General features: G+C 46.4%; 9 protein-coding genes and 7 long non-coding RNA genes across 22 annotated transcripts; 12 read left to right on the top strand and 4 right to left on the bottom strand.

The window, feature by feature from the left end:
* Positions 1 to 31,219: 31,219 nt before the first annotated feature.
* Positions 31,220 to 34,021, top strand: LOC139832387 (uncharacterized). The gene is made up of 5 exons (XM_071822134.1): positions 31,220 to 31,280; positions 32,445 to 32,520; positions 32,609 to 32,783; positions 32,867 to 33,128; positions 33,210 to 34,021. Exons 1-5 carry the CDS (start codon positions 31,220 to 31,222, stop codon positions 33,620 to 33,622), a joined length of 987 nt encoding a protein of 328 aa, XP_071678235.1. The 3' UTR covers positions 33,623 to 34,021.
* Positions 34,022 to 44,754: 10,733 nt separating this feature from the next.
* Positions 44,755 to 46,661, bottom strand: LOC127307945 (uncharacterized). Its single transcript, XM_071821681.1, has 3 exons — positions 45,513 to 46,661; positions 45,315 to 45,416; positions 44,755 to 45,105 (listed from the first exon to the last, which is right to left on the bottom strand). The coding sequence occupies exons 1-3, from the start codon at positions 46,116 to 46,118 to the stop codon at positions 44,974 to 44,976; spliced, it is 840 nt and encodes a 279-aa protein (XP_071677782.1). The 5' UTR covers positions 46,119 to 46,661; the 3' UTR covers positions 44,755 to 44,973.
* A 489-nt stretch (positions 46,662 to 47,150) lies between these two features.
* LOC139831915 (uncharacterized) lies at positions 47,151 to 48,720 on the bottom strand. Its single transcript, XR_011746313.1, has 4 exons — positions 48,313 to 48,720; positions 48,109 to 48,233; positions 47,636 to 47,893; positions 47,151 to 47,266 (listed from the first exon to the last, which is right to left on the bottom strand). It is a non-coding gene; the product is annotated as an uncharacterized lncRNA (long non-coding RNA).
* A 3,832-nt stretch (positions 48,721 to 52,552) lies between these two features.
* LOC139829813 (uncharacterized) lies at positions 52,553 to 54,464 on the top strand. The gene is made up of 2 exons (XR_007856036.2): positions 52,553 to 53,703; positions 54,130 to 54,464. It is a non-coding gene; the product is annotated as an uncharacterized lncRNA (long non-coding RNA).
* A 7,133-nt stretch (positions 54,465 to 61,597) lies between these two features.
* On the top strand, positions 61,598 to 64,153 carry LOC139830018 (uncharacterized). Its single transcript, XR_007856059.2, has 5 exons — positions 61,598 to 61,816; positions 61,927 to 62,246; positions 62,986 to 63,082; positions 63,621 to 63,654; positions 63,739 to 64,153. It is a non-coding gene; the product is annotated as an uncharacterized lncRNA (long non-coding RNA).
* Positions 64,154 to 69,420: 5,267 nt separating this feature from the next.
* Positions 69,421 to 70,265, top strand: LOC139832386 (uncharacterized). Its single transcript, XM_071822133.1, has 2 exons — positions 69,421 to 69,572; positions 69,635 to 70,265. The coding sequence occupies exons 1-2, from the start codon at positions 69,421 to 69,423 to the stop codon at positions 70,263 to 70,265; spliced, it is 783 nt and encodes a 260-aa protein (XP_071678234.1).
* Positions 70,266 to 72,077: 1,812 nt separating this feature from the next.
* LOC139832385 (uncharacterized) lies at positions 72,078 to 72,548 on the top strand. Its single transcript, XM_071822132.1, has one exon. The coding sequence runs from the start codon at positions 72,078 to 72,080 to the stop codon at positions 72,546 to 72,548; it is 471 nt and encodes a 156-aa protein (XP_071678233.1).
* Positions 72,549 to 73,454: 906 nt separating this feature from the next.
* Positions 73,455 to 77,649, bottom strand: LOC127307944 (uncharacterized). 3 transcript variants are annotated; one of them, XM_071821678.1, is made up of 7 exons: positions 77,281 to 77,649; positions 77,077 to 77,201; positions 76,604 to 76,861; positions 76,024 to 76,234; positions 74,473 to 75,864; positions 74,275 to 74,376; positions 73,455 to 74,065 (listed from the first exon to the last, which is right to left on the bottom strand). In XM_071821678.1, exons 5-7 carry the CDS (start codon positions 75,076 to 75,078, stop codon positions 73,934 to 73,936), a joined length of 840 nt encoding a protein of 279 aa, XP_071677779.1. In that variant the 5' UTR covers positions 75,079 to 75,864; positions 76,024 to 76,234; positions 76,604 to 76,861; positions 77,077 to 77,201; positions 77,281 to 77,649; the 3' UTR covers positions 73,455 to 73,933. The 3 variants fall into 3 exon arrangements, with proteins under 3 accessions (XP_071677779.1, XP_071677781.1, XP_071677780.1); XM_071821680.1 differs by having other exon boundaries at positions 76,637 to 76,861; XM_071821679.1 differs by having other exon boundaries at positions 77,082 to 77,201.
* Positions 77,650 to 81,460: 3,811 nt separating this feature from the next.
* On the top strand, positions 81,461 to 83,423 carry LOC127307941 (uncharacterized). Its single transcript, XR_007856069.2, has 2 exons — positions 81,461 to 82,662; positions 83,089 to 83,423. It is a non-coding gene; the product is annotated as an uncharacterized lncRNA (long non-coding RNA).
* Positions 83,424 to 89,288: 5,865 nt separating this feature from the next.
* LOC127307940 (uncharacterized) lies at positions 89,289 to 93,119 on the top strand. The gene is made up of 7 exons (XR_007856038.2): positions 89,289 to 90,263; positions 90,422 to 90,463; positions 90,704 to 90,780; positions 90,891 to 91,210; positions 91,952 to 92,048; positions 92,587 to 92,620; positions 92,705 to 93,119. It is a non-coding gene; the product is annotated as an uncharacterized lncRNA (long non-coding RNA).
* Positions 93,120 to 98,691: 5,572 nt separating this feature from the next.
* On the top strand, positions 98,692 to 99,234 carry LOC127310468 (uncharacterized). Its single transcript, XM_051341144.2, has one exon. The coding sequence runs from the start codon at positions 98,692 to 98,694 to the stop codon at positions 99,232 to 99,234; it is 543 nt and encodes a 180-aa protein (XP_051197104.2).
* Positions 99,235 to 101,042: 1,808 nt separating this feature from the next.
* On the top strand, positions 101,043 to 101,513 carry LOC139832384 (uncharacterized). Its single transcript, XM_071822131.1, has one exon. The coding sequence runs from the start codon at positions 101,043 to 101,045 to the stop codon at positions 101,511 to 101,513; it is 471 nt and encodes a 156-aa protein (XP_071678232.1).
* A 906-nt stretch (positions 101,514 to 102,419) lies between these two features.
* Positions 102,420 to 108,564, bottom strand: LOC127307939 (uncharacterized). The gene is made up of 4 exons (XM_071822130.1): positions 108,486 to 108,564; positions 103,438 to 103,976; positions 103,240 to 103,341; positions 102,420 to 103,030 (listed from the first exon to the last, which is right to left on the bottom strand). The coding sequence occupies exons 1-4, from the start codon at positions 108,562 to 108,564 to the stop codon at positions 102,899 to 102,901; spliced, it is 852 nt and encodes a 283-aa protein (XP_071678231.1). The 3' UTR covers positions 102,420 to 102,898.
* Positions 108,565 to 110,426: 1,862 nt separating this feature from the next.
* On the top strand, positions 110,427 to 112,391 carry LOC127307942 (uncharacterized). The gene is made up of 2 exons (XR_007856070.2): positions 110,427 to 111,630; positions 112,057 to 112,391. It is a non-coding gene; the product is annotated as an uncharacterized lncRNA (long non-coding RNA).
* Positions 112,392 to 115,369: 2,978 nt separating this feature from the next.
* Positions 115,370 to 119,529, top strand: LOC139832139 (uncharacterized). Of its 5 annotated transcripts, none has more exons than XR_011746774.1 (5): positions 115,370 to 116,674; positions 116,833 to 116,874; positions 117,115 to 117,191; positions 117,302 to 119,030; positions 119,115 to 119,529. It is a non-coding gene; the product is annotated as an uncharacterized lncRNA (long non-coding RNA). The 5 variants fall into 5 exon arrangements; XR_011746777.1 differs by having other exon boundaries at positions 115,375 to 116,674; positions 117,302 to 117,371; positions 117,522 to 119,529; XR_011746776.1 differs by having other exon boundaries at positions 115,376 to 116,674; positions 117,302 to 117,621; positions 118,007 to 119,529.
* Positions 119,530 to 128,678: 9,149 nt separating this feature from the next.
* LOC127310467 (uncharacterized) lies at positions 128,679 to 130,294 on the top strand. Its single transcript, XM_071822129.1, has 2 exons — positions 128,679 to 129,794; positions 129,904 to 130,294. Exon 1 carries the CDS (start codon positions 128,679 to 128,681, stop codon positions 129,450 to 129,452), a length of 774 nt encoding a protein of 257 aa, XP_071678230.1. The 3' UTR covers positions 129,453 to 129,794; positions 129,904 to 130,294.
* The last annotated feature ends 11,307 nt before the right edge of the window (positions 130,295 to 141,601 follow it).

The raw sequence follows: 141,601 nt of genomic DNA, 5'->3' as shown, positions 1-141,601 counted from the left end.
TAAACAATGGGATGTTGTGTGCCGCCGCTGCTTCATACAATACCTTGGCTGTTCTATTTCTTACTTTGCTAATGGATAAATGTTTGTTCTCTCTGCTCGGTGATCTGGTATAAATTGTAAAAGTCAGTTCTCTGGTACGAGGATTATAACCTGACAAGTCATGGAGCATTATAAGTATTCACCTTTAATTTCAGAACTAACAGTTGTCTTCAATCAAGCACATGGATAATGAGATGCTTTGTATCGATAGCTCTCTTATCAAAAAAAAAAAACATGCATTGAAAGAAATGTCATGGAAAAGAATTTTCCACGTACACATTGCAACGTCCTTCAATCTTTGCTTATTAAGGAAACCAATACAAGTGTTCTGCACCGGAGTTGCCATTTTTTCCATGATCAGTCAATGCTTGGATGGTCGGTAGAAGGTTTAGATTCTTTTTTCGATAAAGAGTATATATTAATACAAGAAGATATCAAATACACTCAGCCTCTGCAACAACGCAATACCTAATGCCATTACGGATGCACATATCCAAAAAAAAATTACATAAAAAGAAAAGTCCCGCTACGGTATTCCAATCCTAGACGCAACAGTACATCCACCACCAAGACAACACCTGAATTTCAGACTCTCCAAAAATGACGCCTCCAAGAAGGTAATAGTGCACAAGCACCATCGTCGCCCGATCAAATGATCTTAGATTTTCACCCTAAAAATAGTCTCCGCTCTCAAACCAATGCCTCTAACAAGGTCATTGCCAGGCACAGCCAATTAAGACCAGACCTTGGATTCTAGAATATCAAGCAAGTCCCTCAACAGCGCAAAAAACTTGAACCTCCTTTGCTAGTCCTCCACTCCGGCCTTCATGGTATTCTACGTCTCTAACTTCGACATAGAGCAAATGTTTCTATATGACAAGAAAGAACAGAGCTTTGCGGCGCTCCCTCTAGAACCAGCTGAAATAAAAGCATGGGTGCACCAAATGGTAGAAGGTTTAGATATCTGGAGTATCTCTGAATCAGTAAATTTGGTTTATGCTTGTGGCGATTTCACATTGGGCGTCAGATTCCTATTTGTTCATTGAATTTCAACCTTTTACATGAAATTTTATAATTTTAGGTTGATTAGCTTTTCTTTAGTCGTGCAAATAAATCAGGTTTTTGGTTCACCTAGCGGCCTGGCATGTCACACCATTCGAATCACATCATTTTCATTACCTATGTTCTTACTGATTGCGAGGTGATGCATATGACCAACATGGCACTGGCGAAAGAGTGTTGCACTGGTTTTAGTCAAAAGTTGTTTACGTGTCTTATAGGCTAGTCTAAGATCAAATTGTCGGAGGAGGCGTTTTGGCTCATAGGAGCAAATGCTCCCATTATACAAAATAATTAAAAAATAATTTTAAAAATGGCAAAAAATTCTGACATAATATTTTTGGTGTACATCATGACATTCTATGTTAGTGCACAAGTTTTCGTGGAGAAACAACATTTTATATGGCGTGTACAAAAAAGACAAAAAAATGCCCTGTACGTAGTCATGTTATAGCATCAAAATTTGTCTTTTTTACAGGAGCCATAATTTTTTTTAGTTTTTTTTGAAAACTTGTGTACGAACATAAAATGTGTAGATGTACATGTAAAAATTTATTTTAGAATTTTTTGACACTTCGAAATGTTGATTCACATAGTGGGAGCAAATGCTCCTATGAGCCAAAGTGAATATCCCCAAATTGTCCTGCTATATCTGTTGCATCTGATTTTTTCTCTGCTACACTATGCTAGGATAAGATACCTACTTAATGTTGAGCACACAAATAAATTTGAGACAAAAAAAAAGAGCTTAGATTTTATCGATTCAATATGTCAGCAAAGTCTATTGATCTTTCCTTAATCTTCTACCTATGTCTACATGAAGTCAACCGTACGGCTATTGCTCATGGAAAGTCGATGGGTAGAGGATATCGGTTATGTGTATAGCAACCATATATTTCTATTGTTATTTCTCAGATTTTGATTCCGATTCTTAATCATTCCAGAGATGATGGTTTGTACTCGGCTCTTGACATCTGTACAGTGATGCACTTCATACTGACATTCATAATTAGCAATAAAAATAGTTTGCGTTAATGCTAGCAAGAGTTGAATCCTCAAAAAAGAAACATTCCGATTAGAGACGAATTTCATCCCCATTAGAGACGAATTTTGTAGAAGAATACAAGTTGGTAGCCTTCGAGCTTATATTTCTTTTTAAGATGGGCGGGACCAACAACACGGACTTCATGGTCTAGTATATAGCAAAACTAGCCGCATATTTCAATCACCTCCATTTCAAGAAATAAGAGCAACTCCAATAGTATAGCCTGTTGTTGGCTATAAGCAAGATACCATGTCATCTTAGCTAATTTGTAGCCAACAATTACAATAGTTGGCTATAAAAATATACTACTTTCCAATGCATGATCCACCTTTTATTCACAAAAATTTCCTAGGAGCACATGTTAGAGATGGCTCTTGCACGAGAGCCCACTCAACTTCTCTCTCCTCCTCTCTTTTCTCCAACTAGGCAACAATATATTATTTTAATTTTTATAGCCAACTGACTAGAATTTATTGTACTTGCTCTAAGGCACACGTGTGTATTTCAAAACAAACTTTGACCATAAAAATTGAGCAACAAAATCTTGATTTTAGTATATGTAATTAGTATCGTTGGATTCGTATTTAAAATCACTTTTAATAATATTAATTTCATAGAAACAATCTTTATCTATTCGAAGTAATTATTGGTCAAACAAAAAACACGTAAAACGAGGATACTTTATTCTTTGAAACGGAGGTACTCCCTCCGACTAGTATTAGTTGCCGGTCGTGTTTTTTTTGTATAAACCCCCTCCCACTTCTCCCGACAAAGGTCTCACTCCTCTTTCTTCTCCGCCGCTTCCCGTGTGTGGCGTCGTCCGCGGCGAGCATCGCTCGCGCCGAGCCTGCGTCCTCGCTGGGCCGCTGACAAGGTATTAACTTGTCAATGCCTACGTATTGTAGACTAGGGTTTCGTTGGACGTAGAGGGCAAGTAGATCTCGAAGGTTTCAGCCGAAAAGTACTCGACGATTATGAAACTAGGGTTGTGTTGACAATAGATTCGATCCCCTCTTCGTCCCTCGACTCCCCCTTATATAGAAGGTGGAGCCGAGGGTTTCGTAATACACAAGTTACAGAGTCCGGGAGGGTTTCTAACCCGTCCCGCAAGATTACAAGTTATACTTTCTAAAACAACTCTAGCTTTCCTTACTAGCATCTTGGGCTTCCGAATCTTCTTATTCTTCGAGTCATGGGCCTTCAGTAAACCCTGGGTACCATCTTCGGCAGGCCCATTGGGAATGCCTATGTCAGTAGCCCCCGAGATTTTGCTTGAATCGAAGAATCAAGGAAAATCTTCAACTTTAATCATTCAATAACCTTGCCGAATTCATCACATATCTTTGGATATGCAATTATATATTGTACAGGGATAATGGTAGTTGGGGCTAGTTCATCTGACGGATCAGGTACTAGTTAACTGCTCTAGTGGCAATCCGCAAAAACCTACTTCAAGATCACGTCCCTGGACATGATCTCGGGATACTGGTGTAAACTTCGACAGGTGCCGCTTAAGGTCTTACCATTCTGCCGAGCCCCAGTCATATTTTATCGGGTACCTAACGCGTCCGTTAGGATTTTTCTTCGTATCTGTTGATACAGAAAAAAGTAGCAAACCGACGTCAGAGACGGCGCCACGCCGCTCAGAACGGATCTGGGGTCTTACCTTCGCAAAGTTTTGCGGCATTCAGAGATTATTCGCTACTTCGGCGCTCTGAGAATATATTGTCGAGTGCTTTTTCGGCTGTTGGAATAGCACATTTTATTGAGTCAACGGATGACTTATTTTGCCTTCCCGATGGGAGTATATGTAGAGTTATTTATATAACTCGAAATATGCTCACTTCTTCTCTTTTTTTTTAATAATTTCATCGGGCACGCGAACAGCGTTCCCGATGGGAGTAGCCCCGAGGCTACAGCCAAGGACTTGTGCTTAGTTGTAGGCTCAACACTTTAATGCCTCATGTCAATATATTTTCATTCTTTCTCGAACTTTTCATATCTATCGGGTGCGCGACCAGCGCTCCCGATGGGAGTAGCCCCCGAGGCTATGAACAAATGCTTGCGTTTGGTCATAGGCTCTCGACATTTCTATTTTGTCATATTCTAATTTTTCTTTTTTCCGAAGTAGCCCCCGAGCATTTGGGCAAAAACTTGTATTTGATCAAAGGCTCTCGCAATAATCAATAATCTTCTGCTGTCGCCATTCTTATGAAGCTTCATAGCCGAGATTTTATCTTGCTAAGGTGACATCATTACTGACGATGGCCACGATCACTGTATCGGGAAAACGCGAAACTGCTCTCTCTCTGTCTCGTGGGCCCAAATTTCTTATCAGGTTGACACGTCATGCAAGTGGGGGACACACGTCCTCCACTTTTCTTGGCGCACGCACTGTAGCGCATGTTCGTTCCCTTCGTAATGAAATTGCATTTTTACCCCTTGTCCACGTGTACACCATCTATCCCACATTTTCTCCATCCAACGGTGCGTCGATTCACCGCACCTCTATTTAAGGTCATCATCTTCCTCCTTCCGCACTTTCGCTCGCGTCGCTCCTCTGCTTTCCTCTGCCAAAATCCTCCATTGCGCCCCACCATTCTTGAGCTCAACCACGCTCGCCCTTTGCTCCTACGCCATTGCTGATGCCACCGCGCAGACTCACTAGGCACAGCACCCCTGAGTCGAAGATGGCGACCGAAGATCTGGTGAACTCTGAGTGGGAGAGATCCAAAATCTCGCCCCAAGACATCAACTTGCTGAAGAAACTCGGGATCAGCAAGAAGCAAGACGCGCTGCGCTTCCCCAGCGAAGAAAGCTATCCAACCCCTCCAATGGAGTATCGGGTCAGTTTTGTTGCCACCTCATCCGTGGCCTCTCTGCCCCCATTCACAATTTTCTTCGGGGGTTGCTTTTTGTGTGCGGATTGCAACTTCACTATCTTACTCCCAACTCCATCCTCCACATCTCGATTTTTATCACCCTTTGCGAATCCTTCCATGGAGTCCAGCCTAACTGGGCTTTATGGAAGCGCATTTTTCTTTGTCGCCGCAATGGCTCTGCCAATGTTTCCTATAACATCGGCGGCGTTGTTATTTGCGTTCGCCCTGACGTTGAGTACTTCGACGTCAAATTCCCTGACTCAGTTCAAGGGTGGCGCAAAAAATGGTTGTACATCCACGAGGAGAATCATGGCTCTGTTGAAGACAACATCCCTCCTTTTGATGGTACCAAAAAAATCGGTCGCCGTCATTCCTGGGATGCCGAGGCTACCGACGAAGAAAAGCAGCGATAGAGGCATTTATGACACGCATCCACCAGCTTCAAAATACCCGAGGACAAGAATTGTCGGGTATCCAAATCACGGCGTACTTCCTTAGGATTAGGGTGCAGCCTCTGCAAGCTCGCAAAAATCCCCTTTGGATGTATGCTGGCGATGAAGATGTGGATCGCCTGTCGACAAATTTATCGGTCAAGGACTTAGAAAAACTTGTCCGAAAGATCTCGTCACTTAGCAAGAAGGACACCGTCCCATCATCTTGCCGTGTGACGCCATATAGCGCCGGCAACGCGCTCCCGCAGGTAATATTTTTTTATCATCTTTTAATTCATGCACTCTTTTTCTCTTTCTCTTTTGGTACTATTATTTCTTCGTCTGCTGTTACTGATATGAACCGATGTCGATATTTTTTCTATCTTGTTCAGAACCATAAAACTGCGTCTCCTCTTCCTCCCCTTCCCGAAGATGGGGAAGTCGAAGAACGGGCTGTTGTCACCGATGACAACCAAGGTACTTCTCGCCTTGAGAGTGAAGTCGCGGGTTCTCGAAAATCCGCGGCATCCTCTGAAAAAGAGATTGAAACTGAGGCTACAGCATCGACACGCTCTTCTCCCCCAGCTGCTTCTCCGAAGAACAAGAGAAAAAGGGGCGAGGTTGTCGATTCCGGCACCTCCAAAGCTGGTGCTTCGCGTACCGAAGAAGTTTTTCCTGATGCTGGAAGGAAAACTTTCAACCCTTATGAAGATGCTCTTGTCAGCTCGTAAGTTCTTGCTGCTCTATATTGTTTGTTCTCGGTACTTTGTCTATATTGTTCCTTATCTTGTCGCTTTATTTGTTGTAGTGGCGACGAGGATGACAATACACCTATTGACGCGACTGCTCGAACGAGCATGTCCCGTACTTTAGTTGTCTCTGAAGCTCAACCTGATGGGGACGAAACTTCGCCTCCTCAACAAAACACAGAGCATCCAACACCAGTTGCAAGCCCCCGAGCCTCTTCGCCAAAGAGAGCTAGGGTAGAACCAGCCAAGGAACCTACCCTGTTGACTGGTAGTTCCACGACTCCTTCATTGGATGATGTAAGTTTTTCACGCTCTCTATTTTTTATGTTCCAAGCTTTTCAGTACTTTCCACTCCCCTTTGTTTCTTGCCAAACGTTTGTCGACTTTTACTTCCTATATTGACTTTTCTTTTTCCTTTGGTCCCAGCCTTTGATGAAGGAATTTATCCGTCTCGGTACCCAATTCGTCGGGTATCTGATACGTCTCCGACGTATCGATAATTTCTTATGTTCCATGCCACATTATTGATGATATCTACATGTTTTATGCATACTTTATGTCATATTTATGCATTTTCCGGCACTAACCTATTAACGAGATGCCGAAGAGCCAGTTGCTGTTTTCTGCTGTTTTTGGTTTCAGAAATCCTACAAAGGAAATATTCTTGGAATTGAACGAAATCAACGCCCAGGGTCCTATTTTGCCACGAAGCTTCCAGAAGGCCGAAGAGAAGACGAAGTGGGGCCACGGGGCGACGACACAACAGGGCGGCGCGGCCTAGGCCCTGGCCGCGCGGCCCTGGTGTGCGGGTCCCCCGTGACGCCTCTTGACCTGCCCTTCCGCCTACTTAAAGCCTCCGTCGCGAAACCCCCAGTACCGAGAGCCACGATACGGAAAATCTTACTGAGACGCCGCCGCCGCCAATCCCATCTCGGGGGATTTAGGAGATCGCCTCCGGCACCCTGCCGGAGAGGGGAATCATCTCCCGGAGGACTCTTCACTGCCATGGTCGCCTCCGGAGTGATGAGTGAGTAGTTCACCCCTGGACTATGGGTCCATAGCAGTAGCTAGATGGTCGTCTTCTCCTTATGTGCTTCATTGTTGGATCTTGTGAGCTGCCTAACATGATCAAGATCATCTATCTGTAATGCTATATGTTGTGTTTGTTAGGATCCGATGGATAGAGAATACTATGTTATGGTGATTATCAATCTATTACCTATGTGTTGTTTATGATCTTGCATGCTCTCCGTTATTAGTAGAGGCTCTGGCCAAGTTTTTGCTCTTAACTCCAAGAGTGAGTATTTATGCTCGATAGTGGGTTCATGCCTCCATTAAATCTGGGACAGTGACAGAAAGTTCTAAGGTTGTGGATGTGTTGTTGCCACTAGGGATAAAACATTGATGCTATGTCCGAGGATGTAGTTATTGATTACATTACGCACCATACTTAATGCAATTGTCTGTCGTTTACAACTTAATACTGGAAGGGGTTCGGATGATAACCTGAAGGTGGACTTTTTAGGCATAGATGCATGCTGGATAGCGGTCTATGTACTTTGTCGTAATGCCCAATTAAATTTCACTATACTTATCATATCATGTATGTGCATTGTTATGCCCTCTCTATTTGTCAATTGCCCGACTGTAATTTGTTCACCCAACATGCTATTTATCTTATGGGAGAGACACCTCTAGTGAACTGCGGACCCCGGTCCTATTCTTTACATCGAATACAATCTACTGCAATATTTATTCTTTACTATTTTCTGCAAACAATCATCATCCACACTATACATCTAATCCTTTGTTACAGCAAGCCGGTGAGATTGACAACCTCACTGTTTCGTTGGGGCAAAGTACTTTGGTTGTGTTGTGCAGGTTCCACGTTGGCGCCGGAATCCCTGGTGTTGCGCAGCACTACATCCCGCCGCCATCAACCTTCAACGTGCTTCTTGGCTCCTTCTGGTTCGATAAACCTTGGTTTCTTTCTGAGGGAAAACTTGCTACTGTACCCATCACACCTTCCTCTTGGGGTTCCCAACGGACGTGTCGATTGCACGCATCAGTATCGTGACCATGCCGCGAAGCTTGAAGGTACCCCCTTTTTTTATCTGCTTCTTCTGCTAAACATACTTCATTATTTTGTCATAACATTTTACTGTCATTGATTATGCCAGAAAATCTGGCGGAATCCAACAAACGTGCTGACGCTCTTGCTGTCAAGCTAGAGCAAAGCGAAAAGGCTCGCAAGAAAGCTGAAGCAGATGATGCCGCTGTCGAAGATCTTCGAAAAAGACTTCATGACGCGGAAACTTCTTTGAGCGAAAATATAGCTCAGCAGTCTGCTCGTGAAACAGAAATTATTGCTCGCTTGGAGTCGCAGAGTCGACGGTTTGTTAGTAAGTAATCATATCTCTTTTTTTTTTGGATCATCAAATTCTTCTTGTCTTGCTTTTCTCTGACGAGCTTTTTGTGACTTACTTAGGGAAAACGGATCAGGACTATGATCTGGAGAACCCTGAAGGTGATCGCCTTCTCGACGCTCTTTCCCTCCTTGAGATCCACGGAGATGAGGCGCAAGAAGGTCTTGCCGATGCCAGAACTGTTTTGTCACGACTGTTTCCTTACTTCTTCCCGAAGAAAGAGGAACCTATGCCTTTTACTGCTCTCGCCAAATGCTTCAAGCCTCAAGAAGATCTTGGGCTCAAACTTCGCCAAGAAGGTTTGAAGGTTGCCGTTGAAGGCACTATTGCCTTGGTCGCCGACAGCCAACAAGATGTCGAATGGACGAAAGTTGGCGACACCAAGGAGATGGAAACCAAGAGGTGGCAATCGTTGATTAAGGCTGCCAAGCCAAATTCCAAGAAAATCCTCGCCTACCTTGGATACAAGCCAACTCCCGCTCCTAGTTCATCGAAGCCGGAGGTCAAGTAGACCATCTTTGTCTTCTTTTTTTACTTATCTCTTTTGATGCTGTCGCCACAGTAGCTTTGGAGACAATTGCTTCAGTAGTTCATTAGGGACCCTTCTTTTGTAATAGCCATGTACATACTTTGAGAATCAATGGAAATCTATCTTTGCTTGATGATTGATGTCGAAACTTTTATTTCCAGTTGATTTTTGACAACTATACTGTAACTCCTCGTCCTTACGATGTTTTTCCTCCTTCGTCCTATTTGAAGAAGACACCTATTGCTGTCGAACTTACTGAAGATTCATCGAGTAAAGGTTCAGCACAAGACATGGAAGAATTTCGTCAACATCTCCAGTCTATGGAGAAACAGTCACTTATGATAATGGAGCAGTCTCAAAAGTCTTTCGAGAGGGAAAAAATTGCGCTTCAACAGGCTCAAGATGCTATAGCTGAAAAGGAAACTGCGGTTTCTGAGGCTGCTGAAGCTTCTGCACGAGAAAATTACATGCTTCAGCTGATGACTGACTCTAGCTTGGATATGACAGGTATGCTTCATTAACTTGGTCGTGCTTGATTTTTCTCCTGCTATCTTCTTTTTCCCTGCTGATTCTTTTGCTAACACAGGTTCTTTTTTGGACACTGCTGCCGAGGATGAACGTGTTGAGGCTCGATCCAATGCGCTTCTCAAACTTGCACTGGAGCATGGTTCCAATTTTTGGGGTACACCTGAACGTACCCGCCAAATCGTCAGATTTCAAGATCGCGCGAGTCAGGTCCGCGAATTTCTCGACTTCTGTACAAGGATGTTGTCTTTAGTTTACGGCACCATGTTCCCGCGCAATAAGATGCCAGAAACCCTTCCTGATTTGATGAAAAAAATTTGGGATGCACCTCGAATCCATGGTTTTGTGCGTGCCCAATTATCTGCTGGTGCCAGATTTGCTATGATGATGATACAAATTTGCTATCCAAAGTTGGACATGAGTAAAATTGTCTCCAAGTGACTGGCTAAGATGGCGAAAAGGAAGAGGAATGTTGGCAAAATTGATGATATTGTGACCCCTGTAGCAGAAGATATGATGGATGAACTTCTTCGGATGGACGCTGAGTTCTTCGTGAAGGGCAGCTATGCTGAACATAGTACTCGTACTGCAAATAATGAACGGATGACCATAGATGATATACTAGGCAGCACTTGATAATTTATTGCCCAAGAGTTGTATCTTTGTATGTTGTAAACATAGTCTATATTGTAAAGTCACGAGATTTGTTATTTTTACTTGCCAAGCCCCCGAGCATTTTGGTGGCGATTTCTTTTTACTGTAATGCGAGGTTTACCCAAGGCAGAATAAGTTATATTGAGTGTACTATATTTGCGGGTGTTAGCCCCCGAGCTTTTTTGTTGATCGCTATTTTGTATCGCCGTTTTATTTTGCGAGGTGCTTTGCACCAAGGCGAAATATTTTGCAAGTTGTATTTGTCGACATTGTATATATATACTGTATCTTCTGGGCGTAAGCCCCCGAGCGTGTCAAAGAAAAAGATGTATATCTCTACTATCTTTATTATATTGCAGCACCGCGAGTCCGCCTCATTAAAAACATTTTCCAGCCCCACTCGGTGCCCTGAAAAAGGAAAAGAGTGCGTCTGAAAACTCGCGGGCGTTTCAGTACATTGTAGTTTTACAGGGAGGATTATATTTCGACTCTAGGCGTAAAAACGCCTGAGTTGTGCCACGTTCCAAGGATTTGGCTCGGCAGCTCCTGACTTCTTGTCCTTTATCCTGTATGCTCCTCCTTCGATTACTTCTGTGACGATGTAAGGGCCAAGCCACGGCGACTCGAGTTTTTCATGACTTTTCTGATTGAGTCGTAAAACCAAATCTCGAACCTGAAAAGACCTTGGTCGCAAACGTTGACTGTGGTAATTTTTCAGATCTTGCTGGTACTTAGCGACCCACGATAACACTTCGTCTCGAGCCTCATCGAGTGCGTCGACATCGTCTTCCAATGCTTTTCTAGACGCTTCTTCGTCATATTCCGTGACTCTTGGAGAGTCATGCTCTATTTCTATCGGCAGTACTGCCTCAACTCCATGTACCAGAAAAAACGGAGTCTCCTGTGTCGCTGTATTTGGTGTTGTTCGGATACTCCATAACACACTCGGCAACTCCTCTGGCCAAGTATGTCGAGCTTTTTCCAATGGTCCTAACAAGCGCTTCTTGATACCATTGCAGATGATACCATTGGCTTTCTCGACTTGACCGTTGGTCTGCGGGTGCGCGACTGACGTGAAGTTCAATTTGATGCCCACCTCTGCACAGTATGCCTTGAATTCCTTGGATGTGAAATTACTGCCATTGTCCGTGACGATGCTATGAGGTACTCCAAACCGAAAGACAATGCTTTTCACAAACTTGATTGCCGACGCTCCATCTGGTGAATTTATCGATTTTTCTTCTATCCACTTGGTAAATTTGTCAACAGCGACGAGCATATACTCGTATCCTCCTGGCGAGGCCTTGTGTAACTTTCCTACCATATCAAGGCCCCATTGAGCAAAGGGGCAAGACAGTGGTATTGGCATCAATTCTGCTGCCAGAGAATGGGGTTTTGCGGCAAATCTCTGGCACGCGTCGCAAGTTCGTACTATTTCCTTCGCATCCTCGATTGCTGTCAGCCAATAAAATCCTGCTGTGAAAACCTTGGCCGTAATAGCTCGACTGCTTGCATGATGACCGCATATTCCTTCGTGTACGTCCTTCAGAATTATCCTTCCTTCTTTGGGTGTGACGCATCTTTGTAACACACCCGAAATACTTCGCTTGTACAACTCCCCCTTGACCACAGTGAAAGCTTTGGAACGTCTAATAACTCGCCTTGCTTCAACTGGATCGTCGGGTATTGTTTTTCTTAGGATGTATGATATGTACGCCTGTTGCGGTCAAAACCCACCGGCGAGCAGCGACGGGCAACACAGTAGAGCTGGGAACAACTTAGGGCTGCGGCTGGCCCTGGTCCCTCCGAGCGACGGCCCGCAAAGCCTCTGGTACACATGTCCGATGCTGATGCAAGGGCATGCCACCTGACCTATACCTGGTCAGGAAGGTGATGGAGATGCCTCGCTTAGTTTCCTGCATGGCATACACGTAAACATTAAATACGAGCCTCGATCGGCTCTCAGGTTATCCTGTGAATCGGCTCAAGGAGCCGATCCACCCATGATTCGCATTTATGTGCACGAATATATGGTGGTCCTGCTTGATCAAGATAAAGCTAACTCGATCTACGACGATTTAGGGTTTTCACCGCATAATCGGATCATCCTACTCACGATTGGGCCTCGCGGCCACGCACGGTGATCGTAAGCCGATCCTAGACAAGGCCTAAAAACCAACACGAGGTTGATCCCCGGAACATCCTGTCTAGGACTAGCAAACGACACCCTGCGTGCCGCTAGATCCTCCAACCCTTTGTAAGGCCTAACTATTGCAGATATTAAACTAATCCTTGAAGAACAAGGAGCAACCGTAACGGATCGGATCTACTAAATAATGATCAAGCGGGGTGCCGCCCCCACACCTAAGATAGGTGTGAGGGCGGCTAGATATGCAAGGGTTGCACTACGATAGCATATGATACGAAGAACAATGCTAACCCTAACATATCTAAGATAACTACGTTGCTCGCCATCAAAAAGGCTTCAGTACGAGCAACGCATGAACAACATAAAGCTGGTGCTGCCTAGATCGCAAGATGCGATCTAGGCAGCATGATGCTTACCGGTAGAAACCCTCGAGACGAAGGAGTTGGCGATGCGCCGAGATTGATTTGTGGTTGAACGTTGGTTGTTGTTTATTCCATAAACCCTAGATACATATTTATAGTCCAGGGGACTTTCTAATTTAGGTGTGCACCTAACCGTGCACGAGACAAACTTTAACTAAACGACACGTATCCTACTATGTTACAGATACACGGGCCAACTAGCCCAAACTTTGTATGTAAGGCCGATTCACGTAATTCTTCTATGTATATTCTTTAAATCCATCTTGATCGCGGCCCACCTCTGACTCGGTCAAATCCTGGTGATAACACATGCCCCCCTGGTTTTGATAATGATAATTTCAAAACCACTCTGTTTTTTCTACGAAGGGTCATGTCGTGGCAGAGCAGAACCGTTGCAGCATCCTTCATCATGATGCCCTGTCTTCTCAGCTTCTCTGCAAAATTCGATAGCTTTAGCATCACCTCCTCGGAAACTGCAATGGCATTAAATCTCCACCAGGCTTCTCATTATTTATCCGTGCCGATCGATTAGCCCTCTTCATCCCCTTCCTCTGTTCTAGCTATCGGCACCAAAAAACCCTCTTCCCCTGTAGCAATGTCCTCCTCTTCCTCTGTCTCCTCCGGCCTCTCCCTCCAATCCTTCTCCTCGAGCGAGCCGGAGTGGAACTCCGATCATGCGCCAGAGGGTGACCTGCCTCTGACCGATGGGGAAGAGGACCTCAAGTTCCTCATCGAAGGGGAGCTGATAAGCGAAAGTGAAGACGACCTCCATCCCTGGGTGAAACCCACCTCCCCCAACGGGAAGGGGGAAGAAGTAGAGGAAGAAGAAGAAAAAGAGGAGGGTGGCCCCTCCTCCCCCGCTAAGCTTCTGCCAGCAAAGCGATTCCGCGCTTGGGCGGACAGCGAAGACGATGATGACGAGGAGGAAGAGGAGGAGGATGAATCCTCCTCCTCCATCGGGTACCCGCCGACCAAGCGCTTCCGCTCCTGGGCGGACAGCGAGGATGATGATGATGACGAGGAAGACGAAGCTCCGGCCGAGGGCTGGGGCAGCAGCGACGAGGAACTTCCTGGGAGCAGCGCCGACGACATCGACGACGGCGACGATGAGGACAGTGACGACTAGTAGAGTAGGACTAGTAGTAGCGGTGCACTAGGCACCAGATCCCTCTTTTGAGAGCCATCGGCTCTTTCTTGTAAAGCTGCTCTTTTGAATTAATGGAAATTGTCCTTTCAATCATCTTTCAATTAATCCAATTTCAATCCTTCCGCTTGCCACATCAAGACCGATAGCAACGTATCGGATTCTTTTTCCTTTAGACGCCCATGAAGCCGGACTCAAATATCGATTGGGCCGTCAGCCAAGTACTTCTCAAATCCAGACTGCGATTTGATAGCTGGCCATAGATTTTCGCAATCCCATAGCCGATGACTATTCATCGGCTATTTTGAGAATCCAGTCTCTTTCCTTCTCTTGCAGTAGCAGGACGGTCCAAAACCTGTAAAAGCCGACGGCCTCCTTCTCCGTAGCTTTAGCAGTCTTCTTCTGCAACACCTCACTGCTTTCAGAGAAGATCACGATGCAGGGTCAACCGATGCAACTCCAGTCGGCTCCAAGACAGAGCATCTACCAAGTTAGCTGCCCCCCGAGCCTTAATCAAGGCGAGAATACCGGCGAGGATGCACAGGTTAAACAAGAAGGCTTTGACCTTAGGTAATCTGGTAATCCGAGATAGCCACCATAAAGAGTCAACCAAACTTGCCCTCATTGATCAGCTTTCTTCCACTGAACGCCGATGTTGTAGATGAAACACCAACAGCTTAACTGACGAAAAGGGTTGTCAGCCCATTCAGCCGAGGCTGCTTCTCATTGTACATTCCCTCCAAGGAAACAGAAGTTCCTGAGGCCGCACCGAAAACCATCTTGGCGAAAATGTGAGCCCTGAGCACATAGCCGGTAGGTCTTGGTCTTGTATAACTGTACTAGAGTCGATGACTGTGCATCGGCTGTATATCATGATGCTAAATTTTTTTTTTACTGGCCGATTTTTCTAATCGGCCCCCAATATTTCACTGCTTATGTGTTCATCTGCACATGTTCCTCTGATTAGGTGCCCCCCGAGCCGAAGCTGACAGGTAACTGCAGATATCGGCTCTGTAGTCTAGCCCAGGCACCGTATTCGCACGTCGGTTTTGGTAGGACTAATGTTGATTTTCCCTGGCTCATCAACCGACGTAAACCGCCGCCCAGTAGATCGACGTTGCATGTAAGCAGAACATATGGTGAAGATGATTTTGGCCGATTGCTGGAATCGGCCTCCATATTGATTGAAGCGCTCAATGAAGGTTTCGTAACGTTCCTTCGTAGATAATTTGGGCCGATCCAAAGGATCGGCCTCGCCACGTTTCTCATCGGTTTGTCCTTGCTACTCGGTCAGGCCGGTGGACAAGACCATCCCAACCTCATCCTTTGTCATGTCGATTTACTCGCTGTCGTCCACCTTGAGTGCATCGTTTAATCCTGGAGCGCTAACCTCCAAAGGAAGGATGAACACCATATTTGTGCCAGCCGATGTATCATCATCGGCTTTCCTTTGCTTGGGGCGCCACTCCATTTTCCGTGGATGACCCTCTTCATCCAGGGTTCGCTGAACTTTCGCAGCCAGATCAGGTCGCGCCTTCCTTAGCGTATGCAGGTATAACCTTTCGGCTTCCTCCAAGCCGCGCAATCGCTGAACCCTGCGCTTTTGGGAACGGCTGAGCCCGTCAGGGCACCACCTTGGCCGGTGGTACCTGTCTTCTTCTTCTTCTCCCTCGTCTTCTGAATCCTCGAGATCTTCCAAACGAGGGGACTCAGCGCGTTTGCTTTGTGTTGGGAGAGGCCCTAGACGTTTGAACACCGACACGTTTTGGCTGTCTCCTTCTTCTTCTGGTTGCATTCTGGGCAATTGCCGATTGTAGGCAATCGGCTCATTCCTGAATCCCAGCAGTGTCTGAAGAAGGGGCAGTCCCAATGCCTATCTTTGTCGCCTTGCTCCCTTGTCTTTTCCTTGGCACGGCGCTCCCACTCCTCCTCATCGCGATCATGCCGACGATGTCTTCTGGCTTCTCTAGCCAGACGATCTCTTTCATCATCATCGCTGGATCGTCGGCGTTGGTCATACTGACTCACATACTTGTTGAGGAGGTGATCAGAGAGGGGTCGCTGATATCTTATGTTCTTCACTTCTCCGTCTGTGACGTAGCGCTTGCCATCATGACGGAGCCGATCGCGTGGAGCGGCCTCCTCTGTGTCCTTGCTACGAGAGCAGCTGCCCTCGTCTCCATCCTTGCCAGAGTGGTGCCCAGGTCCTACCATGTTGATACTGAACGAGGATCCTGGCTGGCAACCTTCAGGGTAAGTGCATTCCACCAAGTTAACGGCGGGGAAGGGGTGAGTGTCGACCTTCATGGCGTACTGGTTGAAAATCAGACGTCCTTGTTCTATCGCCATTTGTATCTGCTGACGCCACACCCTGCAGTCGTTGGTGGCATGGGAGACCGAGTTATGCCATTTGCAGTATGGCTTTCCGTTCAGCTCCTGTACCGTGGGGATTTTGAGGCCTTCGGGTATCTTCAACTGCTTCTCCTTGAGTAAGAGGTCGAAGATTTGCTCAGTTTTGGTCACGTCAAAATCAAACCCCCTGGGCGGGCCTGGTGGCTTTACCCATTTGCAGGACACGGGGGTTGCCCCCCGAGTCCATTCAGCCACTGCTACCTCTTGATCTCCCGCAGAAACTTCGTCTTCATCTGCCTCGACCAGGACCACTTGGCGCTTGAATTTGTCCTGGTACAAGTCCGGGTGGCGCGTTCATATGCCGACAGTTTCTGAACCATGTGCGCCAGTGAAGGGTAGTCTGCTTGAGAGGCCATGTCCTTGATTTGTGATGCAAGGCCCACCACTGCCAACTCGACTGCTTCCTTTTCAGTCACACGAACCGAATAACATCGGTTCCTAAGATTTCTGAAGCGCTGGATGTATTCTGCCACAGTTTCTCCACGCTTCTGACGTATCTGTGCTAGATCGGCAAGGCCAGACTCGGAAGCTTCTGAGTGGTACTGCATATGGAACTGTTCTTCCAACTGCTTCCAAGTCCGGATCGAGTCTGGTGGCAACGAGGTGTACCACCCGAAAGCCGATCCCGTGAGGGACTGTGAGAAGAACCTCACGCGTAGTGGATCCGACACTGAGGCCGTTCCTAGTTGTGCCAAATATCGGCTCACATGCTCGATGGAGCTGGAACCATCTGATCCACTGAACTTGGAGAAGTCAGGGAGCCAATACTTGGGTGGTAGCGGGACCAACTCGTATTCATCGGGGTACGGCTTGGAATAGCCGATTGTCCTCCTTTTCGGCACCATGCCGAACTGGTCCCTGAGGATCGTGCTGATCTGATCCGCGGTGCTGGCTGCAGGAGTCGAACTCTGAAGATTCGCCGGGGTGGCGTACTTAGCCAGCCATGCTTGCTTTTCCAGCTCTGAGCCAACTGCAGGAGCTGTGCTCTGGAGGTTCGTCGGGGTGGCATATTTAGCTAGCCACGTCTGCTTCTCAAGATCTGTCGCTGACGCTCCTCCTATTTTCCCAGAAGTCCCTGATGTTGCGGCCTGGTTTGTGAGCGCCCAGCTACCGCAGTCTGGCACATATGTGCACATGTACCCGTGAGGGATCTCCTTAGGTGCCTCCTGCAAGAACTGGCAATCACTAGGGTCACCACCGATCTTGTAGACGACGAATGCCGGTGAGTTCGGCACTTCTGGTGCTGCCCACGCAAATGGCAGCGGTGGACGGGACTGGAGTGGCAACTCTCCTTGATGTGTCCCGAGAGCTGGTCCTGACGGCGAGTACTGATGCCTCATGATCTCCTGGATCACCCGAAGAGCGACACGCTCCAAGGTGTTCACCAGGTTCTCAGAGTGGCGGTGTAGCGAGTGAGCCACCATGTAGTTGATCTCCTGCCGCAGGGACCTGGTGCGTTCTTCCGATGGGGCGGATAGGTCTATTCCATCGAGCGCACCTTGAGGTGAGAACCCTTTCCACCTGATACCATGTGAACGGGTCCTGTGAAACGAGCCGATGAGGTCGGCTTCGAGGATCGTTCTGACCTCGTCATACTTCTTCTTGAGCTCCTCGGTCAGATCCTCGTACGTGACTGGCGTGCCGTCCGCCATCTCAGATGTAGATGGCGATGTGGTTGATGTCGAAGCTCGTCCCACCGGGCATGCCAGAATGTGTTGCGGTCAAAACCCACCGGCGAGCAGCGACGGGCAACACAGTAGAGCCGGGAACAACTTAGGGCTGCGGCTGGCCCCGGTCCCTCCGAGCGACGGCCCGCAAAGCCTCTGGTACACACGTCCGACGCTGATGCAAGGGCGTGCCACCTGACCTATACCTGGTCAGGAAGGTGATGGAGATGCCTCGCTTAGTTTCCTGCATGGCATACACGTAAACATTAAATACGAGCCTCGATCGGCTCTCAGGTTATCCTGTGAATCGGCTCAAGGAGCCGATCCACCCATGATTCGTACGAGGTGCACGAATATATGGTGGTCCTGCTTGATCAAGATAAAGCTAACTCGATCTATGACGATTTAGGGTTTTCACCGCATAATCGGATCATCCTACTCACGATTGGGCCTCGCGGCCACGCACGGTGATCGTAAGCCGATCCTAGACAAGGCCTAAAAACCAACACGAGGTTGATCCCCGGAACATCCTGTCTAGGACTAGCAAACGACACCCTGCGTGCATTGGATCCTCCAACCCTTTGTAAGGCCTAACTATTGCAGATATTAAACTAATCCTTGAAGAACAAGGAGCAACCGTAACGGATCGGATCTACTAAATAATGATCAAGCGGGGTGCCGCCCCCACACCTAAGATAGGTGTGAGGGCGGCTAGATATGCAAGGGTTGCACTACGATAGCATATGATACGAAGAACAATGCTAACCCTAACATATCTAAGATAACTACGTTGCTCGCCATCAAAAAGGCTTCAGTACGAGCAACGCATGAACAACATAAAGCTGGTGCTGCCTAGATCGCAAGATGCGATCTAGGCAGCATGATGCTTACCGGTAGAAACCCTCGAGACGAAGGAGTTGGCGATGCGCCGAGATTGATTTGTGGTTGAACGTTGGTTGTTGTTTATTCCATAAACCCTAGATACATATTTATAGTCCAGGGGACTTTCTAATTTAGGCGTGCACCTAACCGTGCACGAGACAAACTTTACCTAAACGACACGTATCCTACTATGTTACAGATACACGGGCCAACTAGCCCAAACTTTGTATGTAAGGCCGATTCACGTAATTCTTCTATGTATATTCTTTAAATCCATCTTGATCGCGGCCCACCTCTGACTCGGTCAAATCCTGGTGATAACAACGCCTGCATCCATGGGTTTTGCACCATCATTACTAGGTCATGTTCCTCTTCTTCTTCTAATGCCTCTTGCGTAGCTCCTGAGGGTTTCTCGTCCTTCTCCTTCTTCTTTGATTTCTTCGGCTTTGTAGATCTCTCTGTTATTTCCTCCCAAAACACGCCTGGTGGAATCGCGAGACACTGCGACCCGATGTTTGCAAGAATATCGGCTTCATCGTTACTCAGCCTGCTGATGTGATTTACTTTGCATCCATCAAATAGCTTTTCGAGCTCATTATACATCTCCTTGTATGCTATCATACTTTCATTGACTGCATCACATTGATTCATGACCTGCTAAGCCACCAATTGTGAGTCGCCAAAGATTTTCAGTCGGGTTGCACCACAAGCCTTCGCCATCTTCATCCCGTGTATGAGAGCTTCATATTCTGCCTCATTGTTAGACGCGTTTGGGAACGTCATCTGTAAGACATACTTTAATTTATCGCCTTCAGGTGATATTAATATCACGCCTGCTCCAGCTCCCTCTAACCTTTTGGACCCGTCGAAGTTCATAGTCCAGGTTCTCGATAAATCTGGGGGTCCCGTATTTTGTAGCTCCATCCACTCTGCGATGAAGTCTGGTAAAATCTGCGACTTGATTGCTTTTCTTTTTTCGTACGTGATGTCCCGAGGGGAGAGCTCTATTCCCCAAAGGGAGATACGACCCGTAGCTTCTGGATTGTTTAATATATTTGATAAAGGCGCCTCGTTGACCACTATTATCGGATGCGCCGAAAAATAGTGTCGCAACTTTCTTGCTGTTGTAAACACTCCATATGCCAGCTTCTAGTACTGCGGGTACCGCTGTTTTGAAGACGATAATACTTCACTGATGAAATATACTGGCCTCTGTACTCCATGGAGTTTTCCTTCTTCTTCCTTTTCGACTACGAGAGCTGTGCTGACCACCTGAGGTGTGGCCGCAATGTATAGCAGGAGGGGTTCCTTCTCCTTAGGTGCCACCAAGATTGGTGGTGTCGAGATTGTTCGCTTGAGATCCTCGAAAGCTTTGTTCGCCTCGTCGTTCCACTGAAACATCTCTCCTTGCTTGATCAAAGCGTAGAACGGCAATGCCTTCTCTCCTAGCCTGGCGACGAATCTGCTTAATGCTGCGACTCGCCCCATCAGCTGTTGTATTTCTTTCAACTTTGTCGGCTTCCTCATTGTTACGATGGCTTGGATTTTTTCTGGATTGGCTTCGATCCCTCTTGCTGATACTAGGAACCCGAGAAGTTCTCCCGCAGGAACGCCGAAGGAGCATTTTGTCGGGTTCAACTTAAGGCAGAACTTGTCAAGGTTGTCGAAAGTTTCTTTCAAATCCTCGATCAATGTTGTCCCCTTTTTTGATGTTATGACGACATCGTCAATGTACACTTGTACGTTTTTCCCAATCTGTGTTGCAAGGCACTTTTGCATCATCCGCTGATATGTTGCTCCCGCGTTTTTCAGGCCAAAAGGCATTGTTCTATAGCAGAACACGCCGTAAGGTGTTATGAACGCTGTCTTGGCTTCATCATCTTCTTTTAATCTGATCTGGTTATAACCAGAATATGCGTCCAGGAAGGAAAGACGTTCGCATCCTGCCGTGGAGTCGATGATTTGATCGATCCTTGGGAGGGGAAAGTGATCCTTTGGACAGTGTTTATTGAGACACGTAAAGGCGACACACATGCGAAGGACTTTCGTGTTTTTCTTCGGCACCATCACTGGGTTAGCTACCCAAGTGGCTTCTGTAGATATCTCTTTAATAAAACCAGCTTCTCTGAGTCAATCAATCTCTGACAGCATGGCTTTGCGGTTTGGTTCCGAAAAACACCGCAAAGGTTGTTTGATTGGTATCGCTATTGGATCCAAGTTTAGGTGGTGCTCGACAAGTTCCCTGGGTACTCCTGGCATGTCAGCTGGACACCATGCGAAGATTTTCCAGTGCTCACGGAGGAACTCGATGAGCGCGCTTTCCTATGCGAGGTCCATGTTTGTTGCAATGGAAGTCATTTTCTTTGGGTCTGTCGGGTGAATCTGCACCTCCTTGGAATCCTTAGCAGTGTTGAAGGTTGGCTCCCTAGGTGATCTTCCTGCATCTGGCAACACATCATAATCAGTTGTGAGCCTTGACGCCATATATTCTGCTTGCATCCCGAAAGTTTCTGATAGTCGATGAAAATCCTTGTCGCATTTATCGGCTAACGCGAAGCTTCCTTTGACTGTAATTGGTCCTTTAGGTCCAGGTAGCCTCCATAATAGGTACGTGTAGTGTGGTACCGCCATAAACCTGGCATATGCTGGTCGTCCCAACAAGGCGTGATATTGCGATGGGAAGTCCACAACTTCAAACTCCAGTCTTTCTATCATGTAGTTTTCTCGGGTCCCAAACTGAACGTCGAGATTAATCTTTCCCAACGGATAACTCGGCTTCTTTGGCGTGATTCTATGGAAACGTGTGTTGGTTGGTTTTAGATTTGCCAGGGATATGTTCATCTTCCTTAGTGTATCTGCATACATAAGGTTTAAGCTGCTGCCTCCATCTATGAATACTCGAGATACGTCGAATCCTGCAATCACCGCTGGCAAGATAAGTGCGGACTGTCCTGGTCGAGGAACTTGCTGTGGGTGATCCGCGATTGTGAAGCCAATGTCCTGTCCCGACCAATTTAAGTACTCAACCGTTGGTGGAGGCATCTTCTCTGCCATGAACACTTGCCGCGAGATTACTTTCTGTGCCCTATTAGATGGCCTAGCTTTCTGAATCATCGAGACCGCACCATTGGAGTTAGGATCAACATATGGAGGTGGGTGTGGTGCTGCCGCTATTCTGAGCTGGTGTCGATTTTCGTCCGTGATCGCGGGAGGAGGTGGTAGGTGAATTTCACTTCTGGGCCCCTGGGGGTTTCTATTTGCTACTTGGACATTAGCGTGTCCTGCAAATCTCAACATTGCCTGAAAATTTCGATAGTCCTTCTGCAAATGCCCTGACTGTCTTTTCCCATTGTTATCAAGATAAAAATGCATCTGGCATGGTCCATTCATCATATCCTCGGGAGACACATATGGTCTCTGGAACCTTGGTCCACTATTTTGTCTATTATTACGGGGATCACCTCTGTTGTCGCCTTGCTGCTCACTGCTTCGTTGATAATCATCTCGACTGTTTCCTCCAGTGTTTCCTTGGAACCTGGCTGATATTTGACCAGGACCGTCATAATTTGCGAACTGCCGAGAGAATCGTCGTCTATTTTGTAAATTTCGACTACGGTCCTCCTCTGGCGATCTATGTTGCTTGTTGTGTATAGCATCTTCCCCATCTGCCCACTTGTTTGCTATTTCCATTAATGCTGACACTGTCTTTGGGTTGGTTCTCCCCAAGTCCTCGACGAAATCTCCTCGTCGAATTCCTGCTACAAACGCGTCTATTGCTCTCTCGTCAGATATGTTCTCTGCCAAGTTTTTGATGATGTTCCACCTCTGTATATATTTTCTCATTGACTCATCGTGTTTTTGTCTACACGACCTCAACTCTTCGAGTGACGCTGGTTTTTTGCATGTTGATTTGAAATTCTTCACAAAAACTTCCTCGAAACTATCCCAACTGTCGATGGACCCCGAAGGTAACTTTTTTATCCATGACCGTGCTGCTCCATTCAAATGCACTTGGATGCTCTGCATGGCTGTTGCCCTGGTTCCGCCTATCAACTTTACCGTCTTGAGGTAATCAACGAGCCAATCCTCGGGATCCTGTAGGCCATCAATTTTTTTTAAATTTTCGGGTAACTTAAACCCGGACGGTACTCGATTTTTTCGGACTCATCTCGTGAAACATGGAAGTCCACACATGTCTTCCTCATCTACTTCTGGCGAACGCCGATGTTCTCTCCTGTCCTGTCGAGCTCTGTCTACCCTTCCCTGAGTCGCCGAATCTCTTACGCCACTTGCTCTCGGTGGATCCTGCACCGCTGCGGTAGGTCGTGGACTATTTTGCCTTGCAGTTCCTTCGGGAGGTGTAGCTGCAAACGCTGTTCCCATGGCTCCAACTCCTGCCATTGCCATGTTATACAACACTTCTCTCGGATCCCCAGGAGGTGGTCTGGACGCGAGGATGAAAGCTTGCGTTGCCATGTACCCAGCTTCCGGTGTTTTAGGGATAATATTTCCCCTCGTGTCGATTGACATAAAAGACATGTCGAGGTTTTGAACTAAATTCTCCCTCTCTGCTTCAGGTATATTTTGTAGCCGAGATCTTGCTCTCCTTCGAGCTTCTCTGTGACTATCTCCCGAGTTTCCTAATTGTCGACTTAGATCTGCTCTTCGCCTGCTTGACGCGGAGGCTGCCTCCTATCTTCTATTTAATGTAGCTGTCTATTTTTCTAACTCTCTGCTAACACGAGCGAGTCTATATTGATAGGCTTGCAATTCTTCTGCTGTAGTAGTTGTGGTCATTGGTTCTGTGCCATCCATGGCTCTTGCGGCTCTATCCCATGCTTCTTGCGGGAGTTGAACCCTTAGACGTGGTGTAGGCCCGACATATTTAGTGCCTAAACCTCGCCTAAGATCAGCGGGATCAACATATGGGTTTCCCACATTGTCGAAAGCCTCTGACGTCTCCGGCTCTGCTCGGTTTGTTTCTTCAATTGCGTAGATCTGATGATATTTTGAATTTTGATTTTTGTCAGGATTGGTGACACCATCATATAGATTGGTGAAGACCTTTCAAAGAGCAACAGATCTGTCGATGAAGTTGAAGCTATCGACGCTGTCTGAGTCGCTGCTTATATCAGAGTTCGCAGACGACTCGAAGGACATGTCACTGAAGATCTTGGCGAGCTTTTCGCTTGCCATGGAGCTGATGAGGCGTGGCGACGAAATCTCCTCTTCGCCTGATGAAAAATTGGAGTCGACCGCTGACAATCCCGATGAAATCGGAACTTTGAGACGATACGACCCTTCTTTCTTGACGCAGAATCGGAATTTTCCGACCGTCATCTCCATGGGCTCCTCCAGATACTCATATGCATCCAAACGGGAGGGCGGGTGAGGAATAAAATCGACTAGACCAGTTTCGATCTGTTTACCTCGATCCATTGCGTTGCTTGCTACCGACGAAGTCGACGATCTTGAACGTGCCATCGAGATCAGCTCCTTGTCACCTCTAGATCCCACAGACGGCGCCAATTGACAAGGTATTACTTGTCAATGCCTCATATTTCAATCACCTCCATTTCAAGGAATAAGAGCAACTCCAATAGTATAGCCTGTTGTTGGCTATAAGCAAGATACCATGTCATCTTAGCTAATTTGTAGCCAACAAGTACAATAGTTGGCTATAAAATATACTACTTTCCAATGCATGATCCACCTTTCATTCACAAAAATTTCCTAGGAGCACATGTTAGAGATGGCTCTTGCATGAGAGCCCACTCAACTTCTCTCTCCTACTCTCTTTCCTCCAACTAGGCAACAATATATTATTTTAATTTTTATAGCCAACTGACTAGAATTTATTGTACTTGCTCTAAGGCACACGTGTGTATTTCAAAACAAACTTTGACCATAAAAATTGAGCAACAAAATCTTGATTTTAGTATATGTAATTAGTATCGTTGGATTCGTATTGAAAATCACTTTTTAATAATATTAATTTCATAGAAACAATCTTTATCTATTCGAAGTAATTATTGGTCAAACAAAAAACACGTAAAACGAGGACACTTTATTCTTTGAAACGGAGGTACTCCCTCCGACTAGAATTAGTTGCCGGTCGTGTTTTTTTTTGTATAAACCCCCTCCCACTTCTCCCGACAAAGGTCTCACTCCTCTTTCTTCTCCGCCGCTTCCCGTGTGTGGCGTCGTCCGCGGCGAGCATCGCTCGCGCCGAGCCCGCGTCCTCGCTGGGCCGCTGACAAGGTATTAACTTGTCAATGCCTACGTATTGTAGACTAGGGTTTCGTTGGATGTAGAGGGCAAGTAGATCTCGAAGGTTTCAGCCAAAAAGTACTCGACGATTATGAAACTAGGGTTGTGTTGACAATAGATTCGATCCCCTCTTCGTCCCTCGACTCCCCCTTATATAGGAGGTGGAGCCGAGGGTTTCGTAATACACAAGTTACAGAGTCCGGGAGGGTTTCTAACCCGTCCCGCAAGATTACAAGTTATACTTCCTAAAACAACTCTAGCTTTCCTTACTAGCATCTTGGGCTTCCGAATCTTCTTATTCTTCGAGTCATGGGCCTTCAGTAAACCCTGGGTACCATCTTCGGCAGGCCCATTGGGAATGCCTATGTCAGCCGCGCCGCGCCAGCCACCGCGCCTCCTCTCCCCTGTGTAGTTCCCCTGCTCTGTTCCCCTTGCCTCCATCCACATAAATGTGGACTCTTTATCCCGCGATTCCGGCAACCCAGCGTACTCCATCGGCCCAGCAGTTGCAGATCGAGGTCCTGCAGTGGCTCCTCCAGTTTGGAGTAGTTTCGGAGGAGCGGTGCTCAATCTGGAGGCATGGGGGCAAGGGAGGCGATGAGCGCTGCTGCGGTGCGACGAGCCGCCGCTTCCCGTCCATGGCGTGTGGTGGCGCGGAAATGGATGGTGGTGAGGAGGCTCGGCGTCCTCTCTCTCCGCGTCGCCTCCTTCCTCTTGGTCTGCACCACCGCTGGCGCCAGCGACTTCGAAGTCAAAGGCCACACTTTTATGCGCCGGAGCAGCATAACCCCGACCAGCTTTAGGTAACTCATCCTACCCTGGAGATGTTAGGACATGTCGCCTTCCTCCGTACGTCCTCCCAAGTTACTCCACATTTTTATCTTGCGGAAATTGGAGCAATCAATCATTGTTCCTTGCTTCGATTGCAAAATAGGGAGGTTTATTCTCCTTTTTCTTGTAGGGGCATATACAATTGTCGGAGCTCTAATCACCAGTAGTAGGTTCTTCAGTTAGTTCTTGTCATATACATTGACATAACAAATTTTGCTTGCTTGTTGTATCAGGATGCTCCTTGTGGTTGTTTGGCTGGTGTTTCAGGAGCATGTGTCTCCACTCTGCCCCTGTGGTAAGTTTTACAGTAGCTGAGACCCGAATGCCTCTTGTTTTGAATAAGAGGTGATGCCTCTTGTTTTGAATAAGAGGTGATGCTACCAGTTGCATATGTTCTTGTCTGTGATTTTTCAGAGCATATGTTCTTTTCTGTGATTTTTTCAGAAAATATGAAAGTGATAACATAGTGGATTTCAGAAAATATTTTTCCAGAAAATATTTTTCCAGAAAATATGAAAATATGCAGCAAAGGAACATTCAAAATGTATGCCATATTGGAGTATTTATTGAGTATGTTTTTTTACTGAAATAGCACATATATACTAAATCCACCGGCTCCTCATAGATAAGGCTCCAACTGTTTTAAGCATTGCTTAGATGGGTGTTGCCTGACCATGCATCACTGAATTAATCTTAGTATAATTCAAGTGTTGCCTCACCATGTATTTTTGAAGTGTTGCCCCTTTATATGCATTGCTAGGAGTATGACTGAATTATCCAAACATGAATTGATTAGTGGCTACACATATTTCAGACATCCAGTATAATTGTATTCCTGCAATTTACTCATGTGGATCATACTCATACAGTCATTCTGGTTGATAAACATACACAGAAACAGTGTAAGACAGAACTATATCTGAAATATTACAATAGTGGGCATTTTTAAATGTCGTTACAAACTGATGTTAACCCTGGACAAACTCCTAGCTATCTGGATAAACACTGCCCCTCCAGCCATCATGCCCAACTAATAGCCAAACGATGCGTTCTGACCCAGGGAATCTAGTTCCTTCACAAAGCATTTTTTACTTGGAGTCATCATGCCCTTCATTAACCGCGATGAAATCTAATCCTGCAAAAAGCTATTCAAAGATTTAGACGTAGCTGCAGCCTTTGCTTTCTTCACCTTAGCTTCCTCTTGAATATTTGAGAACCACAGAAAGCTGCCCTGCCTAACATAGAATAGAATATATGCATCTTTTTTTTGCGAAAGAATATATGCTTCTTGTCCTAGTGCACTTGTCTCACGAATGGAATGAACCTGCAACACAAGCTGACTATTAAAAGCTGAAATATTTGTGGCATGAAAATAAAGAACAAATGACTTCTCACACTTACAAGTGAGTCATTCATCAAGTGCCAATTGGTTGGTGAAAAACGAATGGTGCAGACATAATGGCCAAAGTTAGGTAAGCCAGAATGCTCAACAAGGGCATAAAGATCATATTTTAGGTCCTGATGCATGTGAAAAATACAAGGAAAACATCAACATATGCTTAATGATAAACCTGAAAGAAGAGAAGAGCAAAAAAAACTCACCTCCTTGTCTGGATTACTATGGAATGGCTTCAAGTCAAGTTCTGATGGGTATGCCACATGTTTGTCAATCTTGTCAATGGAACCATGAAGTGTCGTGAAGTGCTTGAGATGAAATGCAACAACATCTGGTGCTTTATCAATCACAAACTGCTTGTCCTTACAAACTTCAGCATTGCAACTATCACAGGTTAGCTTATTCTCTGCATCACTTATTTGCTCCACCTTGGTAAAAGATTCCAGCGTAGCAACAAGGTTATCAACCTGATCAATCTCCAATCTGAGATCAAGGAAGGGCTCTAATATCTCCGAGCAGTGGCCACAATCACGGCATGTCAACTATACAAAGATAATTTCATTAGTTGGAACACAAGTTACAAAGAGAGGGAATTAGCAATGACAAAGTAGAGCTACCTGGCTCTTTAATCGACCTCCAAACACCTGCTTGACAATACTTTTCTCATCGAAAGTATTGTCAAGGGTACACTTATGCAAATTATCTAGCAAGTAATGAAGGAACTCATGTGCATCCTCTTGTTGTCCTTGTATAAAACCTGGATTTAATTCTGGCAAATCTTGTTAAGGAATAGACATATTTTATTTATCAATATTTTTTAGCATTTGTCATGTGCATCATGCAAAGTTAAGAGAAAACATAAACTCAACTCAAAGGATACTGCTTAAACTATCTATGAACCTTGTTGGCATTAAAACAGACCCAAGCCTTTGAATTGGCTCCTCCGTATGTTCTTTAAGGGCACAGAAAGAACAAAACCCATCTTCATCATCTATGTGGAAACAAATCATGGTAAGCAAAGTAAGAAAATGGGCTTGGGACATTTAACACAACAAAAAGCTCTCATATGACACTACACACATACATGAGCATGGAGTGGAGTGGTCGGTGCAACGAAGCTTCTAAAAAATGGGACAATGTGAGTGATGCTCTGTAGAGTTGCATTTAGAAAGCATGTGTTTCCCATATTCCGAAGACCACCTCCCTGCATAAAACGAATATTTTACTCCAACATATGACACGAGGAGTACATACCACTAAATGAGGTTCCCCGGAATGGAAGCTCCGCTTCTTATTTTCCTTTTCATTGGAGCTCCGTTGCTTTATTTTATGAATGGACTCCGGTGAGTCCTGCTTAGTGTGCACCTCAGAGGCTCTTATAAGATCTCTAGTTTTTACAAGCAAGTCTACCTTCATAGTTAGAGAGATTCCTAGACCACCTTGTGCCTCAAGGCGGTCTGTATACAAGTGGGGGATGTCGTAGCCTATCCCTCCTCCTTTGTCCATTACCTCAATCATACATGACTGGAGTGTCAAGAAGCTTCGTGAGAGTTTGTCAACCTCGTAGTTGTTATATTCTTCCTCCACACCTTCTATCAACTCTCGGATGTTGCTTGGTGCTAGTGTATCGGTGAGAGACTAAAGAGACCTAAAAAAGCATAGATCTAGAACATTCAGGTCTGGACTGTTTGGAGGTTGCTGCAACAACCTAATGTCCAAATCAGTCAGTGCTACGGCCTGTCGGAAACCCTCATCATTAGGGAGGACGTGAGGTTTCACATTGTCCTGCTGGATGTAGATTATTCTTCCTACACCCTCATCAGGCCACTTGTCCTGGATGGCAGGAACCACTAGCTAGCAGAGGTAGTCCCTCATGACCTCTCGGGTAACTTTCACAGCTTTTACCTTTAATGTCCCCTTTTCTCTGTTCTTACTCCTTTTAGCAGCTGGAGTTTCCTTTACAAATGTCCAAGTTCCGATCTTGCCATCAAACGTGACTACCCCGCCATCACCATACTGTGGCCTGGCAACCGCAGTTAAGAACATCACTTTGCCTATTTGGTTCTTGTTCTTCACTGTGCGCACATGTTTGGGTTCTCTGGGGTGTAGGTAGTACGTGTGTCGAGGGTGCTCCTCGGCAATGCCCTCCGATAGGGGCTTAGGGTTGATGGAATCCTGCAAGCTGACACGAGACATCGGTACGCAGACAAGCGGGAAGAGCGATTTACCCAGGTTCGGGGCCCTCGATGAGGTAAAACCCTTACGTCATGCCTGTCTGTTCTTTGATTATGATGAAAACAGGTTACAATGGAGTGCCGAATAGTTCGGCTGTGATCTCGTCAAGATGCTAGTTGCTAGGGTAACCTAGTTCTAAGCTTCTGCTGGCTAGTTTTTCTAAGATTGATTGTCCCTCGATAGCCCCTCTCCTGGCCTTTATATAGGTGGTCAGGTCTCGAGAGGTCTATCTGAGTACGAGTTGGTTTACAGTAGATCTATCTCTAATCTTTCCTTGTTTGGCTTCCTCCATGTCTTGTACTCCAAGTAATCTTCCGTCGCACCGTCCTAGCGGCCCATCTTGCCATCGGGTACCTTCATGGGCCTCCAGTTGGACCGTGCAGGGTAGAGCAACAGTAGTTACCCGAAGGGTAATGCCCACGTCAGTAGCCCCCGAGTGTCTAGCCGAACATAGTTCGGGTAGAGACTAGAGCTTGTCTTCCTCCGAAGTTCTTCTCCTTGATCATTCTTGCGTTTCTTCTATCTTCCATTTTCTATCGGGTGCGCGTCAGCGCTCCCGATGGGAGTAGCCCCCGAGTCTAGGTACGGATGCTTGCAATTCGTGCGTAGACTCAAGTTGTACCACTCAAACATTTACTTCTGCCGAAGCTTTTTCTGGAAAATCTTTGTAGTCCATCTGATACATTTTCTTTAAGCAAGGGATAACGAATAACGTGCCCAACTTTTGTTGGTTAACTGCCGATGGCAAAACAACGTTATCCTACACAGAATCAAGTCCCCGGGCATGATCCTGGAGTGCGAAAAAAGTTTTATCGGGTGCGCATTCAGCGCTCCCGATGGGAGTAGCCCCCCGAGTCTGGGTACGGGCGTTTACGTTCGGATGCAGACTTGAGTCAAGTTTTTCCTTCGAACCTTTATTCTATCGGGTGCGCGTCAGCGCTCCCGATGGGAGTAACCCCCGAGCCTAGGTGCGGATGCTCGCAATCCGTGCGTAGGCTTAAGTTGATCACTCGATATTTTCTTATCTCTTCGCATGCAATCATTCCTCCTGACGTCATCGATAACGTTTTTCTGTCCCCTTGATTTTTGACTGATAAGACGCGACCTGCCAGCCCTGTTTTCGAGCAATTCCTGCTCCTCTTTACACGGTTAGCGAGGCACCTCCTTGATTCCCGCAACCACTAACTAGAGAAAAGGCCCATTAACAATACAAAGCCTTCCTTAAATTCCCCAAGAGATAGAAATCCCTAGCACTCTCCTTCATTCATCCCTTCGCTGTTCTTCTTCTTCTCCTGTTCACAACCGCTCGCGCCGCCACCACTGTCTTCCGATTTCTCCCAAATCTCACAATGATGAAGAAGAAGAACCCTAGCGCCGCCGCCAGTTCCACGAGCGGCGGTGCCGCCGCCAAATCTTCCTCGATTTTTTCAAAAGAAGGCGCCCCCGACGCTCCTCCCCCAGCTCCAGCGCCGATGGCGCCACCAAGTTCAGCAGCCAGGCCTGGAGATTGGACAGCCTCTACCGTCACCAAGCGTGACGAAAAAAGATCCCGAAGCCTGGGATTGATCTCCTCCGATGAGGGGAACGTTATCTTTCCAGGTGCGATTTCTCGACCTAATCCCCCTGCCGGTTTTACCGTGATGTTCTTATCGTTCTTATATCGAGGTCTTTCGCTTCCCGTCCACGAATTCCTCCTCCATCTCTTGCGAACTTACGAAATCCAATTATGGCAACTCACTCCCAACTCAATCCTCCACGTTGTTGTGTTTATCACCCTCTGCGAAGCATATCTGGGCATTGAGCCTCATTTTGGGTTGTGGAAAAAGATCTTCTATGTGAAGAGATACAGCAGTAGTAACGGATCCTTTGTCACCGGAGGAGTGGGATTTGTAGCTCGTTCGGATGTCAATTACTTCAATTTCCCAATGAGAGAGTCCGTGCAAGGGTGGAGGTTGAAGTGGTTCTACATCAAGGATTCCTTGTCACCCGAATCTCAACTTCCCTGCTTTGTCGACGCCCTTGAAGCCAAGCCTAAGAATTCCTGGAAGAATGTTCTTTCTCCCGACGAAAAAGTAGCAGCCGACGAACTATTTGCTAGATTTCTTCGGATTAAAGAAGCTGATGGCCAAACCATGGTTGGTACTGATGTAGCAGCAGTGTTTCTGAAACGTTGAGTCCAACCAGTTATGGCTAGAATTCGTCCAATGTGGTTGTATTCGGGTCCAAAGGACGAGACCAGAGTTAATGCTGCCGAACTGTCGGAAAAAGAACTGCTTGATGAAGTCCGTCGCCTCACTTTCTTTAGCCAGGAAGACTCGATCCCATTGTTGTCTCCGTATACTCCTTTTGACGCCGATCATCCACCACCAGAGGTAATTTCCCTCCTCAAATTCTTGGTATGCTGCTATTTACTTAATCGATATGATGACTGTTATTCTCATTCGTCTTTTCTTCTACAGACCCCCATAGCTTCCGGGGACTTTCATAACTCGCCAAATAATACTTCCGAAGGAAGAGGCTCTTCAGAACCCGTTGATTCTCGTACTGTTGAGCATACAAACCCAACAATCGATCACGATGACCCGATAGATTCTGAAACTGCTTACACCAATCTCCCCCCGTCAGCCGATGACACTTGCGCCACAGAGGGATCAGTGCGTGATGATGACGCTGATCATGATGCCTTTGTTAATGCAGCTGCGGAGGAGACCAGGGCTTCTCCTATGAAGAGGTCAATCAGCGGCTTTGCCGACGAAGATGATCTCCTTGATATGTAAGTGTTTTTCTTCCTTTTACTATTTTCAGCTCCTTGGTCTTTTCGCATTTTTCTCATAACTTAGTGGATCAAATCTTTCTTGCAGTGATGATGATTTCATTGAGCCTCCGCCTAAGAGGGTCCGGTCTGATGCTGTCTCGCCAGCCGCCGCAGCTTCCGAAGCTTCGGCTCCTAAGGCGGCTCCCGCGGCGCAAGCATCAACTGCCTCTTCCCTTTCCAAAGGGAAAGATGCTCCTACTGCTACCACAGCCCCTCCTTCTGTAAGCCTTTGTAGAATTTAACAAGAATCTTTTGGAATGTATCTTTGCCTAATGATTTTTGTAAAACATTCCCTCTCTTCAAGGATCTACGGGGTGTGATATCCTCTTTAGAGGCCTTCGCCTCTCAATTCACCTCTCTGGAGGCGGACAAAATTCGGCTGCAAGAGGAGGCTAAGTCTTCCTCTTCAAAGCTGGATGGCGCCATCAAAAAGGCTGCCATAGCTCGCCAGGAGGTCGACTCCCTGAAAGAAGAGCTGAACAAGCTGAAGGAGAGGCTGAAGGAGGAGGAAACTCGGGCGGCAGAAAATGATGAACTTCTCCGTCAGTCTGCCTTGGCCCTGCTTGGTAAGTTTTTACATCTCTTGCAGATTACCACTTTCTATGGATCTGTTCCTTCGTCAACGATTTCCTTTAATCTCTTTGCAGAAGCCGCCAGTATCCCTGTTACTGCTTTGGACAAAGTTCCAAGCAACTCCCCGGCAAATGGTGTGTCAATGGTTCTCGCCACCCACCAGCTTACCCGGGAGCTGCTTGACAAGGGAAAGGGTGCTCTGGCGCGGATGCATTCAATGATATTCCCCAAGGCCAAGCAAGAGAAGAATCTGGGGCAGCTGATTGATGCCTTCGCAGTCGACACCAAGGAGGTCATCGAGGTATTCAAGCGCACCTCACGTACCTATGGTGCCCTTCTTGCCTTCCAACTTATGATGGGTTACGGCTTTAAGGCTGACATCGAAGAAATGACTAAGGAGCTGCCGAAAGAAAAAGATGGGCGACTTGTTAACTTAAGCGCCTTTACAGTATCTGCCGTACTTGTGCTCGCCAGCTCCTTGATTTAGTTTCGTCGGGAAAGGCATCGGCTGGCCCGAGCCTGTCGACTCAGACTCAGGCTCCTTGATTGTTGTAACAATTTTTTCCTTGGGCTAGTATGAAACATTATTCTGTTGCAAGAACTCAAGTTTGTAATGAACACTGTGCTGGCAATGTTGCCAACATACTTTTGTCATAATATCTTCATTTGTACTTCTCCTGATAGGAATTTCTTGTACCTCTCCCGATGGGAGTTACGTTGGATGCTTGATTTATCCATAACCATCATCCTTTTGACGCTGTTGTCTGCAGGTTTTCCCGGTGCCCTCATTTGTTGATGACTCTTCGGGCGTTCTTCCCGAAGGTGATCGGGTCCAACGAATGAAGGATCGGATCACGCAGATGGAGAAGGACCTGCGCAGCACTTACGCCTTGGCTGCAATTGTCGACAAGAAGAGCGAGATTGCAGCTGACGTAGAGCGGTATGCTCTTACTGAGCTGTCCTTTGATTGATAGAATCTTATCTGATCCTTTGCTTACTTCTGTACCAGTCATAGCTCTGAACCGCGCAGAGGAGAACAAACGGATTCACGAACGTGTGAATGCATTGACCCAGCTATCCTCATCCGAAGAAATTTTCTGGCGGGAGCACTCGAAGGCTTCGGCTGTCGCGCGATTTCAAGATCGGGTTCAGCAGGTCCATACCTTTTTTGACAAGTGCTATAAGGCTATGAGGGTGGTTTGGAAGACAATGTTCCCATTAAACGCAGTTCCTCCAACTCTCCTTGCCTTGATGTCTGAATTTGGTAACGCCAAGAAGGTCCGAGAGTTGGTACGTGCGCAAGTTTTTGCAGGGGCCAGGTTTACACTTGCCCTTGTGCTTGCCCGTTATCCTTCGGCAGGTTTGTTGTCGATTGCCAACGCTACTGGAGACTTGGAGGCGCTGTACCCGAAGGTATTGTTGCCTGCCAACATAGTTGTCGACAGACTCGAGGAAGACTCAAGGGTACCTGAAGAAAGAGGAACTCCACAAGGGTGATTTCAGGGGTTTAATGTCCGTTTTGTAAATAGAAAATTTGGCTACTTTATCCAAGTTTCTGGATTATGTAATGATGCCCTCTCATTTGGTAGATACATGCGTATGTACTTTTACCATTTTATTGCCGTTGGCAAGTTTTGAGCGAATCTTAGTTGCTTGTTTTAGATGTATGTATATTGGTTGGTTAGCAAATCATGTGAGTGATCAGCTCGTGTTGCAGGTCTTGCTAAACCTGTTGTATGCGCAACTTTGCTTTCAACCGTTTTAAATTTCGACAGGCACTCCCGAATACTTCGGGTGTAGTGATTCTGCCGATGAGCCCGTTGTTCTTTGATATTTCCATAAGTAAAATATCGAACGTGGGTTGTTGTTTACGTGTATTTCCAAACTCTTGCTATTTACGGCACTCGTAGAGGCATCTATAGCAGAGGGAAAGGTCAACGTTGTTTTAGCGCTCGTAGAGGCTTGTTGGAGCACGATCTTCTGCCTCGTACTATTTTTACATAGTGATGGGGCTTTAGAAGTTTTGTAGTTACTGCAATGCTTAGCAAAGAATCAGAGCTTAAGTTCTTATTAATAAGGTGAGCACGATGCTAGAGGGCGAAAAGGGGAAGGCCCTGTTTATAATAAAGGAAAAAGAAAATAAAAGCTAGTAAACTGCTTAGTCAAGGAAGGAGTTCTTCTCTTCTTCTGGCTTCTTCACCGCGTTAGTGATTGCTGCAGCGTTGCTGGTTTCATCAGAGGTTTGAGCGGTGGTAGCCATCGTCTTGCTTTCTCCTAAGCCTTCTGTGCCATCAACTATCGAAACCTTTGCTGCCGAGGCTTCTGCTGCCGAAGCTTCTGCTGCCGAAGCTTTAAGGGCGAGAGCAGCTGGTTTCTTCTTGGTTTCCCTGCCACCTTTTTCTTCCTTGATCTCTTGTAAAGACAGCTTGGGCGGAGGGTTGATGATTTCTCGCTGTGGCCCGAACTTTGCAGCAATCCTCTGAAAGTCGCGATCACAATTGTCCGAGCGCGAAAAACTTCCATAGACTGTGATGTTTGTCCCATTGTTCCCAGGCATTTTCAGCTTGAGGTATGCATAATGTGGCACAGCCATGAACTTGGCATACGTTGGTCTCCCGAGTATAGCGTGATACTGTGACTCCCAGTTCACCACTTCAAACTCGATTTTTTCCTTCCTGAAATTGTCGGCTCTACCGAAGATTACATTCAGGTGGACTTTGCCAAGAGAGTGGCCTGGTGCGGTTGGAAGGATCCCGTGGAAGCATGTGTCTGTTTCCTCCAGCATGCTCATGGTGATCCCCATGCTTCTGATGGTGTCGACGAATATCAGGTTTAGTCCGCTTCCGCCATCCATGAAGACTTTGCTCATCTTGAACCCGCCAATTTGTGCTTTGACTACCAAGGTGGCGTGTCCTAGTTTTGGTATGGTCATCGGGTGATCTGCTCGACTGAATGTAATGTTCTGAGAAGACCAGTCGACGTACTCAGGGATATTTGCCATGATGCTTTCTGCCAAGTTGATCTCTCGGGTGAGCTTCTTCATCTCCCTTTTCGAAACACCTGTCCTGTGGATCATGCTCATCTGCCCACGTGGTGGTGGAAACGCTTCGTTGGGTTGATGGGGTTGAGCCTACTGGACTTGATGCTGCGGTGGAGGTGGGGGTGGTGGTGGTAGTCATGGCCGGGCCTTTGGCTTGCTGGATGAGTTTGTGCATGTCAAGGAACTGCCGGCAGTCCCTGAGCAGGTGACTTGACTTCGTTTTGCCGTCCTTGGAATCGACATACGAATGTAGGTAACAGGGGGCGTTGACCTGTTCAGCATAGGGTAGTTCGGGAGTCCTCTGCTGTCGTGGTTTATAATTACCACGGTTCGCAGAGTTGTTCCTGTTGCCATCGTGCCTGTCGTCTCGATCGTCCTGTCGATCGGAATACCCTACGGCTACCAGATTGTTGTCATCGTAGTTGCGGTTTTTCCTTCTCTTGTGACGATCCCTTCGGCCACCTGAGTCGTGCTTCGGCTGGTCATCGTCTTCGTCATCACTACGCTGCCGTGGCCTTCGTACGTTATCCTCACCATCAGCCCAGCTGTTGGTGATTTCCATTAGCTTGGTTATGGTTTTTGGCTTTTTGCGCCCGAGCTCTTCTATGTAACTTTCCCGCTGAACGCCGTCGCTGAAAGCGTCGATTGCTCTGTCGACAGATACGTCTTCGGCAGTGTTCAGGAGCTTTGTGAATCTCCCGATGTATGAACGCATCGACTCCTTCTGCTTCTGCCGGCAATTCCGTAGCTCTTCGATCCCGACGGGCCTTTTGTATGTTGCTTGGAAGTTGGCAACGAAGGCGTCTACTAGGTCGTCCCATGATTTGACAGAACCTTTCGGCAGCCCTCTTAGCCAGGCCCGTGTTGAATCTTTCAAGTAAAGCTGTAAGCACTGCATTGCCGCTATCTGGTTTCCTTTGTGCAGGATCACAGTCTGCAAGTAGTCGTCTATCCAGGATCTTGGTTCTTGCTGCCCATCGTACTTGGCAGCGTTGGTAGGGGTAGGTTTAAACTTTTTGGGCGGCATTGCTTCACGGATTTTGTAACTTAGACAGTCGGCTCCCCTGAGTTCGCCGTCGTACTCCTGGTCTTCATCTGAAGAATCGCTGTCGTCGTCCTTTCTAGCGGCGCGTCATCGCCTTGCTTTGTCGATCTTGCTCTGGGTGATTTCGTCCCGAGCATCTCTCGCATGATGCTTCGACCCACTGCCTTAGAAGGTGGTCTTTTCCTTTGACGGGACCAGGTTGTTCCCCAATATTGCGAGGCTTTCCAGGGCACCTCGATGGGCTTGAGCCATGGATCCTTCGGGGCGCTGGTTGATGAGGTAAGCGGCGAGGTTGGCTGTTGCTCCTGCGACGGTTTTCGGCCGTGGCATGCCCGCGGTATCCGTAGTCATAAAGGATTTAGTCAGATTCGATGTTATCTCTCTGGCGTCATCTTCCGAAAGCCTGGACATCCTCGACCGGTGCTTGCCTGCTCCCTGAGTGTTTCGGGAGGCACTCCCTTGTGAGCCCCTTCGTCGTTCGCTGGATCGATCCGCTGCAGATAAGCGTCTCTCGAGGGAGGCTTGCTCTTTCGACAGGTGCTCCCGGTTCTTCTCTAGTATGGAGCGATAAGCATTGAGGGTTCTAACCGAAGTCCCCGCGGGGAGCGGCGTGTTGTTGAGTACTGCTGCCCTTGCTGCTGCCCACTCCTCATCCGCGATGGTGTAATCGCTGTCGCGGTTGCTAGCGCTGTCCTCAAAACTCGCCCTTCTACTGGACCGGGGGGTATGATCCTCGTCACCTCTGCGCCTTGTGTTTCCCGTGTTATTGGCGACATAAACCTGATGGTGTGCTGGTCTTCGGGTGATTCCCTGGACGGCGCTGTGGATGCTGTCCTCTCCCGATGAATACTGGGCATTGCAGATGAACGGCGTGTCGCTCGATCCCAGCCCGTGCCTGGTGTCGCAGTTCAGGCAGTAGTACGAGGTTAATTCCGAAGACGTGGGATCGTCAGACCCTACCGACATGGAGGACACCGAGCGGGGAGTCGAGGGCGCGGGTGAGCACGTCGATCCTATCAGACCAGCCGACAGGTCGAGTGACGATGGTGCGCTTGAACTCGTCGATCCGGAGGCGGGGGATTCCAGCAATCGAAGGATTCCTTCTGCGTTGACGTTGTAGTGGACGCTGCCGAAGGTCATCTCCATGTTCCCTTGTAGACCTGAAAAGTTCGAGCGGGAGGAATCGCTGTGTGGAGTAAACTCGTAGGAGCCGAATCGAATCGGGCTTCCCAGGATTGGCGACGATGGTATCGACGAAGCTGCTGATGAAGTTGCTGATGAAGTTGCCGGCGAATTTGCCGGCGAAGCTGCCGATGTCATGATCGGATCTGCCGATGTCCTGCCTTGTGCCGACAGGGTTCCCACAGACGGCGCCAATTGTTGAGGGTGCTCCTCGGCAATGCCCTCCGATAGGGGCTTAGGGTTGATGGAATCCTGCAAGCTGACACGAGACATCGGTACGCAGACAAGCGGGAAGAGCGATTTACCCAGGTTCGGGGCCCTCGATGAGGTAAAACCCTTACGTCCTGCATGTCTGTTCTTTGATTATGATGAAAACAGGTTACAATGGGGTGCCGAATAGTTCGGCTGTGATCTCGTCGATATGCTAGTTGCTAGGGTAACCTAGTTCTAAGCTTCTGCTGGCTAGTTTTTCTAAGATTGATTGTCCCTCGATAGCCCCTCTCCTGGCCTTTATATAGGTGGTCAGGTCTCGAGAGGTCTATCTGAGTACGAGTTGGTTTACAGTAGATCTATCTCTAATCTTTCCTTGTTTGGCTTCCTCCATGTCTTGTACTCCAAGTAATCTTCCGTCGCACCGTCCTAGCGGCCCATCTTGCCATCGGGTACCTTCATGGGCCTCCAGTTGGACCGTGCAGGGTAGAGCAACAGTAGTTACCCGAAGGGTAATGCCCACGTCAACGTGTTTCTCTCCCTACTGAGAATGAACCATTTCTCATCAACGTGGACCCTATCGTCCATAACCTTGAATGTTGGCTCGGGAGATAGCAAAGAATTCTCAGTGACTACATCGAGGCAGAATTGCATTCGCTGGATTTTGTTTACGTCAGTCATCGACAGCTTTAGGGGGTTAGTGTGATGTTTCAGCTCACCCCACTGAAACCCGCAGTATAAAGTTGAGCTGTTAACACCCAGGGTCTTTGCTAAGGATCGGATCGTCCTCCTCTTATTCAGTGGGATTGTTGGTACCCTCGAAAGGCCCAAATCTATTCTCTTACGGCCAACATGACCCTTCTTTTTTGTTTGACACATCAACTGGTTGCCCTTTTGCAATCTGCCCCTGGGCTAAATTCCACACCCTTTCGATTGTTCGTTTGCTTGTCTTTAGCATGTCTACAATGAGTTACTTATCTCCTGTTTGGAACCCTCTATCTCTTCTTCTTATTACTTCCAAGGCAAAATAAGCAGCAAATCTCTCATCGTCTCTAAGTTCCCTGCCTCTCTCATGCTCTAGCCTCACCTCATCAGGTAGATCTGGGACATCATCCTTTCCTCTCTCATACTCTAGCCTCACCCTATCAGGTAGATCTGGAACATCATTCTTTCCTCTCTCATGCTCTAGCCTCATCTCATCAGGTAGATCTGGGACATCATGCTTTCCTCTCTCATGCTCTAGCCTCTCCTGTTCCTGCATCTGATGTGGTGGGCTCAAATTGAGATCAATGACACCATCCAAGCATCTCTGTTGCTCATGCATCTGATGTGGTGGGATCAAATTGAGATCAATGACACCATCCAAGCATCTCTGGTGCTCATGCATCTGATGTGGTGGGCTCAAATTGAGATCAATGACACCATATTGAGCTTCATTAGTCTTATCATGTTCTCTTGTCCGAGGGAATCTCTGCCTCATCTTGATCAAAGGTTTCAAGAAGATGTCCTCCCGGCGCATTCTATTATATCTCCACGCAGCTTTTGCACTAAGGGGTACTTTCTTCCTCTTGGAAACAAGCTTATATAGTTCGCCGCCAGCAAGTTGATCCTTCACATAGCTGTGAAGAGAGAAGATTAAATTTAGTTTACATGATGAGTATAAACATCCTTCAAAAATCAGAAATACAAATTTTCAAGAGAAAATTAGATATGAATTGTAACTTACTCATTGGATAGAACTAGTGGATCATCATATTGGACTCATCTTCTTGTTTATTCTCTTTCTCTTGTTGTCCTTTAGCACTCCTCTTGTTCTCTTGTTGACTTGTGACACTCCTCTTGTTCTCTTGTCCATAGCCTACAAGAAGATGCACGCTATAAGATTTTGGTCTCGCAACTTAATAGTGTGACTACGTCGGTTGTGATTCAGTAGCACTTGCACGGCGGTTCAACCACAATAACTAATACCGCGGACAGGGTGTGAGCACATTTGAAATTTAGCAACATTAATTTGATTTTTCACGGCCAATGCCTGAAAGCAGATCATCAAAGCTGCGTGTCATTCTTTGCAGGTTGGTTTGGCTTTGAAGAAACTATTACGGGATCTGCACAACTACCTCCCGGTACTAGAGGCGTCGTCCTCAAGCCGAAGCTACGCTTTGGCTCTTCTGGGTGACTGTCTCGCCTCTAGCCTGCAGCTCTTCTTTTCCAATGGCGGCAAGATCAGCTCGTGGTCCCCCTTTTCACCATCGCTGCCAAGCAAGTTGATCATACTTGAAGAAACTAACGAGATGTGGTCTCTGCTTCATGTATTGTCGGTGAACTTTGCGGTGTTGGCAAGATTACTCTAAGCTCAACACATACGCAGTGATAAGAAGGCCACTCCGAGTTTGAAATGAAGATGTGGGTATAATTTGGTCTCTTTGAAGCTCGCCGAAGGCCCCGAGATGAACTAATTGCATGGTTGGTCCGGCGAGTGGGGCAAGGACTACTCAGAGCGCATTTAAGAGGGTCATGTCAAGATATTGCTTGCAACTACTTTGATGACCTTGTCATTTTGTCAAATTTATTCGGAGATTGCCATCTTGAGGAAAGGTACTGCAATGTTATTTTTCTGCAAGTCTCTGGACTTTTTATTAATGTCCACTGTTCAAAAACTAGGCCGATTCAACGATCACTAGGCCGATTAATCGCTACTAGGGCGTGACCGTGTCGATTACCATTAATCTCTTGTGTTAATCCTTTAGCCCGATTAATCATCCGAAAGTCCGATTACTAGGTATTTTCCCGATTAACTACCACACTTGGTCAAAAAGTTACAATATTTTCAATCCATATCGCTAATGCGACGCTACCCCTTCCTAATAAAGTAGATTTTGCGAAGCTCCCGCTTGATTGCAGCCTCCGGTAGCTTCATTTACACTGTTTCCAAATAGTTTCTTGCCGTCCTGCACTGGACCAGTTACTCGTAGTTTTCCAGACCTCAGATACAGGAGCTCGATCACCATGAGGAGCTCGTCCAGGAACTGGAGGACGCTTTCAATAGGTTAGGTGGTTGAGGTGTAAGAGGGGTCGTACCCTAGGTAGGTGGTGGGAGAATATAAACTTCAGAGGTGAGAGGAGAAGAAGTGGAAGGAAGGAACACAACTTCGGCTAGTGGATCCTTATTCGCTCCGACCTTAAAGATTAGGTCATGGAGGAGAAGCGTAAAACTTTTTCTAGGATTTTAGGCTTTAGAGAAGTAGGGAGAGACATATAGAGGCTTGTATACTATTATTTTTCTTATATAAATTGTTTTAAGTGCTAATTTGTGTAGGTTGCACCGATTAATAGCCGACCGATTAAATCGCTTAATCGTCCGAATTCCGATTAATTGCTACTCCCAAGCCGGCCGAGCGATTAACGATTACCGATTTCCTTAACATTGTTAATGTCTCATAATTATGGTACACGCCTTTGCCATGTCTCATACTCCAGTGCAGTCTACAAGATTAACTAGGGATGATTATGTTCAACTTTCTGAACATTGTTTCGTAGAACTGAGCTTTAAAATTGCCTTGAACCATCCAGTTTTACAGTATACTCATGTGCTACTCCAAATCAACATGTGATGCAGACTGGAGGACCTACCAAATCGAGACATTGCAGGGTGTTGCAGAATCCAGGATGCGCCTGGGGTGTTGCTTCATCAACTGGAACAATGGCGAGGGACGGATCCGGCAGGGGAGGCGACATCGATCGACCTTGTGTCCATGCCTTCTCGTCCCGTAAGGAGGCCGGCGGGAGAAGGCTGCAGGTGCAGGCCGCAGGGACGACTACAAGTTTGGAGGAAAAGCTTGCTCGACGGCGCCGGCCACCTTGAGATGAGCGGAGACTGCCGGCGAGAGGTGCGCGAAGACTGCTGGCGAGAGGTGATCTCGGCGGAGTGACCTTCCGGAGAAGGTTCGAGGCGTGGCCGCCAGGGAGGGAGGAGATACTGCCCCGGCGGCGCCACCCTCCTTGAGGCGGACCCATGGACGGGGGAGGCGAGCGGAGAACGGCGGTGAGACAGGAGCTCAAGGGAGGCCGCTGGCGGTTAACGAGCTCGACGGAGGATGGCGGCGAGAGGCGAGCTCGATGGAGGCCGACGAGCGCTAGGGCGAGAGGAGGCCCCGGAGCGAAGCGTGGGAGGCCGCTGTTTAAAATACGGAACCGAAGCGTGGTAGTCGGGACTATGATCGATTGGAGCGTTTGGTTCCAGTTTTAAAATACAGAGGGTTAAAATAAAAAAAAACCCTGAGAACTACGTGTCGGACACCTAATTCTAGTCGGAGGGAGTAGTTTCAATTAAAATGGTATTAAAAAAGAAGTAAAAGAACAATTCACATGTCAAAATTCAAATTCAGGAGCTATTTTTTCCAATTAAGGAAAAAGAAAAAAAGAACTCAAAGTTATCTTCATGAATCTGGTGAGGCCCAACATTTCACTGCACGCTCTCCTCAGTCCAAGCCCAGACCTAGCAAGCTCCATGGCGCCGCCGGACGAGCTCATCGAGGAGATCCTCCTCCGCCTCCCTCCCGACGAGCCGTCGTGCCTCGTCCGCGCCTCGCTCGTCTGCAAGCCCTGGCGACGCATCATCTCGCACCGCAGGTTCCGCCGCCGCCTCCACGAGCTCCACGGAGACCCCCGCACCGGGCTTCCTCCGAAACAGCCGCAAGGCCGTAAAAGACTTCGCCGCCACCACAGGCTCAGCCTTCTCCCTCGCCGTCCCAGGCGACTACCTGGCCCTCGACTACCGCCATGGCCGCGCGCTTCTCCTCGACATGGTTCCGGGTTGGGGTGAGCTCGTGCTGTGGGATCCAACCACTGGCGACCAGGAGCGCGTGCCGGTGCCAGAGGCGATGTGGGACAACACGTTCCAGGGAGACAACCCAACCGCAGCCATTGTCTGTGCGGCGGCCGAGTGCGACCACCGCGGCTGTGATGGTCTATTCTGACACCGTCGGCTACCAGAACGGCTACCAAGACGAGGAGGATCTGGAGTGGGCGTGCTCCTGGGGCGATGTGAGGTGCATCCAAGATTCGGGTGTGGACGTACTTGAGGCTCCATCCCGAGGAGACGGCAGCTGGAGTCGCACGTTCGGGAGTCGGTTCGAGTCGCTTCGCTTCTGGAGCCAGGCTGGCAGGCGAGCGCGCGCGCGTAATCAAGTCTGCAGCAGCTGTGATGGTTAGCAGGAGCAGCACATCCTCCTCTGACAGCGACGTGACTGCCAGCCTTGCTCAACATTTAATTAATTCCAAACAGCCTGGGATAGTAGTACTACTACTACTGCTGCTCGCTAGCCCACGAATCCATTCACTCACGTAAACTCTCCATTTCTTTCTTGCTCTCGCATCTATACCTGCCTGCCATTGATTTTCAGTTTCATTCATCCTACACTAGTAGCTAATTTCTCACATGACCTTTCCACATTTCCTCACTCCACTCCAATCAAACAGATTCAGGCAATCACCTTTCCTGGTTTCCTAGACTCAAATCATGTAGTAGATTCAGGACAAGAATACCCACTCATGCAACTCAACACCAAAAAAATTGCTAAAATCATTCTAAACTAACAGCTTCCTGGAGCTCTACCTCTCTTGTCCAGCAACTTGAATACAAGACACTACTAATTATTTACTCAAGCAAACCACCGTCGGTAAAACAGCAGGCAACAAAGACACAGTTGCCAACACATCCTTCAGCTAATGATTCAACTACACAGGTCAAGAAAAAATCGGCATGGACTCGTCTACATTCTCAAACATCCACATTCATAACACAACAGCAAATACAGTGATGAGCAAGTCACACAAGACCAACCCATTTGACATCCAAATATACACACAGATCAAGAAAATATGCAATAAATACAAGCTTCATTTGACAGAAACAAGTACATCCACCACTATATCCAAGAAAGCAATTCAAGCTTCACACATATTTGAGGTCCAAATACTACAAAAAGACTTAGAAATCACAAAGAGGAGCTAGAAACTTCCCCATAAAACACATGGAGTCGAAGAAGAAGAAGAAGAAGAAGAAGGGGCAACGACGGTCGTTCAGTCCTCCTCGTTATCCCTCGGACAAAAAAGAGAGCATGATCAGCAAAACAAATACAGATATTTCGCAAAGACTGTAAAATAATAAGGCGATGATATCATAAGAACAACTTGCTGTCCATGAACAGGAAGCAATGCTACAGAACATGGCAAATTCCTTTCCAACCAACCTGAACCAAGTCATGGATTTAATCTAGAACAGATTCATGCATTGATTCTAGTGTGAGCAAATGGAAGCTCCATACTGCAGTTAAAATAGAACAATCATAATCAGTATATACTAGTCAATTCTCAGCCACCTGAGTGCCTGCACGTTGCACTTGAGGATGTTGCCGATGGTGTTCGCCACCGACACCACCTCCCGGTACAGCACCTTCACACCCCACATCTCCTCTTCCAGTATGATTTGAACCTGAAGAATATGCAAGGTTCTCAGTACTGCCGTATGCATCACAAACATCAAAGCAACTTGGCACATATACTAGTGCCTATGCACACAACCATTTTTCGTTTACTCAAACATGTTGGCATCCATACACGCAAGATTCCTATACTGCCTACCAATTGAACATCAAGAAAGAATTTTCGTTTAGCAAGATTACACGGACAAGAGGGACTCACCAGCAGCAGCTTATAGGGGAGGTCGTCGTTTGCGACAGGAGCATGGAAAGGTGGCCTCTGGCAGCAGCTACGGTAGGTGGCAGCAGCACAGCCTCGTCTCAACTGTCGACACAGCAAAGAACAGGAACGGCATGAGCAGTGCAGCGATGTATCCTTCCAGCAGAGAAGCTAGTGAAGGTGATAGGAGGAGCGTCTGACCTTGGTCGTGGGGAAGCAGCAGGCAAACTTGCCGAGCTCGACGGCGTCCTCCTGGTGGCCCCCCCTTCCGCGGCTTGGCGCTGATGATGCAAGAGACGACCCGGCGGAACCGCGACAGCCGCCGTCGCCTTCGTCACCAGCTCCGATGCGCGCGAGCAGGCGGCTGATAGCAGCCGCTGTCGCCGGATCTAGAGGCCCAGCCGACGGACAGAGAAGGCCGCGGTCGCCGGGGACGAGGCGCACCTCGCTGGCACGCCTTGCAGCGATGCAGATCGGATATTCAGCAGCCGCGGCCAGCGCGGGGGAAAAGGCCCGCGCTTGGACGCGCTGGTTCTTCGCCTTCCTGTTCTGGACCTCGCCGGAGGTGCAGCGGAGCTCTGCGGCCAAGGTTTGGTGAGGGAGCAGGCGTCGCAGGGTTGGGTGAGGGAGGAGGCGGCGCAGTCTGACCACCGCGGCTGTCACGGGAGGAGGCCCTTTGGCTTGGCGATGGTCTATTCTGACACCGTCGGCTACCAGAACAGCTACCAAGACGAGGAGGATCTGGAGTGGGTCACATGGGCGTGCTCTTACTCGTCGAAGACCGGCGAGTGGGGCATCAGGCTCCATCCGGAGGAGACGGCAGCTCCAAGAGAGCACGCGCACGCGCAGGGGTCGCTTCGCTTCTGGAGCCAGGCTGGCAGGCGAGCGCGCGTAATCAAGTCTCCGTGCACGTTCCCAAGTGAGACGGGTAGAGGGAGTCACGACGGCAGAGTCGAAACCATCGTTCGGTACGTAAAACACCTTTTTAATATGACCGCTCCTGTCTCCGTACTGTACAATTAAAAAACGCCAGGTCGAAACCAAACCACATAAGCAACGCAGGCTGTGGTGGACAAGGCCGCGTCGGAAACCTACACTGCTGTACCACCAAGTCGAATAAAGAGAGGCACCCTCCTGTCATGCCAGCAGCAAACGGAATTTTCTCACACAAAAACAACTCGTCAGCAAAAAAGAATTCCAACTTTTGGCATCAACTATGCCGATTTTTATCTCGAACACATGGCTAATATCTGACAAAAAAAAAGTGCATAACAGCACAACAGCTGCGGTGTCTCAACATACAATTCAGATCAGACAAGCGCAATTCATGAAGCAAATACTACGAACGTGCACGCACAGGAAACAACTCTGATCATTCCGATTTCTCCAACACCCAACATTGCAATCTTCATTAAAGCGATAAACAGGTTACGCCGGTCGCAGCAAGACCGCCAAAGCATGACGGCACAGACGGACCAAAAAGAACCGCCGCCACAAAGGAGTACTGACACCAGCAACTTACCAAAAACCCACCGAGTCGAAGAAGAAAGACACCCTCCTCCAGTCATGCATCGGATAGCAGGCTCCTATGCATTGCAAATTGGAACAACATAAGTGGGTTCAAATCAAGAAATAATGATAGATACATGCTATTGCTCCAACTGTATCCTTGAGATGATGATATTTCTAATCAAGCTTCTAATCATAAACAAGCTAGCAGATTTCAAATGGAAGATGGTGGTAACCTGGCAGGCGAGGGCCTGGGAGTGGGGCGATGCTGTTCTTAACGGAGACCGTGTAGTCGATTCGCAGCCACCCGAGCGGCTCACCGCATGCACTGTGGATGTCTCCGATGGCGTTCGCCACAGTGCTTCCTACTTCCCGTTCCCCTTCGACACGGCCTCCTGGTACCCCTGCTTCGCGGCCTTCAGCTCCTCCTCCGATATGCTTTCAACCTTGAAAAACACGAAAGATTTCAGCATTGCCTATGCATATCAAACAAATAATCAAAACAATTGAGCACATACTAGTGCCTAGACATCTACTGCCTTTGCACACAAGTATTCAAAGAACTGAAACAAATACGTGCTCATCTATACATGCATGCTCTATCTACTGCCTTTGCACACAAGTTCTGGAGGAGGGTTTCAACTTGATAAGCAGTGCATTTAAACTGACCACAACATAAGCCTTGGTTAAAGAATACTATTAAACAAAAGGGAAATCCAGTAGCATTACACGCATAATGCACAACTATTGATGAATCTGTAATTCACTTTTTCTGGACTTGTATGCCTACTCTTAAACCTGCAAGAAAATATTACCACACATTCACACAAGACCAGCAAGACACAGACTTGACTTCATATTGATACGCTCAATCCTCCTTGTCGTGGCAGGGGTGTCAATCAGCAGCAGCTCGTTTCCGGCATCGTCGTTGCCGTTCAAGGAGAGCAACATCAGGAGCTCCGGTGGACATCACCACCGGAGGGCACCATCAACACAACTGGAACACCACCGGAGGGCACCACCAACATGGGAACACCACCCAAGGCCGGTACCCTGGCCTCACGCCCGTCAGCCTGAAATTGTGCAAGTTTTTAGCATTGTTTATGCGCATAATTAAGCAGCAATAAAATCAACCAAAATGAGCACATCAATTTCCTGTGCACTGACTACCTACGTACGTACACACTGATTTCCATCCATACATGCATTATTTATCTACTAGCTACACACTCAACATGAATGAAAAGAAACATTTTCAGCAAAAGTAACTTGGGAGGAGGAGAGGGACCTCACGGGCAGCAAGCAGCTCGTTGGGGATGTGGAGTGCAGCAGCATGTCCTAGTCGTGGACGGCAGCAGCGGGTCAGAGACGACTCGTGCAGCAGGAGGGCGGCAAAGTCTGATTCTCCTCAGGCTGCTCAAGAAAAAATCGATTTTTGAGATTGAGTTGGGAAGAAGACGAGTGGGGGATGAGGGTTGGGCATAGCTCATACCTGCATCAGCACCTGCAGTGGTCAACATCACGGCGCCGGCGACGCCGCTGGACGGCTCCACCAGTACGGCCACGGCGTCCAGAAGCGAGGACCCATTAGGTGTAGAGGGAGGAGCGGCTGGTGGGCGGGGCGAGGCCTGCCGGCGGAATGGGAAGGGGATCGAAGATTTTAGGATCGCCGTCTAGGGTTTGTAGGAGGCGGAGGGGATTGGGTGGGTGGGGGATGGCCGGGGAGCGGCGGAGGAGCTGGGTCGGCCGGCGAGGAGGCGGTGGCCGGCGCCGGGACGGAGGAAGAGGAGTCGCGCGCGAGGGGAATCGAGTGAGCCAAAGTGTGGTTGGTTGAGTTGGGTCGCGCCATTGCGATGACTTCTTTTAATTTTCGATATAATCGAGAGAGAGAGAGAGAGAGAGAGAGAGAGAGTATTATGATTGATTCGCGAGTGGATCATCTCCACCTCATCTGGTCGCTTCGTTTTCTCCTCAAATTTCGCTAGGTCCCAATGCGTTGCCTTCATTTGCTACACAAACCAACCAAGTTTGAAAAGTTAGCCCGAGTTATTACTGGTAGTAAGTACGGAAATTCAATTCGGCTCCCGGGTGCGTATGTTCCCTCTACCAAAAAAGCATATTTCGAAATGTCAAAAAATTTGGATAAATTTCTTTACATGTACATCTCCATAATGTATGTGCATTCGCCAAGTTTCACGAAAAACCAATGTTTTTTTGTGGTCTATGTAAAAAGGAGAAACTTTATCATGTGAAAAGCATTATTTTTAGCACTGAATTTTATCTTTTTTACGTACGTCACACGATAAGTTGATTTTTTATGAAACGACTTTGTGAGCGCGTAGCAAGTGAAGATGTACGTATGAATTTTTTGTTTCAATTTTTTTGAAATTTAAAATATAAGTAAGATGCATTTCAAAATATAGGGAGCATATGCACCCATAGCTTCTTTTTCTTTTCTTTCTCCAAAATGTTCTGGTACATCTATTAATCAAAGAAAAACAAATTACACCTTAAATTAAAAAAAAAGTCCCCTACAAAACATAATAGTCATAAGCAGCCCTTTCTTGGTAGCAGCTCTTCATATCACAGTACGCCCGCTGGCCACCGCCCTCTAGCACAGACCGCCAAGACGTTGATCGACATATGTAGCCTGAAAGATCGAGGGAACCTCGTCGGAGTCCATTGATACCAAGCACGACGAGATCCGATATAACATATGACAATATGAGACGTAACGGGAGGGGCATCACGCCGATCCATGGTAGCTATAGAGCACGAAAGATATACGATAACAAGATGGTAGCTGCTCATAACCTGTTGGTGCCCGTAGGATATTTTTTCGAGAATACACCCTATAAGGTGTATCAATCACATAGAAGAAGAGACCATGCAGACCATGCAAGACTGCCGGTACAACGCCCAAAGGGCACCACAATACAAACGCAACACCACATGACTAACAACACTTCCCACACAAGCTAACCGGCAAGTACACGCCTTGCACCGTCACCCGCCAAGAATGGTGAGGAGGCGATGCACAAAGCTTCTAGGCCGCGTCACAGACGAAGGATGGAACTCTAGGAGGTCGACTGCAACTCCAAGATGACCCAAGCCGCCACATATTTCCACCAGAGCCTAAGGGTCTGAGAGAGAACGGAGGGACCGAACCAGACCGGAGGTAGCGACGACCATGAAGTTCCGGTGAAGGTGTACATAGCGCCCCGGACGCCCAGCTCTAGGCTGCAACCGACAAAGACTCCATCAGGTGCACCGAGATCTCCATGAACCACCTAGACGACATATCCAAGAAGGGAGACAACACATCTGCGCCGCCACCTGTTCTGATGGCCGAAACTAGGGTTTCCCCTGGTGGTCGGGAAGGAGAAGCACAAATAGTGCCATGATGATGCCTCCAAGAAGGTGACGACGCCCTTGGGTGTCACCCTCATCAGCATCACACAAGGATTTCTCTCGGCCCTGCCATCGACCCCAAATCCGCTGGGCGCGCGCAGAAAGGAGTGCATTGTCCTTACCAACGACAAGAGGTGAGCCATGGCCATCGGCCGAGCAGGAGGGTCGCTGCCAATCGCCCAACTAACACCGAAAACGGAGCTAGGCGGTGGGGATCCTAGCCTACCGCCACTTGGCAGGCCACCAGCACCACCACGATGCCCTGCAACCGACGCTGAAGGCGCCACCACGCGTGCTCGTCATCATAGCCCAGATCTGCAAACCTGCACATGCCAAGATCGGATCCATGGCAGCGGGGGCCTCCACCGCAGTGAGGCCGCGCCACCCCTCAGCCGACGCCATGGCGCGGTCACCCTGAGCTCCGCGGCCACCGGAAACCACACCGCCGCTAGAGGAGCAACCACCACTGCCACACGAAGGAGTCAAAGGCCCCCACCGCCGTCGCTGCCTTCGCCCGGCGGGTCCACCGACGGTGGCAGAGGAGGAGGGGGCGAGGAGAGAGGGGCTCGAGCACCGGCGGCAGGGTCGCCCCCCGTGTTGCCTAGGGTGAGGCGACACATGGGTTAGGTTTTGCTTCCTGTCCGTAGGATATGGTACAGGAATCTGGGAGTGGCAATCGTGGCAACGACCATCAAGAGTATTTCAGCATGCATATTTCCACGGTTCAAATATATGCGGTGCACGGTTTCGCCGCGATGGCCACTTGCTTTTTGGAGACATCGTTTATGCTAGCCGTTTGTCCAATCCTTGTGACGGTGGCTTGTGTCCAAGCATCACAGAAAGAACAACGGGTTCAAGGGAAAGGTTATCGAGGTCATGTCAACATCATCTTTCGAGCAAGGCCATGGGCTATGGTGGAAGTCAGTCAACATGTCTTGATTGATGCTTGGTTGATTACCGTCCATGACATGATCGTCATACTCGTGCTCGTGCTATATAGCTACCATGCATATGGAGTACTTGAAAGTTGTGAAGTACTAGAGTATGTTCAACGTGTCTAGTAACAATAAAAAAATAGAATGAATCAAGAATATTTTTGTGCGTCACCCCTGAGCATGCAAGTTTAATTAAGGCAAACACTTAACTAGAGGAAGCGCATCAGTTGGAAAGGCAAGCTTAATTAACACAAAACTTTTTTGAACAAACTTAATTAAGACAATTTAATTAACGGGAGGGCACCAGCCTATGGGGCAACAAAAAGTCACGATCAATCCGCATTTCGGCCAATGAGATCCACAAAAAACCGCCTCGTGAGAATCGTCCCTAGAGAAGCCCATCCGAACCGTCGACACGAAATCCAGCGATCCGTTCGTTTCAAAAAATTTATTGGTCTTTTCTCTGATTTCCAATGAAACAAGCACATACTCCCTCGGTCCGAAAATTATATGTTGCATATAATTTTCGGCAAAAGTCAAACTTTGTTAAGTTGATTAGGTGTATAGCAAAATATATCAAATGTTTAAAACTAAATCAATGTTATATCAACTTTATAGTACCAAAGTAATGTTATTGGAATCATCATAACATATAATTTCATATCATATACATTTGACATTGTGCATCAGCTATGCCTTCGTCGATGGGATGGTGAAGACCGGGTATGCCCCCATCAGTGGTCTTGATGACACCACGAGCTACCAACAAGTCAGGTGTGATGAAGATAGACGATTGTGTGGCGGGCTATGAGTGGGCATGGTGGTGCACCACCGGCGAATGGTGGCAAAGACGAGGTATGGATGTCGTGAGCTGCATGCCGGCTAGTCCCGATGCAACAATGTCCCTGCCGCCTAGAGCGCGATGGTCTTGGCGCGCTTGTCACCATCTTGATCCAACATGGCGCAGGAGCGCACGAGCATGCGACAAACCTGACATTTTTTTATAGTCTTACTTCGAACTGGCTAGGCTTATGCAAGGATCCATAATGGTATTATATGGACGGAAGGAGTATATGTCTTGCTTCTATCTTATGATCCCAAACAAACATGAGCTTTGCTGTTCGTGAATGATCGGTGCTGAAACTTGATCAAGAAAACATTGCTACATACAAATAGGTTGTGGGGCGAGACAAATGAAATCCGATCCATCTCTAGCCCCAACGAGCCTCGGTGTCAAATTAATGTTAACTGTTGAGTTTTTTTGTATTCTCGAAAACAATTAATGTTGAGTTTATGGAGCCTGCTGTTTTTCCAAGTCCCAACGGACCTCAGTCGATTCATTTCCGGCAAATGAAATCGGATCCAGCTCGCTCCGATCTCTGTCACTCCGCTCGACCAGCCCCTATCTTCCGAAGTATCCATCTGCGGTTCCTGGCCCTTGCCGGCCACACCCAACCTCGTTCCCGCCGGCGCAGCTCCGTCTCCTCACCCTCGGGTCTCGGCTCATTTCCTTGCTACCGCTGCATCACCTGCCCTCCAATCGCAGATTTCACCTAAACCTGGCAACGGGACTGCCGACCGGCTTGGAGGACGACGGGCCCCGGTCTCGCGCGGTTCCGGTTCGCCTTCGGCTGGGCCATGCCGTCGATTTACCGGCCATGGGAACCGCTGCTCGTCCACATCATAAGGGGCCGCTGCTGGCCATCCCCGACAGGAGCCGCGTGCAAGGTCGCCGCTGCTCGCGAGCTCTGACGCGCCGCCGGCGTCTTCGCCGGGTCGCCCGATGGTATGTAGGCCCTGTATGCGGCCGTGAGCACTGCATATGAAAGCTGGGCGGGGCACATCCTCGACCCGGAGAAGCTTGCCCCAATCCCCAGCTCTGACGCCTTTGCGGAGTCTTCGCCGGCGTCTTTTCAGGGCCGTCCGAGCGGCACTTCCACGCTCCGCATCTGAAGCTGGACATCCACATCGTTCGCCCCCAAACCCCACCGCAGACGACGTTGTTCAGCACGACTTCATCGACATCAAGGCCAAAATTTGACCGCCGTTCCCCTTTGCCGGCGTCTTCACGAGGTCGCCGGAAGGCAGGAAGGCCATCGATGCGGCCGGAGAGGGGCCCAACCACAGCCGCCGTTCAGCATGGTCAAAATTTCCCCTTTGTGGAGTCTTCGCCGGTGTCTTTTCAGGGCCGTCTATTTGCTTGCTGGTGTTTGATTCTGATTATAGGATAGTAGTAGATGATAATGGAACTATTACTACATTTGACATGCTTCTTTGCCATCTGCTAATTGTAGGACTGCCTGCTGAAAGTCATCTCATATTTATTTGCTCTGCTCTAGACTATGGTGGGTAGGAGGTCTCACTGTTTTCCTTTTGGTGTTTGTATGAGGTCAAGGCCTAGGTAGCTTAGGATGGTGGTACAACCCTGAGGCGGCGATGACAGCGGGGATGGACAGCGGCGGGGATCAGAGTTCAGGAATGACTACCTCCATCCAGTCGGACGACGCCGGGGACAAGAACGGCTACTACAACCCATTGTACGGTTTCTTCTGCCGTCTTTTACTTCAAAATTTTAGTTGTTTTGGCTGCTTCTCGTGCATCGCAATTCAGCAGTTGCAGAGAAGGTTGTAGATAATTTGGACCTAACCATATCAAACTAGTTCAGCATGTGTGTACCCTCAAGGTGTTGAGCTGATTTTTATACCGATCCTCAAGATCGACCTTTCATCGTGATCTGGTTTGGTAGATATACTTATGTCCTTCTGTATTAATACTCATGAATAAATCTGCAGTACATGTTTGCTGATTAAATAAATGCATATATAGATAAACTATTCAGTACACTTAGCCAAAACTGTAATATTTGTATGCTGATTTTCTGTTTTGAAATAACCTATGCGTGATAAGACTGTATATAAGTTTTTATTTTAACTACATTCTGATTGCTTTTCTTTCCAACACAGTTCATGGCGTCGAAATGCATTTGAAGGACATGATCAGCCCACAAGTGGGGTATTGGAGGTAGAAACTTGCCAATGACCTGGTGTTGCCCTACTCACTAGGTTTCTGGAAGTACTTCTTGATTGCAAATGACATGGTTGTACTGTTTTCCGAGTGTTGGGGAGGTATTGCACGCTACTCTATGTTTTGAGAGTCACGCTTGGCAAACATGTATCACTTTTGTGGTTGTTGCTGTAGTTTGAAACTAGAGTCAACTCTGTGTGTTTCACTACTTTTTAATAAGTGTTTTCTATGGTATATTCTTGGAGATGATGCAGCTCCATAGTAGTTGGAAACATTTGTGTTGCATTGTCGTTGGTTTTATATTTTTCTGCTGATGAGCGAGGTTGGATGGTGGTTGATGCTCTAAAATTGTTATGTGATACAGAGTTGTAGGTTCATTAGTGCTATACCGGTAAGATGCACGATAGGTTTAGATTAGCTTACCTATTTCTATGATTTGACTTCAACTACAAATTATAGTTAAGGTTTAAACAACAGTGTTAACACACTATACATTGATGGCTATATGAGCATGCATATTTACTAGACCCACAGGCGTGCAGTGGTTTGTCAATTGGATCACTTTTTTTGATTCACTGGCTGCCATGTCAATTTTCTCGTGGAATGTGGATGGTATCGCTGCCTATGGCAATTGATTGGAAATCAATTTTGATTTTTTTGCTGAAAATGTCTGTGTTTGCCAGCTTGATATAGACTAATAATTTTTGGTTATATAGTGTTAACTGAAAGTTGGGTTTTCTCTATGCAAATAGCATGATAAGTTGACATATTGTTTATATTTAAATCCAGTCCGTAATGTTTATATTTAAATCCGTTCTGCAATTACCTTTTTCGGGGATTTTGCAATTGCAAGAGAATTAACATGATTTCATGGCATGTTGTATTGAACAGGGAATAAGAGTTTTCCATGGATAGTGGTTTACTAAACCTTTCATAATTTCAGTTATCTACTGAAGTATAGATTCTTAACTATTTGGTTTATATAGTGTTAACTGAAAGTTAGTCTTTGCCAATAGCACTGATAATATATTAAGGATTGGTTCTCTTTAAATTCCCTGTGCATTTCTGGCCCTTTTGTTTATATAAATGCAATGTTATTAAGTAGAATTGCAGTCCAATTCCTTGTGTAGTTGAACACTGCACAAGCATTTTCATGGCAAGCTGAACTAAACAAGGAATTGGACTTTGGCGTGCAGTGTTGTGGTGTATATGATCCTTCATAATTTCATCCATTCCTGCGTAGTTAATTTACTATGGCCATTTGGTCTTATAAGGATAATGCATATTTCCACTTGATCTTACATTATTTGGTACTACCTCCGCTCCATATTTCCACTTGATCTTGCATTGCGACAACTAATATGGAACGCAGTGAGTATCCACTAATACATTTATGTAACTATGTTTGAGGTTTGGAGCATCAAAGCTCAGAGATGTGTGACATTGTTCTTCTGTTTCCAATGAGGATGCGCGAAGAGGGGGGGGGGGGACTCGTGGTAATGTGTCTCCCGCTTCCCTCTCTGATAAGAACTAAAGGAAGGACATACTTGTGCTCTTTTACCATGAGCTGATCAATATGACCTTACTGGTCTTATTTATCTTTTGTTTTCTTTTGCTGGAATGGAGTAGTTACCTACCAATTGTGTCATTGATTATGCTTTGCTTCATGCTAAGGAAATGAACGTTTATTTAGTTGAACATGATTTACTTGTCCTCCCCATAGTGCAAATCGATCTCGGAATTTGTTCATTTCCTTGTGTGCAGGAACAACCAAAAAAAACATGTTCTTCTTTTTTGGCTTTGGTTTTTTTTATTCTGAACTAACATATGTATGCATCACTGGTTATATATGATTGGTGTGTAAATATGTATGTATTACTGGATCGAGGACATCAATTACAATATTAGGATTGCAACAACTTTGTTCAGATTTGAAGCTTAAGCTTTTTTCTCCAACGTTGGATACTACTTTGATATATACCCTGATGGTTCTTGGACGCAAGTTTGTCCCTATCGCACAACTATCTTAGTTTAATTCTCATTGTGTTGTTGAACGAGTGTCTACCCGCTTGGTCCCGTCATTTTTTTTCAACTTGACCTGCGAGGACTATTCAATTGACGTGCATATCACCCACATATTTAAGATTGGTAGCATTGTTTCTTGGTCTTGCATAATTTTCGTGTCTTGTGTGAGGGTCATGACATTGTTACCTTGCTCAATTGTATTCAAGCCAATGAAGCTTATAGGTGCACTCATATTCTAGCATTAGGAACTTGATTGTACAATCGAGGAGCTCTCTCTAATTAACTACTGATGGAAACTATAGTATTGATGGTTCTTGGATGCAAATTTGTCTCTATCGCACAACTATCCAAATTTAATTCTCATTGTTTTGTTGAAGGAGTATCTACCCGCTTGGTCCCGTCATTTTTTCGACTTGGCATGCCAGGACTACTCAGTTGACATGCATATCACCCACATATTTAAGATTGGTAGCATTGTTTCTTGGCCTTGCTTATTTTTGCGTGTCTTGTGTTAGGGTCAGGGCATTGGTTTTTTGTAAACGGAGGCAAAAGCTTTGCCTCATTCATTCATAAAGCAGAAAGGTGCCCGATTTTTAGGAGAAAATCGGGCAAAAACCAACAACAACAGTGCCAGAGCACACCCAAGACCACACACCCCGCCACAAGGGGACACCCAGCCACCCTGGCTACCCACAAAAGCTAAGAAGCTCAAGCCGGCCTATGCCAACCGAGCCTCGGAGAGGAGATGCGCAAGACAAGCGTCGAATAGGACCTTCACCGGACCACCCCTCGAAGATCATCGCACACCGCCCGAGGGTGGCTTCGACTTCACAACAAGAAGAGACCACCACGAAGACATTCGAACACGCCGGAACGGAGCCGACTAACATGACCTTGCCGCAACCAGACCTTGGTCACCACCATCGTCGTTGCCTCTCAAGTCTCCACCCGGAACACCCTCATCTCCGGTTGACCTCCTGCCAACCTAGATGCCCTGTGTGTCGAGGCCGCAGGAGGGCGCGAAGGGGATCATCAACTTCAAGACGACGCCCTCAAGAGGGGACACGACAAAGAATCGACGCCGTCGTCCGATCCCGCGGGATCTAGGCTTTCACCCGAAGATGTGAACCCAAGGCAGCGAAGGTCGTAAAGCTCCACGACCGCCCCCCCCCCCCCCCCCAAGAAGGACGGTGACATCCACAGATGCCGCGCGGTCAGGCTTTCGCCCGGAGCAAATGAGCCACCACGCCCTCATGCGGCCGGATAGCGAGACGAAGACCGAAACCGCTGCCAGCCCGCACTCCGCAGACACACCTCATGCGCGTAAGCGGCGCCACCGCCACACACAAGCCACCACCGCCACCACAACCAGACCAAGGAGCCCGGGAGCTCCGCTGCCACCACCCGCACCGCGCGGGGCTGAAGAGCCGAGCCGCACCATTGCTGCCGACCAAGCTCACCGAGAAGAGCTCTGCGGCCCCCACCAACCGCCACAGAGAGGGAGCTTCGACGGACGCCAACACAGGTGTCCAAGACCGAGGCATCGGCCGTAGCAGCGCGAGCTCCCCGGTCTAGCCACCATGCCGCCCTCGCGGCCACCGCGGCCGCCAAACCAGCCAGAGCACACACCGGGCCGCCACCTGAAATGACCATTAATTTATATTAGCAATTGCATGTTTATCTTGTCTTACACATGTATGTTTGGTAGGCGGTGTCGTTTCTGTGCTGGCCATACCTGCGATTCTCTCCCACTAGGTAATCGAGATATATATTTTATGAATTTAACGCTTTAAATTTGGCTGGCTTTATATTTATATACAACCAGAAATTTTCCTGGCTTTATATTTATATGTTTGTGTATCCTGGTAGATGTTTTCTCGCGGTGATTTTTATTCCTTGAAATCATGTATTCTTTTCTATGCTGAATAGTCAATTCATGGTAAATTGCTGCACCCTTTGTTTAACAGGTGATAGCTTATGAACCGTGGCCAGCATAAGGGGCTCGATCCGGAGGGAGGCACGAAGGATGGCCTAGTTGTCCGCCTGCCCCAGCTACTTCTGCTAGCAGTCCGGCCGGAGCTGCTGTTGGGCGACCACCCATTTGATCTTCTGGTCCTTCAAGCTACCTACTCATACCGCTGGCCACCACTCGGATTTGCTGCTGCAAGTCAGGTCTCTCTCATTCATCCATTTATTCTTGCTAAAAATTCATCTTTTTTCCTAAATGTGTATGCAGTAGATAAAAGCATTTGCATGCATTGATGTATTGATGAGAAAAACATTTGAATGTGTGTGATACTGATGCAACTCGTGCTTTCCTTTTGGTCTTGTCAAATGCTCAAACTGAGTGTGTTGTTAACTGCTCGTAGTATTTGGCATTGAGGTGTTCACTGTATCATATGATTTTCTGCGAAGAGACAAGTCAGATGTGACTTTATAATTAACAGGAAGGCGAGTGTACTTACTTACAATGGAATCTGGGAGGCAAAAACTACATGGAATATCTTAGTATGCACATTTTGGCTTGTGACAGTAATAAACCTCCTGCTTATATTCCCTAGTGTTTGACATCAGATGACATTCCTTGTGTACCTGTGGTTCTTACGGTAATTTCACTACGAATTGGTTTTCTAAGGGACCAATGAATTGTTTGTATGCCAAGTAAATATTTTTTAAGTATGAGAGCACTATATTATTTCATGGGCATTAATCATGATTTGGTATGATACACTCTGGATATGATTCTTAAATACCACCAACTTCTACAAATTCTAATTGATGTGCAAAGTGCATAATTAGTACTACCATTAGATTCACGTTTATGCAGACACAAGTATCCAGTCTAATGTACAAGTTATATTTGCAGTGGGGGTTGAGGTCAGTCAAGTGAGCTTCTAAGCGTGCACGAGTGTAGTCGCCTGGCAAGATGTTTGATTTCATCCATCTCTACAATGGGCATCGAAAGGTACCTCCTTGGGCGCGGTTGAATTCATTTCTTCATGGCTTTTTTGTCAGGTTGCCGATGGGGATCTTGCACCATATGTCTGATGAGAATTCCACAGCAGTGGTTGCGGTGCTCTGCTGATCCAGCAAACAGTCTAGCCGGGCCATCGGTCGAGCTGCTCACATACAGTTGCGCCTTCGTCTTCCACATTTTTTATTTTAATCCCTTTTTCATCTGTACAAGTAGACTGCTTTGGTGTCGCTGGGCAACCTGCCCCACGAGTGGTCTGAGTCTGTGACACCACTGGAGGCGTCCTATATATGTTTGCCCAATCGTGCGTTTTGTGCATGGTTCTATCGGCATTGGACAATACCTTCTCAGCCCTGTCTCCTTCATAATTTCTCTTTCCCGTGCCATTGTTATGGTGACTAAATTGCTTGTAATTTTACCTTCCATTCTTACTTTGTTTCTCTGTTTCTATTCGGCTGTGAACAAATTAAGACACTATTATATGATTGAGTTGTTTTAAAGCTTAATCTTCTATGTAGACAACTTTGCATAACATGTGGACATCAAACACACATATTCTTTTGTCACTACTATTGTAGATTAGATCAGCACGTGTAAAAGTATCAACAAGTATACTTATTTTACTCTGGATGGTAATGATTAGGACTTGAAACTTTGGTGTTAATTATGTGTCACTATCTTGCAATGCTTGAAATAATTTTTCTGAATTTGATGCTTCATATTTGCCCGGCTTTATATTTTTATATGGAAAAACAATACTTGGCTTTTGAACATGCTTTGTGCTTGCTGCATGTGTTGATGCTTGTCATGGCCTATTCTAGAGTATATCTTGTTTGTTGTGCCTTTGAGGTGAAAGACGCAACGATGCGAGATTGTTCAGGCCGGTGGTTTTGTAGTCGGATGCGATGCTTTAGATTGCATGTGGTGATGATCAGGTGCAAAAAGTTGCTCTACTTCACTCTCCTTTGACGAAGTGATGTTTATAATCTTATGTTATGGTTTAAAAAAAACTAGTGTTATTGTCTGGATTTGTGTTTGTTGCTATCTTATGGTTTTTTCTCTAAAGTGTGATTCGTTGGGTGCATGTCAATGATTTCTAGTTTGCCTCCCCTTCTACATTTGTTATAGTCTCGAGTATGAAATTACATCCATTGATCGACTTTGCTCATTTCGGTGTGATAACTCGGCTTGATCCATTGACTCGCTTTCAGCATTTCCAATTTTGATTGAAGATATCGGTCAAAGTACAAGCTTCTAGATATTACTCTACTCTACATTTGTGCAAAATGACAAGTCAATCAATCATGCATTTTTTCTTCAAATGCCGGAGATGTCCAAGCAGACCTTTTTTTTATGCAACGAGGCAATTGTTAGTAGTTAATTAAGCTGTGATCATTCCTTGAACATTCAGTGCCTAAGTGTTGGTTCTGATTACTTGAGAAAGTAGTCGGTAAAAAACATCGATGCCCTATCCACAGAGCCATTTCTTCTTAATTATCTATATTCGTAGTATCTGGGTTTGCCTTTTTCCATTTTGTATGAAGTATTATTGGTTCAAGAATTACACTAAGTATTTGTGTATCATTCAGCAAAATTTCACTCAAGTTATTTTGTTTTGCAATAAGAAAGCATTGCTTTTCTTTTGCTGTTACTTAGCCTGCACTCCTGGAGATTGATTATTTCTATTGTTGTTCAAGTGATTTTCCTGATTTAGAAAGTGAGAATAAAAGAAAGTGTCTTCAGTTTGGTGACGAGTTATTCTTGTTGAATCTAGAATTGCCTCTCGGGGCTCATTTGGACAATAATGATTATGGTATTTCAAGGATACTTGTAAGGATGATGGATGCTTTGAAAATAGTGGATCTAAAAAGGAGATGATTCAGATACTTCATTGAGATGTGTCTCCCCTTAGGTCCATGATGTATTTGTCCATGGCCTTCATGGTGGCCCATTCAACTCATGGTGAATAGCTGATGAAAAGTCATCAACTACCAAAGGTGGTCTGGTGGAAACCATCGACAAAGATGCTAAGTCACTTGTTGGCCAAGAGAATGGCTTGGCTTTCATCAGATTTTCCTCGAGCTCCTTTCTTGATGGTCAAATACAAGGTTTGTTCTTTCATGCTTTAGTTTTCTCTTATGTTGGGAGATTTATGTTCATAACTTTACAAGCTTAGCTTTGTCAACACTTTATGCTTCTCTTCTGATACCATCTTGCTCCGTTATAAATGTTCCAAGATCCTTACCGTTTCAAATGATTTATGCAGACAACTTTGACACAGTGTTTTGGAGCCATCTTACCCCTTTAGGTTAGTGGTCTGGACGGGTTTATGTTGTCCACATACTTCCAACTTCCTTTTCTCTGTGGTTCATACAATTTTTTCTCAGTACAAATAGATCATGCTATTACAATTTATGCTTACATCGCTCTAGGTTATAATATTATCTTATTTGAAGATATACATGGTTCTAAGATATTTTGATGTCTTTGTGTGTTGGCTTCATATTTTCTTGGTCAAATTGCATGCATTTGAGATCATTTGTTGTATAGGAGGTGAGTTATATGCTGTTGAGGAAGATGGTTGCTACTCCAATCGGTAGGCGGCATATTGTATTTGTGACTCATAGGTGAGGATGGTTGTTTGGTTTCTACTGCTGCACAAACATGGGCTGAAAAGTCTGTAATAGCTTAATGAAACAACAAGCTAACGTTTTATCCCCCATTTTTGTATTTGCAGCATCGGATGACTGGTGCATCAAGCGTAGCTGAAATATTATGAAAAGTTCCTGAACAATATAATTGGACTAGTATGGGTTATGTGCTTCGTCAAACTCCTGCATTTTGTTAGGAAATGTTCTCATAGACTTACACTGCATGCTTTCACTGCCACAACACCAAGTTATTTGTGCAAATTTGATCTATAGAAAAGTTACATGCGCTAATTGGCTTCTTAGCAGAGCGATGTCACACCAATTGTTGAAGCTTATGGTGGTTCCTCATTTCGAGTGGAGGATAGTGCCAATTGAGTCTAAATTCCCAGGATATGGGGAGCTCGTTGTAAGTATCCTATCACTTGTATAATTTCATTCAAACCATCATGTAAAGAGATGTTATACTTGCTTGTATTTTGAGGGACTTGAGTGCAACATATGGTGAGCTCTCCAATTGTGACATGAATAATGATGGAAATAGTACATATGCGTTCAAAGTCAAAGCTATTTCAAAATATCCTAGTTGCACTGCTAAATAATATGGAAAAACACAGGGTTTGGGGTTTATGTGCACTATCTGTAGTTATCCCAGTGTAACTGGAGACTTAAGAGTTCAGGGTCATATCATCATTTATAACATGTGACCCATTTGTTGTCAAGCTTAATAAAAAAATTATGCTAATTGACGCAACTTGAAATGCAATTGATCGTTAATCCTATGAAATTTTGCAGGTTCTGTAGCACGCTAACCATATAAATTTATGTAAACCGATAAAAAAGATTAATCCTTCGTATGCGGAGAGTTTGGCATTTCTGGACAAAAAACTTGAAATTGTATGAAAAAAGCTGAGTTCTAGTTTGTGTTTTCTATTGTATGTTGAGCTCCAGTACGGTACATCACTTACGTGCGAATAGTGCACAGAATTTCCTTTGTCGGTATATATGGTTCAGTTTTCTCTCAGAGATTCATGTACTTTTAGGAAATTTGGGCGGGGTAGGCACAACAATATGTTGTACATGTAACGGACAATCTGCAAATAGTGATCCTGTTTTGCTTAGCCGAAATGGTTCATCTTTGAATATAGTGTCTGATGGGTCTGAAGAAGACCTCTCAACCTCGCCGCCGCTGTCCTGCTGCCCATATGTGGATGACCAAGACTTACCGGCGAGTACGGCGTGGAGGTAATGCCACTTTTTCCAACCCTGGTGGTTTGGTATGTTTGCTGCCAATGGTGATTTTTGGAACTGATCAGGCATGCTATCTTGTTAGAGGTGAAACAATATTGACATATTAATTTTGGTGCTTAGTACCCATTTGCAACAATAGATAAATTTAACTAGATACGTACAACTAGCAGAGTAATATGGACCATATTGTTTATTGGTCTTGGCTAGAAAATTCATCTTTTACAGATTAAAATATAACTCCTATTGGAATATAGTTGAGACCTTGTGTAGATAGCATGCACTAGTGCTGAAGATGCACAACTTGATATTGTTCTAGTTAATTGACGGCATCGACGAAACGTCACTAGGCGTAATGCTGGGATCAAATTCTGAATGCAGAAACTTTAGGTGTGTAATTCACAAAACTGTTGTCGCCTTACACAACCAAAGAAAAATCAAAATGTGCTTAATATGTGTCAATTGGCATGTCAACTAGATTTTGTGTTATCTTGTATAGCAACATTTACATTTTTTTTGCATTGATCTCTTGCAGATATGACATATACAACGACAAATAAGTTTTGGAGGTATGGCATTTGGAGACTGAAAAATCTGAAATCATCAGTGTGTGGATGCAAGTAGTTGATAAAATTTACAATGACTTATGTCAGGTTTGCCCTGAACACCTGAGAAGCAGTGAAGAGGCTGCATGTTGATGGTTGTGTGATCTAGTCGTGCAAGGACTTATGTTGAACCTGGTTGGTTGTGCAACATGTGCTTGTGTTGACGTATGTAGTGACTAGTGAGCATTCAGCTACAATACTTTGAGCTGAGGCTTGTTTTCTTATGTTTTAAATGGTAACTAGTGAGTTGAAAGAGATATGTAATATTAGCGTCGTGACAGTTGGCTTGTGAATATTCTTGTGGCGCTTGAAATTTGAGACTGATTTTTTTAAGCTGGTTATCTTGTTTCAACCAGTTAGTTGAGAATTTGAGACTCAAATCTTGTTCCAGTTTTAGTCATGTATCTATGTTGTGAACTAAATGATCTGGGGCAAATAATAATATTCGAAACCTTTTGCTACATGTATTATGCTCCTTTGCTCCATTCATGTCCACATACATAGATTATTTGTTTTTTGCACTTTCGACCTGTATGTTATGACAAATCGTCTGAGAATTTGAGAATTTGCTGCATCATAAATTTCTCCACCTATTCATATTCAAGTTGAGCATGCTGCTCGATAAAATTCCACTACTCCCCTCCGTACCGGTTTAAAGGGCAATTACGAATTTCAAGAAAAAAGTTTGACTACAAATTTAGTCAAAAAACTACAAGATATATGTTAGACAAATTATACCACTGGATTTATATTCAAAAAAAGTTTCCAATAGTATAATTTTTGTGATATCTTATATTTTGTTGACCAAATTAATAGTTAAACTTTTTTCTTAAATTGTGTAATTGCCCTGTAGCCCAATAGAGTAGATCTCAGAGCAATAATGTGCCCATGTCGCGGCTGTACCAGATGCACCTAATTGCTCACAAAACCAAGGGTCCCTTTGGGCCAAAGAAAAGTCCATACTAATCCAAGGAAATTGTGCAGCCTGCAATTATAAGTACAACTCCTCGTTTACAGAGACAACAACTCCGTTCTGGAAAGTTGAAAAGGGCGCACCCCATTAATTATTGAGCACTGCTAACTAGGCTAACCCGCAATTGTCTAGCTGACCGAAAATCTGGTTCCCGCCCTACTTTCTTCCCTATTCTCCCTAGAAATTCAAACCATCCCAAAAGCTCTGAACCTTCCTTTATAAATACAAGATTATTGTCACACACCGCGTGCGGGTTGCGCGTGTGACTTAGACTTTGACTTTTACTTGTCGAGGAGAGGAGAGGGCACTCTACTCTGTGAGATGTCAAATATACAGACTGCCGTCTCCTCGCGTCATCCATATTTCTTGCTCTTCCCATTCAAAGACGCCAGATGGTTGAATCTCTACTACTGGGTTGGTTCATCACGTGACTTGACGCAGGCATGAGGCGTGGCGTGGTGGGGTTAGTGAGAAGTTTTCAACTGGATAGGCGGCGGCGAGTTCTTTATGCCAATTGATCTAGCTGTATATCTCAGGTAATCGACCTATCTTCTCTCCATTCTCTTCCGTTCTTCACCCTTGCCTTTTTCTGCCGTTGGTAAGGAACCCTAACCTACCTAGATTGTCCTTGGAGGTATCTTCTGGTACTTTCTTTGATGCAAGCAACCTGTAATCAAAGTATTTTCTCGCTGGGATGGATGCTCCAATTCGTCCGTTCTGTTGCGATTTTCGTTTGCTGCGGGGAGTAATAGTGGCAGCTCATTTTTCCAAATGAATTTGGGGGTTCAGCTGAACTCCCATGCCCCGACGCTTAGGTCTGCCACTGCTAGTGCTGCACAGACTCGGAGTAGTACTATTTAGTGGAGAGCTAGTAGTAGATTTAAGTTCAGGAAAAGTGGTAGCAGCAGCAGATTGTGATGTGAGCAGATTGTGTTTTGGAAAAAAAGACATATTTGCAAACGTTAAATTGATCCAAGGGTTCTCGTCGGTAGGAATCGAGGAAGATAACACAATTGGTCGCACTTTGATTGCACACATTGGTTGTGTTGTCCTTGTCATCAGAAGTGTTTTCAAAATGGTGGAGAAGGAGCAGGCCTTGATTGCTTATCCAAGTTTTTGTATGAGGTCCCTGGTGCAAAATGTATGGGTCTTGTTGTATTTCAATGTTTCTTTGAGACCCTATTTGTAAAATGTATCTCCACTCCCGAATATTAATGAAGCTCTCGGTCCTTCGGGACCGTTCTAAGGAGCAGAGCCGTCACGGCCGGAGCGGGACCGGAGCACATGCTTGGATAGCTCTCTTATCAAAAAAAAAATGCATTGAAAGAAATGTCATGGAAAAGAATTTTTCAGGACGTCCTTCAATCTTTGCTTATTAAGGAAACCAATACAAGTGTTCTGCGCCGGAGTGCCATTTTTTCCATGACCAGTCAACGCTTGGATGGGTCGGTAGAAGGTTTAGATATATGGAGTATGTCCTAATCAGTAAATTTGGCTTATGCTTGTGGCGATTTCACGGTAGGATGTTAGATTCCTATTTGTTCATTGAATTTCGACCTTTTACATGAATTTTTATAATCTTAGGCTGGTTAGCTTTTCTTCAGTCGTGCAAATAAATCAGGTTTTTGGTTCACCTAGCGGCCTGGCATGTCACACCATTCGAATCACATCATTTTCATTACTATGCTTTTGCTGATTGCGAGGTAATGCATATGACCAACATGGCACTAGCATTCCAATTCTCGGCGAACCAGTTATGATAAAACTCTTAGCTGAATGGTTTGCAATAGTGTTGCACTGGTTTTAGTCAAAAGTTTCACATTAAAAGAACTTTGTTTACGTGTCTTATAGGCTAACCTAAGATCAAATTGTCCCGCTATATCTGCTGCATCTGATTTTTTCTCTGCTACACTATGCTAGGATAAGATACCTACTTAATGTTGAGCACACAGATAAATTTGAGATCAAAAAGAAAAGAGCTTAGATTTTATCGATTCGATATGTCAGCAAAGTCTATTAATCTTTCCTTAATCTTCTACCTATGTTTACATGAAGTCAACCGCACGGCTATTGCTTATGAAAAGTCGATGGGTAGAGGATATCGGTTATGTGTATAGCAACCATATATTTCTATTGTTACTTCTCAGATTTTCATTCCGATTCTTAATCATTCCAGAGATGATGGTTTGTACTCGGCTCTTGACATCTGTAGAGTGATGCACTTCATACTGACATTCATGATTAGCAATAAAAATAGTTTGCGTTAGTGCTAGCAAGAGTTGAATTCTCAAAAAGAAACATCCCGATTGGAGACGAATTTTATACGTAGAAGAATACAAGTTGGTAGCCTTGGAGCTTATATTTCTTTTTAAGATGGGTGGGAACAACAACACGTGCTTTCATGGTCTAGTATATAGCAAAACTAGCCGCCTATTTCAATCTATCAATTAAAATGGTATTAAAAAATATTTAGACTCCAACATCATTCAAATCAAGTAGAAGAACAATTCACATGTCAAAATTCAAATTCAGAGCTAGTTATTTTTTGTCGTTTATCACCACATTGTATTTACACAATGCAATCAAAACAACTGAGTAGTAATATTCTTGTGCTGGAAAAATGTGAGGATGATCGAGAATTTCGTTGATGTACAGGAGCTATTCTTTTTCCAATTCCGCCCATAAAAAAAACTAAAGAAAAGCAAACAACTCCGACCCGCACGATTGGGACCCGGCTACGGGCGAGGTCGACATCGTGGTCGTCTAGAGTGCGTAATATAGCGTCCGACCAATACATTGTTTAGTCAATTTTCACTTTGTTTGATACCAAGCCTTATACCGGACTGCAGCGTACGCAAGTGGGTGGGTACTTACTGCGAATTAAGCTCATGGTGCAGTATAGAGAGGAGCATGCTGTATCGAGGGAATTCAATGCTTTTGTCAGGTGCCCCCCTTTCTCCGGTGACCGCTCCTGGGCGCTGCCATCTCAAACATCAAAGCTCTCTGGTCACTGTAGATCTTCCCCATCAGTTTTCGAGCTAGCAGGAGAGGTGGCCATCGTCAGATCCTTTAGATGATTTGTTTCCTTCAGATGAACTCTAAAACAAATTTTCCGCTGGTTACTCCATTTGGAAGCAATTTAGATTTGTAACATTTACTTTTACCTCATAGAATATTAAAAACATCACGATGGGATGTTGAATGTCAAAATATGTCATTTTGTACTAATGGTTTTGTGTTGTAAAAAATTGAAAACATTATTTTTAAAATATGGAAAGATTCATTGGCAGTTCTCCCAATTAATCAACGATGAAAATAGTCAAAATGGACAATTTTGGAGCAGAGAGTTCTTAACATATTTTTTCTATCTATGATGCAGATAGTAAAAAATGCTAAATCATAAACAAAATACCGTTGCATTTAAAATTATTAAGTTAATAATTGAGTTCGTTTAGTTCACCAATCAGCCACAAGTTCAGGATAAATTCATGAACAATTTGCTAACATTTGTTACCGCTGAACATTTGGATCGGAAGAAAAAAAACACATTCCTTCTACCAGGTCGGAATGAGATCAGTGCAAATCTGTAGAAACTAAGCACGAGCAAGCGAAAACCAAAATGAACACGCAATACGTCCTGAGAGAGAATCAAAAGAAATCACACCAAAACATACGACTGCGGCAGCGCTCGTACCGATTAGTCAACGAGTTCTGGATATAAATTCATGAACAAAAAAAATATTTCTTCTGACCTATTTGAATCAGAAAGAAAAATAGATTAGAATGAGATCAAGAAAATCTATTTGAGAACAATGAAAGTGTGTACGAGAACAACGTTCCCAATTTCCCATTACTAGATTGAAATGAGAAGAACGAAGATTTGTACAAATCTAACACAGAATGAGATCAAGAAAAAATACAGGCTCGTCCAGATTGGATTTCTCAAATCTTGCTATTGTACGGGATTGGATTGGAGTGCATTAAACGGAATATATGAGCACAGAACCAAAAATATCCACCACAAAAGCATTCTCCAGATCTGAATCTTCATCAAATTAAAACAAAATAATCCTAGACTGAGAAAACAAATCTCAAACCTAACTTGCACAGGAACATGGTGGCAACCGCCGATGCGTCTTCCTGCAATGACTCCCGTCGAGGAGGCTGGGGCGCTGCACCGCTGGTTGGGAGGCTGGGGCACTCCCGTCGAGGACCACAGCCATGGCATGGCTGACAGCTACTCAGCCACGATGGGGGCGGCGGAGGAGCCAAATCTCGTGAGAGACCTCGTGCTCATGTGCGCCTCCCCCGTTCCGGCCGCATCCTCGCCTTCATTCCGGACGACGCCTGTCCACGCCAACTCGAACCCCCAATTCCGGCCGCTCTCTCACCATGTTGCTGCATGTTGAGCTCCGTCTCGCCGCCGCTTTTCCTCGATGGAGGTTGAGAGAGAAAGGGAGTCACGATGAGATGAGAGTCACGGGGGAGGGGGGCAGAAGATTTAATGCACGCTGCCTCTCGATGTTAATGTGGCCGGTGAATACCTTGAATACATGCTGGACACTGTCAGATACAGTGCATATATATTGTACTATACAACCACGTGGTGCAATTTGATTGGCTCAGTTTTCGACCTCGCCCGTACCCGGGTTCCGTTCAGCATTTCCGAAACAACTCGGGTTATCTTCATGAATCTGGTGAGGCCCAACATTTCACTGCACGCTCTCCTCAGTCCAAGCCCAGACCTAGCAAGCTCCATGGCGCCGCCGGCGGCGCTGCGCCTCACCGAGTCGCCGCCGGACGAGCTCATCGAGGAGATCCTCCTCCGCCTCCCTCCCGACGAGCCGTCGTGCCTCCTCCGCGCCTCGCTCGTCTGCAAGCCCTGGCGACGCATCATCTCGCACCGCAGGTTCCGCCGCCGCCTCCACGAGCTCCACGGGAGACCCCCGTACTGGGCTTCCTCCGAAACAGCCGCAAGGCCGTAAAAGACTTCGCCGCCACCACAGGCTCAGCCTTCTCCCTCGCCGTCCCAGGTGACTACCTGGCCCTCGACTACCGCCATGGCCGCGCGCTTCTCCTCGACATGGTTCCGGGTTGGGGTGAGCTCGTGCTGTGGGATCCAATCAGTGGCGACCAGGAGCGCGTGCCGGTGCCAGAGGCGATGTGGGACAACACGTTCCAGGGAGACAACCCAACCGCAGCCATTGTCTGTGCGGCGGCCGGGTGCGACCACCGCGGCTGTCACGGTAGGAGGCCATTTCACTTGGTGATGGTCTACCAGAACGGCTACCAAGACGAGGAGTATCTGGAGTGGATCACATGGGCGTGCTCCTACTCGTCGGAGACCGGCGAGTGGGGCGACGTGAGGTGGATCCAAATTTCGGCTGTGGACTTCAGACTCCACACCACCAGCGTGCTCGTAGGGGACTCTCTGCTCTACTTCCTGTCCGATCGTGGAACAATCATCGAGTACGACTTGGCCGGGGAGGATGCTACCACCATCTCACCCCCGGAGTTCGAGGGGTACGGTTCAGTGGCCCTCATTCTCACCAAGGACGGTGGATTAGGAGTTGCTGAATTTTCTCCAAACTTAATAGTGTGACTCTGTCAGTTGTGATTCAGGTAGCACTTGCACGGCGGTTCAACCACAATAACTAATACTGAGGACAGGGTGTGAGCACATTTGAAATTTAGCAACATTAATTTTATTTTTCACGGCCAATGCCTGAAAGCAGATCATCAAAGCTGCGTGTCATTCTTTGCAGGTTGGTTTGGCTTTGAAGAAACTATTACAGGATCTGCACAACTACCTCCTGGTACTAGAGGCGTCGTCCTCAAGCCGAAGCTACAGTTTGGCTCTTCCTGGGTGAATGTCTCGCCTCTAGCCTGCAGCTCTTCTTTTCCAATGGCGGCAAGATCAGCTCGTGGTTCCCCCTTTTCACCATCGCTGCCAAGCAAGTTGATCTTACTTGAAGAAACTAACAGATGTGGTCTCTGTTCTGTTGTGACTGTCGGTGAACTTTGCGGTGTTGGCAAGATTACTCTAAGCTCAACACATACGCAGTGATAAGAAGGCCAGCTCCGAGTTTGAAATGAAGATGTGGGTATAATTTGGTCTCTTTGAAGCTCGCCGAAGGCCCTGAGATGAACTAATTGCATGGTTGGTCCGGCCAGAGTGGGGCAAGGACTACTCTGTAGCAGACGAAGAGGGTCATGCTGAAGATATTGCTTGCAACTACTTTGATGACCTTGTCATTTTGTCAAATTTATTCGGAGATTGCCATCTTGAGGAAAGGTACTGCAATGTTATTTTTCTGCAAGTCTCTGGACTTTTTATTAATGTCTCATAATTATGGTACACGCCTTTGCCATGTCTCATACTCCAGCTGCAGTCTACAAGATTAACTAGGGATGATTATGTTCAACTTTCTGAACATTGTTTCAGAGAACTGCAGTTTAAAATTGCCTTGAACCATCCGGTTTACAAGATACTCATGTGCTACTCCAAATCAACATGTGATGCGGGAGGAGGACCTACCAAATCGAGACATTGCAGGGTGTTGCAGAATCCAGGATGCGCCTGGGGTGTTGCTTCATCAACTGGAACAATGGCGAGGGACGGATCCGGCAGGGGAGGCGACATCGATCGACCTTGTGTCCATGCCTTCTCGTCCAGAAGGAGGCCGGCGGGAGAAGGCTGCAGGGTGCAGGCCGCAGGGACGACTACAAGTTTGGAGGAAAAGCTTGCTCGACGGCGCCGGCCACCTTGAGATGAGCGGAGACTGCCGGCGAGAGGTGCGCGAAGACTGCTGGCGAGAGGTGATCTCGGCGGAGTGACCTTCCGGAGAAGGTTCGAGGCGTGGCCGCCAGGGAGGGAGGAGATACTGCCCCGGCGGCGCCACCCTCCTTGAGGCGGACCCATGGACGGGGGAGGCGAGCGGAGAACGGCGGTGAGACAGGAGCTCAAGGGAGGCTGTCGGCGGTTAACGAGCTCGACGGAGGATGGCGGCGAGAGGCGAGCTCGATGGAGGCCGACAGCGCTAGGGCAGGAGGAGGCCCCCGGAGCGAAGCGTGGGAGGCCGCTGGTTAAAATACGGAAGCGAAGCGTGGGAGTCGGGACGATGATCGATTGGAGCCGATGGTTCCAGGTTTAAAATACAGAGGGTTAAAATAAAAAAAAACCCTGAGAACTACGTGTCGGACACCTAATTCTAGTCGGAGGGAGTAGTTTCAATTAAAATGGTATTAAAAAAGAAGTAAAAGAACAATTCACATGTCAAAATTCAAATTCAGGAGCTATTTTTTCCAATTAAGGAAAAAGAAAAAAAGAACTCAGGTTATCTTCATGAATCTGGTGAGGCCCAACATTTCACTGCACGCTCTCCTCAGTCCAAGCCCAGACCTAGCAAGCTCCATGGCGCCGCCGGACGAGCTCATCGAGGAGATCCTCCTCCGCCTCCCTCCCGACGAGCCGTCGTGCCTCGTCCGCGCCTCGCTCGTCTGCAAGCCCTGGCGACGCATCATCTCGCACCGCAGGTTCCGCCGCCGCCTCCACGAGCTCCACGGGAGACCCCCCGTACTGGGCTTCCTCCGAAACAGCCGCAAGGCCGTAAAAGACTTCGCCGCCACCACAGGCTCAGCCTTCTCCCTCGCCGTCCCAGGCGACTACCTGGCCCTCGACTACCGCCATGGCCGCGCGCTTCTCCTCGACATGGTTCCGGGTTGGGGTGAGCTCGTGCTGTGGGATCCAACCACTGGCGACCAGGAGCGCGTGCCGGTGCCAGAGGCGATGTGGGACAACACGTTCCAGGGAGACAACCCAACCGCAGCCATTGTCTGTGCGGCGGCCGAGTGCGACCACCGCGGCTGTGATGGTCTATTCTGACACCGTCGGCTACCAGAACGGCTACCAAGACGAGGAGGATCTGGAGTGGGCGTGCTCCTGGGGCGATGTGAGGTGCATCCAAGATTCGGGTGTGGACGTACTTGAGGCTCCATCCCGAGGAGACGGCAGCTGGAGTCGCACGTTCGGGAGTCGGTTCGAGTCGCTTCGCTTCTGGAGCCAGGCTGGCAGGCGAGCGCGCGCGCGTAATCAAGTCTGCAGCAGCTGTGATGGTTAGCAGGAGCAGCACATCCTCCTCTGACAGCGACGTGACTGCCAGCCTTGCTCAACATTTAATTAATTCCAAACAGCCTGGGATAGTAGTACTACTACTACTGCTGCTCGCTAGCCCACGAATCCATTCACTCACGTAAACTCTCCATTTCTTTCTTGCTCTCGCATCTATACCTGCCTGCCATTGATTTTCAGTTTCATTCATCCTACACTAGTAGCTAATTTCTCACATGACCTTTCCACATTTCCTCACTCCACTCCAATCAAACAGATTCAGGCAATCACCTTTCCTGGTTTCCTAGACTCAAATCATGTAGTAGATTCAGGACAAGAATACCCACTCATGCAACTCAACACCAAAAAAATTGCTAAAATCATTCTAAACTAACAGCTTCCTGGAGCTCTACCTCTCTTGTCCAGCAACTTGAATACAAGACACTACTAATTATTTACTCAAGCAAACCACCGTCGGTAAAACAGCAGGCAACAAAGACACAGTTGCCAACACATCCTTCAGCTAATGATTCAACTACACAGGTCAAGAAAAAAATCGGCATGGACTCGTCTACATTCTCAAACATCCACATTCATAACACAACAGCAAATACAGTGATGAGCAAGTCACACAAGACCAACCCATTTGACATCCAAATATACACACAGATCAAGAAAATATGCAATAAATACAAGCTTCATTTGACAGAAACAAGTACATCCACCACTATATCCAAGAAAGCAATTCAAGCTTCACACATATTTGAGGTCCAAATACTACAAAAAGACTTAGAAATCACAAAGAGGAGCTAGAAACTTCCCCATAAAACACATGGAGTCGAAGAAGAAGAAGAAGAAGAAGAAGGGGCAACGACGGTCGTTCAGTCCTCCTCGTTATCCTCGGACAAAAAAGAGAGCATGATCAGCAAAACAAATACAGATATTTCGCAAAGACTGTAAAATAATAAGGCGATGATATCATAAGAACAACTTGCTGTCCATGAACAGGAAGCAATGCTACAGAACATGGCAAATTCCTTTCCAACCAACCTGAACCAAGTCATGGATTTAATCTAGAACAGATTCATGCATTGATTCTAGTGTGAGCAAATGGAAGCTCCATACTGCAGTTAAAATAGAACAATCATAATCAGTATATACTAGTCAATTCTCAGCCACCTGAGTGCCTGCACGTTGCACTTGAGGATGTTGCCGATGGTGTTCGCCACCGACACCACCTCCCGGTACAGCACCTTCACACCCCACATCTCCTCTTCCAGTATGATTTGAACCTGAAGAATATGCAAGGTTCTCAGTACTGCCGTATGCATCACAAACATCAAAGCAACTTGGCACATATACTAGTGCCTATGCACACAACCATTTTTCGTTTACTCAAACATGTTGGCATCCATACACGCAAGATTCCTATACTGCCTACCAATTGAACATCAAGAAAGAATTTTCGTTTAGCAAGATTACACGGACAAGAGGGACTCACCAGCAGCAGCTTATAGGGGAGGTCGTCGTTTGCGACAGGAGCATGGAAAGGTGGCCTCTGGCAGCAGCTACGGTAGGTGGCAGCAGCACAGCCTCGTCTCAACTGTCGACACAGCAAAGAACAGGAACGGCATGAGCAGTGCAGCGATGTATCCTTCCAGCAGAGAAGCTAGTGAAGGTGATAGGAGGAGCGTCTGACCTTGGTCGTGGGGAAGCAGCAGGCAAACTTGCCGAGCTCGACGGCGTCCTCCTGGTGGCCCCCCCTTCCGCGGCTTGGCGCTGATGATGCAAGAGACGACCCGGCGGAACCGCGACAGCCGCCGTCGCCTTCGTCACCAGCTCCGATGCGCGCGAGCAGGCGGCTGATAGCAGCCGCTGTCGCCGGATCTAGAGGCCCAGCCGACGGACAGAGAAGGCCGCGGTCGCCGGGGACGAGGCGCACCTCGCTGGCACGCCTTGCAGCGATGCAGATCGGATATTCAGCAGCCGCGGCCAGCGCGGGGGAAAAGGCCCGCGCTTGGACGCGCTGGTTCTTCGCCTTCCTGTTCTGGACCTCGCCGGAGGTGCAGCGGAGCTCTGCGGCCAAGGTTTGGTGAGGGAGCAGGCGTCGCAGGGTTGGGTGAGGGAGGAGGCGGCGCAGTCTGACCACCGCGGCTGTCACGGGAGGAGGCCCTTTGGCTTGGCGATGGTCTATTCTGACACCGTCGGCTACCAGAACAGCTACCAAGACGAGGAGGATCTGGAGTGGGTCACATGGGCGTGCTCTTACTCGTCGAAGACCGGCGAGTGGGGCATCAGGCTCCATCCGGAGGAGACGGCAGCTCCAAGAGAGCACGCGCACGCGCAGGGGTCGCTTCGCTTCTGGAGCCAGGCTGGCAGGCGAGCGCGCGTAATCAAGTCTCCGTGCACGTTCCCAAGTGAGACGGGTAGAGGGAGTCACGACGGCAGAGTCGAAACCATCGTTCGGTACGTAAAACACCTTTTTAATATGACCGCTCCTGTCTCCGTACTGTACAATTAAAAAACGCCAGGTCGAAACCAAACCACATAAGCAACGCAGGCTGTGGTGGACAAGGCCGCGTCGGAAACCTACACTGCTGTACCACCAAGTCGAATAAAGAGAGGCACCCTCCTGTCATGCCAGCAGCAAACGGAATTTTCTCACACAAAAACAACTCGTCAGCAAAAAAGAATTCCAACTTTTGGCATCAACTATGCCGATTTTTATCTCGAACACATGGCTAATATCTGACAAAAAAAAAGTGCATAACAGCACAACAGCTGCGGTGTCTCAACATACAATTCAGATCAGACAAGCGCAATTCATGAAGCAAATACTACGAACGTGCACGCACAGGAAACAACTCCTGATCATTCCGATTTCTCCAACACCCAACATTGCAATCTTCATTAAAGCAGTAATAAACAGGCCACAGCCAGTGGCCGCAGCACCGCCAAAGCATGACGGCACAGGACGGACCAAAAAAGAACCGCTGCCACAAAGGAGTACTGACACCAGAAACTTACCAAAAACCCACCGAGTCGAAGAAGAAAGACACCCTCCTCCAGTCATGCATCGGATAGCAGGCTCCTATGCATTGCAAATTGGAACAACATAAGTGGGTTCAAATCAAGAAATAATGATAGATACATGCTATTGCTCCAACTGTATCCTTGAGATGATGATATTTCTAATCAAGCTTCTAATCATAAACAAGCTAGCAGATTTCAAATGGAAGATGGTGGTAACCTGGCAGGCGAGGGCCTGGGAGTGGGGCGATGCTGTTCTTAACGGAGACCGTGTAGTCGATTCGCAGCCACCTGAGCGGCTCACCGCATGCACCTGTGGATGTCTCCGATGGCGTTCGCCACAGTGCTTCCTACTTCCCGTTCCCCTTCGACACGGCCTCCTGGTACCCCTGCTTCGCGGCCTTCAGCTCCTCCTCCGATATGCTTTCAACCTTGAAAAACACGAAAGATTTCAGCATTGCCTATGCATATCAAACAAATAATCAAAACAATTGAGCACATACTAGTGCCTAGACATCTACTGCCTTTGCACACAAGTATTCAAAGAACTGAAACAAATACGTGCTCATCTATACATGCATGCTCTATCTACTGCCTTTGCACACAAGTTCTGGAGGAGGGTTTCAACTTGATAAGCAGTGCATTTAAACTGACCACAACATAAGCCTTGGTTAAAGAATACTATTAAACAAAAGGGAAATCCAGTAGCATTACACGCATAATGCACAACTATTGATGAATCTGTAATTCACTTTTTCTGGACTTGTATGCCTACTCTTAAACCTGCAAGAAAATATTACCACACATTCACACAAGACCAGCAAGACACAGACTTGACTTCATATTGATACGCTCAATCCTCCTTGTCGTGGCAGGGGTGTCAATCAGCAGCAGCTCGTTTCCGGCATCGTCGTTGCCGTTCAAGGAGAGCAACATCAGGAGCTCCGGTGGACATCACCACCGGAGGGCACCATCAACACAACTGGAACACCACCGGAGGGCACCACCAACATGGGAACACCACCCAAGGCCGGTACCCTGGCCTCACGCCCGTCAGCCTGAAATTGTGCAAGTTTTTAGCATTGTTTATGCGCATAATTAAGCAGCAATAAAATCAACCAAAATGAGCACATCAATTTCCTGTGCACTGACTACCTACGTACGTACACACTGATTTCCATCCATACATGCATTATTTATCTACTAGCTACACACTCAACATGAATGAAAAGAAACATTTTCAGCAAAAGTAACTTGGGAGGAGGAGAGGGACCTCACGGGCAGCAAGCAGCTCGTTGGGGATGTGGAGTGCAGCAGCATGTCCTAGTCGTGGACGGCAGCAGCGGGTCAGAGACGACTCGTGCAGCAGGAGGGCGGCAAAGTCTGATTCTCCTCAGGCTGCTCAAGAAAAAATCGATTTTTGAGATTGAGTTGGGAAGAAGACGAGTGGGGGATGAGGGTTGGGCATAGCTCATACCTGCATCAGCACCTGCAGTGGTCAACATCACGGCGCCGGCGACGCCGCTGGACGGCTCCACCAGTACGGCCACGGCGTCCAGAAGCGAGGACCCATTAGGTGTAGAGGGAGGAGCGGCTGGTGGGCGGGGCGAGGCCTGCCGGCGGAATGGGAAGGGGATCGAAGATTTTAGGATCGCCGTCTAGGGTTTGTAGGAGGCGGAGGGGATTGGGTGGGTGGGGGATGGCCGGGGAGCGGCGGAGGAGCTGGGTCGGCCGGCGAGGAGGCGGTGGCCGGCGCCGGGACGGAGGAAGAGGAGTCGCGCGCGAGGGGAATCGAGTGAGCCAAAGTGTGGTTGGTTGAGTTGGGTCGCGCCATTGCGATGACTTCTTTTAATTTTCGATATAATCGAGAGAGAGAGAGAGAGAGAGAGAGAGTATTATGATTGATTCGCGAGTGGATCATCTCCACCTCATCTGGTCGCTTCGTTTTCTCCTCAAATTTCGCTAGGTCCCAATGCGTTGCCTTCATTTGCTACACAAACCAACCAAGTTTGAAAAGTTAGCCCGAGTTATTACTGGTAGTAAGTACGGAAATTCAATTCGGCTCCCGGGTGCGTATGTTCCCTCTACCAAAAAAGCATATTTCGAAATGTCAAAAAATTTGGATAAATTTCTTTACATGTACATCTCCATAATGTATGTGCATTCGCCAAGTTTCACGAAAAACCAATGTTTTTTTGTGGTCTATGTAAAAAGGAGAAACTTTATCATGTGAAAAGCATTATTTTTAGCACTGAATTTTATCTTTTTTACGTACGTCACATGATAAGTTGATTTTTTATGAAACGACTTTGTGAGCGCGTAGCACGTGAAGATGTACGTATGAATTTATTGTTTCAATTTTTTTGAAATTTAAAATATAAGTAAGATGCATTTCAAAATATAGGGAGCATATGCACCCATAGCTTCTTTTTCTTTTCTTTCTCCAAAATGTTCTGGTACATCTATTAATCAAAGAAAAACAAATTACACCTTAAATTAAAAAAAAGTCCCCTACAAAACATAATAGTCATAAGCAGCCCTTTCTTGGTAGCAGCTCTTCATATCACAGTACGCCCGCTGGCCACCGCCCTCTAGCACAGACCGCCAAGACGTTGATCGACATATGTAGCCTGAAAGATCGAGGGAACCTCGTCGGAGTCCATTGATACCAAGCACGACGAGATCCGATATAACATATGGCAATATGAGACGTAACGGGAGGGGTATCACGCCGATCCATGGTAGCTATAGAGCACGAAAGATATACGATAACAAGATGGTAGCTGCTCATAACCTGTTGGTGCCCGTAGGATATTTTTTCGAGAATACACCCTATAAGGTGTATCAATCACATAGAAGAAGAGACCATGCAGACCATGCAAGACTGCCGGTACAACGCCCAAAGGGCACCACAATACAAACGCAACACCACATGACTAACAACACTTCCCACACAAGCTAACCGGCAAGTACACGCCTTGCACCGTCACCCGCCAAGAATGGTGAGGAGGCGATGCACAAAGCTTCTAGGCCGCGTCACAGACGAAGGATGGAACTCTAGGAGGTCGACTGCAACTCCAAGATGACCCAAGCCGCCACATATTTCCACCAGAGCCTAAGGGTCTGAGAGAGAACGGAGGGACCGAACCAGACCGGAGGTAGCGACGACCATGAAGTTCCGGTGAAGGTGTACATAGCGCCCCGGACGCCCAGCTCTAGGCTGCAACCGACAAAGACTCCATCAGGTGCACCGAGATCTCCATGAACCACCTAGACGACATATCCAAGAAGGGAGACAACACATCTGCGCCGCCACATTACGATGGCCGAAACTAGGGTTTCCCCTGGTGGTCGGGAAGGAGAAGCACAAATAGTGCCATGATGATGCCTCCAAGAAGGTGACGACGCCCTTGGGTGTCACCCTCATCAGCATCACACAAGGATTTCTCTCGGCCCTGCCATCGACCCCAAATCCGCTGGGCGCGCGCAGAAAGGAGTGCATTGTCCTTACCAACGACAAGAGGTGAGCCATGGCCATCGGCCGAGCAGGAGGGTCGCTGCCAATCGCCCAACTAACACCGAAAACGGAGCTAGGCGGTGGGGATCCTAGCCTACCGCCACTTGGCAGGCCACCAGCACCACCACGATGCCCTGCAACCGACGCTGAAGGCGCCACCACGCGTGCTCGTCATCATAGCCCAGATCTGCAAACCTGCACATGCCAAGATCGGATCCATGGCAGCGGGGGCCTCCACCGCAGTGAGGCCGCGCCACCCCTCAGCCGACGCCATGGCGCGGTCACCCTGAGCTCCGCGGCCACCGGAAACCACACCGCCGCTAGAGGAGCAACCACCACTGCCACACGAAGGAGTCAAAGGCCCCCACCGCCGTCGCTGCCTTCGCCCGGCGGGTCCACCGACGGTGGCAGAGGAGGAGGGGGCGAGGAGAGAGGGGCTCGAGCACCGGCGGCAGGGTCGCCCCCCGTGTTGCCTAGGGTGAGGCGACACATGGGTTAGGTTTTGCTTCCTGTCCGTAGGATATGGTACAGGAATCTGGGAGTGGCAATCGTGGCAACGACCATCAAGAGTATTTCAGCATGCATATTTCCACGGTTCAAATATATGCGGTGCACGGTTTCGCCGCGATGGCCACTTGCTTTTTGGAGACATCGTTTATGCTAGCCGTTTGTCCAATCCTTGTGACGGTGGCTTGTGTCCAAGCATCACAGAAAGAACAACGGGTTCAAGGGAAAGGTTATCGAGGTCATGTCAACATCATCTTTCGAGCAAGCATGGGCTATGGTGGAAGTCAGTCAACATGTCTTGATTGATGCTTGGTTGATTACCGTCCATGACATGATCGTCATACTCGTGCTCGTGCTATATAGCTACCATGCATATGGAGTACTTGAAAGTTGTGAAGTACTAGAGTATGTTCAACGTGTCTAGTAACAATAAAAAAATAGAATGAATCAAGAATATTTTTGTGCGTCACCCCTGAGCATGCAAGTTTAATTAAGGCAAACACTTAACTAGAGGAAGCGCATCAGTTGGAAAGGCAAGCTTAATTAACACAAAACTTTTTTGAACAAACTTAATTAAGACAATTTAATTAACGGGAGGGCACCAGCCTATGGGGCAACAAAAAGTCACGATCAATCCGCATTTCGGCCAATGAGATCCACAAAAAACCGCCTCGTGAGAATCGTCCCTAGAGAAGCCCATCCGAACCGTCGACACGAAATCCAGCGATCCGTTCGTTTCAAAAAATTTATTGGTCTTTTCTCTGATTTCCAATGAAACAAGCACATACTCCCTCGGTCCGAAAATTATATGTTGCATATAATTTTCGGCAAAAGTCAAACTTTGTTAAGTTGATTAGGTGTATAGCAAAATATATCAAATGTTTAAAACTAAATCAATGTTATATCAACTTTATAGTACCAAAGTAATGTTATTGGAATCATCATAACATATAATTTCATATCATATACATTTGACATTGTGCATCAGCTATGCCTTCGTCGATGGGATGGTGAAGACCGGGTATGCCCCCATCAGTGGTCTTGATGACACCACGAGCTACCAACAAGTCAGGTGTGATGAAGATAGACGATTGTGTGGCGGGCTATGAGTGGGCATGGTGGTGCACCACCGGCGAATGGTGGCAAAGACGAGGTATGGATGTCGTGAGCTGCATGCCGGCTAGTCCCGATGCAACAATGTCCCTGCCGCCTAGAGCGCGATGGTCTTGGCGCGCTTGTCACCATCTTGATCCAACATGGCGCAGGAGCGCACGAGCATGCGACAAACCTGACATTTTTTTATAGTCTTACTTCGAACTGGCTAGGCTTATGCAAGGATCCATAATGGTATTATATGGACGGAAGGAGTATATGTCTTGCTTCTATCTTATGATCCCAAACAAACATGAGCTTTGCTGTTCGTGAATGATCGGTGCTGAAACTTGATCAAGAAAACATTGCTACATACAAATAGGTTGTGGGGCGAGACAAATGAAATCCGATCCATCTCTAGCCCCAACGAGCCTCGGTGTCAAATTAATGTTAACTGTTGAGTTTTTTTGTATTCTCGAAAACAATTAATGTTGAGTTTATGGAGCCTGCTGTTTTTCCAAGTCCCAACGGACCTCAGTCGATTCATTTCCGGCAAATGAAATCGGATCCAGCTCGCTCCAGTCTCTGTCACTCCGCTCGACCAGCCCCTATCTTCCGAAGTATCCATCTGCGGTTCCTGGCCCTTGCCGGCCACACCCAACCTCGTTCCCGCCGGCGCAGCTCCGTCTCCTCACCCTCGGGTCTCGGCTCATTTCCTTGCTACCGCTGCATCACCTGCCCTCCAATCGCAGATTTCACCTAAACCTGGCAACGGGACTGCCGACCGGCTTGGAGGACGACGGGCCCCGGTCTCGCGCGGTTCCGGTTCGCCTTCGGCTGGGCCATGCCGTCGATTTACCGGCCATGGGAACCGCTGCTCGTCCACATCATAAGGGGCCGCTGCTGGCCATCCCCGACAGGAGCCGCGTGCAAGGTCGCCGCTGCTCGCGAGCTCTGACGCGCCGCCGGCGTCTTCGCCGGGTCGCCCGATGGTATGTAGGCCCTGTATGCGGCCGTGAGCACTGCATATGAAAGCTGGGCGGGGCACATCCTCGACCCGGAGAAGCTTGCCCCAATCCCCAGCTCTGACGCCTTTGCGGAGTCTTCGCCGGCGTCTTTTCAGGGCCGTCCGAGCGGCACTTCCACGCTCCGCATCTGAAGCTGGACATCCACATCGTTCGCCCCCAAACCCCACCGCAGACGACGTTGTTCAGCACGACTTCATCGACATCAAGGCCAAAATTTGACCGCCGTTCCCCTTTGCCGGCGTCTTCACGAGGTCGCCGGAAGGCAGGAAGGCCATCGATGCGGCCGGAGAGGGGCCCAACCACAGCCGCCGTTCAGCATGGTCAAAATTTCCCCTTTGTGGAGTCTTCGCCGGTGTCTTTTCGGGGCCGTCTATTTGCTTGCTGGTGTTTGATTCTGATTATAGGATAGTAGTAGATGATAATGGAACTATTACTACATTTGACATGCTTCTTTGCCATCTGCTAATTGTAGGACTGCCTGCTGAAAGTCATCTCATATTTATTTGCTCTGCTCTAGACTATGGTGGGTAGGAGGTCTCACTGTTTTCCTTTTGGTGTTTGTATGAGGTCAAGGCCTAGGTAGCTTAGGATGGTGGTACAACCCTGAGGCGGCGATGACAGCGGGGATGGACAGCGGCGGGGATCAGAGTTCAGGAATGACTACCTCCATCCAGTCGGACGACGCCGGGGACAAGAACGGCTACTACAACCCATTGTACGGTTTCTTCTGCCGTCTTTTACTTCAAAATTTTAGTTGTTTTGGCTGCTTCTCGTGCATCGCAATTCAGCAGTTGCAGAGAAGGTTGTAGATAATTTGGACCTAACCATATCAAACTAGTTCAGCATGTGTGTACCCTCAAGGTGTTGAGCTGATTTTTATACCGATCCTCAAGATCGACCTTTCATCGTGATCTGGTTTGGTAGATATACTTATGTCCTTCTGTATTAATACTCATGAATAAATCTGCAGTACATGTTTGCTGATTAAATAAATGCATATATAGATAAACTATTCAGTACACTTAGCCAAAACTGTAATATTTGTATGCTGATTTTCTGTTTTGAAATAACCTATGCGTGATAAGACTGTATATAAGTTTTTATTTTAACTACATTCTGATTGCTTTTCTTTCCAACACAGTTCATGGCGTCGAAATGCATTTGAAGGACATGATCAGCCCACAAGTGGGGTATTGGAGGTAGAAACTTGCCAATGACCTGGTGTTGCCCTACTCACTAGGTTTCTGGAAGTACTTCTTGATTGCAAATGACATGGTTGTACTGTTTTCCGAGTGTTGGGGAGGTATTGCACGCTACTCTATGTTTTGAGAGTCACGCTTGGCAAACATGTATCACTTTTGTGGTTGTTGCTGTAGTTTGAAACTAGAGTCAACTCTGTGTGTTTCACTACTTTTTAATAAGTGTTTTCTATGGTATATTCTTGGAGATGATGCAGCTCCATAGTAGTTGGAAACATTTGTGTTGCATTGTCGTTGGTTTTATATTTTTCTGCTGATGAGCGAGGTTGGATGGTGGTTGATGCTCTAAAATTGTTATGTGATACAGAGTTGTAGGTTCATTAGTGCTATACCGGTAAGATGCACGATAGGTTTAGATTAGCTTACCTATTTCTATGATTTGACTTCAACTACAAATTATAGTTAAGGTTTAAACAACAGTGTTAACACACTATACATTGATGGCTATATGAGCATGCATATTTACTAGACCCACAGGCGTGCAGTGGTTTGTCAATTGGATCACTTTTTTGATTCACTGGCTGCCATGTCAATTTTCTCGTGGAATGTGGATGGTATCGCTGCCTATGGCAATTGATTGGAAATCAATTTTGATTTTTGCTGAAAATGTCTGTGTTTGCCAGCTTGATATAGACTAATAATTTTTGGTTATATAGTGTTAACTGAAAGTTGGGTTTTCTCTATGCAAATAGCATGATAAGTTGACATATTGTTTATATTTAAATCCAGTCCGTAATGTTTATATTTAAATCCGTTCTGCAATTACCTTTTTCGGGGATTTTGCAATTGCAAGAGAATTAACATGATTTCATGGCATGTTGTATTGAACAGGGAATAAGAGTTTTCCATGGATAGTGGTTTACTAAACCTTTCATAATTTCAGTTATCTACTGAAGTATAGATTCTTAACTATTTGGTTTATATAGTGTTAACTGAAAGTTAGTCTTTGCCAATAGCACTGATAATATATTAAGGATTGGTTCTCTTTAAATTCCCTGTGCATTTCTGGCCCTTTTGTTTATATAAATGCAATGTTATTAAGTAGAATTGCAGTCCAATTCCTTGTGTAGTTGAACACTGCACAAGCATTTTCATGGCAAGCTGAACTAAACAAGGAATTGGACTTTGGCGTGCAGTGTTGTGGTGTATATGATCCTTCATAATTTCATCCATTCCTGCGTAGTTAATTTACTATGGCCATTTGGTCTTATAAGGATAATGCATATTTCCACTTGATCTTACATTATTTGGTACTACCTCCGCTCCATATTTCCACTTGATCTTGCATTGCGACAACTAATATGGAACGCAGTGAGTATCCACTAATACATTTATGTAACTATGTTTGAGGTTTGGAGCATCAAAGCTCAGAGATGTGTGACATTGTTCTTCTGTTTCCAATGAGGATGCGCGAAGAGGGGGGGGGGGGGGGGGGGACTCGTGGTAATGTGTCTCCCGCTTCCCTCTCTGATAAGAACTAAAGGAAGGACATACTTGTGCTCTTTTACCATGAGCTGATCAATATGACCTTACTGGTCTTATTTATCTTTTGTTTTCTTTTGCTGGAATGGAGTAGTTACCTACCAATTGTGTCATTGATTATGCTTTGCTTCATGCTAAGGAAATGAACGTTTATTTAGTTGAACATGATTTACTTGTCCTCCCCATAGTGCAAATCGATCTCGGAATTTGTTCATTTCCTTGTGTGCAGGAACAACCAAAAAAAACATGTTCTTCTTTTTTGGCTTTGGTTTTTTTTATTCTGAACTAACATATGTATGCATCACTGGTTATATATGATTGGTGTGTAAATATGTATGTATTACTGGATCGAGGACATCAATTACAATATTAGGATTGCAACAACTTTGTTCAGATTTGAAGCTTAAGCTTTTTTCTCCAACGTTGGATACTACTTTGATATATACCCTGATGGTTCTTGGACGCAAGTTTGTCCCTATCGCACAACTATCTTAGTTTAATTCTCATTGTGTTGTTGAACGAGTGTCTACCCGCTTGGTCCCGTCATTTTTTTTCAACTTGACCTGCGAGGACTATTCAATTGACGTGCATATCACCCACATATTTAAGATTGGTAGCATTGTTTCTTGGTCTTGCATAATTTTCGTGTCTTGTGTGAGGGTCATGACATTGTTACCTTGCTCAATTGTATTCAAGCCAATGAAGCTTATAGGTGCACTCATATTCTAGCATTAGGAACTTGATTGTACAATCGAGGAGCTCTCTCTAATTAACTACTGATGGAAACTATAGTATTGATGGTTCTTGGATGCAAATTTGTCTCTATCGCACAACTATCCAAATTTAATTCTCATTGTTTTGTTGAAGGAGTATCTACCCGCTTGGTCCCGTCATTTTTTCGACTTGGCATGCCGGGACTACTCGGTTGACATGCATATCACCCACATATTTAAGATTGGTAGCATTGTTTCTTGGCCTTGCTTATTTTTGCGTGTCTTGTGTTAGGGTCAGGGCATTGTTTTTTTTTAAACGGAGGCAAAAGCTTTGCCTCATTCATTCATAAAGCAGAAAGGTGCCCGATTTTTAGGAGAAAATCGGGCAAAAACCAACAACAACAGTGCCAGAGCACACCCAAGACCACACACCCCGCCACAAGGGGACACCCAGCCACCCTGGCTACCCACAAAAGCTAAGAAGCTCAAGCCGGCCTATGCCAACCGAGCCTCGGAGAGGAGATGCGCAAGACAAGCGTCGAATAGGACCTTCACCGGACCACCCCTCGAAGATCATCGCACACCGCCCGAGGGTGGCTTCGACTTCACAACAAGAAGAGACCACCACGAAGACATTCGAACACGCCGGAACGGAGCCGACTAACATGACCTTGCCGCAACCAGACCTTGGTCACCACCATCGTCGTTGCCTCTCAAGTCTCCACCCGGAACACCCTCATCTCCGGTTGACCTCCTGCCAACCTAGATGCCCTGTGTGTCGAGGCCGCAGGAGGGCGCGAAGGGGATCATCAACTTCAAGACGACGCCCTCAAGAGGGGACACGACAAAGAATCGACGCCGTCGTCCGATCCCGCGGGATCTAGGCTTTCACCCGAAGATGTGAACCCAAGGCAGCGAAGGTCGTAAAGCTCCACGACCGCCCCCCCCCCCCCCCCCCCCAAGAAGGACGGTGACATCCGCAGATGCCGCGCGGTCAGGCTTTCGCCCGGAGCAAATGAGCCACCACGCCCTCATGCGGCCGGATAGCGAGACGAAGACCGAAACCGCTGCCAGCCCGCACTCCGCAGACACACCTCATGCGCGTAAGCGGCGCCACCGCCACACACAAGCCACCACCGCCACCACAACCAGACCAAGGAGCCCGGGAGCTCCGCTGCCACCACCCGCACCGCGCGGGGCTGAAGAGCCGAGCCGCACCATTGCTGCCGACCAAGCTCACCGAGAAGAGCTCCGCGGCCCCCACCAACCGCCACAGAGAGGGAGCTTCGACGGACGCCAACACAGGTGTCCAAGACCGAGGCATCGGCCGTAGCAGCGCGAGCTCCCCGGTCTAGCCACCATGCCGCCCTCGCGGCCACCGCGGCCGCCAAACCAGCCAGAGCACACACCGGGCCGCCACCTGAAATGACCATTAATTTATATTAGCAATTGCATGTTTATCTTGTCTTACACATGTATGTTTGGTAGGCGGTGTCGTTTCTGTGCTGGCCATACCTGCGATTCTCTCCCACTAGGTAATCGAGATATATATTTTATGAATTTAACGCTTTAAATTTGGCTGGCTTTATATTTATATACAACCAGAAATTTTCCTGGCTTTATATTTATATGTTTGTGTATCCTGGTAGATGTTTTCTCGCGGTGATTTTTATTCCTTGAAATCATGTATTCTTTTCTATGCTGAATAGTCAATTCATGGTAAATTGCTGCACCCTTTGTTTAACAGGTGATAGCTTATGAACCGTGGCCAGCATAAGGGGCTCGATCCGGAGGGAGGCACGAAGGATGGCCTAGTTGTCCGCCTGCCCCAGCTACTTCTGCTAGCAGTCCGGCCGGAGCTGCTGTTGGGCGACCACCCATTTGATCTTCTGGTCCTTCAAGCTACCTACTCATACCGCTGGCCACCACTCGGATTTGCTGCTGCAAGTCAGGTCTCTCTCATTCATCCATTTATTCTTGCTAAAAATTCATCTTTTTTCCTAAATGTGTATGCAGTAGATAAAAGCATTTGCATGCATTGATGTATTGATGAGAAAAACATTTGAATGTGTGTGATACTGATGCAACTCGTGCTTTCCTTTTGGTCTTGTCAAATGCTCAAACTGAGTGTGTTGTTAACTGCTCGTAGTATTTGGCATTGAGGTGTTCACTGTATCATATGATTTTCTGCGAAGAGACAAGTCAGATGTGACTTTATAATTAACAGGAAGGCGAGTGTACTTACTTACAATGGAATCTGGGAGGCAAAAACTACATGGAATATCTTAGTATGCACATTTTGGCTTGTGACAGTAATAAACCTCCTGCTTATATTCCCTAGTGTTTGACATCAGATGACATTCCTTGTGTACCTGTGGTTCTTACGGTAATTTCACTACGAATTGGTTTTCTAAGGGACCAATGAATTGTTTGTATGCCAAGTAAATATTTTTTAAGTATGAGAGCACTATATTATTTCATGGGCATTAATCATGATTTGGTATGATACACTCTGGATATGATTCTTAAATACCACCAACTTCTACAAATTCTAATTGATGTGCAAAGTGCATAATTAGTACTACCATTAGATTCACGTTTATGCAGACACAAGTATCCAGTCTAATGTACAAGTTATATTTGCAGTGGGGGTTGAGGTCAGTCAAGTGAGCTTCTAAGCGTGCACGAGTGTAGTCGCCTGGCAAGATGTTTGATTTCATCCATCTCTACAATGGGCATCGAAAGGTACCTCCTTGGGCGCGGTTGAATTCATTTCTTCATGGCTTTTTTGTCAGGTTGCCGATGGGGATCTTGCACCATATGTCTGATGAGAATTCCACAGCAGTGGTTGCGGTGCTCTGCTGATCCAGCAAACAGTCTAGCCGGGCCATCGGTCGAGCTGCTCACATACAGTTGCGCCTTCGTCTTCCACATTTTTTTTTATTTTAATCCCTTTTTCATCTGTACAAGTAGACTGCTTTGGTGTCGCTGGGCAACCTGCCCCACGAGTGGTCTGAGTCTGTGACACCACTGGAGGCGTCCTATATATGTTTGCCCAATCGTGCGTTTTGTGCATGGTTCTATCGGCATTGGACAATACCTTCTCAGCCCTGTCTCCTTCATAATTTCTCTTTCCCGTGCCATTGTTATGGTGACTAAATTGCTTGTAATTTTACCTTCCATTCTTACTTTGTTTCTCTGTTTCTATTCGGCTGTGAACAAATTAAGACACTATTATATGATTGAGTTGTTTTAAAGCTTAATCTTCTATGTAGACAACTTTGCATAACATGTGGACATCAAACACACATATTCTTTTGTCACTACTATTGTAGATTAGATCAGCACGTGTAAAAGTATCAACAAGTATACTTATTTTACTCTGGATGGTAATGATTAGGACTTGAAACTTTGGTGTTAATTATGTGTCACTATCTTGCAATGCTTGAAATAATTTTTCTGAATTTGATGCTTCATATTTGCCCGGCTTTATATTTTTATATGGAAAAACAATACTTGGCTTTTGAACATGCTTTGTGCTTGCTGCATGTGTTGATGCTTGTCATGGCCTATTCTAGAGTATATCTTGTTTGTTGTGCCTTTGAGGTGAAAGACGCAACGATGCGAGATTGTTCAGGCCGGTGGTTTTGTAGTCGGATGCGATGCTTTAGATTGCATGTGGTGATGATCAGGTGCAAAAAGTTGCTCTACTTCACTCTCCTTTGACGAAGTGATGTTTATAATCTTATGTTATGGTTTAAAAAAAACTAGTGTTATTGTCTGGATTTGTGTTTGTTGCTATCTTATGGTTTTTCTCTAAAGTGTGATTCGTTGGGTGCATGTCAATGATTTCTAGTTTGCCTCCTTCTACATTTGTTATAGTCTCGAGTATGAAATTACATCCATTGATCGACTTTGCTCATTTCGGTGTGATAACTCGGCTTGATCCATTGACTCGCTTTCAGCATTTCCAATTTTGATTGAAGATATCGGTCAAAGTACAAGCTTCTAGATATTACTCTACTCTACATTTGTGCAAAATGACAAGTCAATCAATCATGCATTTTTTCTTCAAATGCCGGAGATGTCCAAGCAGACCTTTTTTTTATGCAACGAGGCAATTGTTAGTAGTTAATTAAGCTGTGATCATTCCTTGAACATTCAGTGCCTAAGTGTTGGTTCTGATTACTTGAGAAAGTAGTCGGTAAAAAACATCGATGCCCTATCCACAGAGCCATTTCTTCTTAATTATCTATATTCGTAGTATCTGGGTTTGCCTTTTTCCATTTTGTATGAAGTATTATTGGTTCAAGAATTACACTAAGTATTTGTGTATCATTCAGCAAAATTTCACTCAAGTTATTTTGTTTTGCAATAAGAAAGCATTGCTTTTCTTTTGCTGTTACTTAGCCTGCACTCCTGGAGATTGATTATTTCTATTGTTGTTCAAGTGATTTTCCTGATTTAGAAAGTGAGAATAAAAGAAAGTGTCTTCAGTTTGGTGACGAGTTATTCTTGTTGAATCTAGAATTGCCTCTCGGGGCTCATTTGGACAATAATGATTATGGTATTTCAAGGATACTTGTAAGGATGATGGATGCTTTGAAAATAGTGGATCTAAAAAGGAGATGATTCAGATACTTCATTGAGATGTGTCTCCCCTTAGGTCCATGATGTATTTGTCCATGGCCTTCATGGTGGCCCATTCAACTCATGGTGAATAGCTGATGAAAAGTCATCAACTACCAAAGGTGGTCTGGTGGAAACCATCGACAAAGATGCTAAGTCACTTGTTGGCCAAGAGAATGGCTTGGCTTTCATCAGATTTTCCTCGAGCTCCTTTCTTGATGGTCAAATACAAGGTTTGTTCTTTCATGCTTTAGTTTTCTCTTATGTTGGGAGATTTATGTTCATAACTTTACAAGCTTAGCTTTGTCAACACTTTATGCTTCTCTTCTGATACCATCTTGCTCCGTTATAAATGTTCCAAGATCCTTACCGTTTCAAATGATTTATGCAGACAACTTTGACACAGTGTTTTGGAGCCATCTTACCCCTTTAGGTTAGTGGTCTGGACGGGTTTATGTTGTCCACATACTTCCAACTTCCTTTTCTCTGTGGTTCATACAATTTTTTCTGTACAAATAGATCATGCTATTACAATTTATGCTTACATCGCTCTAGGTTATAATATTATCTTATTTGAAGATATACATGGTTCTAAGATATTTTGATGTCTTTGTGTGTTGGCTTCATATTTTCTTGGTCAAATTGCATGCATTTGAGATCATTTGTTGTATAGGAGGTGAGTTATATGCTGTTGAGGAAGATGGTTGCTACTCCAATCGGTAGGCGGCATATTGTATTTGTGACTCATAGGTGAGGATGGTTGTTTGGTTTCTACTGCTGCACAAACATGGGCTGAAAAGTCTGTAATAGCTTAATGAAACAACAAGCTAACGTTTTATCCCCCATTTTTGTATTTGCAGCATCGGATGACTGGTGCATCAAGCGTAGCTGAAATATTATGAAAAGTTCCTGAACAATATAATTGGACTAGTATGGGTTATGTGCTTCGTCAAACTCCTGCATTTTGTTAGGAAATGTTCTCATAGACTTACACTGCATGCTTTCACTGCCACAACACCAAGTTATTTGTGCAAATTTGATCTATAGAAAAGTTACATGCGCTAATTGGCTTCTTAGCAGAGCGATGTCACACCAATTGTTGAAGCTTATGGTGGTTCCTCATTTCGAGTGGAGGATAGTGCCAATTGAGTCTAAATTCCCAGGATATGGGGAGCTCGTTGTAAGTATCCTATCACTTGTATAATTTCATTCAAACCATCATGTAAAGAGATGTTATACTTGCTTGTATTTTGAGGGACTTGAGTGCAACATATGGTGAGCTCTCCAATTGTGACATGAATAATGATGGAAATAGTACATATGCGTTCAAAGTCAAAGCTATTTCAAAATATCCTAGTTGCACTGCTAAATAATATGGAAAAACACAGGGTTTGGGGTTTATGTGCACTACTGTAGTTATCCCAGTGTAACTGGAGACTTAAGAGTTCAGGGTCATATCATCATTTATAACATGTGACCCATTTGTTGTCAAGCTTAATAAAAAAATTATGCTAATTGACGCAACTTGAAATGCAATTGATCGTTAATCCTATGAAATTTTGCAGGTTCTGTAGCACGCTAACCATATAAATTTATGTAAACCGATAAAAAAGATTAATCCTTCGTATGCGGAGAGTTTGGCATTTCTGGACAAAAAAAAACTTGAAATTGTATGAAAAAAGCTGAGTTCTAGTTTGTGTTTTCTATTGTATGTTGAGCTCCAGTACGGTACATCACTTACGTGCGAATAGTGCACAGAATTTCCTTTGTCGGTATATATGGTTCAGTTTTCTCTCAGAGATTCATGTACTTTTAGGAAATTTGGGCGGGGTAGGCACAACAATATGTTGTACATGTAACGGACAATCTGCAAATAGTGATCCTGTTTTGCTTAGCCGAAATGGTTCATCTTTGAATATAGTGTCTGATGGGTCTGAAGAAGACCTCTCAACCTCGCCGCCGCTGTCCTGCTGCCCATATGTGGATGACCAAGACTTACCGGCGAGTACGGCGTGGAGGTAATGCCACTTTTTCCAACCCTGGTGGTTTGGTATGTTTGCTGCCAATGGTGATTTTTGGAACTGATCAGGCATGCTATCTTGTTAGAGGTGAAACAATATTGACATATTAATTTTGGTGCTTAGTACCCATTTGCAACAATAGATAAATTTAACTAGATACGTACAACTAGCAGAGTAATATGGACCATATTGTTTATTGGTCTTGGCTAGAAAATTCATCTTTTACAGATTAAAATATAACTCCTATTGGAATATAGTTGAGACCTTGTGTAGATAGCATGCACTAGTGCTGAAGATGCACAACTTGATATTGTTCTAGTTAATTGACGGCATCGACGAAACGTCACTAGGCGTAATGCTGGGATCAAATTCTGAATGCAGAAACTTTAGGTGTGTAATTCACAAAACTGTTGTCGCCTTACACAACCAAAGAAAAATCAAAATGTGCTTAATATGTGTCAATTGGCATGTCAACTAGATTTTGTGTTATCTTGTATAGCAACATTTACATTTTTTTTGCATTGATCTCTTGCAGATATGACATATACAACGACAAATAAGTTTTGGAGGTATGGCATTTGGAGACTGAAAAATCTGAAATCATCAGTGTGTGGATGCAAGTAGTTGATAAAATTTACAATGACTTATGTCAGCTTTGCCCTGAACACCTGAGAAGCAGTGAAGAGGCTGCATGTTGATGGTTGTGTGATCTAGTCGTGCAAGGACTTATGTTGAACCTGGTTGGTTGTGCAACATGTGCTTGTGTTGACGTATGTAGTGACTAGTGAGCATTCAGCTACAATACTTTGAGCTGAGGCTTGTTTTCTTATGTTTTGAATGGTAACTAGTGAGTTGAAAGAGATATGTAATATTAGCGTCGTGACAGTTGGCTTGTGAATATTCTTGTGGCGCTTGAAATTTGAGACTGATTTTTTTAAGCTGGTTATCTTGTTTCAACCAGTTAGTTGAGAATTTGAGACTCAAATCTTGTTCCAGTTTTAGTCATGTATCTATGTTGTGAACTAAATGATCTGGGGCAAATAATAATATTCGAAACCTTTTGCTACATGTATTATGCTCCTTTGCTCCATTCATGTCCACATACATAGATTATTTGTTTTTTGCACTTTCGACCTGTATGTTATGACAAATCGTCTGAGAATTTGAGAATTTGCTGCATCATAAATTTCTCCACCTATTCATATTCAAGTTGAGCATGCTGCTCGATAAAATTCCACTACTCCCCTCCGTACCGGTTTAAAGGGCAATTACGAATTTCAAGAAAAAAGTTTGACTACAAATTTAGTCAAAAAACTACAAGATATATGTTAGACAAATTATACCACTGGATTTATATTCAAAAAAAGTTTCCAATAGTATAATTTTTGTGATATCTTATATTTTGTTGACCAAATTAATAGTTAAACTTTTTTCTTAAATTGTGTAATTGCCCTGTAGCCCAATAGAGTAGATCTCAGAGCAATAATGTGCCCATGTCGCGGCTGTACCAGATGCACCTAATTGCTCACAAAACCAAGGGTCCCTTTGGGCCAAAGAAAAGTCCATACTAATCCAAGGAAATTGTGCAGCCTGCAATTATAAGTACAACTCCTCGTTTACAGAGACAACAACTCCGTTCTGGAAAGTTGAAAAGGGCGCACCCCATTAATTATTGAGCACTGCTAACTAGGCTAACCCGCAATTGTCTAGCTGACCGAAAATCTGGTTCCCGCCCTACTTTCTTCCCTATTCTCCCTAGAAATTCAAACCATCCCAAAAGCTCTGAACCTTCCTTTATAAATACAAGATTATTGTCACACACCGCGTGCGGGTTGCGCGTGTGACTTAGACTTTGACTTTTACTTGTCGAGGAGAGGAGAGGGCACTCTACTCGTGAGATGTCAAATATACAGACTGCCGTCTCCTCGCGTCATCCATATTTCTTGCTCTTCCCATTCAAAGACGCCAGATGGTTGAATCTCTACTACTGGGTTGGTTCATCACGTGACTTGACGCAGGCATGAGGCGTGGCGTGGTGGGGTTAGTGAGAAGTTTTCAACTGGATAGGCGGCGGCGAGTTCTTTATGCCAATTGATCTAGCTGTATATCTCAGGTAATCGACCTATCTTCTCTCCATTCTCTTCCGTTCTTCACCCTTGCCTTTTTCTGCCGTCGGTAAGGAACCCTAACCTACCTAGATTGTCCTTGGAGGTATCTTCTGGTACTTTCTTTGATGCAAGCAACCTGTAATCAAAGTATTTTCTCGCTGGGATGGATGCTCCAATTCGTCCGTTCTGTTGCGATTTTCGTTTGCTGCGGGGAGTAATAGTGGCAGCTCATTTTTCCAAATGAATTTGGGGGTTCAGCTGAACTCCCATGCCCCGGCAACTTAGGTCTGCCACTGCTAGTGCTGCACAGACTCGGAGTAGTACTATTTAGTGGAGAGCTAGTAGTAGATTTAAGTTCAGGAAAAGTGGTAGCAGCAGCAGATTGTGATGTGAGCAGATTGTGTTTTGGAAAAAAAGACATATTTGCAAACGTTAAATTGATCCAAGGGTTCTCGTCGGTAGGAATCGAGGAAGATAACACAATTGGTCGCACTTTGATTGCACACATTGGTTGTGTTGTCCTTGTCATCAGAAGTGTTTTCAAAATGGTGGAGAAGGAGCAGGCCTTGATTGCTTATCCAAGTTTTTGTATGAGGTCCCTGGTGCAAAATGTATGGGTCTTGTTGTATTTCAATGTTTCTTTGAGACCCTATTTGTAAAATGTATCTCCACTCCCGAATATTAATGAAGCTCTCGGTCCTTCGGGACCGTTCTAAGGAGCAGAGCCGTCACGGCCGGAGCGGGACCGGAGCACATGCTTGGATAGCTCTCTTATCAAAAAAAAAATGCATTGAAAGAAATGTCATGGAAAAGAATTTTTCAGGACGTCCTTCAATCTTTGCTTATTAAGGAAACCAATACAAGTGTTCTGCGCCGGAGTGCCATTTTTTCCATGACCAGTCAACGCTTGGATGGGTCGGTAGAAGGTTTAGATATATGGAGTATGTCCTAATCAGTAAATTTGGCTTATGCTTGTGGCGATTTCACGGTAGGATGTTAGATTCCTATTTGTTCATTGAATTTCGACCTTTTACATGAATTTTTATAATCTTAGGCTGGTTAGCTTTTCTTCAGTCGTGCAAATAAATCAGGTTTTTGGTTCACCTAGCGGCCTGGCATGTCACACCATTCGAATCACATCATTTTCATTACTATGCTTTTGCTGATTGCGAGGTAATGCATATGACCAACATGGCACTAGCATTCCAATTCTCGGCGAACCAGTTATGATAAAACTCTTAGCTGAATGGTTTGCAATAGTGTTGCACTGGTTTTAGTCAAAAGTTTCACATTAAAAGAACTTTGTTTACGTGTCTTATAGGCTAACCTAAGATCAAATTGTCCCGCTATATCTGCTGCATCTGATTTTTTTCTCTGCTACACTATGCTAGGATAAGATACCTACTTAATGTTGAGCACACAGATAAATTTGAGATCAAAAAGAAAAGAGCTTAGATTTTATCGATTCGATATGTCAGCAAAGTCTATTAATCTTTCCTTAATCTTCTACCTATGTTTACATGAAGTCAACCGCACGGCTATTGCTTATGAAAAGTCGATGGGTAGAGGATATCGGTTATGTGTATAGCAACCATATATTTCTATTGTTACTTCTCAGATTTTCATTCCGATTCTTAATCATTCCAGAGATGATGGTTTGTACTCGGCTCTTGACATCTGTAGAGTGATGCACTTCATACTGACATTCATGATTAGCAATAAAAATAGTTTGCGTTAGTGCTAGCAAGAGTTGAATTCTCAAAAAAGAAACATCCCGATTGGAGACGAATTTTATACGTAGAAGAATACAAGTTGGTAGCCTTGGAGCTTATATTTCTTTTTAAGATGGGTGGGAACAACAACACGTGCTTTCATGGTCTAGTATATAGCAAAACTAGCCGCCTATTTCAATCTATCAATTAAAATGGTATTAAAAAATATTTAGACTCCAACATCATTCAAATCAAGTAGAAGAACAATTCACATGTCAAAATTCAAATTCAGAGCTAGTTATTTTTTGTCGTTTATCACCACATTGTATTTACACAATGCAATCAAAACAACTGAGTAGTAATATTCTTGTGCTGGAAAAATGTGAGGATGATCGAGAATTTCGTTGATGTACAGGAGCTATTCTTTTTCCAATTCCGCCCATAAAAAAAACTAAAGAAAAGCAAACAACTCCGACCCGCACGATTGGGACCCGGCTACGGGCGAGGTCGACATCGTGGTCGTCTAGAGTGCGTAATATAGCGTCCGACCAATACATTGTTTAGTCAATTTTCACTTTGTTTGATACCAAGCCTTATACCGGACTGCAGCGTACGCAAGTGGGTGGGTACTTACTGCGAATTAAGCTCATGGTGCAGTATAGAGAGGAGCATGCTGTATCGAGGGAATTCAATGCTTTTGTCAGGTGCCCCCCTTTCTCCGGTGACCGCTCCTGGGCGCTGCCATCTCAAACATCAAAGCTCTCTGGTCACTGTAGATCTTCCCCATCAGTTTTCGAGCTAGCAGGAGAGGTGGCCATCGTCAGATCCTTTAGATGATTTGTTTCCTTCAGATGAACTCTAAAACAAATTTTCCGCTGGTTACTCCATTTGGAAGCAATTTAGATTTGTAACATTTACTTTTACCTCATAGAATATTAAAAACATCACGATGGGATGTTGAATGTCAAAATATGTCATTTTGTACTAATGGTTTTGTGTTGTAAAAAATTGAAAACATTATTTTTAAAATATGGAAAGATTCATTGGCAGTTCTCCCAATTAATCAACGATGAAAATAGTCAAAATGGACAATTTTGGAGCAGAGAGTTCTTAACATATTTTTTCTATCTATGATGCAGATAGTAAAAAATGCTAAATCATAAACAAAATACCGTTGCATTTAAAATTATTAAGTTAATAATTGAGTTCGTTTAGTTCACCAATCAGCCACAAGTTCAGGATAAATTCATGAACAATTTGCTAACATTTGTTACCGCTGAACATTTGGATCGGAAGAAAAAAAACACATTCCTTCTACCAGGTCGGAATGAGATCAGTGCAAATCTGTAGAAACTAAGCACGAGCAAGCGAAAACCAAAATGAACACGCAATACGTCCTGAGAGAGAATCAAAAGAAATCACACCAAAACATACGACTGCGGCAGCGCTCGTACCGATTAGTCAACGAGTTCTGGATATAAATTCATGAACAAAAAAAATATTTCTTCTGACCTATTTGAATCAGAAAGAAAAATAGATTAGAATGAGATCAAGAAAATCTATTTGAGAACAATGAAAGTGTGTACGAGAACAACGTTCCCAATTTCCCATTACTAGATTGAAATGAGAAGAACGAAGATTTGTACAAATCTAACACAGAATGAGATCAAGAAAAAATACAGGCTCGTCCAGATTGGATTTCTCAAATCTTGCTATTGTACGGGATTGGATTGGAGTGCATTAAACGGAATATATGAGCACAGAACCAAAAATATCCACCACAAAAGCATTCTCCAGATCTGAATCTTCATCAAATTAAAACAAAATAATCCTAGACTGAGAAAACAAATCTCAAACCTAACTTGCACAGGAACATGGTGGCAACCGCCGATGCGTCTTCCTGCAATGACTCCCGTCGAGGAGGCTGGGGCGCTGCACCGCTGGTTGGGAGGCTGGGGCACTCCCGTCGAGGACCACAGCCATGGCATGGCTGACAGCTACTCAGCCACGATGGGGGCGGCGGAGGAGCCAAATCTCGTGAGAGACCTCGTGCTCATGTGCGCCTCCCCCGTTCCGGCCGCATCCTCGCCTTCATTCCGGACGACGCCTGTCCACGCCAACTCGAACCCCCAATTCCGGCCGCTCTCTCACCATGTTGCTGCATGTTGAGCTCCGTCTCGCCGCCGCTTTTCCTCGATGGAGGTTGAGAGAGAAAGGGAGTCACGATGAGATGAGAGTCACGGGGGAGGGGGGCAGAAGATTTAATGCACGCTGCCTCTCGATGTTAATGTGGCCGGTGAATACCTTGAATACATGCTGGACACTGTCAGATACAGTGCATATATATTGTACTATACAACCACGTGGTGCAATTTGATTGGCTCAGTTTTCGACCTCGCCCGTACCCGGGTTCCGTTCAGCATTTCCGAAACAACTCGGGTTATCTTCATGAATCTGGTGAGGCCCAACATTTCACTGCACGCTCTCCTCAGTCCAAGCCCAGACCTAGCAAGCTCCATGGCGCCGCCGGCGGCGCTGCGCCTCACCGAGTCGCCGCCGGACGAGCTCATCGAGGAGATCCTCCTCCGCCTCCCTCCCGACGAGCCGTCGTGCCTCCTCCGCGCCTCGCTCGTCTGCAAGCCCTGGCGACGCATCATCTCGCACCGCAGGTTCCGCCGCCGCCTCCACGAGCTCCACGGGAGACCCCCGTACTGGGCTTCCTCCGAAACAGCCGCAAGGCCGTAAAAGACTTCGCCGCCACCACAGGCTCAGCCTTCTCCCTCGCCGTCCCAGGTGACTACCTGGCCCTCGACTACCGCCATGGCCGCGCGCTTCTCCTCGACATGGTTCCGGGTTGGGGTGAGCTCGTCTTTGTGGGATCCAATCAGTGGCGACCAGGAGCGCGTGCCGGTGCCAGAGGCGATGTGGGACAACACGTTCCAGGGAGACAACCCAACCGCAGCCATTGTCTGTGCGGCGGCCGGGTGCGACCACCGCGGCTGTCACGGTAGGAGGCCATTTCACTTGGTGATGGTCTACCAGAACGGCTACCAAGACGAGGAGTATCTGGAGTGGATCACATGGGCGTGCTCCTACTCGTCGGAGACCGGCGAGTGGGGCGACGTGAGGTGGATCCAAATTTCGGCTGTGGACTTCAGACTCCACACCACCAGCGTGCTCGTAGGGGACTCTCTGCTCTACTTCCTGTCCGATCGTGGAACAATCATCGAGTACGACTTGGCCGGGGAGGATGCTACCACCATCTCACCCCCGGAGTTCGAGGGGTACGGTTCAGTGGCCCTCATTCTCACCAAGGACGGTGGATTAGGAGTTGCTGAATTTTCTCCAAACTTAATAGTGTGACTCTGTCAGTTGTGATTCAGGTAGCACTTGCACGGCGGTTCAACCACAATAACTAATACTGAGGACAGGGTGTGAGCACATTTGAAATTTAGCAACATTAATTTTATTTTTCACGGCCAATGCCTGAAAGCAGATCATCAAAGCTGCGTGTCATTCTTTGCAGGTTGGTTTGGCTTTGAAGAAACTATTACAGGATCTGCACAACTACCTCCTGGTACTAGAGGCGTCGTCCTCAAGCCGAAGCTACAGTTTGGCTCTTCCTGGGTGAATGTCTCGCCTCTAGCCTGCAGCTCTTCTTTTCCAATGGCGGCAAGATCAGCTCGTGGTTCCCCCTTTTCACCATCGCTGCCAAGCAAGTTGATCTTACTTGAAGAAACTAACAGATGTGGTCTCTGTTCTGTTGTGACTGTCGGTGAACTTTGCGGTGTTGGCAAGATTACTCTAAGCTCAACACATACGCAGTGATAAGAAGGCCAGCTCCGAGTTTGAAATGAAGATGTGGGTATAATTTGGTCTCTTTGAAGCTCGCCGAAGGCCCTGAGATGAACTAATTGCATGGTTGGTCCGGCCAGAGTGGGGCAAGGACTACTCTGTAGCAGACGAAGAGGGTCATGCTGAAGATATTGCTTGCAACTACTTTGATGACCTTGTCATTTTGTCAAATTTATTCGGAGATTGCCATCTTGAGGAAAGGTACTGCAATGTTATTTTTCTGCAAGTCTCTGGACTTTTTATTAATGTCTCATAATTATGGTACACGCCTTTGCCATGTCTCATACTCCAGCTGCAGTCTACAAGATTAACTAGGGATGATTATGTTCAACTTTCTGAACATTGTTTCAGAGAACTGCAGTTTAAAATTGCCTTGAACCATCCAGTTTTACAGTATACTCATGTGCTACTCCAAATCAACATGTGATGCGGGCGGAGGACCTACCAAATCGAGACATTGCAGGGTGTTGCAGAATCCGGGATGCGCACAGGGTGTTGCTTCATCAAGCTGGAACAATGGCGAGGGACGGATCCGGCAGGGGAGGCGACATCGATCGACCTTGTGTCCATGCCTTCTCGTCCAGAAGGAGGCCGGCGGGAGAAGGCTGCAGGGTGCAGGCCGCAGGGACGACTACAAGTTTGGAGGAAAAGCTTGCTCGACGGCGCCGGCCACCTTGAGATGAGCGGAGGCTGCCCGGCGAGAGGTGCGCGAAGACTGGCGGCGAGAGGTGATCTCGGCGGAGTGACCTTCCGAGAAGGTTCGAGGCGTGGCCGCCGGGGAGGGAGGAGATGCGCCGGCGGCGCCACCCTCCTTGAGGCGGACCCATGGACGGGGAGGCGAGCGCAGAACGGCGGGGAGACAGGAGCTCAAGGGAGGCATCGGCGGTTAACGAGCTCGACGGAGGATGGCGGCGAGAGGCGAGCTCGATGGAGGCCGACAGCGCTAGGGCAGGAGGAGGCCCCCGGAGCGAAGCGTGGGAGGCCGCTGGTTAAAATACGGAAGCGAAGCGTGGGAGTCGGGACGATGATCGATTGGAGCCGATGGTTCCAGGTTTAAAATACAGAGGGTTAAAATAAAAAAAAACCCTGAGAACTACGTGTCGGACACCTAATTCTAGTCGGAGGGAGTAGTTTCAATTAAAATGGTATTAAAAAAGAAGTAAAAGAACAATTCACATGTCAAAATTCAAATTCAGGAGCTATTTTTTCCAATTAAGGAAAAAGAAAAAAAGAACTCAGGTTATCTTCATGAATCTGTGAGGCCCAACATTTCACCGCACGCTCTCCTCGGTCCAAGCCCGGACCTAGCAAGCTCCATGGCGCCGCCGGGCAGGCTCATCGAGGAGATCCTCCTCCGCCTCCCTCCCGACGAGCCGTCGTGCCTCGTCCGCGCCTCGCTCGTCTGCAAGCCCTGGCGACGCATCATCTCGCACCGCAGGTTCCGCCGCCGCCTCCACGAGCTCCACGGGAGACCCCCCGTACTGGGCTTCCTCCGAAACAGCCGCAAGGCCGTAAAAGACTTCGCCGCCACCACAGGCTCAGCCTTCTCCCTCGCCGTCCCAGGCGACTACCTGGCCCTCGACTACCGCCATGGCCGCGCGCTTCTCCTCGACATGGTTCCGGGTTGGGGTGAGCTCGTGCTGTGGGATCCAACCACTGGCGACCAGGAGCGCGTGCCGGTGCCAGAGGCGATGTGGGACAACACGTTCCAGGGAGACAACCCAACCGCAGCCATTGTCTGTGCGGCGGCCGAGTGCGACCACCGCGGCTGTGATGGTCTATTCTGACACCGTCGGCTACCAGAACGGCTACCAAGACGAGGAGGATCTGGAGTGGGCGTGCTCCTGGGGCGATGTGAGGTGCATCCAAGATTCGGGTGTGGACGTACTTGAGGCTCCATCCCGAGGAGACGGCAGCTGGAGTCGCACGTTCGGGAGTCGGTTCGAGTCGCTTCGCTTCTGGAGCCAGGCTGGCAGGCGAGCGCGCGCGCGTAATCAAGTCTGCAGCAGCTGTGATGGTTAGCAGGAGCAGCACATCCTCCTCTGACAGCGACGTGACTGCCAGCCTTGCTCAACATTTAATTAATTCCAAACAGCCTGGGATAGTAGTACTACTACTACTGCTGCTCGCTAGCCCACGAATCCATTCACTCACGTAAACTCTCCATTTCTTTCTTGCTCTCGCATCTATACCTGCCTGCCATTGATTTTCAGTTTCATTCATCCTACACTAGTAGCTAATTTCTCACATGACCTTTCCACATTTCCTCACTCCACTCCAATCAAACAGATTCAGGCAATCACCTTTCCTGGTTTCCTAGACTCAAATCATGTAGTAGATTCAGGACAAGAATACCCACTCATGCAACTCAACACCAAAAAAATTGCTAAAATCATTCTAAACTAACAGCTTCCTGGAGCTCTACCTCTCTTGTCCAGCAACTTGAATACAAGACACTACTAATTATTTACTCAAGCAAACCACCGTCGGTAAAACAGCAGGCAACAAAGACACAGTTGCCAACACATCCTTCAGCTAATGATTCAACTACACAGGTCAAGAAAAAAATCGGCATGGACTCGTCTACATTCTCAAACATCCACATTCATAACACAACAGCAAATACAGTGATGAGCAAGTCACACAAGACCAACCCATTTGACATCCAAATATACACACAGATCAAGAAAATATGCAATAAATACAAGCTTCATTTGACAGAAACAAGTACATCCACCACTATATCCAAGAAAGCAATTCAAGCTTCACACATATTTGAGGTCCAAATACTACAAAAAGACTTAGAAATCACAAAGAGGAGCTAGAAACTTCCCCATAAAACACATGGAGTCGAAGAAGAAGAAGAAGAAGAAGAAGGGGCAACGACGGTCGTTCAGTCCTCCTCGTTATCCTCGGACAAAAAAGAGAGCATGATCAGCAAAACAAATACAGATATTTCGCAAAGACTGTAAAATAATAAGGCGATGATATCATAAGAACAACTTGCTGTCCATGAACAGGAAGCAATGCTACAGAACATGGCAAATTCCTTTCCAACCAACCTGAACCAAGTCATGGATTTAATCTAGAACAGATTCATGCATTGATTCTAGTGTGAGCAAATGGAAGCTCCATACTGCAGTTAAAATAGAACAATCATAATCAGTATATACTAGTCAATTCTCAGCCACCTGAGTGCCTGCACGTTGCACTTGAGGATGTTGCCGATGGTGTTCGCCACCGACACCACCTCCCGGTACAGCACCTTCACACCCCACATCTCCTCTTCCAGTATGATTTGAACCTGAAGAATATGCAAGGTTCTCAGTACTGCCGTATGCATCACAAACATCAAAGCAACTTGGCACATATACTAGTGCCTATGCACACAACCATTTTTCGTTTACTCAAACATGTTGGCATCCATACACGCAAGATTCCTATACTGCCTACCAATTGAACATCAAGAAAGAATTTTCGTTTAGCAAGATTACACGGACAAGAGGGACTCACCAGCAGCAGCTTATAGGGGAGGTCGTCGTTTGCGACAGGAGCATGGAAAGGTGGCCTCTGGCAGCAGCTACGGTAGGTGGCAGCAGCACAGCCTCGTCTCAACTGTCGACACAGCAAAGAACAGGAACGGCATGAGCAGTGCAGCGATGTATCCTTCCAGCAGAGAAGCTAGTGAAGGTGATAGGAGGAGCGTCTGACCTTGGTCGTGGGGAAGCAGCAGGCAAACTTGCCGAGCTCGACGGCGTCCTCCTGGTGGCCCCCCCTTCCGCGGCTTGGCGCTGATGATGCAAGAGACGACCCGGCGGAACCGCGACAGCCGCCGTCGCCTTCGTCACCAGCTCCGATGCGCGCGAGCAGGCGGCTGATAGCAGCCGCTGTCGCCGGATCTAGAGGCCCAGCCGACGGACAGAGAAGGCCGCGGTCGCCGGGGACGAGGCGCACCTCGCTGGCACGCCTTGCAGCGATGCAGATCGGATATTCAGCAGCCGCGGCCAGCGCGGGGGAAAAGGCCCGCGCTTGGACGCGCTGGTTCTTCGCCTTCCTGTTCTGGACCTCGCCGGAGGTGCAGCGGAGCTCTGCGGCCAAGGTTTGGTGAGGGAGCAGGCGTCGCAGGGTTGGGTGAGGAGGAGGCGGCGCAGTCTGACCACCGCGGCTGTCACGGGAGGAGGCCCTTTGGCTTGGCGATGGTCTATTCTGACACCGTCGGCTACCAGAACAGCTACCAAGACGAGGAGGATCTGGAGTGGGTCACATGGGCGTGCTCTTACTCGTCGAAGACCGGCGAGTGGGGCATCAGGCTCCATCCGGAGGAGACGGCAGCTCCAAGAGAGCACGCGCACGCGCAGGGGTCGCTTCGCTTCTGGAGCCAGGCTGGCAGGCGAGCGCGCGTAATCAAGTCTCCGTGCACGTTCCCAAGTGAGACGGGTAGAGGGAGTCACGACGGCAGAGTCGAAACCATCGTTCGGTACGTAAAACACCTTTTTAATATGACCGCTCCTGTCTCCGTACTGTACAATTAAAAAACGCCAGGTCGAAACCAAACCACATAAGCAACGCAGGCTGTGGTGGACAAGGCCGCGTCGGAAACCTACACTGCTGTACCACCAAGTCGAATAAAGAGAGGCACCCTCCTGTCATGCCAGCAGCAAACGGAATTTTCTCACACAAAAACAACTCGTCAGCAAAAAAGAATTCCAACTTTTGGCATCAACTATGCCGATTTTTATCTCGAACACATGGCTAATATCTGACAAAAAAAAAGTGCATAACAGCACAACAGCTGCGGTGTCTCAACATACAATTCAGATCAGACAAGCGCAATTCATGAAGCAAATACTACGAACGTGCACGCACAGGAAACAACTCCTGATCATTCCGATTTCTCCAACACCCAACATTGCAATCTTCATTAAAGCAGTAATAAACAGGCCACAGCCAGTGGCCGCAGCACCGCCAAAGCATGACGGCACAGGACGGACCAAAAAAGAACCGCTGCCACAAAGGAGTACTGACACCAGAAACTTACCAAAAACCCACCGAGTCGAAGAAGAAAGACACCCTCCTCCAGTCATGCATCGGATAGCAGGCTCCTATGCATTGCAAATTGGAACAACATAAGTGGGTTCAAATCAAGAAATAATGATAGATACATGCTATTGCTCCAACTGTATCCTTGAGATGATGATATTTCTAATCAAGCTTCTAATCATAAACAAGCTAGCAGATTTCAAATGGAAGATGGTGGTAACCTGGCAGGCGAGGGCCTGGGAGTGGGGCGATGCTGTTCTTAACGGAGACCGTGTAGTCGATTCGCAGCCACCTGAGCGGCTCACCGCATGCACCTGTGGATGTCTCCGATGGCGTTCGCCACAGTGCTTCCTACTTCCCGTTCCCCTTCGACACGGCCTCCTGGTACCCCTGCTTCGCGGCCTTCAGCTCCTCCTCCGATATGCTTTCAACCTTGAAAAACACGAAAGATTTCAGCATTGCCTATGCATATCAAACAAATAATCAAAACAATTGAGCACATACTAGTGCCTAGACATCTACTGCCTTTGCACACAAGTATTCAAAGAACTGAAACAAATACGTGCTCATCTATACATGCATGCTCTATCTACTGCCTTTGCACACAAGTTCTGGAGGAGGGTTTCAACTTGATAAGCAGTGCATTTAAACTGACCACAACATAAGCCTTGGTTAAAGAATACTATTAAACAAAAGGGAAATCCAGTAGCATTACACGCATAATGCACAACTATTGATGAATCTGTAATTCACTTTTTCTGGACTTGTATGCCTACTCTTAAACCTGCAAGAAAATATTACCACACATTCACACAAGACCAGCAAGACACAGACTTGACTTCATATTGATACGCTCAATCCTCCTTGTCGTGGCAGGGGTGTCAATCAGCAGCAGCTCGTTTCCGGCATCGTCGTTGCCGTTCAAGGAGAGCAACATCAGGAGCTCCGGTGGACATCACCACCGGAGGGCACCATCAACACAACTGGAACACCACCGGAGGGCACCACCAACATGGGAACACCACCCAAGGCCGGTACCCTGGCCTCACGCCCGTCAGCCTGAAATTGTGCAAGTTTTTAGCATTGTTTATGCGCATAATTAAGCAGCAATAAAATCAACCAAAATGAGCACATCAATTTCCTGTGCACTGACTACCTACGTACGTACACACTGATTTCCATCCATACATGCATTATTTATCTACTAGCTACACACTCAACATGAATGAAAAGAAACATTTTCAGCAAAAGTAACTTGGGAGGAGGAGAGGGACCTCACGGGCAGCAAGCAGCTCGTTGGGGATGTGGAGTGCAGCAGCATGTCCTAGTCGTGGACGGCAGCAGCGGGTCAGAGACGACTCGTGCAGCAGGAGGGCGGCAAAGTCTGATTCTCCTCAGGCTGCTCAAGAAAAAATCGATTTTTGAGATTGAGTTGGGAAGAAGACGAGTGGGGGATGAGGGTTGGGCATAGCTCATACCTGCATCAGCACCTGCAGTGGTCAACATCACGGCGCCGGCGACGCCGCTGGACGGCTCCACCAGTACGGCCACGGCGTCCAGAAGCGAGGACCCATTAGGTGTAGAGGGAGGAGCGGCTGGTGGGCGGGGCGAGGCCTGCCGGCGGAATGGGAAGGGGATCGAAGATTTTAGGATCGCCGTCTAGGGTTTGTAGGAGGCGGAGGGGATTGGGTGGGTGGGGGATGGCCGGGGAGCGGCGGAGGAGCTGGGTCGGCCGGCGAGGAGGCGGTGGCCGGCGCCGGGACGGAGGAAGAGGAGTCGCGCGCGAGGGGAATCGAGTGAGCCAAAGTGTGGTTGGTTGAGTTGGGTCGCGCCATTGCGATGACTTCTTTTAATTTTCGATATAATCGAGAGAGAGAGAGAGAGAGAGAGAGAGAGAGTATTATGATTGATTCGCGAGTGGATCATCTCCACCTCATCTGGTCGCTTCGTTTTCTCCTCAAATTTCGCTAGGTCCCAATGCGTTGCCTTCATTTGCTACACAAACCAACCAAGTTTGAAAAGTTAGCCCGAGTTATTACTGGTAGTAAGTACGGAAATTCAATTCGGCTCCCGGGTGCGTATGTTCCCTCTACCAAAAAAGCATATTTCGAAATGTCAAAAAATTTGGATAAATTTCTTTACATGTACATCTCCATAATGTATGTGCATTCGCCAAGTTTCACGAAAAACCAATGTTTTTTTGTGGTCTATGTAAAAAGGAGAAACTTTATCATGTGAAAAGCATTATTTTTAGCACTGAATTTTATCTTTTTTACGTACGTCACATGATAAGTTGATTTTTTATGAAACGACTTTGTGAGCGCGTAGCACGTGAAGATGTACGTATGAATTTATTGTTTCAATTTTTTTGAAATTTAAAATATAAGTAAGATGCATTTCAAAATATAGGGAGCATATGCACCCATAGCTTCTTTTTCTTTTCTTTCTCCAAAATGTTCTGGTACATCTATTAATCAAAGAAAAACAAATTACACCTTAAATTAAAAAAAAGTCCCCTACAAAACATAATAGTCATAAGCAGCCCTTTCTTGGTAGCAGCTCTTCATATCACAGTACGCCCGCTGGCCACCGCCCTCTAGCACAGACCGCCAAGACGTTGATCGACATATGTAGCCTGAAAGATCGAGGGAACCTCGTCGGAGTCCATTGATACCAAGCACGACGAGATCCGATATAACATATGGCAATATGAGACGTAACGGGAGGGGTATCACGCCGATCCATGGTAGCTATAGAGCACGAAAGATATACGATAACAAGATGGTAGCTGCTCATAACCTGTTGGTGCCCGTAGGATATTTTTTCGAGAATACACCCTATAAGGTGTATCAATCACATAGAAGAAGAGACCATGCAGACCATGCAAGACTGCCGGTACAACGCCCAAAGGGCACCACAATACAAACGCAACACCACATGACTAACAACACTTCCCACACAAGCTAACCGGCAAGTACACGCCTTGCACCGTCACCCGCCAAGAATGGTGAGGAGGCGATGCACAAAGCTTCTAGGCCGCGTCACAGACGAAGGATGGAACTCTAGGAGGTCGACTGCAACTCCAAGATGACCCAAGCCGCCACATATTTCCACCAGAGCCTAAGGGTCTGAGAGAGAACGGAGGGACCGAACCAGACCGGAGGTAGCGACGACCATGAAGTTCCGGTGAAGGTGTACATAGCGCCCCGGACGCCCAGCTCTAGGCTGCAACCGACAAAGACTCCATCAGGTGCACCGAGATCTCCATGAACCACCTAGACGACATATCCAAGAAGGGAGACAACACATCTGCGCCGCCACCTGTTCTGATGGCCGAAACTAGGGTTTCCCCTGGTGGTCGGGAAGGAGAAGCACAAATAGTGCCATGATGATGCCTCCAAGAAGGTGACGATGCCCTTGGGTGTCACCCTCATCAGCATCACACAAGGATTTCTCTCGGCCCTGCCATCGACCCCAAATCCGCTGGGCGCGCGCAGAAAGGAGTGCATTGTCCTTACCAACGACAAGAGGTGAGCCATGGCCATCGGCCGAGCAGGAGGGTCGCTGCCAATCGCCCAACTAACACCGAAAACGGAGCTAGGCGGTGGGGATCCTAGCCTACCGCCACTTGGCAGGCCACCAGCACCACCACGATGCCCTGCAACCGACGCTGAAGGCGCCACCACGCGTGCTCGTCATCATAGCCCAGATCTGCAAACCTGCACATGCCAAGATCGGATCCATGGCAGCGGGGGCCTCCACCGCAGTGAGGCCGCGCCACCCCTCAGCCGACGCCATGGCGCGGTCACCCTGAGCTCCGCGGCCACCGGAAACCACACCGCCGCTAGAGGAGCAACCACCACTGCCACACGAAGGAGTCAAAGGCCCCCACCGCCGTCGCTGCCTTCGCCGGCGGGTCCACCGACGGTGGCGAGGAGGAGGGCGAGGAGAGAGGGGCTCGAGCACCGGCGGCAGGGTCGCCCCCCGTGTTGCCTAGGGTGAGGCGACACATGGGTTAGGTTTTGCTTCCTGTCCGTAGGATATGGTACAGGAATCTGGGAGTGGCAATCGTGGCAACGACCATCAAGAGTATTTCAGCATGCATATTTCCACGGTTCAAATATATGCGGTGCACGGTTTCGCCGCGATGGCCACTTGCTTTTTGGAGACATCGTTTATGCTAGCCGTTTGTCCAATCCTTGTGACGGTGGCTTGTGTCCAAGCATCACAGAAAGAACAACGGGTTCAAGGGAAAGGTTATCGAGGTCATGTCAACATCATCTTTCGAGCAAGGCCATGGGCTATGGTGGAAGTCAGTCAACATGTCTTGATTGATGCTTGGTTGATTACCGTCCATGACATGATCGTCATACTCGTGCTCGTGCTATATAGCTACCATGCATATGGAGTACTTGAAAGTTGTGAAGTACTAGAGTATGTTCAACGTGTCTAGTAACAATAAAAAAATAGAATGAATCAAGAATATTTTTGTGCGTCACCCCTGAGCATGCAAGTTTAATTAAGGCAAACACTTAACTAGAGGAAGCGCATCAGTTGGAAAGGCAAGCTTAATTAACACAAAACTTTTTTGAACAAACTTAATTAAGACAATTTAATTAACGGGAGGGCACCAGCCTATGGGGCAACAAAAAGTCACGATCAATCCGCATTTCGGCCAATGAGATCCACAAAAAACCGCCTCGTGAGAATCGTCCCTAGAGAAGCCCATCCGAACCGTCGACACGAAATCCAGCGATCCGTTCGTTTCAAAAAATTTATTGGTCTTTTCTCTGATTTCCAATGAAACAAGCACATACTCCCTCGGTCCGAAAATTATATGTTGCATATAATTTACGGCAAAACTCAAACTTTGTTAAGTTGATTAGGTGTATAGCAAAATATATCAAATGTTTAAAACTAAATCAATGTTATATCAACTTTATAGTACCAAAGTAATGTTATTGGAATCATCATAACATATAATTTCATATCATATACATTTGACATTGTGCATCAGCTATGCCTTCGTCGATGGGATGGTGAAGACCGGGTATGCCCCCATCAGTGGTCTTGATGACACCACGAGCTACCAACAAGTCAGGTGTGATGAAGATAGACGATTGTGTGGCGGGCTATGAGTGGGCATGGTGGTGCACCACCGGCGAATGGTGGCAAAGACGAGGTATGGATGTCGTGAGCTGCATGCCGGCTAGTCCCGATGCAACAATGTCCCTGCCGCCTAGAGCGCGATGGTCTTGGCGCGCTTGTCACCATCTTGATCCAACATGGCGCAGGAGCGCACGAGCATGCGACAAACCTGACATTTTTTTATAGTCTTACTTCGAACTGGCTAGGCTTATGCAAGGATCCATAATGGTATTATATGGACGGAAGGAGTATATGTCTTGCTTCTATCTTATGATCCCAAACAAACATGAGCTTTGCTGTTCGTGAATGATCGGTGCTGAAACTTGATCAAGAAAACATTGCTACATACAAATAGGTTGTGGGGCGAGACAAATGAAATCCGATCCATCTCTAGCCCCAACGAGCCTCGGTGTCAAATTAATGTTAACTGTTGAGTTTTTTTGTATTCTCGAAAACAATTAATGTTGAGTTTATGGAGCCTGCTGTTTTTCCAAGTCCCAACGGACCTCAGTCGATTCATTTCCGGCAAATGAAATCGGATCCAGCTCGCTCCAGTCTCTGTCACTCCGCTCGACCAGCCCCTATCTTCCGAAGTATCCATCTGCGGTTCCTGGCCCTTGCCGGCCACACCCAACCTCGTTCCCGCCGGCGCAGCTCCGTCTCCTCACCCTCGGGTCTCGGCTCATTTCCTTGCTACCGCTGCATCACCTGCCCTCCAATCGCAGATTTCACCTAAACCTGGCAACGGGACTGCCGACCGGCTTGGAGGACGACGGGCCCCGGTCTCGCGCGGTTCCGGTTCGCCTTCGGCTGGGCCATGCCGTCGATTTACCGGCCATGGGAACCGCTGCTCGTCCACATCATAAGGGGCCGCTGCTGGCCATCCCCGACAGGAGCCGCGTGCAAGGTCGCCGCTGCTCGCGAGCTCTGACGCGCCGCCGGCGTCTTCGCCGGGTCGCCCGATGGTATGTAGGCCCTGTATGCGGCCGTGAGCACTGCATATGAAAGCTGGGCGGGGCACATCCTCGACCCGGAGAAGCTTGCCCCAATCCCCAGCTCTGACGCCTTTGCGGAGTCTTCGCCGGCGTCTTTTCAGGGCCGTCCGAGCGGCACTTCCACGCTCCGCATCTGAAGCCGGACATCCACATCGTTCACCCCCAAACCCCACCGCAGACGACGTTGTTCAGCACGACTTCATCGACATCAAGGCCAAAATTTGACCGCCGTTCCCCTTTGCCGGCGTCTTCACGAGGTCGCCGGAAGGCAGGAAGGCCATCGATGCGGCCGGAGAGGGGCCCAACCACAGCCGCCGTTCAGCATGGTCAAAATTTCCCCTTTGTGGAGTCTTCGCCGGTGTCTTTTCGGGGCCGTCTATTTGCTTGCTGGTGTTTGATTCTGATTATAGGATAGTAGTAGATGATAATGGAACTATTACTACATTTGACATGCTTCTTTGCCATCTGCTAATTGTAGGACTGCCTGCTGAAAGTCATCTCATATTTATTTGCTCTGCTCTAGACTATGGTGGGTAGGAGGTCTCACTGTTTTCCTTTTGGTGTTTGTATGAGGTCAAGGCCTAGGTAGCTTAGGATGGTGGTACAACCCTGAGGCGACGATGACAGCGGGGATGGACAGCGGCGGGGATCAGAGTTCAGGAATGACTACCTCCATCCAGTCGGACGACGCCGGGGACAAGAACGGCTACTACAACCCATTGTACGGTTTCTTCTGCCGTCTTTTACTTCAAAATTTTAGTTGTTTTGGCTGCTTCTCGTGCATCGCAATTCAGCAGTTGCAGAGAAGGTTGTAGATAATTTGGACCTAACCATATCAAACTAGTTCAGCATGTGTGTACCCTCAAGGTGTTGAGCTGATTTTTATACCGATCCTCAAGATCGACCTTTCATCGTGATCTGGTTTGGTAGATATACTTATGTCCTTGTGTATTAATACTCATGAATAAATCTGCAGTACATGTTTGCTGATTAAATAAATGCATATATAGATAAACTATTCAGTACACTTAGCCAAAACTGTAATATTTGTATGCTGATTTTCTGTTTTGAAATAACCTATGCGTGATAAGACTGTATATAAGTTTTTATTTTAACTACATTCTGATTGCTTTTCTTTCCAACACAGTTCATGGCGTCGAAATGCATTTGAAGGACATGATCAGCCCACAAGTGGGGTATTGGAGGTAGAAACTTGCCAATGACCTGGTGTTGCCCTACTCACTAGGTTTCTGGAAGTACTTCTTGATTGCAAATGACATGGTTGTACTGTTTTCCGAGTGTTGGGGAGGTATTGCACGCTACTCTATGTTTTGAGAGTCACGCTTGGCAAACATGTATCACTTTTGTGGTTGTTGCTGTAGTTTGAAACTAGAGTCAACTCTGTGTGTTTCACTACTTTTTAATAAGTGTTTTCTATGGTATATTCTTGGAGATGATGCAGCTCCATAGTAGTTGGAAACATTTGTGTTGCATTGTCGTTGGTTTTATATTTTTCTGCTGATGAGCGAGGTTGGATGGTGGTTGATGCTCTAAAATTGTTATGTGATACAGAGTTGTAGGTTCATTAGTGCTATACCGGTAAGATGCACGATAGGTTTAGATTAGCTTACCTATTTCTATGATTTGACTTCAACTACAAATTATAGTTAAGGTTTAAACAACAGTGTTAACACACTATACATTGATGGCTATATGAGCATGCATATTTACTAGACCCACAGGCGTGCAGTGGTTTGTCAATTGGATCACTTTTTTTGATTCACTGGCTGCCATGTCAATTTTCTCGTGGAATGTGGATGGTATCGCTGCCTATGGCAATTGATTGGAAATCAATTTTGATTTTTTTGCTGAAAATGTCTGTGTTTGCCAGCTTGATATAGACTAATAATTTTTGGTTATATAGTGTTAACTGAAAGTTGGGTTTTCTCTATGCAAATAGCATGATAAGTTGACATATTGTTTATATTTAAATCCAGTCCGTAATGTTTATATTTAAATCCGTTCTGCAATTACCTTTTTCGGGGATTTTGCAATTGCAAGAGAATTAACATGATTTCATGGCATGTTGTATTGAACAGGGAATAAGAGTTTTCCATGGATAGTGGTTTACTAAACCTTTCATAATTTCAGTTATCTACTGAAGTATAGATTCTTAACTATTTGGTTTATATAGTGTTAACTGAAAGTTAGTCTTTCTTTTTGCCAATAGCACTGATAATATATTAAGGATTGGTTCTCTTTAAATTCCCTGTGCATTTCTGGCCCTTTTGTTTATATAAATGCAATGTTATTAAGTAGAATTGCAGTCCAATTCCTTGTGTAGTTGAACACTGCACAAGCATTTTCATGGCAAGCTGAACTAAACAAGGAATTGGACTTTGGCGTGCAGTGTTGTGGTGTATATGATCCTTCATAATTTCATCCATTCCTGCGTAGTTAATTTACTATGGCCATTTGGTCTTATAAGGATAATGCATATTTCCACTTGATCTTACATTATTTGGTACTACCTCCGCTCCATATTTCCACTTGATCTTGCATTGCGACAACTAATATGGAACGCAGTGAGTATCCACTAATACATTTATGTAACTATGTTTGAGGTTTGGAGCATCAAAGCTCAGAGATGTGTGACATTGTTCTTCTGTTTCCAATGAGGATGCGCGAAGAGGGGGGGGGGGGACTCGTGGTAATGTGTCTCCCGCTTCCCTCTCTGATAAGCACTAAAGGAAGGACATACTTGTGCTCTTTTACCATGAGCTGATCAATATGACCTTACTGGTCTTATTTATCTTTTGTTTTCTTTTGCTGGAATGGAGTAGTTACCTACCAATTGTGTCATTGATTATGCTTTGCTTCATGCTAAGGAAATGAACGTTTATTTAGTTGAACATGATTTACTTGTCCTCCCCATAGTGCAAATCGATCTCGGAATTTGTTCATTTCCTTGTGTGCAGGAACAACCAAAAAAAACATGTTCTTCTTTTTTGGCTTTGGTTTTTTTTATTCTGAACTAACATATGTATGCATCACTGGTTATATATGATTGGTGTGTAAATATGTATGTATTACTGGATCGAGGACATCAATTACAATATTAGGATTGCAACAACTTTGTTCAGATTTGAAGCTTAAGCTTTTTTCTCCAACGTTGGATACTACTTTGATATATACCCTGATGGTTCTTGGACGCAAGTTTGTCCCTATCGCACAACTATCTTAGTTTAATTCTCATTGTGTTGTTGAACGAGTGTCTACCCGCTTGGTCCCGTCATTTTTTTTCAACTTGACCTGCGAGGACTATTCAATTGACGTGCATATCACCCACATATTTAAGATTGGTAGCATTGTTTCTTGGTCTTGCATAATTTTCGTGTCTTGTGTGAGGGTCATGACATTGTTACCTTGCTCAATTGTATTCAAGCCAATGAAGCTTATAGGTGCACTCATATTCTAGCATTAGGAACTTGATTGTACAATCGAGGAGCTCTCTCTAATTAACTACTGATGGAAACTATAGTATTGATGGTTCTTGGATGCAAATTTGTCTCTATCGCACAACTATCCAAATTTAATTCTCATTGTTTTGTTGAAGGAGTATCTACCCGCTTGGTCCCGTCATTTTTTCGACTTGGCATGCCAGGACTACTCAGTTGACATGCATATCACCCACATATTTAAGATTGGTAGCATTGTTTCTTGGCCTTGCTTATTTTTGCGTGTCTTGTGTTAGGGTCAGGGCATTGTTTTTTTTTAAACGGAGGCAAAAGCTTTGCCTCATTCATTCATAAAGCAGAAAGGTGCCCGATTTTTAGGAGAAAATCGGGCAAAAACCAACAACAACAGTGCCAGAGCACACCCAAGACCACACACCCCGCCACAAGGGGACACCCAGCCACCCTGGCTACCCACAAAAGCTAAGAAGCTCAAGCCGGCCTATGCCAACCGAGCCTCGGAGAGGAGATGCGCAAGACAAGCGTCGAATAGGACCTTCACCGGACCACCCCTCGAAGATCATCGCACACCGCCCGAGGGTGGCTTCGACTTCACAACAAGAAGAGACCACCACGAAGACATTCGAACACGCCGGAACGGAGCCGACTAACATGACCTTGCCGCAACCAGACCTTGGTCACCACCATCGTCGTTGCCTCTCAAGTCTCCACCCGGAACACCCTCATCTCCGGTTGACCTCCTGCCAACCTAGATGCCCTGTGTGTCGAGGCCGCAGGAGGGCGCGAAGGGGATCATCAACTTCAAGACGACGCCCTCAAGAGGGGACACGACAAAGAATCGACGCCGTCGTCCGATCCCGCGGGATCTAGGCTTTCGCCCGAAGATGTGAACCCAAGGCAGCGAAGGTCGTAAAGCTCCACGACCGCCCCCCCCCCCCCCCCCAAGAAGGACGGTGACATCCGCAGATGCCGCGCGGTCAGGCTTTCGCCCGGAGCAAACGAGCCACCACGCCCTCATGCGGCCGGATAGCGAGACGAAGACCAAAACCGCTGCCAGCCCGCACTCCGCAGACACACCTCATGCGCGTAAGCGGCGCCACCGCCACACACAAGCCACCACCGCCACCACAACTAGACCAAGGAGCCCGGGAGCTCCGCTGCCACCACCCGCACCGCGCGGGGCTGAAGAGCCGAGCCGCACCATTGCTGCCGACCAAGCTCACCGAGAAGAGCTCCGCGGGCGCCACCAACCGCCACAGAGAGGGAGCTTCGACGGACGCCAACACAGGTGTCCAAGACCGAGGCATCGGCCGTAGCATGAAATTACATCCATTGATCGACTTTGCTCATTTCGGTGTGATAACTCGGCTTGATCCATTGACTCGCTTTCAGCATTTCCAATTTTGATTGAAGATATCGGTCAAAGTACAAGCTTCTAGATATTACTCTACTCTACATTTGTGCAAAATGACAAGTCAATCAATCATGCATTTTTTCTTCAAATGCCGGAGATGTCCAAGCAGACCTTTTTTTTATGCAACGAGGCAATTGTTAGTAGTTAATTAAGCTGTGATCATTCCTTGAACATTCAGTGCCTAAGTGTTGGTTCTGATTACTTGAGAAAGTAGTCGGTAAAAAACATCGATGCCCTATCCACAGAGCCATTTCTTCTTAATTATCTATATTCGTAGTATCTGGGTTTGCCTTTTTCCATTTTGTATGAAGTATTATTAGTTCAAGAATTACACTAAGTATTTGTGTATCATTCAGCAAAATTTCACTCAAGTTATTTTGTTTTGCAATAAGAAAGCATTGCTTTTCTTTTGCTGTTACTTAGCCTGCACTCCTGGAGATTGATTATTTCTATTGTTGTTCAAGTGATTTTCCTGATTTAGAAAGTGAGAATAAAAGAAAGTGTCTTCAGTTTGGTGACGAGTTATTCTTGTTGAATCTAGAATTGCCTCTCGGGGCTCATTTGGACAATAATGATTATGGTATTTCAAGGATACTTGTAAGGATGATGGATGCTTTGAAAATAGTGGATCTAAAAAGGAGATGATTCAGATACTTCATTGAGATGTGTCTCCCCTTAGGTCCATGATGTATTTGTCCATGGCCTTCATGGTGGCCCATTCAACTCATGGTGAATAGCTGATGAAAAGTCATCAACTACCAAAGGTGGTCTGGTGGAAACCATCGACAAAGATGCTAAGTCACTTGTTGGCCAAGAGAATGGCTTGGCTTTCATCAGATTTTCCTCGAGCTCCTTTCTTGATGGTCAAATACAAGGTTTGTTCTTTCATGCTTTAGTTTTCTCTTATGTTGGGAGATTTATGTTCATAACTTTACAAGCTTAGCTTTGTCAACACTTTATGCTTCTCTTCTGATACCATCTTGCTCCGTTATAAATGTTCCAAGATCCTTACCGTTTCAAATGATTTATGCAGACAACTTTGACACAGTGTTTTGGAGCCATCTTACCCCTTTAGGTTAGTGGTCTGGACGGGTTTATGTTGTCCACATACTTCCAACTTCCTTTTCTCTGTGGTTCATACAATTTTTTCTGTACAAATAGATCATGCTATTACAATTTATGCTTACATCGCTCTAGGTTATAATATTATCTTATTTGAAGATATACATGGTTCTAAGATATTTTGATGTCTTTGTGTGTTGGCTTCATATTTTCTTGGTCAAATTGCATGCATTTGAGATCATTTGTTGTATAGGAGGTGAGTTATATGCTGTTGAGGAAGATGGTTGCTACTCCAATCGGTAGGCGGCATATTGTATTTGTGACTCATAGGTGAGGATGGTTGTTTGGTTTCTACTGCTGCACAAACATGGGCTGAAAAGTCTGTAACAGCTTAATGAAACAACAAGCTAACGTTTTATCCCCCATTTTTGTATTTGCAGCATCGGATGACTGGTGCATCAAGCGTAGCTGAAATATTATGAAAAGTTCCTGAACAATATAATTGGACTAGTATGGGTTATGTGCTTCGTCAAACTCCTGCATTTTGTTAGGAAATGTTCTCATAGACTTACACTGCATGCTTTCACTGCCACAACACCAAGTTATTTGTGCAAATTTGATCTATAGAAAAGTTACATGCGCTAATTGGCTTCTTAGCAGAGCGATGTCACACCAATTGTTGAAGCTTATGGTGGTTCCTCATTTCGAGTGGAGGATAGTGCCAATTGAGTCTAAATTCCCAGGATATGGGGAGCTCGTTGTAAGTATCCTATCACTTGTATAATTTCATTCAAACCATCATGTAAAGAGATGTTATACTTGCTTGTATTTTGAGGGACTTGAGTGCAACATATGGTGAGCTCTCCAATTGTGACATGAATAATGATGGAAATAGTACATATGCGTTCAAAGTCAAAGCTATTTCAAAATATCCTAGTTGCACTGCTAAATAATATGGAAAAACACAGGGTTTGGGGTTTATGTGCACTACTGTAGTTATCCCAGTGTAACTGGAGACTTAAGAGTTCAGGGTCATATCATCATTTATAACATGTGACCCATTTGTTGTCAAGCTTAATAAAAAAATTATGCTAATTGACGCAACTTGAAATGCAATTGATCGTTAATCCTATGAAATTTTGCAGGTTCTGTAGCACGCTAACCATATAAATTTATGTAAACCGATGAAAAAGATTAATCCTTCGTATGCGGAGAGTTTGGCATTTCTGGACAAAAAAAAATTGAAATTGTATGAAAAAAGCTGAGTTCTAGTTTGTGTTTTCTATTGTATGTTGAGCTCCAGTACGGTACATCACTTACGTGCGAATAGTGCACAGAATTTCCTTTGTCGGTATAGATGGTTCAGTTTTCTCTCAGAGATTCATGTACTTTTAGGAAATTTGGGCGGGGTAGGCACAACAATATGTTGTACATGTAACGGACAATCTGCAAATAGTGATCCTGTTTTGCTTAGCCGAAATGGTTCATCTTTGAATATAGTGTCTGATGGGTCTGAAGAAGACCTCTCAACCTCGCCGCCGCTGTCCTGCTGCCCATATGTGGATGACCAAGACTTACCGGCGAGTACGGCGTGGAGGTAATGCCACTTTTTCCAACCCTGGTGGTTTGGTATGTTTGCTGCCAATGGTGATTTTTGGAACTGATCAGGCATGCTATCTTGTTAGAGGTGAAACAATATTGACATATTAATTTTGGTGCTTAGTACCCATTTGCAACAATAGATAAATTTAACTAGATACGTACAACTAGCAGAGTAATATGGACCATATTGTTTATTGGTCTTGGCTAGAAAATTCATCTTTTACAGATTAAAATATAACTCCTATTGGAATATAGTTGAGACCTTGTGTAGATAGCATGCACTAGTGCTGAAGATGCACAACTTGATATTGTTCTAGTTAATTGACGGCATCGACGAAACGTCACTAGGCGTAATGCTGGGATCAAATTCTGAATGCAGAAACTTTAGGTGTGTAATTCACAAAACTGTTGTCGCCTTACACAACCAAAGAAAAATCAAAATGTGCTTAATATGTGTCAATTGGCATGTCAACTAGATTTTGTGTTATCTTGTATAGCAACATTTACATTTTTTTTGCATTGATCTCTTGCATATATGACATATACAACGACAAATAAGTTTTGGAGGTATGGCATTTGGAGACTGAAAAATCTGAAATCATCAGTGTGTGGATGCAAGTAGTTGATAAAATTTACAATGACTTATGTCAGCTTTGCCCTGAACACCTGAGAAGCAGTGAAGAGGCTGCATGTTGATGGTTGTGTGATCTAGTCGTGCAAGGACTTATGTTGAACCTGGTTGGTTGTGCAACATGTGCTTGTGTTGACGTATGTAGTGACTAGTGAGCATTCAGCTACAATACTTTGAGCTGAGGCTTGTTTTCTTATGTTTTAAATGGTAACTAGTGAGTTGAAAGAGATATGTAATATTAGCGTCGTGACAGTTGGCTTGTGAATATTCTTGTGGCGCTTGAAATTTGAGACTGATTTTTTTAAGCTGGTTATCTTGTTTCAACCAGTTAGTTGAGAATTTGAGACTCAAATCTTGTTCCAGTTTTAGTCATGTATCTATGTTGTGAACTAAATGATCTGGGGCAAATAATAATATTCGAAACCTTTTGCTACATGTATTATGCTCCTTTGCTCCATTCATGTCCACATACATAGATTATTTGTTTTTTGCACTTTCGACCTGTATGTTATGACAAATCGTCTGAGAATTTGAGAATTTGCTGCATCATAAATTTCTCCACCTATTCATATTCAAGTTGAGCATGCTGCTCGATAAAATTCCACTACTCCCCTCCGTACCGGTTTAAAGGGCAATTACGAATTTCAAGAAAAAAGTTTGACTACAAATTTAGTCAAAAAACTACAAGATATATGTTAGACAAATTATACCACTGGATTTATATTCAAAAAAAGTTTCCAATAGTATAATTTTTGTGATATCTTATATTTTGTTGACCAAATTAATAGTTAAACTTTTTTCTTAAATTGTGTAATTGCCCTGTAGCCCAATAGAGTAGATCTCAGAGCAATAATGTGCCCATGTCGCGGCTGTACCAGATGCACCTAATTGCTCACAAAACCAAGGGTCCCTTTGGGCCAAAGAAAAGTCCATACTAATCCAAGGAAATTGTGCAGCCTGCAATTATAAGTACAACTCCTCGTTTACAGAGACAACAACTCCGTTCTGGAAAGTTGAAAAGGGCGCACCCCATTAATTATTGAGCACTGCTAACTAGGCTAACCCGCAATTGTCTAGCTGACCGAAAATCTGGTTCCCGCCCTACTTTCTTCCCTATTCTCCCTAGAAATTCAAACCATCCCAAAAGCTCTGAACCTTCCTTTATAAATACAAGATTATTGTCACACACCGCGTGCGGGTTGCGCGTGTGACTTAGACTTTGACTTTTACTTGTCGAGGAGAGGAGAGGGCACTCTACTCTGTGAGATGTCAAATATACAGACTGCCGTCTCCTCGCGTCATCCATATTTCTTGCTCTTCCCATTCAAAGACGCCAGATGGTTGAATCTCTACTACTGGGTTGGTTCATCACGTGACTTGACGCAGGCATGAGGCGTGGCGTGGTGGGGTTAGTGAGAAGTTTTCAACTGGATAGGCGGCGGCGAGTTCTTTATGCCAATTGATCTAGCTGTATATCTCAGGTAATCGACCTATCTTCTCTCCATTCTCTTCCGTTCTTCACCCTTGCCTTTTTCTGCCGTCGGTAAGGAACCCTAACCTACCTAGATTGTCCTTGGAGGTATCTTCTGGTACTTTCTTTGATGCAAGCAACCTGTAATCAAAGTATTTTCTCGCTGGGATGGATGCTCCAATTCGTCCGTTCTGTTGCGATTTTCGTTTGCTGCGGGGAGTAATAGTGGCAGCTCATTTTTCCAAATGAATTTGGGGGTTCAGCTGAACTCCCATGCCCCGACGCTTAGGTCTACCACTGCTAGTGCTGCACAGACTCGGAGTAGTACTATTTAGTGGAGAGCTAGTAGTAGATTTAAGTTCAGGAAAAGTGGTAGCAGCAGCAGATTGTGATGTGAGCAGATTGTGTTTTGGAAAAAAAGACATATTTGCAAACGTTAAATTGATCCAAGGGTTCTCGTCGGTAGGAATCGAGGAAGATAACACAATTGGTCGCACTTTGATTGCACACATTGGTTGTGTTGTCCTTGTCATCAGAAGTGTTTTCAAAATGGTGGAGAAGGAGCAGGCCTTGATTGCTTATCCAAGTTTTTGTATGAGGTCCCTGGTGCAAAATGTATGGGTCTTGTTGTATTTCAATGTTTCTTTGAGACCCTATTTGTAAAATGTATCTCCACTCCCGAATATTAATGAAGCTCTCGGTCCTTCGGGACCGTTCTAAGGAGCAGAGCCGTCACGGCCGGAGCGGGACCGGAGCACATGCTTGGATAGCTCTCTTATCAAAAAAAAAATGCATTGAAAGAAATGTCATGGAAAAGAATTTTTCAGGACGTCCTTCAATCTTTGCTTATTAAGGAAACCAATACAAGTGTTCTGCGCCGGAGTGCCATTTTTTCCATGACCAGTCAACGCTTGGATGGGTCGGTAGAAGGTTTAGATATATGGAGTATGTCCTAATCAGTAAATTTGGCTTATGCTTGTGGCGATTTCACGGTAGGATGTTAGATTCCTATTTGTTCATTGAATTTCGACCTTTTACATGAATTTTTATAATCTTAGGCTGGTTAGCTTTTCTTCAGTCGTGCAAATAAATCAGGTTTTTGGTTCACCTAGCGGCCTGGCATGTCACACCATTCGAATCACATCATTTTCATTACTATGCTTTTGCTGATTGCGAGGTAATGCATATGACCAACATGGCACTAGCATTCCAATTCTCGGCGAACCAGTTATGATAAAACTCTTAGCTGAATGGTTTGCAATAGTGTTGCACTGGTTTTAGTCAAAAGTTTCACATTAAAAGAACTTTGTTTACGTGTCTTATAGGCTAACCTAAGATCAAATTGTCCCGCTATATCTGCTGCATCTGATTTTTTTCTCTGCTACACTATGCTAGGATAAGATACCTACTTAATGTTGAGCACACAGATAAATTTGAGATCAAAAAGAAAAGAGCTTAGATTTTATCGATTCGATATGTCAGCAAAGTCTATTAATCTTTCCTTAATCTTCTACCTATGTTTACATGAAGTCAGCCGCACGGCTATTGCTTATGAAAAGTCGATGGGTAGAGGATATCGGTTATGTGTATAGCAACCATATATTTCTATTGTTACTTCTCAGATTTTCATTCCGATTCTTAATCATTCCAGAGATGATGGTTTGTACTCGGCTCTTGACATCTGTAGAGTGATGCACTTCATACTGACATTCATGATTAGCAATAAAAATAGTTTGCGTTAGTGCTAGCAAGAGTTGAATTCTCAAAAAAGAAACATCCCGATTGGAGACGAATTTTATACGTAGAAGAATACAAGTTGGTAGCCTTGGAGCTTATATTTCTTTTTAAGATGGGTGGGAACAACAACACGTGCTTTCATGGTCTAGTATATAGCAAAACTAGCCGCCTATTTCAATCTATCAATTAAAATGGTATTAAAAAATATTTAGACTCCAACATCATTCAAATCAAGTAGAAGAACAATTCACATGTCAAAATTCAAATTCAGAGCTAGTTATTTTTTGTCGTTTATCACCACATTGTATTTACACAATGCAATCAAAACAACTGAGTAGTAATATTCTTGTGCTGGAAAAATGTGAGGATGATCGAGAATTTCGTTGATGTACAGGAGCTATTCTTTTTCCAATTCCGCCCATAAAAAAAACTAAAGAAAAGCAAACAACTCCGACCCGCACGATTGGGACCCGGCTACGGGCGAGGTCGACATCGTGGTCGTCTAGAGTGCGTAATATAGCGTCCGACCAATACATTGTTTAGTCAATTTTCACTTTGTTTGATACCAAGCCTTATACCGGACTGCAGCGTACGCAAGTGGGTGGGTACTTACTGCGAATTAAGCTCATGGTGCAGTATAGAGAGGAGCATGCTGTATCGAGGGAATTCAATGCTTTTGTCAGGTGCCCCCCTTTCTCCGGTGACCGCTCCTGGGCGCTGCCATCTCAAACATCAAAGCTCTCTGGTCACTGTAGATCTTCCCCATCAGTTTTCGAGCTAGCAGGAGAGGTGGCCATCGTCAGATCCTTTAGATGATTTGTTTCCTTCAGATGAACTCTAAAACAAATTTTCCGCTGGTTACTCCATTTGGAAGCAATTTAGATTTGTAACATTTACTTTTACCTCATAGAATATTAAAAACATCACGATGGGATGTTGAATGTCAAAATATGTCATTTTGTACTAATGGTTTTGTGTTGTAAAAAATTGAAAACATTATTTTTAAAATATGGAAAGATTCATTGGCAGTTCTCCCAATTAATCAACGATGAAAATAGTCAAAATGGACAATTTTGGAGCAGAGAGTTCTTAACATATTTTTTCTATCTATGATGCAGATAGTAAAAAATGCTAAATCATAAACAAAATACCGTTGCATTTAAAATTATTAAGTTAATAATTGAGTTCGTTTAGTTCACCAATCAGCCACAAGTTCAGGATAAATTCATGAACAATTTGCTAACATTTGTTACCGCTGAACATTTGGATCGGAAGAAAAAAAACACATTCCTTCTACCAGGTCGGAATGAGATCAGTGCAAATCTGTAGAAACTAAGCACGAGCAAGCGAAAACCAAAATGAACACGCAATACGTCCTGAGAGAGAATCAAAAGAAATCACACCAAAACATACGACTGCGGCAGCGCTCGTACCGATTAGTCAACGAGTTCTGGATATAAATTCATGAACAAAAAAAATATTTCTTCTGACCTATTTGAATCAGAAAGAAAAATAGATTAGAATGAGATCAAGAAAATCTATTTGAGAACAATGAAAGTGTGTACGAGAACAACGTTCCCAATTTCCCATTACTAGATTGAAATGAGAAGAACGAAGATTTGTACAAATCTAACACAGAATGAGATCAAGAAAAAATACAGGCTCGTCCAGATTGGATTTCTCAAATCTTGCTATTGTACGGGATTGGATTGGAGTGCATTAAACGGAATATATGAGCACAGAACCAAAAATATCCACCACAAAAGCATTCTCCAGATCTGAATCTTCATCAAATTAAAACAAAATAATCCTAGACTGAGAAAACAAATCTCAAACCTAACTTGCATAGGAACATGGTGGCAACCGCCGATGCGTCTTCCTGCAATGACTCCCGTCGATAGGGGCTTAGGGTTGATGGAATCCTGCAAGCTGACACGAGACATCGGTACGCAGACAAGCGGGAAGAGCGATTTACCCAGGTTCGGGGCCCTCGATGAGGTAAAACCCTTACGTCCTGCATGTCTGTTCTTTGATTATGATGAAAACAGGTTACAATGGGGTGCCGAATAGTTCGGCTGTGATCTCGTCGATATGCTAGTTGCTAGGGTAACCTAGTTCTAAGCTTCTGCTGGCTAGTTTTTCTAAGATTGATTGTCCCTCGATAGCCCCTCTCCTGGCCTTTATATAGGTGGTCAGGTCTCGAGAGGTCTATCTGAGTACGAGTTGGTTTACAGTAGATCTATCTCTAATCTTTCCTTGTTTGGCTTCCTCCATGTCTTGTACTCCAAGTAATCTTCCGTCGCACCGTCCTAGCGGCCCATCTTGCCATCGGGTACCTTCATGGGCCTCCAGTTGGACCGTGCAGGGTAGAGCAACAGTAGTTACCCGAAGGGTAATGCCCACGTCAACGTGTTTCTCTCCCTACTGAGAATGAACCATTTCTCATCAACGTGGACCCTATCGTCCATAACCTTGAATGTTGGCTCGGGAGATAGCAAAGAATTCTCAGTGACTACATCGAGGCAGAATTGCATTCGCTGGATTTTGTTTACGTCAGTCATCGACAGCTTTAGGGGGTTAGTGTGATGTTTCAGCTCACCCCACTGAAACCCGCAGTATAAAGTTGAGCTGTTAACACCCAGGGTCTTTGCTAAGGATCGGATCGTCCTCCTCTTATTCAGTGGGATTGTTGGTACCCTCGAAAGGCCCAAATCTATTCTCTTACGGCCAACATGACCCTTCTTTTTTGTTTGACACATCAACTGGTTGCCCTTTTGCAATCTGCCCCTGGGCTAAATTCCACACCCTTTCGATTGTTCGTTTGCTTGTCTTTAGCATGTCTACAATGAGTTACTTATCTCCTGTTTGGAACCCTCTATCTCTTCTTCTTATTACTTCCAAGGCAAAATAAGCAGCAAATCTCTCATCGTCTCTAAGTTCCCTGCCTCTCTCATGCTCTAGCCTCACCTCATCAGGTAGATCTGGGACATCATCCTTTCCTCTCTCATACTCTAGCCTCACCCTATCAGGTAGATCTGGAACATCATTCTTTCCTCTCTCATGCTCTAGCCTCATCTCATCAGGTAGATCTGGGACATCATGCTTTCCTCTCTCATGCTCTAGCCTCTCCTGTTCCTGCATCTGATGTGGTGGGCTCAAATTGAGATCAATGACACCATCCAAGCATCTCTGTTGCTCATGCATCTGATGTGGTGGGATCAAATTGAGATCAATGACACCATCCAAGCATCTCTGGTGCTCATGCATCTGATGTGGTGGGCTCAAATTGAGATCAATGACACCATATTGAGCTTCATTAGTCTTATCATGTTCTCTTGTCCGAGGGAATCTCTGCCTCATCTTGATCAAAGGTTTCAAGAAGATGTCCTCCCGGCGCATTCTATTATATCTCCACGCAGCTTTTGCACTAAGGGGTACTTTCTTCCTCTTGGAAACAAGCTTATATAGTTCGCCGCCAGCAAGTTGATCCTTCACATAGCTGTGAAGAGAGAAGATTAAATTTAGTTTACATGATGAGTATAAACATCCTTCAAAAATCAGAAATACAAATTTTCAAGAGAAAATTAGATATGAATTGTAACTTACTCATTGGATAGAACTAGTGGATCATCATATTGGACTCATCTTCTTGTTTATTCTCTTTCTCTTGTTGTCCTTTAGCACTCCTCTTGTTCTCTTGTTGACTTGTGACACTCCTCTTGTTCTCTTGTCCATAGCCTACAAGAAGATGCACGCTATAAGATTTTGGTCTGCAACTTAATAGTGTGACTCTGTCAGTTGTGATTCAGGTAGCACTTGCACGGCGGTTCAACCACAATAACTAATACCGAGGACAGGGTGTGAGCACATTTGAAATTTAGCAACATTAATTTTATTTTTCACGGCCAATGCCTGAAAGCAGATCATCAAAGCTGCGTGTCATTCTTTGCAGGTTGGTTTGGCTTTGAAGAAACTATTACAGGATCTGCACAACTACCTCCTGGTACTAGAGGCGTCGTCCTCAAGCCGAAGCTACAGTTTGGCTCTTCCTGGGTGACTGTCTCGCCTCTAGCCTGCAGCTCTTCTTTTCCAATGGCGGCAAGATCAGCTCGTGGTCCCCCCTTTTCACCATCGCTGCCAAGCAAGTTGATCATACTTGAAGAAACTAACAGATGTGGTCTCTGTTCTGTTGTGACTGTCGGTGAACTTTGCGGTGTTGGCAAGATTACTCTAAGCTCAACACATACGCAGTGATAAGAAGGCCAGCTCCGAGTTTGAAATGAAGATGTGGGTATAATTTGGTCTCTTTGAAGCTCGCCGAAGGCCCTGAGATGAACTAATTGCATGGTTGGTCCGGCCAGAGTGGGGCAAGGACTACTCTGTAGCAGACGAAGAGGGTCATGCTGAAGATATTGCTTGCAACTACTTTGATGACCTTGTCATTTTGTCAAATTTATTCGGAGATTGCCATCTTGAGGAAAGGTACTGCAATGTTATTTTTCTGCAAGTCTCTGGACTTTTTATTAATGTCCACTGTTCAAAAACTAGGCCGATTCAACGATTACTAGGCCGATTAATCGCTACTAGGGGCGTGACCGTGTCGATTACCATTAATCTCTTGTGTTAATCCTTTAGCCCGATTAATCAGTCCGAAAGTCCGATTACTAGGTATTTTCCCGATTAACTACCACACTTGGTCAAAAAAGTTACAATATTTTCAATCCATATCGCTAATGCAGACGCTACCCCTTCCTAATAAAGTAGATTTTGCGAAGCTCCCGCTTGATTGCAGCCTCCAGTAGCTTCATTTACACTGTTTCCAAATAGTTTCTTGCCGTCCCAGACCAGTTACTCGTAGTTTTCCAGACCTCAGATACAGGAGCTCGATCACCATGAGGAGCTCGTCCAGGAACTGGAGGACGCTTTCAATAGGTTAGGTGGTTGAGGTGTAAGAGGGGTCGTACCCTAGGTAGGTGGTGGGAGAATATAAACTTCAGAGGTGAGAGGAGAAGAAGTGGAAGGAAGGAACACAACTTCGGCTAGTGGATCCTTATTCGCTCCTGACCTTAAAGATTAGGTCATGGAGGAGAAGCGTAAAACTTTTTCTAGGATTTTAGGCTTTAGAGAAGTAGGGAGAGACATATAGAGGCTTGTATACTATTATTTTTCTTATATAAATTGTTTTAAGTGCTAATTTGTGTAGGTTGCACCGATTAATAGCCGACCGATTAAATCAGTTAATCGTCCGAATTCCGATTAATTGCTACTCCCAAGCCGGCCGAGCAGTTAACGATTACCGATTTCCTTAACATTGTTAATGTCTCATAATTATGGTACACGCCTTTGCCATGTCTCATACTCCAGCTGCAGTCTACAAGATTAACTAGGGATGATTATGTTCAACTTTCTGAACATTGTTTCAGAGAACTGCAGTTTAAAATTGCCTTGAACCATCCAGTTTTACAGTATACTCATGTGCTACTCCAAATCAACATGTGATGCAGACTGGAGGACCTACCAAATCGAGACATTGCAGGGTGTTGCAGAATCCAGGATGCGCCTGGGGTGTTGCTTCATCAACTGGAACAATGGCGAGGGACGGATCCGGCAGGGGAGGCGACATCGATCGACCTTGTGTCCATGCCTTCTCGTCCAGAAGGAGGCCGGCGGGAGAAGGCTGCAGGGTGCAGGCCGCAGGGACGACTACAAGTTTGGAGGAAAAGCTTGCTCGACGGCGCCGGCCACCTTGAGATGAGCGGAGACTGCCGGCGAGAGGTGCGCGAAGACTGCTGGCGAGAGGTGATCTCGGCGGAGTGACCTTCCGGAGAAGGTTCGAGGCGTGGCCGCCAGGGAGGGAGGAGATACTGCCCCGGCGGCGCCACCCTCCTTGAGGCGGACCCATGGACGGGGGAGGCGAGCGGAGAACGGCGGTGAGACAGGAGCTCAAGGGAGGCTGTCGGCGGTTAACGAGCTCGACGGAGGATGGCGGCGAGAGGCGAGCTCGATGGAGGCCGACAGCGCTAGGGCAGGAGGAGGCCCCCGGAGCGAAGCGTGGGAGGCCGCTGGTTAAAATACGGAAGCGAAGCGTGGGAGTCGGGACGATGATCGATTGGAGCCGATGGTTCCAGGTTTAAAATACAGAGGGTTAAAATAAAAAAAAACCCTGAGAACTACGTGTCGGAGGGAGTAGTTTCAATTAAAATGGTATTAAAAAAGAAGTAAAAGAACAATTCACATGTCAAAATTCAAATTCAGGAGCTATTTTTTCCAATTAAGGAAAAAGAAAAAAAGAACTCAGGTTATCTTCATGAATCTGGTGAGGCCCAACATTTCACTGCACGCTCTCCTCAGTCCAAGCCCAGACCTAGCAAGCTCCATGGCGCCGCCGGACGAGCTCATCGAGGAGATCCTCCTCCGCCTCCCTCCCGACGAGCCGTCGTGCCTCGTCCGCGCCTCGCTCGTCTGCAAGCCCTGGCGACGCATCATCTCTCACCGCAGGTTCCGCCGCCGCCTCCACGAGCTCCACGGGAGACCCCCCGTACTGGGCTTCCTCCGAAACAACCGCAAGGCCGTAAAAGACTTCGTCGCCACCACAGCCTCAGCCTTCTCCCTCGCCGTCCCAGGTGACTACCTGGCCCTCGACTACCGCCATGGCCGCGCGCTTCTCCTCGACATGGTTCCGGGTTGGGGTGAGCTCGTGCTGTGGGATCCAATCACTGGCGACCAGGAGCGCGTGCCGGTGCCAGAGGCGATGTGGGACAACACGTTCCAGGGAGACAACCCAACCGCAGCCATTGTCTGTGCGGCGGCCGGGTGCGACCACCGCGGCTGTCACGGTAGGAGGCCCTTTCACTTGGTGATGGTCTACCAGAACGGCTACCAAGACGAGGAGTATCTGGAGTGGATCACATGGGCGTGCTCCTACTCGTCGGAGACCGGCGAGTGGGGCGACGTGAGGTGGATCCAAATTTCGGCTGTGGACTTCAGACTCCACACCACCAGCGTGCTCGTAGGGGACTCTCTGCTCTACTTCCTGTCCGATCGTGGAACAATCATCGAGTACGACTTGGCCGGGGAGGATGCTACCACCATCTCACCCCCGAGGGGTACGGTTCAGTGGCCCTCATTCTCACCAAGGACGGTGGATTAGGAGTTGCTGAATTTTCTCCAAACTGCGGTCTCAACATATGGTCGAGGTTGGTTAGTGACGACAATGACACAGCACTATGGGTAAAGAGCGAGGTCATCTGCCTGGACAATTTGCTCCCAGCTGATGCTCTCGAGGAGGAGGAGGTAAGGCTTTTGAGCTTTGCCGAGAGTGCAAATGTGCTTTTCATCAAAACGCCTGCCAGAATCTTCACAATCGAGCTACATTCAGAGCTAGTGAGGAACGTGTGTGAGGAGGACGATGATGATGATGACGACGATGACTCGTGCTCTTTGGTTCCGATTGAAGGCTTCTACACTCCATTGGCGTCTCAAGGCGAAGAAGGTGAACACACTACTAATTTTATCTGTTCATCCTCCTGCTGCATCGACAAAGAAAAACGAATTTCCTTGCTTATTTACACTAATGACAGCTCTGAATTGTCTTGATTCAGCTTGAAGAACTGAAGCAACAAGCCACAAGCCAAACTCTGTCATGGATGGTGGATGAGACAGAGGGTTGCCTCAGTGGCAACCTATGGAGCAGTGCTGCGCAAAGATTAGTAATGTGTATTTTGTTGCAATCTTGCAGGACCTTTTTTTTGTTGTTGTGGTGGTGACTATGTTATCATGGCATTTCTATCCTTATGTGCTGTCACAAGATTGTGGACTATATCTTCTTGTGGTATAAAAGTGCCAATTTTCTGCCATGTAGTAGTCTGAAATATCATATTTGCAATCCAAAGTAGAGTATTGCATTGCAATCTCCCCAGGATTTATTTCTTCTGAGGTTCCAGTATCTAAATGTACCTTCAGTTATGTTGCACATGCTAGTGTACATGTGGGATTGAGCTCTGATCACTAGAGAGAAATATCAATTAGATAATGGCTTGATGCCGGTATATTGTCTATTTTGGTTGGTCTTACTTTATTAGTTTCTTCATTCAGTCCAAGATCTCCCTATACGTTTGGTGTCCAACATTGGAGGTCAGTACATTATGCAATATATCTTCTTTTATGCAAATCACGTAAGTTGAATCTGAAAAAAGCCAGTGAGACTTTGTTGTCTGGCTGACAATGCTGATAACTAATCAGCCTTTAAAGATGAAATAATGTTCCTTGACAGCATCCTGGCCCAACTTGAGGTGAAGGGAAACTGAAATTTGTTCATATTAAGATTTTGTTTTCATGGGCCTAGTGCTGTATCAACTAGGAAAAACGATTTCCCTTGCTTACAATGGACAGTAATTTTTCTGAATTGCATTGAATAGAGTAGAAAGTGCAAAAGATTATACACAGAAAAACAACCCGCCTGTTGCTCTCAGAAGTCAGAAAGAGGCAAAAAAAAAAAAAAAAAAAAAAAACTGAACATCTATTTTCATGATATCCGGTTATGCTGTAATAACATCTCTCTGTTTTAGCTAAAGGAATTCAGGAAACACTGTGAAGGCTATGTTCTTGAAGTAAATGAAAAGGTCTGTACTTTCTGTTTATAGCAGAATTGAGATGCCGATCATGCTTAAAGTTCACTTTGTTATTCATCTCATTATACATGTCTATATGATTTCGCTAGTGGGGTAGCTTGCGCCAGCGTAGTCAGGACTCGGGAGACGCGACGCTTGAGGTGTGTGACGTGTGTCCGCCAAGGCTCTAGGAGGTGTCGGAGAATCAAAATTTAGAACATCTCCAGTCACGTTCTCGAAGAGATTTGGACGGGGCGTCGGACAAAAAAATCGTTCCTAGCCGCGTCCCCTAAAGACTCTTTTTGTCCGGCACGTCCGGATATGGTGTCCGGTCCCCCGAGCCCGTGTCCGCTCCACAGGAGACGCCAGACACAACGAAAAGCGAGGCAGGTAGTGACGGGACCGACACGTCAGCGGCACATTCAAGTTTGGACCTAACCGTCGCCTACCTCACGACGGAAGTTATTCGCGCGCAGTGACACACGACCGAAGCGCCGCAGCTTTGCCTTAATGGTGATGGAGGGGTCTCATCGATGTTGCACAGCCTCCACGCGTCGCTAGCGTTCGCACGCCACCGCGCGTTTCCCGCGCTTTCTTCCCACCGCTTCTGACCTCTTCCCGCGCTTTCTTCCCGACGCCGGCGTCTATAAGAGCCCCCTCCCCCCGGCTCAATGTAAGCCACCACAGCCGTCGGCACCCTTTCTCCACCACAAGCACATCCCCTGTCGCTCGAACACCACTGCACAATGATGAACCGCCCCGGCGCCGGCCAGTTCCCTCCACCGCCGTCTCCTCCACCACCGAAAGCACCGCAGTTCGATGTCGACGCCACCGCGGAGGAAGTGGTGCGGCGGCACTGGTCGGAGCGGGTTCGTGCAGAGCGACGACATCATCTGGCGGCAATGGAGCGGTGGGAGCGTCAGCAACGGGAGGAGGATGCGCTGGCGGACAGCATTGCGGCGTTGGACGCCACCACGTAGGAAGAGGCGCGGCGGCGCCGGATTGAGGAGCAGAGGAGGGCAGGCGACGACGCGCTGCTGGAGCAGCGGCGTCTGTTCACCGCCCTACGCATGGAAAGGCGACGCGCGCAGCAGGAGCTGCGGCGGAGGGGTGGCGACGATGGGGCAGGACCATCGAACGCACCGCCGGGCGGTCAGTAGGCTAGGGTTTAGATGAAATCTAGCCGTTTTCATTCAAATTTTATAATATATAATCAAATTTGAATGAAAACTTTTATTTTCGTGCACTAAAATATTTATTTGGGTGGTCGTTTGGGGGACGTGGCTGGGGAGCGACGCCCCCCAAACGTGGTACGAATAAAACACGTCCCCTAAACGCTCAATGTGACAGTTTGGGGTACGCTTCTTAATCCTTCATCTGGCTGCTCTTCAAACGCATACTGTCCGGCGAGAGTAATGAGATGATAAGAAATAGGAGACATGAGAGATGGCGTCGGCTGTGGAGGACTGATGGGGCATGGCAGGGTAGTGGTGTGAGACGGCGGCGGCGGTAGAGGGCTGACACAATCCGCGATGGGGGCAGGCGGACAGGGTGACCATGTGTTCGGTGCTTCCATCACAAAACCATCACAAAAAAAAAACGACATGTGAAATTGCAATTGTACCCTTCAGCTTAGAGAAAAACCGAGTACTAGTGAACCGCCTAAAATGCCTTTAATGGCCAATTATATGAATTTGGATGTAGTATTGCAAATATGGGCCGTTGGATCACGAAAATAAACGAACTGAAATCCTTTGATGTACTGTAAAAGAACTGATAATTAAATAATAACTTTGAGCGTCAAAATAATGCATTCGTTCGTAAGCAAAGGTGTATTGAGTGTCCAAAACCTAAGTTGTAATCAGCAACGAGCTTCCAAGATTCAAATCTCTCTAAATCCTTCTCCCTCTCTCTCTTTTCAGCTTTGGTTACGTTGCTGAAGTCATGATGTAATTGTATGGATTAGTGACGGGATCTACGATAGAGTTTCTCGGCTTCCCCATCGCACTTTAATTTCATACATTGGCTGTAGTTACGGCTTGGCCTGTAGTTGTTCTTGTCACCAGAAAGGATCAGTGAGATAATATAGTGTTACCTACCAAGCAATAATATGGGCCCAAGTTACCAACGGGAGGGCTACGCCATTATATATTTCACGAGTATCGATCGAGAGTCACCGCTGAGTCTCCCTTGTGCCTTGATACTTGTTAGTTTGCCTAGCAACACGCAAATATGTGCTTGAACGAGGAAAGTCTAGGAGAGAAAAAAGATAATGCATGAGAAAATAGAGTAGCAAAGTATAGTACATGTGCGCTGTGAATAGGAGACGTTGGGGAAGAAATAAATTTTAGTGCTTAGACATAGGGAGCAAGCTCAAACTTTCGATGGTTTCATCCAGCAGGCAACTGAGCTTGGCTATAACCTCGTTCAACCTCAATGCTCGTCCTTTGCTCCGGGCTGCAATGGCTCGCAGTTCTCAACCTTGTTGTCTTGTCGTTGATGAATTGGTGGTCAACGCGGTGGGGTGCCATCTAAGATTGGAGGGGAGGGAATTGCTAGCCTTGCCCACTCCATGGGTTCCTGATACGGGAAGCGTGATGGCCTAGACGATAAGCGTAAGTTCATCGAATGTGTGGGAGGAGATGAGGGAAGATGTGAGATTGATCTAATGTACAATGTACAAGCTCCAGCTGGAACAAGGCTTGTGAGCAGCACCTCATTAGAACCATTAGTTGATAACCGAATCTTCAAATGTGTCAGAAATTCATATTAGTTTTGTATCTTTTTAAAAATGTAGTTTGCCATGTTGTTAAACATTAAATAGATTTCCTCTCCCGAGCAATTACAAGTGATTAGTTTTGAACAAGCTCAATGAAATGTGGCAATGCATTCTAGCGCATGGTTTCCATGTAATACATGTGTATAGCATGTTCCTTTAGTCTATACAATTATTTGCATTTGCCTCTTGCTAATTAATGTGGAGTAATTTTAAAGTGACACTACCCTCTATAGATTATCTTGGCCATTAGATCAACATAAATGAACGGCCAATATCATTTGGGAGCATCTTAAAATTTCTGGTTATAATAATTATCAATCAAAGGTCATGTTTATATCCAAGTTGTAGACCAATAATGTTTGATAACACAAACATATTTGCAAAACTAAATTAATCCAAGTGCCTGATTGATCAAGATCCAGTAAGATGACTTGAATAACACACGATTTGGTTGCACTTTGATTGCATACATTGGTAGTGTTGTCCTTGTCAACAAATGTGTTTTCAACACGGATCAATGATACACACAGTGCAGTGTTACCAACCAAGCAATTACACGTACATGTGCGAGATTCTACCATCCGATCAAGTACCAATATATATTGACTTGTATGACGATCCACCACCAATCTCTCTTGCCCTTTGATACTGGCTAGTTTGCCAACTCTTTTGAAGCGACACACAATATGTGCTTGACCGGGGGGGGGGGGGGGGGACTAAGGTGTAAATGTAGGAGAAAAAACCAGTGAAGGGTGGTAATCATACATCTTCTCTAGAAATAGGAGGCACTAGGAAACAAATGACTGTTCGTGCACAGAGCTAGGCGGAACCATGTTCCTCCTCAGTCTCACATTACCAGCAGTTGATAGCTCGTGGGTTATTCTGAGGCTCTTTCGGTCGATTTGAGGCTCTTGGAGTTGCATGTACTCTTCCTGAGACTCGCTGAGATGGAACATCCCAGACGCACGCAACTAGTTGAGCAACCCCTAATCATAGTGACCTATTATAGAACAAACCTCAGTTGATTTTCTTGTGGATTTCGGAATTCATCTCCGGTTTAACAAACCACAAGTGATAAAAGGATAAAGGATGCCAAGTATAAATGCACTATGACCAAAGGTGCAAACCAATTTTTGGTATTTTCATTTTTCTCATCTACCCTCTATAATAATATAAGATTAGCAAAAAAGAAAGACAACTATAAAAACAGCTAATACGTAATAATATGTGCCCAAGATACCATCATGAGAGATAGCACCACTATTTATTTCGCAAGTATCAACAATCCCCACGAGTACTCTCCCTTGCGCCTTGCGCCTTGTTGCTTGTTAGTTTGCCTAGCCACCCGTAAACATGTGCTTGCAATCAACACTTCATCAGAACCATAATAAGATAACTATATTTTAAAGGGGTGTTTTACGGTAGGGGTTACTAGTTCTATGCATGGGCTACTAGTACTCAACCGTTGTTTGCAAGGGTAGTTTGGGAAATTAAGCTTTATCCATTTCTATTTTACTTTTCTGTTTTGCAAGTGCAATTTGGTCCGTAATAATAGGCTAATCTCACCGGTGCACCCAGTGAATCAACTCATAGTTTTTTTTTTTTTGAACTAATCAACTCATAGTTGTTGTCTTGACGTCTTGTAGACACGAAACAGATCCTGCAAAATGAGAAGTACACAAGACATAGAGCATCGCCGCCCTCGCGCACGATCCTGCACTTGCCGGCAGTGCCAGGCGTGCATGCGGGCCTGCCCTCGCTGTCATCGCTGATAGTCCATTGCGGCATCCCTGCTAGAGCTCTCTCGTGCTTGTCTCTGTCTTTGCCGGCAGTCGCAACAACCTCTTCAGGTTGCGCTTGTCCTTTCTAGCAGTTCAAGTTTGAGTAGTTGTTCTTTTTCATGTGTGATTTGCAGAAGATGTAGGCGAAGGCGGCACATGAAAACAAGCCGCCTGGGCGTTTGGGTCTGGCCGGACGCGGTCTACCACCGTGCGTCCCATGGAAAGGTGGCGTGGCGGTGGCAGGTCGAGGTGTGGCTTCGACGGCAAAGAGGAAAGCCACACTGATGGCAATACGGCCGTCCACGCCGAGGACGGCAACGCGCGCGGGATGGCTAAGCCGACGACCACGACCCAAGGCAACGCGGACGTCCACGACCATGGAGACGACGGTAACACAGCCACACGGACGGACACACAAATGGCAGCAGCATGATCGCAGTGCCGTGTGGTGAGCATGCATGGTTGCCATCGACCTGCATCTAATCTGTCGGATCAATCTTGAGGGAACGCTAAGAGTGCAATAGATTGTGGCAAGGAAGGAGTACCAAATTTTCCCTTCGGTGAAAATTTACTACTACTCATCTTGGTCAGTAGTATTGATTTATTTGAGCCATTGGATCTGCTGGCTCAACGGCCCATATTATCCGGTCACTACACTACAGGAATGCCGCGCTGCGCCGACGGCCGTGGCGTACGCCGACGGCCAAATGTCGGGGCCGTCGGCGTACTGCCCGGTCAGCCCAGCTGCTCGAAGCGCCCCTCGGCGTATCGCGCCCCTCGGCGTATGACACGCTATGCCGAGGGTGGCCCTCGGCGTATCGGTGGCCCTCGGCATAGGTTGAGGGTGCGACCCCGTCCCGTCGCCCCGCGGCCATGCCCTAACGGGACCTTGACGGCGTGAAGCCTACGCCGAGGGGGCCCGTCGGCGTAGCTGAAGCCAATTTCTCCCGCCGAATCCTCCCGCCCCTCCCGCCAAAATGACGTCAGCTGTCTAGCCTATGCCGAGGGGCACCGTCGGCTTAGCGTCCATCTTTTTTTTCCTTTTTCCCGCCCATTTCTCCCGCCCAATCTTTCCCGCCAATTTTTCCCGCCATTTTCTCCCGCCAGCTTTTCTCGCCGTTTCAGCCCCTCGCCTCCCTATATATACCCATGTGTTCTTCTCCAACAAAACACCACCACCAGCATGGTGTGGTGTTGTTTGTCTAATGTTGTACCCCCGGGGTCTTTCGGCTACACGCACATGCGCTGACGGCACTTAGGCATGTCCTGGACGTATAGGGCAGAACTCACCGGTGGGGTGAACCGGAGGAAAATCTTAGATAGCATGGATCCATACTTGCCACCACATGACCTAAAACAAAGGAAAAAAGTCCATTGCTAACCCTAACTCTAACCCTAACCCTAACCCTAGGGGTAGATTTGCGGGGTCCCCGCCCCCTAGGGTTTCCCTAGATACAAACCACCGGAGCGTCCGAATCGCTGGAAACTCCTGCTACGGCTCATCCGGGGCCTATTTCATTCCAAACCTATGGTTTCCATGTGCATATGTCCTAAACAAAGCAAAGAAATTAAAAAAATCCATTGGTGAACCCTCGCACGAAAAAAGCTATAGGGGTAGATCTGCAGGGTCCCCGCCCTAGGGTTTCCCAAGATACGAATCACCGGAGCGTCGAATCGCTTGAAAACTTGCATTTGTCCCTAACATATGTGTACAAGTGTGATGTAAGGTTTGTCTAACCTTGCATGTACCCCGCGTTGACGATTTCCGCATACATGGGCCGACACTTGGTAAAATCCAGGATTTGTATGTGGAAACTCCTGCTACGGCTCATCCGGGGCCTATTTCATTCCAAACCTATGGTTTCCATGTGCATATGTCCTAAACAAAGCAAAGCAAATAAAAAAATCCATTGGTGAACCCTCGCACGGAGAAAGCTATAGGGGTAGATCTGCAGGGTCCCCGCCCTAGGGTTTCCCAAGATACAGATCACCGGAGCGTCGGAATCGCTTGAAAACTTGCATTTGTCCCTAACATATGTGTACAAGTGTGATGTAAGGTTTGTCTAACCTTGCATGTACCCGCGTTGACGATTTCCGCATACATGGGCCGACACTTGGTAAAATCCAGGATTTGTATGTGGAAACTCCTGCTACGGCTCATCCGGGGCCTATTTCATTCCAAACCTATGGTTTCCATGTGCATATGTCCTAAACAAAGCAAAGCAAATAAAAAAATCCATTGGTAAACCCTCGCACGGAGAAAGCTATAGGGGTAGATCTGCAGGTCCCCGCCCTAGGGTTTCCCAAGATACGAGATCACCGAAGCGTCGGAATCGCTTGAAAACTTGCATTTGTCCCTAACATATGTGTACAAGTGTGATGTAAGGTTTGTCTAACCTTGCATGTACCCCGCGTTGACGATTTCCGCATACATGGGCCGACACTTGGTAAAATCCAGGATTTGTATGTGGAAACTCTGCTACGGCTCATCCGGGGCCTATTTCATTCCAAACCTATGGTTTCCATGTGCATATGTCCTAAACAAAGCAAAGCAAATAAAAAAATCCATTGGTAAACTCTCGCACGGAGAAAGCTATAGGGGTAGATCTCGGGGTCCCCGCCCTAGGGTTTCCCAAGATACAGATCACCGGAGCGTCGGAATCGCTTGAAAACTTGCATTTGTCCCTAACATATGTGTACAAGTGTGATGTAAGGTTTGTCTAACCTTGCATGTACCCCGCGTTGACGATTTCCGCATACATGGGCCGACACTTGGTAAAATCCAGGATTTGTATGTGGAAACTCCTGCTACGGCTCATCCGGGGCCTATTTCATTCCAAACCTATGGTTTCCATGTGCATATGTCCTAAACAAAGCAAAGCAAATAAAAAATTCCATTGGTAAACCCTCGCACGGAGAAAGCTATAGGGGTAGATCTACGGGGTCCCCGCCCTAGGGTTTCCCAAGATACAGATCACCGGAGCGTCGGAATCGCTTGAAAACTTGCATTTGTCCCTAACATATGTGTACAAGTGTGATGTAAGGTTTGTCTAACCTTGCATGTACCCCGCGTTGACGATTTCCGCATACATGGGCCGACACTTGGTAAAATCCAGGATTTGTATGTGGAAACTCCTGCTACGGCTCATCCGGGGCCTATTTCATTCCAAACCTATGGTTTCCATGTGCATATGTCCTAAACAAAGCAAAGCAAATAAAAAAATCCATTGGTAAACCCTCGCACGGAGAAAGCTATAGGGGTAGATCTGCGGGGTCCCCGCCCTAGGGTTTCCCAAGATACGAGATCACCGGAGCGTCGAATCGCTTGAAAACTTGCATTTGTCCCTAACATATGTGTACAAGTGTGATGTAAGGTTTGTCTAACCTTGCATGTACCCCGCGTTGACGATTTCCGCATACATGGGCCGACACTTGGTAAAATCCAGGATTTGTATGTGGAAACTCCTGCTACGGCTCATCCGGGGCCTATTTCATTCCAAACCTATGGTTTCCATGTGCATATGTCCTAAACAAAGCAAAGCAAATAAAAAAATCCATTGGTAAACCCTCGCACGGAGAAAGCTATAGGGGTAGATGACCAGCGTCCCCGCCCGACAGTTTCAAAAAAAACCTATCAACGGAGCGTCGGAATCGCTTGAAAACTTGCATTTGTCCCTAACATATGTGTACAAGTGTGATGTAAGGTTTGTCTAACCTTGCATGTACCCCGCGTTGACGATTTCCGCATACATGGGCCGACACTTGGTAAAATCCAGGATTTGTATGTGGAAACTCCTGCTACGGCTCATCCGGGGCCTATTTCATTCCAAACCTATGGTTTCCATGTGCATATGTCCTAATCAAAGCAAAGCAAATAAAAAAATCCATTGGTAAACCCTCGCACGGAGAAAGCTATAGGGGTAGATCTGCAGGGTCCCCGCCCTAGGGTTTCCCAAGATACAGATCACCGGAGCGTCGGAATCGCTTGAAAACTTGCATTTGTCCCTAACATATGTGTACAAGTGTGATGTAAGGTTTGTCTAACCTTGCATGTACCCCGCGTTGACGATTTCCGCATACATGGGCCGACACTTGGTAAAATCCAGGATTTGTATGTGGAAACTCCTGCTACGGCTCATCCGGGGCCTATTTCATTCCAAACCTATGGTTTCCATGTGCATATGTCCTAAACAAAGCAAAGCAAATAAAAAAACTCTCGCACGGAGAAAGCTATAGGGGTAGATCTACGGGGTCCCCGCCCTAGGGTTTCCCAAGATACAGATCACCGGAGCGTCAGAATTGTTGGAAAACTTGCATCTGCCCCTAACATATATGTACAAGTGTGACGCGTCATTTTATGTGCTAAATGTTTTCCGTTTCGCGCGTTGCCGGACGGGTGCACGCGCGCGCCCGGTACGGCCATACCGCATGTCCCGGTGGCCCCGTTTTGCGCAGTTGGCAAAGCAAACGGAGCCAAAAAATCGAGCGGAGCCGCGTGGCGTCATTTTATGTGTCCTAGTGACCACTGCAAAAGACGGAACTGGGATACGGCAATTATCTTGGAGAACCCTTCACGAACAGGGCTATCTCGTCCGGAGTTCTATGGCTTTTAGGGGAAATGAGTAGGAAACGGCCCGTTTCACCACATAGTTTGTCGGAACGAGGCCATATTTGGCACGTGCGTGGGCCTTAGGATGGGAAGCAAGGCCCCGGTCGCGGATTTCCAATCCGAACCACGGGCGACGGTTTTTCCATTTTCGGGGTGCCGGAAGGGCTTTTTTTTGTGAAGCAGCTACATGGTGCGCATTTCAGTATCGCGCGGGACCTCCGCGCGGCGGTAGGATACCTCCTACGCACCACCTATCACATGCCATATGCGCGGAAGCCATCCGGGAATCCCACCCGCTTCTGCGGTGCCCGCCGAATCCGCTGGAAAGCTGTCGGATTTGAACGGGGCGACACTTTCCTTCGCTCAATAAATGGAGGGAAAAATGTTTTTAGGTCTAGGACGCGTCATTTTATGTGCTAAATGTTTTCCGTTTCGCGCGTTGGCGGACGGGTGCACGCGCGCGCCCGGTACGGCCATACCGCATGTCCCGTTGGCCCCGTTTTGCGCAGTTGGCAAAGCAAACGGAGCCAAAAAATCGAGCGGAGCCGCGTGGCGTCATTTTATGTGTCCTAGTGACCACTGCAAAAGACGGAACTGGGATACGGCAATTATCTTGGAGAACCCTTCACGAACAGGGCTATCTCGTCCGGAGTTCTATGGCTTTTAGGGGAAATGAGTAGGAAACGGCCCGTTTCACCACATAGTTTGTCGGAACGAGGCCATATTTGGCACGTGCGTGGGCCTTAGGATGGGAAGCAAGGCCCCGGTCGCGGATTTCCAATCCGAACCACGGGCGACGGTTTTTCCATTTTCGGGGTGCCGGAAGGGCTTTTTTTGTGAAGCAGCTACATGGTGCGCATTTCAGTATCGCGCGGGACCTCCGCGCGGCGGTAGGATACCTCCCTACGCACCACCTATCACATGCCATATGCGCGCGGAAGCCATCTGGGGATCCCACCCGCTTCTGCGGTGCTCCCGCCGAATCCGCTGGAAACTGTCCGGATTTGAACTGGGGCGACACTTTCCTTCGCTCAATAAATGGAGGGAAAAATGTTTTTAGGTCTAGGACGCGTCATTTTATGTGCTAAATGTTTTCCGTTTCGCGCGTTGGCGGACGGGTGCACGCGCGCGCCGGTGCGGCCATACCGCATGTCCCGGCGGCCCGTTTTGCGCGATTGGCAAAGCAAACGGAGCCAAAATCGAGCGGAGCCGCGTGGCGTCATTTTATGTGTCCTAGTGACCACCGCAAAAGACGAAACTGGGATACGGCAATTATCTTGGAGAACCCTTCACGAACAGGGCTATCTCGTCCGAGTTCTATGGCTTTTAGGGGAAATGAGTAGGAAACGGCCCGTTTCACCACATAGTTTGTCGGAACGAGGCCATATTTGGCACGTGCGTGGGCCTTAGGATGGGAAGCAAGGCCCCGGTCGCGGATTTCCAATCCGAACCACGGGCGACGGTTTTTCCATTTTCGAGTGCCGGAAGGGCTTTTTTTGTGAAGCGGCTACATGGTGCGCA

This window comes from Lolium perenne, chromosome 6, assembly GCF_019359855.2.
Source record: "Lolium perenne isolate Kyuss_39 chromosome 6, Kyuss_2.0, whole genome shotgun sequence".
Classification (NCBI taxonomy): domain Eukaryota; kingdom Viridiplantae; phylum Streptophyta; class Magnoliopsida; order Poales; family Poaceae; genus Lolium; species Lolium perenne.
The sequence above is the reverse complement of the archived record's forward strand: the minus strand, read 5'-3'. Positions and strand labels throughout refer to the sequence as shown.

Coding starts and splice junctions, on each gene's coding strand:
- LOC139832385 (XM_071822132.1), top strand. CDS start 72,078: ATGGCGCCGCCGGACGAGCTCATCGAGGAGATCCTCCTCCGCCTCCCT.
- LOC139832384 (XM_071822131.1), top strand. CDS start 101,043: ATGGCGCCGCCGGGCAGGCTCATCGAGGAGATCCTCCTCCGCCTCCCT.
- LOC139832387 (XM_071822134.1), top strand. CDS start 31,220: ATGGCGCCACCAAGTTCAGCAGCCAGGCCTGGAGATTGGACAGCCTCT. Junction 32,784..32,866: donor CTACCACAGCCCCTCCTTCT/GTAAGCCTTTGT, acceptor CCTCTCTTCAAG/GATCTACGGGGTGTGATATC. Junction 33,129..33,209: donor GTCTGCCTTGGCCCTGCTTG/GTAAGTTTTTAC, acceptor ATCTCTTTGCAG/AAGCCGCCAGTATCCCTGTT.
- LOC139832386 (XM_071822133.1), top strand. CDS start 69,421: ATGGCGCCGCCGGCGGCGCTGCGCCTCACCGAGTCGCCGCCGGACGAG. Junction 69,573..69,634: donor CGCATCATCTCGCACCGCAG/GTTCCGCCGCCG, acceptor CCTCCGAAACAG/CCGCAAGGCCGTAAAAGACT.
- LOC127310467 (XM_071822129.1), top strand. CDS start 128,679: ATGGCGCCGCCGGACGAGCTCATCGAGGAGATCCTCCTCCGCCTCCCT.
- LOC127310468 (XM_051341144.2), top strand. CDS start 98,692: ATGGCCGCGCGCTTCTCCTCGACATGGTTCCGGGTTGGGGTGAGCTCG.
- LOC127307939 (XM_071822130.1), bottom strand. CDS start 108,564: ATGGCGTCGGCTGAGGGGTGGCGCGGCCTCACTGCGGTGGAGGCCCCC. Junction 103,977..108,485: donor TCCGATCTTGGCATGTGCAG/GTTTGCAGATCT, acceptor GACCCACTCCAG/ATCCTCCTCGTCTTGGTAGC. Junction 103,031..103,239: donor TCCCCTATAAGCTGCTGCTG/GTGAGTCCCTCT, acceptor CATATTCTTCAG/GTTCAAATCATACTGGAAGA.
- LOC127307945 (XM_071821681.1), bottom strand. CDS start 46,118: ATGGAGCCTGATGCCCCACTCGCCGGTCTTCGACGAGTAAGAGCACGC. Junction 45,417..45,512: donor GCTGCTTCCCCACGACCAAG/GTCAGACGCTCC, acceptor CTGTGTCGACAG/TTGAGACGAGGCTGTGCTGC. Junction 45,106..45,314: donor TCCCCTATAAGCTGCTGCTG/GTGAGTCCCTCT, acceptor CATATTCTTCAG/GTTCAAATCATACTGGAAGA.
- LOC127307944 (XM_071821678.1), bottom strand. CDS start 75,078: ATGGAGCCTGATGCCCCACTCGCCGGTCTTCGACGAGTAAGAGCACGC. Junction 74,377..74,472: donor GCTGCTTCCCCACGACCAAG/GTCAGACGCTCC, acceptor CTGTGTCGACAG/TTGAGACGAGGCTGTGCTGC. Junction 74,066..74,274: donor TCCCCTATAAGCTGCTGCTG/GTGAGTCCCTCT, acceptor CATATTCTTCAG/GTTCAAATCATACTGGAAGA.